This window comes from Aethalodelphis obliquidens, unplaced genomic scaffold, assembly GCF_003676395.1.
Source record: "Aethalodelphis obliquidens isolate GAN/ISIS:26980383/991018 unplaced genomic scaffold, ASM367639v1 scaffold122, whole genome shotgun sequence".
NCBI classification, from domain to species: Eukaryota; Metazoa; Chordata; class Mammalia; order Artiodactyla; family Delphinidae; genus Aethalodelphis; species Aethalodelphis obliquidens.
This window is the reverse complement of record NW_020838066.1, coordinates 737,252-852,841: the sequence shown is the minus strand read 5'-3', so window position 1 is coordinate 852,841 and position 115,590 is coordinate 737,252. Positions and strand designations below refer to the sequence as shown.

General features: G+C 50.1%; 3 protein-coding genes and 1 long non-coding RNA gene across 22 annotated transcripts; 2 read left to right on the top strand and 2 right to left on the bottom strand.

Annotated features, from left to right (window-relative positions):
* Positions 1-5,229: 5,229 nt before the first annotated feature.
* On the bottom strand, positions 5,230-25,716 carry SUSD3 (sushi domain containing 3). 14 transcript variants are annotated; one of them, XM_027098395.1, is made up of 6 exons: positions 25,585-25,677; positions 25,339-25,414; positions 11,967-12,155; positions 10,257-10,404; positions 9,442-9,594; positions 5,230-5,880 (listed from the first exon to the last, which is right to left on the bottom strand). In XM_027098395.1, exons 3-6 carry the CDS (start codon positions 12,151-12,153, stop codon positions 5,685-5,687), a joined length of 684 nt encoding a protein of 227 aa, XP_026954196.1. In that variant the 5' UTR covers positions 12,154-12,155; positions 25,339-25,414; positions 25,585-25,677; the 3' UTR covers positions 5,230-5,684. The 14 variants fall into 14 exon arrangements, with proteins under 14 accessions (XP_026954196.1, XP_026954193.1, XP_026954198.1 ...); XM_027098392.1 differs by lacking the exons at positions 25,339-25,414; positions 25,585-25,677 and adding exons at positions 14,776-15,045; positions 24,474-24,609; XM_027098397.1 differs by lacking the exon at positions 25,339-25,414 and having other exon boundaries at positions 12,096-12,155; positions 25,585-25,716.
* Positions 16,380-19,234, top strand: LOC113615691 (corepressor interacting with RBPJ 1-like). Its single transcript, XM_027098406.1, is given in 5 exon segments — positions 16,380-17,748; positions 17,750-17,916; positions 17,918-18,128; positions 18,130-18,241; positions 18,454-19,234. Coding segments are annotated over 5 exon segments (1,359 nt in total). The 5' UTR covers positions 16,380-17,406; the 3' UTR covers positions 18,981-19,234.
* A 111-nt stretch (positions 25,717-25,827) lies between the features above and the next one.
* On the top strand, positions 25,828-41,837 carry LOC113615692 (uncharacterized). The gene is made up of 3 exons (XR_003431082.1): positions 25,828-25,905; positions 38,353-38,496; positions 38,958-41,837. It is a non-coding gene; the product is annotated as an uncharacterized LOC113615692 (long non-coding RNA).
* Positions 41,838-43,468: 1,631 nt separating this feature from the next.
* Positions 43,469-81,820, bottom strand: FGD3 (FYVE, RhoGEF and PH domain containing 3). Of its 6 annotated transcripts, none has more exons than XM_027098387.1 (19): positions 81,734-81,820; positions 78,430-78,613; positions 78,152-78,280; positions 77,011-77,530; positions 67,066-67,155; positions 66,221-66,357; positions 64,466-64,622; positions 62,906-63,044; positions 62,275-62,333; positions 59,366-59,512; positions 58,929-59,021; positions 57,643-57,722; positions 56,235-56,265; positions 55,203-55,310; positions 54,081-54,143; positions 45,931-46,053; positions 45,492-45,632; positions 44,694-44,837; positions 43,469-44,427 (listed from the first exon to the last, which is right to left on the bottom strand). In XM_027098387.1, the coding sequence occupies exons 4-19, from the start codon at positions 77,479-77,481 to the stop codon at positions 44,185-44,187; spliced, it is 2,226 nt and encodes a 741-aa protein (XP_026954188.1). In that variant the 5' UTR covers positions 77,482-77,530; positions 78,152-78,280; positions 78,430-78,613; positions 81,734-81,820; the 3' UTR covers positions 43,469-44,184. The 6 variants fall into 6 exon arrangements, with proteins under 6 accessions (XP_026954188.1, XP_026954189.1, XP_026954185.1 ...); XM_027098388.1 differs by having other exon boundaries at positions 44,694-44,840; positions 54,141-54,143; positions 81,734-81,818; XM_027098384.1 differs by having other exon boundaries at positions 44,694-44,840; positions 81,734-81,814.
* Positions 81,821-115,590: the final 33,770 nt, after the last annotated feature.

Sequence of the window (115,590 nt, the reverse complement as noted above, 5' to 3'; positions counted from 1 at the left end):
ATAGCTTTATTGCTTTGCCAGGCAAAGAGGGACAAAGGGGCTCCTGCCTCAAAAAACTATGTGTCCCAACCCGGGAGGATTTGATGAAGGGTTTTATAGTAATAGTTCAAGGGTGGGGTTGCTGGACAAGATTAGGGTGTGTGCAGGGCTTGCACTCCCTTAATCTCATCTCAGGTGGTACATCTCCTTAATCTTTTTTTTTTTTTTTTTTGCCGTACGTGGGCCTCTCACTGTTGTGGCCTCTCCCGTAGTGGAGCACAGGCTCTGGACGCGCGGGCTCAGCGGCCATGGCTCACGGGCCCAGCCGCTCCGCTGCATGTGGGATCTTCCCGGACCGGGGCACGAACCCGTGTCCCCTGCATCGGCAGGCGGACTCTCAACCACTGCACCACCAGGGAAGCCCTAGAACTCCTAAATCTTGTTGGGTTTCTCTGGTCTAATCTTGCCTCAGGTGGTTTGTTGGCTGCTCCTTCTTTGATTAGCAACTGTTTGAATCTGCCCTTTGGAACTCAGGAAAGGTAATGGAGGCTGGGGTCTTGCCTACAAGAAATGGGGGACAAAAAGGCTTCTGTGCCCAGGAGCCCTACAGGGTACTTCTTGGTTTCACTCAGAGCACAAAAGACTGAATGAAATTGTTCTCAGAGAGACAGCAGTGATGTGTCTGCTGACACAGAAGCAGTTTATTTAGACAGAAGCAAAGCAGAAATACACACCTGGAGAAAAAGGGGGTGGGCATCCCCCCTAATGAGGAGGAGCAAAGTAAAGAGGTGGTTAAATCATTTATATGGGGGCAGTTCTTCTGGGTCTTTGTTCTCCTCTGGCCAATTATCTCGCTTCTTTTACCACATCTGACCTTGGGGACCTTCCTGACATGCATGCACATCTTTTTGCCAAGATGGATTCCAGCGCAAAGGCTAAAGGAAGGTTTGACAACACCTATTATTGGATAACGCCCCCTCCCTTTTTAACCCCCAAGGAGCCTTCCTGTGCATGTGCAGTTGTGGAGGTTTCCTTGCCCTCAGGAGTGATACATGTGGTTATCTTATCTCTTTACTCAGCAGAGCCCAGCTCCTGCCATTAACTTTGTCCTTGGAGTGTCAAGGAAAACAAAGCTCCAGTTTACTCCACTTGACAAACCCCAGCTGCTCAGCCCAGGGGCTGTCTACCTCCTACCTCAAAATAAGCTAGTCACAAAAGGACAAATAATATGTGATTCCATTTATACGGGGTACCTAGAGTAGTCAAACGGCGGGTGCCAGGGGTTGAGGGAGGGGTGGAGGAGTTCGTGTTTAATGGGAACAGAGTTTCTGTTTGGGAAGATGAAAAAGTTCTGGGTATGGATGGTGGTGATAGTAGCACAACAACGTGAATGTGCTTGATGCCACTGAACTTTACACTTAAAAATGGCTAAGATAGGGGCTTCCCTGGTGGCGCAGTGGTTGAGAGTCCGCCTGCCGACGCAGGGGACACGGGTTCGTGCCCCAGTCTGGGAGGATCCCACATGCCGTGGAGCGGCTGGGCCCGTGAGCCATGGCCGCTGAGCCTGCGCGTCCGGAGCCTGTGCTCCGCAACGGGAGAGGCCACAGCAGTAAGAGGCCCGCGTACCTCAAAAAAAAAAAAAAAAAAAAAAGGCTAAGATAGTAAATTTTATGTTATGTATTTTTTACCACAATTAAAAAAAATAAAAGTAACCCTCTGGTAGCTGTATGGGAACTGACTCTGGGGCCAGGAGGATGGGGCTTGAATGGAGGAAGGGAGACCAAGGGGCAACCAGGAGGAGACTACTGGAATGGTTCAGGTGAGAGGAGGAGGCTAGAACCAGAGTGGTGGTTGTGGAGGTTGGAGATGGGGTGTGTTCCTGTTGAATTTGGAGGCTGAACCAAAAGAACTGCTGCAGGATTGGTTATGGGATCTGAGAGAAAGTGGGGCTGGGGTTTTGGGCCAGGGGAAGGCGAGGGAGAGAGGTAGAATGGAGAGTTCTTCTCTGGCACACTGACTTCAAGAAGTGTGAGCATACCTAAATCTTGGACTGCATGGCAATGGTCTGGGCCCAGGCCATAGGAAACCAACAGCCCCTACTTCCTGTTTCTGGGATGTCTACCCTTGAATCCCAGCCACCACGCTTGAAGAATACTCAGGCTACATGTGGTGTTTCCATCTAGAGCCCCAGCTGAGGTCCCAAACAACTAGTTTCAACTATTAGCTGTGTGAGTGGTCGCCTCTAGAAGATTCCAGCCCTGGACTCTGCTAACTGCAGCTGTGGGGGAGGCATGCCCGCAAGAACCCACAGAACCAGGAGAGATGACAACATGGTGGCCACAGTTTAAAGCCACTGAGTGTTGGGATGACTCACTATCCAGCAGTGGATAAATGGGACACATAGGTAACCACATTGTTGAGGAAATGACACATGAGGTACAATTTTTTCCCAAATGCTGTGCCCCAACTGCTGGGTAATGAAGTCTCCCTTGTGACATCTTAGGCTGATTCTGCACAGCTACTTCTGGGGGCAAGAATGGCACTGTTCCAATATTTAGGTCTGATTGGTATTTCTCTGATAAATTAGCTGACATAGCAATTGAAAACCATGGGACTCGCCAGCACTGTATGTGAAAGAGCTGATGCGGGATGATATGGTAGTCCTGGTGTTGTTCTCACCTGCCTGTTCCCTCTCCTTCTGCACACTCAGGAGAGTCACTCTCCTGGCCCCTGAGGTCAGTCTTGTTGATGTGTCTTGCACAGAAGTGAGGTGTGTCCCCTCCAGGCCAGAGGATTGCATTGCTGGTCGAAGAGGCTCCAGCATCCCTTCCCCTTCCTGGAGACTGTGGAGGTGCAAGTTGGAAAGGGGCTGCTCCACCGGTGAGGCGCTACGACTCCACTGAGCAGAGCCCCTGCTGATTGAACTGGACACACAATGTGAACAAGGAATAAATGATGTTGTCTGAGCCCCTGAGACTTAGGGGGTTGCTATGGACTGGAAGCCCTAACTTCCAGTGTTGGCTATATTCGGAGATGGGCATTTAAGGAGGTAGTTAGAGTAAAATGAGGTCCTAAGGGTGGGGTTCTGATCCCATAGGATTAGTGTCCTCCTAAGAAGAGACACCAGAGAGCACTCTTTCCCTCTCCCTCTCTCTGTACATGCTCCAAGACCATGTGAGGACATAGCAAGAAGGTGGCCATCTGCAAGCCAGTAAGAAAGCCCTCACCAGAAAACAAATCAGCCAGCACTTTGATCTAGGACTTCCAGCCTCCAGAACTGTGATATAAATCTCTATTGTTTACATTGCCCAGCCTGTGCTATTTGTTACAGCTGCCTGAGCTGACTGAAACAGGAGTTGTTTGTTTCAGCAGCACAGTCTCGCTTATCCTGAATGATATAACAACAGTGGTTAATGTTTCTTGAGCTAAGAAGGCAAGTGTGGGAGTGAGTCATGTGGCCTGCAAGGGAGGGGGCACAGCAGGTGCTAAGGCCCATCGGTGGGGGTAAGCTTGGCATTTTGAGAAACAGCAAGAAAAGGTGTTCACTCCTCTCTCTTCCTAGTACAAGCTAGAATTGGTTTTAGGGGAGATTTGGGGCTGGCTCCCCCTCCCCCTTCTCCTCTGGTGCTGAGTGAAGTCCCTCTGCTCTGAAATGCCTGTGAGAGAACGTAGCTCTCTTCCTGCTCCTTGGCAGGCATGTCTCCCAGTCCAGCTGAGACTCCTGGCCATGGTATAGATGGGGTCAGGGCCCAGCATGCTGCACCACAGAGGCCTCATGCCCCACAGCTCTCCTGAGCAATGGCTTTGATGTCCAGCCTGCACCCTTTCCAGCTGGGCACCATGTCCCTTCCTTCCTGCCCCTGTAGCACCTTGTGGCCATCTGGACACCTATCCCTGTAACTCTCAGCTATTGGGAGTTGGAGCAGGATGGGGCCATCCCCTTTGCACCACTTCACCCCAATCCTCCTGTCCTCTGCTCCAGTAGCCCAAGGTTAGGTACCTGGGACAAAACACACACCTCCTGTTGAAGGCACCCCCAAACCCTCATGGCAAGCCTCCCATCACCTCATTCTGATAAGGGCATGGAGAGGGCCTGGTGGAGTTAGCACTTATGACAGGAACTCAGAATCTTGCCCAGTGTTGCTGAAGCCCCGTAAGGAGCCTAGCGGTTTCTGACAGCATCCACACGCATCAAGATCACACCCTGCAGGATCGGGGTGAACCTTCCACCCCTGCCTGGCCCCATAAAGTTGAGCCCACAGGCCCCTTGGAGGCATATAGTTGAGGGCCACTGCTTGCCACTCCCAGAAAAGCTGGAGAGGGCCTGAGTCTACCAGGGACCCCCACAGCGTGAATGCTGCATTGTCTGGTTGAGGGCTGGGTCTGAGCTTACCCACCCAGTGTCCGCACACGTGACCTCCCCACCACCGACCGGAGCACCACACACTCCCTCTGGCCTCACAGTTCCACTCTGGAACCCACCTGATGGAAAAGTATCCCAGAACAGAAAGGATGTTGGTACCAGTGTGGCAGCTGAAAATGTGAAACCACCCAAGCGCCCCCTGCTGGGGGCTTCCCAAGTGAATCAGAGGACAGATGGACTGTCCTGTGTGGCCTGTATCAAGATGTATTTGTTAGTGATGGAAACCATGACAAACGTGGCTTCAGGGTAGCACAGGCTCCCGAGGACCACCAGCTCTTCTTTGTCAGGCTCCACCCCTCATGGCCCCAACGTGGCTGCAGGGCCTCCAGGAAGCAGGAAAGTTCAGAGGGCAAACATCAGTGAGGTTTCTCAATGGCCAGAGATCACACCCCAAATCTCAGAAGGCTGGAAGTCAGATTTCAACTGGCCCAGGAGAGAAGTGGAGTCCAGCTGCCTCCCCTCGTTCAATGGAATGCAGCAGTAGTGACCCAGGGTGACTTCTGAGGCCCTGACAGGTAAGATTTGCACTCGGGACTCTCACTGTGGAATGCCATGATGTGAGGAGGTCCAGGCCACTTGAGGCGGCCACCACCCCATGAGGTCTCGGCTGACATCTGGCAGCAACCCAGCCAGCCTTGGATATGACCCAGTGCGTGCCACCAGCTGCCCACAACCACATGGGAGAAGCCCAGTGAGCACTGCCCAGTAGAGCCCGGCAAACCTGGAACCCCGAGCTGTAATAAGAAGGAACAATAGTTTTATGCTACTACACTTGAGGTTTTCATTATGCAGGGACTGAAAATTGAGACAGTGATTTTTACCCTTGCTGTTTTTCAAAGTATTGTTTATTTCATACCCCTTACCACAACTTTACAGATAATAGATGCAGCACCCCAGCTGGGTCCCTGCTTATAGATACAAAGCAGCCAGCTGTAATTGTTGAGAAACCTGCTGCCACCTTCCCACTCTGCTATGCAAAACTAGACGTGCTTAAAATGTCCCCCGGTCTCTTCAAAGGAACCTGACTAGAGGGAGGCTGCAGCTGGTTCTGCGAACCTCAGCAGTGGTTTCAAGGAAGCCTATCTATAAAAACCACTACAGCTGGGCTCCCCTGGGACAGACACCCCCCAAATAGGGTCCCCAGCTCAGTGCCCTGAGGGAATCCCTAAACCCGGAAGCTGATTTCACTGACCAGTCTTGAGCTGGACACATGTTGAGATGCAGTGGCCGGCTGGTGGGGTCAGCCTGGCCCTCCCACTGTGGGCTCTGGCCTCCACCTTAGTCACCCCGGGACATAGGCTGCAGGCTGTCTGAGCATTCCCACGGTTGGCCTGGAGGCAGGCAGCATCTGCCCTGGGTTCGCTGTATGCACCATCACCTGGGCACGTGGTGAGCTGGTGGGACCACTGGGGGTCCAGGGGTCCTTGTCAATGCCTCGGGCCATGCTGGCCAGCTCTCTGGTCCCCTCGCCAAGGTCTCTGCAGGAAGAGGAGGTGTGAGCCTGGGGGCAGAGCGGGGGCCCCATTTAACCCCAACTCTGCCACCATGCAGGGTACCCTGGCCCTGATCTTCAGCAGGCCTGGGATAGACTGCTGCCCCTAGATGAGGGCCCCCGTTTCCTCTTGCCTTGCACCCAAGGAGGCCCCTCCATCGGTGCCCCTCCCTGGGCCTCAGGCCCCTCACTCATACAAGGGGGATGACTCAAGGAGCATCACACCCACCTTCCAAGGGTGGGAAGGGGCTTCCTGGGGCTTTGTAGAGGAAGGGAGCTTATTCAGAGTGTGTGTAAACTATATGCACCAGGATGCCCTAGGCAGAGAAGGGACACTGGGGCCCCAGGAACATTCTGGAGGACACCCTCGCACTTGCCAGGCTCTCCTCTGAGTCTGGGACCAGATCTCCCACCTTCCATATCTTCAGTTCCCTAGTGGCCTCCCCTAGCCCCCAAGCCACAAACCCACCCATTCTCCAGGCTGAGAAAACCCTGGCCCCACCGTTGTCCACCTGGCCCTGCTCCCATCTCCCGTTTACACTGGACTTTACTTCCTGAGGCTGCCTGGCTGCTTCCTCCCCTTAAGATGCTGTCTCTCTCCTTCCCCCCCAGTATAGGCTCTCCTAATCTGTTCACCTCAGGCATCACTTCTTCCAGGAAGCTTTCCCAGATCTATGTTGCCACCCACACCTAGTTCTCAGAAAAGCTCTAGGCAGTAGTAGGACTTAAATTATCTGTTGGTTCAATGAATATGTGAATGAATCAATTAATTAGTGGAGAGGAAAGTCAGCTTAGTGAGCAAGTCCATGGACTTTGGAGCCACAGAGCCTGAGTTCAAACCTAGCTTCATGCTTAGTAGTTATGTGATTCTAGACAAGTTTCTTAAAATGGGATAAAAATAGTGCCCGCTCCCATGGTTAGAACAGGTAATATTTGGAAAAGCTAAGAACAGTGCCTGGCATAATGTGAGTGCTGGGAAGTGTTTATGAAATAAAAGTAAGGTCAAGGGGCAAACCTCACCTTACTAAAGACGATTTCACCACCAATCAGTGGGAGACCTGGGGTATCTGGGCCTTGCCTAGGATGGCACATCCTGAGAGGCAGCAATTCCTTCCCCTATTCCATTGGGGTTTCCCAATTGAGACACAAGACAGTGTGTCACAGGTCTATAATGGGGAGAGGGTGCCACAGGGCAGCGGGCAATGCAGAAAATTCCAAACCTGCCAAGGAAACGTGACTATATGAAAAGGATGTGCACTAGCAAGACAACCCCAACACAACTGAAACAAAAAGGAAAGTGCTTGCAGCCAACTGACAGGTAAGGGTCTCTTCCATAATGTACACAGAGCTTCCACTATTTATGAGAAAAGACATCAGCAGGAGATTCAGCAGAGCAAAGTGAAAGTGACTAAAACCAGCAATGCAACTGCTAAGCAAAGGTATGGAGAAAACACTCTTTCTCAATGTTTAAGAAATGCTGATGAAAACCACCTGTGTAACTCACCCCTGCTAAGTAAGCGATGGAAAACAAATCATTAACACTCAGTGACAGTATAGGTGTAAAAATGGCTCAACTAGCGCCAGGTTCCTGGAGAAAGAATTTCATAATAAAAATATTCGGACTACTTGGCCTAAACAGTCTGTTCCTAGGATTGCCCCAAAATGTCATCTCAAAAAAGAAAAACAGCTCTAAGCACAAGCATTTACCCAAACCTGAGCACAGCAGGTGAAGTATCTGGAGCATAGCTCCAGGGGCCTCAGACCACCATGGCAACACAATGACAAATCAAGGCAGGTGGAAAGGGCGCAAGGCGGCATTTCTGCCATGGCCATCATGACCTAGGCCTAATGTGTGTCAAAAGCTCAAGGGAAGGAGGTAGGAAACCAATTCCTTCCCACAGGCCTCGCCACTCCAGGAGTCAGCTAGGCCCGGTACATTGAGTGTGGACATGGGACCAGACAGACCCTCGCCACGCCTGCACAGGCCACCACCTCCAGCGCCTCAGTTTCCTCACGTGCACACCAGGATCAAGAGCAGAATTAACAACAATGGCTGGCACTCACTGAATCTGTACTCTGGGCCCAGTCAAGGCCATTGACTTGTATCACCTCAACAGGGCCAGGAAGTGAGCCCTGCCATAATCCTCACTGTACAAGGGAGGAAAACGAGGCATGAGCAGTTGTCACACAGTGAGGCGTCAGGCCAGTGGCAAGCACTTGGTTCCCTGGGAGGTTCCTGTGGGGACAGGCTGAGGAAATGAGCAGACTGCCTCTGCGACGCCAGGGCGGGGCAGAGAAAGCACTAAATGGGCCAGAACATCCGTGCAGAGAGGAGGCACTTGGAGAATAAAGGGCATGATCAGGACGCAGCACAACAGGGCTCCAACCAAGAAAGGACTGGAGCCCATAGGAAGCATAGGTCCAGATGACGCAGGGGAACGGTGACCCCTGAGGTTAGCAGACGGGGACAAGAAACCCGTTACACTATTCTCTCTGCTTCGTGTATTCGTGAAATTTCCCCATAATAAAGTTTGAGAAAAGATTACCTATGAGTTCAGAGTGATACAAAAACAACAAAACAAAATGAGAAGGAAAGGAAGGAAAAAACAGAACTCATTTTCATTCCTCATAGAGGGAATAACAGAATCGCAACAGAATTAAAATCATTATTCTGTAAACCTCAGGGCCCAAACCGATTCTGGCTGGAACATCCCTGGATGCTAAGGCCACAGGTCAGACGTCATGGGGGCAGCAGAGTGACCCTTAGCAGGGTCCCTTCTTCATCTCCTGACAACGGACTCATCTCAGTCAAGAGCGCCCAGTCCTCGTGCCTGCAGGGCGACAGCCTGACCCATACCTGTGATTCACACCAGCACCGCCCATGGGGCACCCACGTGAGAAACGCTGCCCGAGTGCAGTCATGAGGGAATGTCAAGACAGTCCAGAACACGGTGTCTGTAGGAGACCACTGGCCTAGAGTCTGCAAAAGGCAATGCTGCCCAAGACAAATATCCTGCCCCATTTAAGGAGCCCAGAAACCGGGCAGCCCTGGGATCCTGGGGTCAGAGGGTGCTCACTCAAAGCTAGCAACAACCCTGGGAGATGTTCTATCTGCAGTCCGTGTTCAGCCAAGATTAGACTCCTTGAGTCAAAAGGAAGTATGTAAGAAATGTCCTTGTATTGGTTCATAAAAAGTGTGTGTGTGTGTTTTTAAAGAGAGACAAGAAGAGATAGAAACTGAGAGACAGAGGAGCAGGGAGGGAGATGGGAGGAGAGACCAAGCTGACAGGGCACCGTGGGTCCTGGTGAAGGGTAATACTCGTGTCCAGAAGCTTCCTTCTCTAGACAAGGGGTGACAAGATAAAGAAACAGGGTGGAGGGCAACTTTAGGCACTAGGGTGCAGGGTCAGACACGGGTACTAGAAGGACCATCAGCCCCTGTCTTAGGGATGGGAGTTGAGGCCCTGGTGAGCCTGGGCTCGCAGCATGCTGGGGCCTCCCTGCCCTCACCACTGCCCCACCGCCCCGTTGCTCTGCCCATGCCCACGTGGTGAAGCTGTGGTTGTCGTGAGCCTGGATGGGCTGGATCCTGGACTCGCCACTGATGCTGCGTTTGTTGTTGAGGCCCTTGAGGCCGAGGCAGGCGGCCTGTACTGTCTCTAAGTCCTCGTCTCTCAGCTGGAACCACAGCTGGGCCGCCCTGGAGAGAGATGGGGGAAGGACATTCAGGTGCACGTGTGTCCAGGACACCACCTGCAAGCCTCTGCAAGGCCGATAGTACTTTAGGGCCATACAGTTCCTGAGGAATTACTCAGCTCTGCTGCTGTAGGGAGAGAGCAGTCATGGATGATGAGTAAATGTCAGGAAAACTATACTTACAAAGACAGGCAGTGGAAAGTTCTTGAGATGAATCAAGCTGATGGTGGCACAACATTGTGAGTGTAACTAATGATCCTGAATTGTGCACTTAAAGATGGTTAAAATGGTAACTTTTATATTGTAAATATTTTACCACAATTTTAAAAATAGCAAAAAGAATAAAAGGATAGGTTTCCGTGAAGGAAAGTAGAGGTGGGCCAGACTCCACCTGCAGGCCCTAGTTAACCGTCGTGTAGTCAGCCCTTCATGTCCACACAGAGCAGAGCATATACTGCGTGTGTGCACAGTCTGCAGAATGAGACAATCCTCTGTGTACCTGTCACCTGTCTTATGGAAGACCAAGCGAGTGAGCCATGTGCCCTCCACGGCCTCAATGCTCTGTGAACAGCAAGATGCCAAGATCCCAGCAGCCCCGCTCCCTGACATGCCCAGGAGTCTCGGAGTGACTTGCAGGTGCCCTGCGGCAGTGCCAGGTCACTGTACCTGTTGGATCGCCGCTGCTCACTCCTCTTCACACACTTCATGAGGCAGCAGGTGAGGAAGGCCATGGACATGAGCATGATGACGGCACAGCTGACGATGGAGGAGATCACGGCCACCTTGAAGCCGAAGGTTTCATAGGGAGGCACAGCTGCGAGTGAGACAAGTCCAGCTCTTGGGCCCAGCCTGCCCTCAGGGAGCCCTGTTCCATGGGGGAGGCAGGGAGGCGCTGGCAGCTGAGGTGAAGGTCTGTGCAAATTGTTGTAGGGAGTGGGGCTATCAGGCAAGATTGCCCCCCAAGAAGGGGGTGTTTGAGCAGGGTTTTGGAGGGTGTGTAGGAGTTTTTGCTGGCACACTGGGGGAAGCTCTGACAGCGAGTTCAGTGATGATAGTCCCCTTGGCTCCCACCCACTGCAGATTGGGCCCCTGAGACCAGAGGACAGCAGACAACACACAGTCTATTTTCACAATGCCTCAAGTGGGTAAAAACCTACGGGGGCCTAGGTGCTTTCTCGGGTCACTTTCCAGGAAGGTGCAAAAGCAAGAAAAATGCCAGTGTTTGGGGTCAAAGGGCCTTTGGCACATTATCAGCTGTGTGACCAAGAACTAGCTATGTACCAAGAACTACTTCTATCAGGTTCTAAATGATGTTCTTGGGAATCAAGGCCCAGGATGCTAATTTGAACAACACTGCATACTCTCCCCTGTAGTGGACACTGATCACGCTCCCCAGTCCCTAGTCCCCCAGCCCTAGCTGGACACTGGCTGTCCAGACTGAAGACTACATCTCACAGCTTCCCTTGCAGCTACATGTGGTCACATGACCATACTCTGGCCAGTGGTGAACAGGGTGGAGGAGTGTGGGACAACTTCTAAGAGCCTTCCTTGCCCTGCAACTCATCCTGTAACAACTGCCTGGATCATGCAGTTGAGATCATGCCTAACAGAGCCATAACATGGGAAGGACTTGAGTCCCCACCATGGGGTACCATACAAGGCTAGGACTGCCCATCCTGAGGGCCATGGGCAAGAGAAAGCTCTCATAGCCCCCATTATCTTGGGTTTTCTATCTCTTGGAGTCTAATCCTAACAGACACTCTCCTTCTCAGAGATTCAACCACCACATGAGTATTTTAAAGGCTCTGAGAAGTCCTGCAGTCTATTAACCCGGGCTTTTCCAAATTATATTGACTATAGAGCCCTTTTCAATGCACAATACACATTAACACAATATATGTATCCTCACTTTGGAAAATGCTGTGCTGGGTATTATCCTTTAACATCCTGTATAACAAATACAACTAGAAAACCATCTCCTCCCCCAGACTGGGGCCCCATGGCCAAGCAATCCTATTCCCCAGTTCTAGAATTCTTGGCGCACGAAACATCCTATTAATGTTTGCTGCATGTGTGTTTGAAAGAACGTAGTTTTCTGCTTAACAGATGAAGTACTAGCTCAGACAGCACAAGTAACCTCTTGGAGATGACAGGCCGAGTCAGTGGCAGAGCTAGAATTTGGAGCAGCTGCTAGGATTTGAGTCTACACTGCTGACATGGAGCCCCAAGGGACCACCAGCACTGGGAACAGGACCCTACACAGACGCCCATGGAACTTTCTCTGTGGACACCCACACCATCCATGTGACAAAATCAGCAACCCCCCACCAGGGGTCGCTGCTGAGCTGGGTGCGGCTCACAGGGAATGGGCCTCACTCTTGCACATGGGGGTCTCTGAAGACCACTCAGCAATGCTCCCCTTCCAGACACAGGTGAGGAGGCCAGACCCCACCATCTGGTGGCCCGAGGGGCAGTGGAACACGATGACAGTCCCCACAGAAGTACCGTTCCCACGAAGTACTTGGAAGGTGCCCTGCAGGGGTGGCTGCACTTGCACACACATGCCTAGGAGAGAAGAGAGGAGAGACAGAGTGAGGACCTCACCCTGGAGGGCAGGGGCTTGGCAGGAGCCCTCACCTGGGACAGGCATCATTGACCCAATGACCACACGATGCTCTGGAGAAGGTCACACAGCCACCCAGACAATTGGAAGTGGCGTCCGTGTGACTAGTGGCTTGGGAACAGAAGTGGAGCTAATCCCTACATTAAGTGAAATCTAGATGCTCTGAAGACCATGGTGTTGATAAAAGAAACACACATCTAAAGACAATAAAAGTAAAAGGACAATTATTACCCAAGTGCAGCTCAAAAGGCAGAATCAAGGGGGAAAAAAAGGAGAGAGATCAACAGATGTGGTTTCATTAAAAGTAAAACACAAAAACTTTTGTTACTCCCTAATAACTGAAAAACAAACAAACTCAGATGAAAAAATTAGGAAAAGGTATTTGGCAAACATAGGGCAAAGGTTCAACACCCTTAATTTATAAAGAGATCTTACACGTCAATAAAAGCTGAACATCCAAGTAAAGCAGAATGGACTGGTGTGTGAACAAGCAAATCACGAGATACAAGTAGCCAACAGACATGAGAAAATGCTTGCCCTCATAGTAACTGAAGAAACACTAATTCAAATGAGAGCTAATCTTTCACTCCTCCACTTGGCAAAAAGGAGAAAAAAAAAAAAACATGTGTGAAGTTAGCAAGGGCCTGGGAGCCACTCCCCTCAGACTTGCTGGTGGGGGCACAGATCCAAACCTTTCTGGACAGAGTCTGGTAAAGTGTATTAAGAGCTTTATGCTGCGTATACATCTGAGAATTTAGCCAAAGAAGTAGTTATGCATCTGCTGCCAGGATTTCTATACCAGGATGTTTGTCTACACCCACATCTCCAGCTGTGGGGATCAGTACAGTTAATCAAAGTACATCTGACATGAATGCCAGCAATGCTATCCTAAAGTGTTACAATGATGTCCTTATATAAGGACACAGAGGCACTCTGGATAACGTGGGAATCACAAGCATTTTAATAAAATTGTAACAATGCCAACAGCTGGCACGTAGAATTTACTGTGCTGGACGCTGTTCCAAACGCTGTACGTGCATTAACTCATCAATCCACAAAATACCTCCCCACTTGACAGGAAAACAAACTGAGGTACAGGGTGGTTTAATCACTTCCTGAAGTCACACAGCTCCTATGTTGTAGGGTAGAGATGTGGAACCACACAAGGAGGCTCTGGGCCTACCGTCTCAACACACGCGTGTGACAGATACATCACGTGTCCCTTGTGTCTGGCTTCCCTTGCTTAGCACAATGACGGGAGAGGTGCCGTGCTGCGTGTGTTGGCAGCTGTCCATATTTATGGTGGAGCTGAGTCCCGTTGTATGGATGCCCTTGTTTGCTTCCCTGTTCCTGCTGATGGGTGTGTGAGTTGTTTCCGGTGTTCAAGAATACGGAATGAAGCTGCTACCGATGTTCTGGAGCATACCTCCTGGTGCCTGAGTGCAAGAGGCTCTTCCTCCTGCTTTTCTGGAACTTTCTGATTTTTAGCACTGTATACTACTAGTGTATAAAGCAGTGAGTCTCAGACAAAAGGGAGACTGACCAGAGGCAGCGTCTGTGTCCAATTCCCTCCACACATCCGAGGCCTAGGTGGGAGCAGTGGTGGGTATTCGGACAGAGGCTGGCACTGCCCAGGCTAAGGACCCCATTATTCCACACCAACCCAAGACAACCCTTCCCCTGTCCTCCACGGGATACCTCCAGCTAGGACTGTCCCCTGGGCACCAGGCACGGATGTCCAAAAGCCCACTCGGCCTGCCACATCCAGCCAAGCTCCTGCACTGGCCAACCTGCTCATCACTTGGCCTGCCCCATTCTAACTTTGATGTTAGCCACTATGCCCTCCATCCTTTACTTGCTCCAGCCCCCAAACTTGGAACCTACCTGGACTCTTTTTCTCAATCCACAACCAATTCACCAGCAAACTGTGTGGGCTCTGTTTTCAAAATATATACCCAGAATATCTGTAGTGGGCTGGAGAGTCCTCCAAAATCCACATCCACCTGGAAGCACCCATGAGGGGGATGCACTGTGGAATGCATGGTACCCCATTTCACATAGGCTGTGGGGACAGAGGACACCCGGAACTGCCCAAGGGCAGCAGCTGTCACTCAGGAGGGCCACACACATGCACTCACACACCCCGCGATAGTGCTTCACATGTCTGTGCACAGCCAGCCCTGCCCAGAGGGGAAACTGAGGCTCAATGAGTTCGAGCCACCCCTTGCATGGCCCCATTGGCCCTACCCCACTTAGGGTGAGGGTGTTAACAGGGCAGTGGCAGAGCCAGGCTTCAGCCTCAGTCTTGCATTCTGCCCTTGGAGGCTAAGGCTCCTGGACCCTCGCTGTGGGCGGTGACACTGAGGGACAGCGTTTGGCTGAGATTGGCCAAGCCCCCCCAGCTCTGCCCTACCAAGAACCTGGGGGGGTGCCTCACCAGGCTGAAATGCTGGGGGGAGGGGAGTGAGCCTGGGTGGTCCTTGTGGTTTGTGTACCTAGCAGAGATGGGGGGCTGACATTCGAACAGCACAGACAACGCTGGGCACCTCATGGATACTTCACTGTATTTCAGCCATATGAGGAAGACCATCCACCTCCATCTCACAGATGGGGAAACCGACGCAGAGCAAGGCTGGATGACACGCTGAGGGTGGTGGGGTGGAAGTGTGCTGGGCCACGGCTGCCATGTAAACTGCACATCTGGGAGGATTCAGGCTTCCCTGTCTGCAGATGTCCATCATTAGTGTCACACTAACAACGGCAACGCAGGTCCGATAGAAACATCTGGTTAAGAAGGACCCCAGTTCCTGACCTCACGCAGCACTCAATCATCTGCAGAGGACAGCAGGGAAGAAATTGTTATTATCGTCATTTTAACATGAGCAACCAAGCCTGGCGTGGTGGCTGACCTGCTCAACACCCACAGATAGAGAGGGCACCCGCAGACAGGACTGACGCAGAGCTTAAGATTCCTAATTAACAGCAGAACAAGGGAGTGTGGGTATTTGCAACATACATGTAACAGAGCATCTTTCCTACATAAACAGCACTTACGTAAGACATGACAAAAATCACAACACAAAAAATGGTTCAGTTAGAAAAGAAAAATATGGAAATAGCCCCAAACCAGGGGGCAGAGCAATTAATTAAGAAAATTAAACAGCATCCGCATCAGAAAGGAAGCAGCAAAACTTCTCTATTAAATGACATGATCCTGTATCGAGAAAATCCCTAGGAATCTGCTAAAAATCTACAGGAACTAATAAATGAGCGCAGCGAGTTGGCAGGATACAAGATCAACACACAAAAATCCATTGTTATTTCAGTACAGTGGCAATGAGCAAACTAAAAATGCAATTAATAAGACAATTCCATTTACAAGAGCATCAAAAAGAATAAATTACTTAGGAATAAATTTAACAAAAGAAGTGCAAAACTTAAACTCTGAAAACTACAAAGCATTGTTGAGAGAAATTAAAGAAGACCTAAATAAATGGAAATACATCACATACTCATGGGTCAGAAGACTTAACATGGTTTAAGATGGCAATGCTCCTCTGCTCATCTACAGATTCAACATGACCCCTAACAGATCCTAGCTGCTACCTGTGAAGAAATTTACAAGCTGATCCTACAGTTCATAAGGAAATGCAAAAAGACCTAGAATAGCCCAAACAGCAATCTTGAAAAAGAAGAACAAAGTTGGAGGACTTGTACTTCCTTATTTCAAATTCTACCACAAAGCTACAGTGATGACAACAGCGGCACTGGCATAAAGAGAGACATATAGTCCAATGCAAGGCTTTAGACTCCAGAAATAAACTCATATTTACAATCAACTGATTTTCAACAAGGGTGCCAAGACAACTGAATGGGAAGAGAATAGTTTTTCAACAATTGGTGCCAGGAAAACAATACTTACATGCAAAAGAAGAAAGTTGGAGCTCTCCTTACATCATATACCAAAATTAACTTAAAATGAGTCAAAGACCTCAATATAACAGATAAAACTATTAAAAAAACTCTTAGAAGAAAACATAGAAGTAAATCTTCCTGACCTTGGATTAGGCAATGGTTTCTCAATGATACCAAAAGACAAACAACAAAAGAAACAGACAAACTGGACTCCATTAAAATGAAAAAATTTGTGCTTCAAAGGATACTATCAAGAAAGTGAAAAGACAACCTACAGAGTGGGAGAAAATATCTACAAATCATCTATCGGATAAGGGACTGTATTTAGAATGTATAAATTATTATACTGAATTATAAAAAGACAACCCAATTTATAAATGGGCAAAAGATATGAACAGACATTTCTCTAAAGATATACCAATGGCCACCAATAAGCACATGAAAAGATGCTCAACATCATTAGCTTCAGGGAAATGCAAATTAAATGCACAGGGAGGTACTTTTTCACATCTGCCATGAAAAAGACATAAAAAAAAAAACAAAACAGATGATAACTGGTGTACCAAGAATGTGGAGAAACTGGAGCCCTCACACACTGCAGCTGGGAATGTAAAAGGGGCAGCCATTTTGCAGTTTCTCCAACAGTTTCGCAGAGTATTTCCAAATGATGCAGCAATGCCCCTCCTAGCAATATACCCAAGGGAAAGGAAAACACATCTACATGAAAACTTGTACACAAATGTTCACAGCAACAATATTCATAATAGCCAAAAAGTAGAACCCACCTAAATGTCCATCAACTGATAAATGGATAAATAAGATATGGTCCACCCATACAATGGACTACTTCTGGAAATAAAAAGGAGTGAAGAACTGACATGCTACATGGATGAACCTTCAAAACACTATGCTCAGTGAATGAAGCCAGCTACCAGAAAACCACATATTGTATGATTCCACTCATATGAAATGTCTACAATAGGCAAATCCAGAGACAGAAAGCAGATCAGGGAGAGGGGGACTTGGGAGGTGACCTCGAAGGGTCTAAGGGATACAGGGCTTCCTTCTGGGGTGATGAAAATGTCCTAAAATTGAGTGTGGTGATGGTTGCACGTATCTGTGAATATACTAAAAATTGTGAATATACATCAAATTGTACACTTTAAATGTACAATTTAAAGGTGTGAATTGTATGGCACATGAATTATACCTCAATAAAGCTGTTAAAAGATTCAGGGGAGAGATCTAGCGGCTGCCTTCCCCAGCTCAGGCTCCAAAATGGGAAAATCCTTCGCCAATTTCATGTGCAAGAAAGACTTTCATTCTGCCTCCAAATCCAACATCAAAAAAGTATGGATGGCAGAACAGAAAATATCATATGATAAGAAGAAACAAGAAGAATTAATGCAACAATATCTTAAAGAACAAGAATCATATGATAATAGATTGCTTATGGGAGATGAATGTGTGAAGAATGGCCTTAATTTCATGTATGAGGCTCCACCAGGGGCTAAAAAAGAAAATAAAGAGGAAGAAGAAACAGAAGGAGAGACCGAATACAAATTTGAATGGCAGAAAGGGGCCCCACGAGAAAAATATGCCAAAGATGACATGAACATTCAGAGATCAGCCCTTTGGTATTCAGGTTCGAAATGTGAGGTGCATTAAATGTCACAAATGGGGTCATGTCAATCCAGATCGAGAATGTCCTTTGTTTGGTCTTTCTGGAATTAATGCAAGTTCAGTTCCCACTGATGGCTCAGGACCATCGATGCACCCCTCGGAGCTAAGCGGAGATGAGAAACAGTGGGTTTGCACTGAAATGAAACATACTGGGGAGAAACTTGACCGCAAATGATCCATCACAGGAATATGTTGCAAGTGAGGGTGAAGAAGATCCAGAAGTCGTATTTTTAAAGTCACTCACAACCAAACAAAAACAGAAACTTCTCAGGAAATTGGATCGACTCGAGAAGAAAAAAAAAGAAAAAGAGAAAAGGCAGAAAAAAGAAAAAGCTTCAGAAGAGCAGAAGTAAACACAAAAAACATAAAAACAAATCCTCCTCCTCTTCCTCTTCCTCCTCTGGTGGCACTTCAGAAAGCAGCAGTGAGAGTGACAACAAAGGAAAAAAAAAAAAATACAGAGGACTTCCCTCATGGCACAGTGGTTGACAGTCCCACCTGCTGATGCAGGGGACACGGGTTCATTCCCCAGTCCGGGAAGATCCCACATGCCGCGGAGCGGCTGGGCCCGTGAGCCATGGCCGCTGAGCCTGCGCATCCGGAGCCTGTGCTCCACAACGGGAGAGGCCACAACAGTAAAAGACCACAGAACAGCAAAAAAAAAAAAAAAAAAAAAAAAAAAACAGAAGAAAAGAAAGAAAAACAAGCATTCAGGGAATTACAACAGTGGTTCTGGAGAGACGGACAAGTCTAAGAAGAGAAAACTTGATGAAGAACGTTCTAGCAGTCACAGTAACAAGGAAAAGCCTAGGTTTTTAAAACAAGAGCGTTCTGGGGAGGAGAGCAAATGGAGGCATTCTGATTCTGACAGAAAGCCCAGAAGCCATAACCAGAGTCCAGAGGAGAGAGGATCTGGAAGAAATGAGAGAGGCAGCAGGAGCCAGAGCAGGGATGAGAGGAGTAGGAGAAGCCGAAGCAGAAGTCATGGTGGTTACAAGCCAAGAGAAATAAGAAGACGGCCACGGCGAAGTCCCAGTGAAGAGTGGGACAGAAGAAATGACACCAGAAGCCATGGCACAGATAGACACAGAGGAGGGAAAATGCACAGAGCATTATCAGGAGACAGGCACACTAGAGTGATGCAAAGAGAATGGAGAAGTAGAGAATAGAGACTTGTATGTGACAATTACCTGGAAATAAAAATATCTCCACTTTCTTCTTGAATACCTTTAGCAAGGGCTAAATTATGTACTATTGTCTTTCTAATAAAAAAGCTCTATTTTAATTTTTCATCTCTGTAAACTGTTATATTAAGTACAAAACTACATGAATCCCGTAAGAATGAACTTGGCAAATATTTTAAGTGATCTATTTTGGGGCTGTAAAAATATTTTCTGTTCATTAATGTTTCTTGTGCCCTATACTAAAACAAAAACCCCATGTAACTGCATGACATTTTCTTTGTTCTGAAACATCATTAAAAGAATGACAGACAGTAAAAAAAAAAAAAAAAAAAAAATTCAGGGGAAATATTTATTTCAATTAAAGCAACGCAGATTTGAAACCTAAGTTATTACTTTTGGCTTCTTAGCTTGGTCAAGATCACAAAGACCAGGCCACCAGGTTGGTGAGGGTGTGGGGAAAGGGGTGCATAACCCCTGGGGCAGAGGGCACAGCAGGGAGGACCTGAGAGGCTGTCCTGCCCTGTAGCAGAGGACAGGCAGGTGCTTGCAGGCAGGAAGGGGTGGGGAGCCTGAGCTGGGAGCCCCAGGGAGACAGGGCAAGGAGGACACCGCATCCACCCTGAGCCTCCAATCGGACATTTCCTGATTACCCTCACTGGTCTTGGGTCCCCTAGTACTCAGTAGTACAGAGGGATGCCAACTTTGATTCCAGAGTATAGGCCCTTAATTAGTCACCACGCTTTGTCTCCATAGGTGCCAAAGCAGGAATGAATGAATGCATGCATGAATGAATGAATGAACAAACTAACAGTTGAAAGCTGTGATCAACACTCCCCCAGGAAGAACCTCTTTTCTTTTTCAGGATCCGTGGACTTGGACATGTGCTGTTCTTCCAGCCAGGGAAGCGGACTGGGGTTTTGGAACTGGGTAGACACAGCAGGGCAGCCACGGGCCAGCCACGTGGCCCCTTCCCCAGGGTCACCGGGCAACCAACACTTCCCAGTCCCCAATTTAGAGCTGCTACTTCTCCATTCTTCCATGGCTAAGCATCTTCTTTCTCCCGGGCCCCATATGGCCCTCAGAGAAGGGAGGCCCCTGTGGGGGGATCAGCAAGGGTGAGAGCTTTGTGGACACTTGTCTGCCCAGCACCTGCACCAGTGCCTGGCGAATGAAAGGAGGAAGGGATAAACTTGTATTCATCTTTTAAAGATGCAACTAGGACTTTATCAAAAAAGTAAGATGCCTTGAGGGAGGGACGAAGAGATGGCAAGAGATATGATGAAGCAGGCCTACTGAAAAGTTATGGCTAGGCTAGAGCTGGGGGGTGTGTGGTTATAAATTCTTTCAACTCTGTGGTATGTTTGAAAAAATTTTAAGTGTGGGGAGAACGCCTCAAGCGTCACTGCTGACTGCCTGATATGCCCCAGCTGGCCTGCCAAGCCATGAGGGGTGGCTGTCCAGCTCCCTAACCAGAGCACAGCCTAGACCCTGCATTACCTAATGGCCCTGGCATGGAGAGTCACAGACAGGAGAAAAAGCTCCAGAAACAGAGGCAGCAGGCTGGTTCTGCAGCCAAACATGTCTGGGTGTAAACCACACTTAACCAGCTGGGTAACCGGGTCACCAGTCTGGTCCTCTGACCCACCTGTAAATGCTGCAGAGGGCAGGACAGGGGCTGACTGAGATGATGTGCAGCTCCGGCTCCAGCCAGGAAACCACCACTGTCGTAGGGAAAGGGCTCGCCTGTCAACAGCCACATCCTGTGCTGCTGCTGGGTTCCGCTATGGTTAAGGGTGCCCATCGTGACACAGCACTGCAGGCTATTTCACCACCCAAGGGGGTCACACGTCTTAAAAGACAGAACTAACCCCTCACCCCAAGAGGCCCAGAGCCTGTCCTGTCTCCTGGAGCCTCATCAAGGTGGGAGGGTGAGAGGTGACACCACAGAAAGGAAACAAGACTGACCTGCAGATGCCTGCATGGTGTGCATCAAACTGAAGACTTAAGGGAAAGGTACAAGAAAATTTGAAGCACAGGCCCAACGAAAATGCCGCTGCCCCATTAACTATGTACTCTGCATGGCCGGGGACAGGAGGGGCCTCTGAGAGACTCGGAATGGAGGGCTTTAAATGCAGTCATGGCCTCTCTCCCCAGGCCTCGTACTCTGCGTTTCCAGCCAGCCAATACAGGGGTCTCACGCCCATCAGAGGCAGGGAGCCCCTGCTCCTAGCATAAGTGTATTGTTTGAACGGTTCTTCTTTTAAAAATGAAAATGAAAGGTCAGAGGAAATAACTCTGGTAAGGAAGGGTAGAGGGAGGATGAGCCTTGCCCATGGCCCCCTCCTTGCAGTGACCTTTCCCCTACCTGGGAGGCAAGGAGCTCAACCCCCAGTAATCCAAGAGCCCAACCAGGCTCAGAGAGAAGGCAGAGAAGCCAAGTGGGCCTGGTCTGCTAGGAACCCAAACCGCACCCAGCCCCTCTCTACCAAGTCTGACTCTGCTCCACCACCTCTAGCCTCAGTTCCTGGACCTGGTCCTTGCCTTGCTCAGACTCATCTTCCCAGCCTGCAAAATAGGGTGACCTGCCCCCCGGGGTGACAGGAGTGGGACCACCTGGTGGAGACCTTAAGCCTGTGCCTGGGAGCTCAGGAACGCCGCCTAGGAGGAGGCTCAATACCTCATCCTACCCCCCACCCCAAGTCCACAGCACCCAGGATACCTGCACCTGCCACCCCTACCCGCCACCCGCCAGACTCCAACAGGATGGCCTGCATCCCTTCTCTGGGCCTGGAAGGCCAGCAAACACTTTGGGCTGGGCCCATTTTCCAGATGAGGAAACTGAGGCCCACAGACTTTTGAAGGCCCCAGGTGTACACTGGCAGGGCCCCCACCAGACCTTTCTACAGGACTTGTGACACGTAGCCCAGATGGGGCAGGAAGGTGGCACAGCATCAAGGGACTACAAGGGCTTCAGTCTACCCATCTTCTAAGGGTATTCCATGAAACCACCAGCTGGCTCCAGAGACCACATCCCCTAACCACTGCAAACTCAGCCTCTGCTCACACTCCTCACTGCACCCTCCACAGCCTGTAGACCCCTGCACCCCCTAGCTGGGCCCCCAACAGTCCCTCCCCACACCTGGTGTCTAAGAGGCAAATCCTACCCCCTCCATACCCTGCTGAAAACCCTCACAGACACCCAGTTACCCCTGTATACCCTTCCTAGGACTGGTCCCCAAAGGGGACCACCCCAGCTATCCTTTCCTTCCAGCCCTGTTGCCTGGCCCCGTCCACTTGCGGCCCGCCTCAGACACTGGATGCTACACTTCCCCAGCCTTCCTTTGGCTGGACCCCTGCACCCCTCAACCTCTGGTGCATTTTTTTTCTCTGCACCCTGCATGATACTATCTTTTTTACTATGTACAAATAAATCTCAGAGGAGAGGAAAAACAACAGAAAAAACAAAGGGAATGGATTTGATGCAAGCAAGATACAAAACAAAAGCAAACCCTATAGGCTCACTGGACAGTAGAGAGGCAGACCTGCCCATCAGTGTTCGCCCAACACTCCCAGCTCACTCCCCAGCCCCAGGCAATGCTCTCTCCCACCTCTAACACACAGGGGGTACATGGCCTGACCTAGACAGCCTGTCCTCCCAGCCCATGCCTCCCCCAGCCTGCCTGGCCAGTGTGGGTGAGAACAATCCTTGCTTGTTAATCTTTTATCTGGAACCTTGGACCACAGGATCATCCCTCCCATCCTCCTTTCTGGAGCCAACATGGCCCCCAAACCCTGACCTCACCCGCTGAGACCAGGTAAATAAGTTACCTTTTATGCTGGCTGTGACTGTGGACAATAGGTACAGTGGGGAGATGGGGGGAAGCAGGCCACTGGACCAGCCCACTATGGGCCTGGGTCCCTGTGGGACTAGAAAGTCGCTTCTGAGTCTCAGTTCTGAGTCTCAGTTTCCCCAAGTGGAAAGAGGAAACCGCAGGAGGAATTTCTCAAAGAGAAACTAAAGAGTGACGTGTACAGAGGTACTCTATGGAGAGTGGGACCCCCCAAGACCGCAGCAGTGGGGACAGCCACATGCAGAAGGCCCATGCCCAGGTCGTGTGTCCTGAGGCAGGTGCAGGGTTCAGAGCTACTGCAAGCCTGGCCCTTGGGAGACCCGGGTCTCCCAGGCACTTCCCTGACAGCAGGTCAGCTCACACACCCAGAATATATATTCTCCTCCAGAACATAACCAGGTAAATTCCAAACCAAACCAGGAAGAGCGCACTTCCCCATTCCCCCCAAATCTCTCAGGGGAGAACATCGAGGCTCCAAGGAGCCTCGTTCATCCAGCAGCTCTGCCTGTACCATGGTGGGAGGCCAGAGCTGGGCCTTAGGGGCACATAAGCCACATTTAGATTCCCACCTACACCCTCTGGGCTTTGGTCTCCTCCATGAAATGGGCCCAGGGCTGGCCCAGTGGCTGGGCGGCAGGAGTGAAGCGAAGAGGCTGTCCACAGAGCACGTCCTCACCCACCCAGCAGTCCTCCTGCTGCCCCCTTTCAGGGGCATGGGGGAGGGTCACCTCTGGCCACTGGTCTTCCTCTGGCAGGGCCGTGTTCCTGGACAATCTCCTCCATCAGGGAGTGCTGGAGCTGCCCTGGGAACAGGGCCAGGGACAGGCCAGGGGCCTAAGGGCAGTGGGAGGGTGGCCTCCCAGTCAGCCATTCAGAGCAAGGCCATAAAAATTTAAGGCCTTGCTCTGAGCCGGCCTTCCCCCACCTGCCTCTCCCCGGTCATCGTGCACGGGAGATGAGGGGAGAATCCTAGGACTCTGTGTCTGACTGGACTCTCATAGCTCCTCTAGGAAAAGCAGAATAATGTGCCCATTTTACAGACTGCAGGAAAAACACCCACCCCATTGCTGTGTTTTACACAGTGCCAAACTGTCTCTAAAGACCCCCACACCCATCACTTCACTGCCCCACAAGGAGAGGTGGGTGCACATTTCAGAGCCCAAGAGACTGGGGCCATGGGGCAGAGGAGTGGATGAGTCAGCATTACCTTGGAGCAGAACCATGCAAGGGTGGGTGCACTGGGCCCTCCCTGGCTCCCCCTGGCCTGTCCACAAGCCTGGGGCAGGTATACAGGGCCCACCACTTAGCACATGGAGAAACTGAGGCACAGAGATAAAGAGACGCACCGCAGGTCATTGTGTGTGGGGGGGTCCAACCCTAAGTTCCTGGGAAGGACTCACAGGCTGGGACCCACAGGGCTCACATCTGGGAGGAGGCTGAACAGCAGCCGGTCAGAAGTAGGGCTGGGGCCAGGCTTGGCAGGCCAGAGGGCAGGAACTGGATTCTGAGACCCTCTTTCCCCCAGGAGAGTCCTCTGCAAACAGCCTTTTGTATGTAGTCAGGGCCTCCCCTTCCCTGTCCTTGGCTGACCTTGGGCAAGTCCCTCCACCTCACAGTGGACACTCACCTCCCCAGGCAGTGCTGCACAACTTGCACACACATTGTCCTCTTCACACACGGGGCAAAACACCAAATTCAGGATTGGGCATCAGGCTGCCCGAGGGAGTCAAAGAAAATAAACCGACCCCACCACACCAGGGGCAGTATCAGGTCTTAGCTTCCACACCACCAAGCCACATGCCTCTGCTTTGTGACTTACTTCCCTGGGCCTGTTTCCCCATCTGAGAGGAAGCCAGCATTCCCCCCAAGGTGGCAGGTGTCACTGTTTTAAGCATGACTGGCTGCATCCCGGGTGTGTGTGTGTGTGTGTGTGTGTGTGTGTGTGTGACCTGTGCCAGCCTGCTCTTTCAGGCCCAGCTTCCACTTGTGCAATTCAGCGCCTGGCCTGGGGCACAGCTGTGCAAAGACCCTGAGGTTTAAAGGGGAGCAGACAGTGTGCCCTAAAGTGAGTCTCCAGGAACATCTGCGGCTCAAGGTCCGGCTTTATCTTTGTTTCTAAAAGGGTTAGATTTTAGACGCATTCATGGAGCAAGGCCGACATTCGAATCCGGGGCTTCAGCTGCAATCCCCCTATCCGAGCAAGGCAGGAAGGTGAACCCCCTACAAAACAATCTCGAAATCAAACATTGAAGATAACAGCCAGCCCACCCCTCCTTCCGGAGACCCCGGAGCCTCACCACAGGCTCGGCTGCAGCGGGACCTTGAGCAGTCACTCCCCTCTCCCAGGTTCAGTTTCCCCGCCTGTGATGGGGCTGGGGAGCTAGCTGAGGATCCAGAACACCTCCCTAGGTGAGGCCAGTTTCGATTTCCCCACGTCCGTCACACCGACATCCCCCGCACTGAGGCGGCCCCCACTGGGAAAAGGCGCGCACCTGGGTTGGCGGGCAGCTGGACGCCGCCGCCTGGTTTCTGGCCGCTTGCCGCTGGGCTTCGGCTCCGCTGGGGCGCCTGCTGGGCGGACGGAGAGCGTCGGGGAGGTTTGTCCTCCGACTGTGCGCCTCACCGCGGCAGTGCCGCACCCACCGCCCCCGCGCAGGGCTGTGCCCCCCGCGCCTCAGCTTCCCCGTCTGAGAAATGGGCGCAGAGCCCCGCTCGAGGTCTGCGGCCTCGGCCCTCACCTGTGCAGTTCCCCGGGGCGGGCGTGGCGTCCCCCATGCGCCCCCCAGGCCTCGCCCTGCGGCTGAGGGTCGTAGCCTCCTCGCGCATCCCTGCGCGCTCCGCGGCGTTCGGCCAGCCTGCCGCACAGGGGCCAGCGGGGGCGGGGCCGCCCGGTCACGCCCATCCAGGGTTGAGGGCGGGGCCGACCCCGCAGGAACCCAAATCCCCGAGGGGCGAAGCCAGCAGACCGGGAAGTCTCGCTCCAGGGCTTTGCGTAGGTGTTAACCTCTGCCCCTCTGCGCCTCCGACCACCAGGGCCCCCCACAGACCTGGTGTTCTCGGTGAGTAGCACATGTGAACCCCATCTGCGTCACTGTGGGTTAGGCCCTCTGTGGTGGGTGTCGATATTGTAGGTCCTAGTGAGGGACCTCCGAGTCGTGGGGGTCAGGATTCAGACCTCCAGGGTCTGGCCCTGGCCTTACACACCCGGAGGGCCTGCCCTCTCCTTGCTCCTCCTACCCAGCTCCCTCTGAAGGGGCCCCTGGCTAGGCTCAGAGCTGCGGCCCGCCCCTTCCTCTTCCTAGGACCCCACCCAGCCCAGGCGCAGCACCCCGCCCAGGCCCAGGCAACCACTGAGGGAGCTCTCAGACAACAGACTCAATAGACGCCCCCCCTCCCCCCCACTCCCCGGCCAGGGCATCTCAGGGCAGCTCCTGATCAGATGACCAGCCCGGTAGAGCTGAGGGAACGTAAGTGGAGGATTCCTGGGTCTATCTTCGTTTGCAATCCTAGTCTAATAATGGATCCTTATGTCTATCTTGGTCTACACTATCTATTCTAATGGTGGATCCCTGGATCTATCTTGATCTCCACTACCTAGTATAATGGAGACTCCCTGGGTCTGTCTTGGTCTGCACTTCTAGATTAATGGTGGATCACTGAGTTTATCCACCATTAGACTAGGTAGTGGTGACCAAGATAGACATATGGCTCCATCATTAGACTAGGAGTGCAGACCAAGATAAATCCAGGGATCCATCCTCAGAATAGGTAGTGGAGAACAAGAGAGACACATGGATCCAACATTTGAGTACAGACCAAGATAGATACAGGGATCCTCCATTAGACTAGGTAGTGGAGACCATGATAGATCCAGGGGTGCACCATTAGCATAGGTAGACCCAGGGATCCTCCATTACTAAGTAGTGGAGACCGATATAGACACAGGGATCCACCATTAGATTAGGAGTGCAGGCAGGCTAAGATAGATCCAGGAATGCATCATTCGACTAGGAATGGAGACCAAGGTAGACCCTGGGACCCTCCATTGGACTAGGTAGTAGAGACCAAGATAGATCCAGGGATCCAACAATGGGCTAAATAGTGGAGACCAACCTAGACACAAGGATCCACTATTAGACTAGCAGTACAAACCAAGATAGACCCAGGGGTCAAACATTAGACTAGGAGTGAATACCAAGATAAATCCAGGGGTCCACCATTAGGCGGTTAGTGACAGAGAGAACAACTGATGCAAGGCCTTGAGATCTTAATTCTTTGGAAGCTTGAGGTATAGCCAGAAGTCCAGTGTGCTCACCCCTGCAAGTCTGTGAGGTGGCCCAGCTGGACAGGCCTGGCTCTGGAGTGCCTGGCAGGTGGCAGCGAAGAGGTAGGTGTCTTGTGGGACAATAGAGCAGGGTTCCAGCAGGCCAGCCCCTCCCCACCTTTGCTTTCGTAGCCTGGTAGAAGCTGATGTTCAGTGCGATACATAAGGGCCCTGCCCTTTCCTGGGTCAGAGTTGTTTCAACCCATAATATCTAATTCCCACTTCAGACTTGTGGGTCACACATAATGACTTTCTTCATTTCCCTTGATGTGAACCAAGCATGTATGTCCCATCTGCCACATCAGGAAGCCGGGTGAATCCACAGGACCCACTGTGATCTGCCCCCTTCAGACCACACTCAGGGACATGGGACCCCAGAATTCCCTACCACATGGCCCCGTGCCTACCTCTGGGGTCTTGTGACCTTCTCATTGGCTCTGGTCTTTTGTGCACACCACTGTACCCAGGACAGCTGCCTGTATAGGTGCATGAGCAGGGCTGGGAGGGGAGGTCTGGTGTCGCCCTTGAAACTACAGGATAGAGCTGGTGGAAGCTGCCTGCGGGCTGCCTACAACACCACACGCTGGCCCAGGCCTGGTATGTGTATGCATCCTGGGGCTGCTGTAACGAGGTACCACAGACTGGTACTTTAGGACTACAAAAATGTGTAATCTCAGGGTTCTGGAGGTCAGAAGTCTGAGATCAAGGTGCTAGCAGGGCTATGCTCCCCCTGAAGGCACTAGAAAGGGTCTTCTCCATGCCTCTCCCCAGCTTCTGATAGTTTCTTGGCAATTTTCATACAGCTGTTTTGTCCCTTTGTGCATATCTGTCTCTGTGTCCAAATTTCCCCTTTTTATAGGAACGCCAGTCCTATTGGAATAGGGCCACCCTAATGACCTCACTTTAACTTGATTGCCTCTATAAAGACCCTATTTCAAAATAAGGTCATGTTCTGAGGTACTGGGGGTTAGGACTTAATCACTTGAATTTTGGGGAGGGCAAATTTCAGCCCATAACAGCCTATAACATAACAAGAACGAGACAACATGTTTTCTTGGCCATCTGTGGCATGGTTACACGTTCTGGGTATTCAAGCATGGGGCGCTGGCCTCCGTTTGTACCGTTAGGGAACTGGTGGTGGCCTGAGACTTCTGTTACACGCTACAGGAAACTCTACACCTCGTTCTACCTCAGAACACCCACTTGTGTCAAAGACATCTTCAGAAGCAGTGGTAGGCACTGGGTTTGGTTCTGGAGGTGGAACCTCAGTCGTTACGAACCTTGATCTGGACCACCCCATCTACCTTTTCTGGGACTTCTTGGAACAGCGTGCTCCTGGAGAGCACCAGCAACACCTACCATGGGTAGGGAGGGAAACTGAGGCCGGGGAGGCGAAGGCACTAGTCTACCACAGACTCAGACCGCTTGGGCCGCCACCTCGCCCCCCATCCATGTCAGGGATCGTGGTTCTGACAAGCATCCCGTGCCTGAGCGTTAGTATTCTCATCTGAGGGATAGAAAAGATCCTGCCACCCTCCCAAGGTGAGGGAGACTGTGACATGGTCAAGGATGGAGCATCTCCTGAAAGCTGGGTTACACAGGCCCTGCCAGTGTTTGGACTTGCTGCCATCCCTATCTGCCCCGCAGCTCTCCAAGTCCTGGCCCAGACTGGGAGCAGTGCCTGTGCTATGCCAGGCTGGTGTCTCCTGGCCCTCAGGCCTTGGCCACCTACTCAAGGGAGCCCTCCCTAATGCCCTTCCTGGACAAAGCCATTCCATGCTGCATGACCTCAGGCCTGTGAAGCAGACAGGACATAGGGCTCCCTGGTGGAGGCAATGGCGAAGAGGCAAGAAGCACTAGCAGAGACACTTGAGGAACTGACCGAAGCCTTGGCCTCTCTGCATTTGGGGGTCTAGCCCCTACCCCATTACCTCTTCCCCATCTGCGTTGGTATCTGGGAGCACAAACAAACATTTGTTGAATAAATGAACTGGCAGGAAGGAACCAGGGAGGTTCGTGAAGGGGGAGGGGTCTGGAAGCTCTAGGTCTTGGTGTTCTGCTCTATAAAATGGGCTTACACACATGCTACCAGGGACTTAGAGGGGATGATGAAGATCTGGCTTGGGGGTCTCCTCTTCCCTCAAGGCTTAGCCTGTCCCAGAGAGCCTTCCTCAACTTGATTGTCCTGACACAGCATCCACAGGCCATGGTGGCGGGGTGGGGGGGGGAGGCGTTGGTCATTGGTGTGTTTCCCTCACATTGGATAATCACTTTAGAAATGTAAAATGCTTTTTGTTTTTCTTTAAGTGTTCCTCATTTTTTCCACCACTCAATATAAAAATAAGATTTTTATCCTAAAAACCTCTCATAAAGGACCAAATCCAGAAAATTCCATCCCAAAACAAGAGTCAGGGAAGCAGGGTGGTCTCATGGGCTTTGCCTCTTTTTTAAAAAAATTATGTTTTTAAATTAAGAGCGATTATTTTAAAAAGTAATCTAAACTTGTAGCTCCAACGAGCTGGGTATTTGGGGAGGGAATTTTCCCCAAAATATTTTCTGCCAGGCTGTTTGGCATCCTCCACACACACTAGTCCTCTGGCTGCTCCACAGGAAAGCAAGAGCTGGTCCTCTTCTGTAGGGAACCCCTGGCTGGAAACCCACTCCCCACCAGGGCCCAGGCTCTGACCACTGGGATGTCCTCCCTGGCCCTAGGTCTGTACAAGTGAGGCTTTCCTTGGCTTTCAGGAGGGAGACAGGTGAATCACCCTAGGTGACATCAAGCCACCACCCACAGGTTCACAGTGATGGCTTGGAGACATGTAGCAAGGAAGCTGGAAGGAGGCAGGCCTATGGGCTATACGCTTTCCTAGGGGGGCAAAAGCAGGTGGTGGATTCACAGAACAGATAGGACCAGGCCCTCCTGAATGCCAGGCCTGCTCAGCAACCAGGACACAGGGGGCACAGGAGGGGCAAAGGCTGATGGGCTGCTTCCAGGGCTCCTCCTCCACCTCTGGGCAGCCAGACTATGGGTCAGTTTTTCCTGCCTCTTGACTCTTCTCTGAGTTGTCTGAATCGTTTACAATAAGCACGAATCTATTCTCTCACCAGAAAGCAGGAAACTCATAAAGATTTTAAGGGTGGGATACATGTAAATGATAACACACATTCACAGGACAGTTCTGAATTCTACCTGTCAGTACAGATATGGACTGGCCCCTCATTAGCAGATGGGGAAGCTGAGGCTCAGAGAAGTGGAACTGTCCTATCTAAGGCCATTTGCCAGCTAGGAGGATGCCTCATGACTGTGGTCTGAGGGCTCACTCATAATGATAGGGTTTGGCTGTGCCCCCGCCCCTGCCGGGTCGGGGCAGGGGTATGTTTTCACAGCCAGAAGTTTTCCTAGGTAAGCCTGGGGTAAGAACTACATAGGCGGGTCCAGGGCAATCCAGAGGCTTCGTGGTTATGAGCCAGTTAAGCTTCTTTGATGCCATGCACCTGCGCAGCCAGCTTGGCGGGAGCCTGAGTCCCCAGTCACAGAAGTATGAGAGCCTGCCTCCCCCTGCCTAACACAGACCCTGTGGCCTCTCGGCCCTCATCAGCCCCTCAGGCTCAGGGCATTTTAGCTACTTCTGCAGCCTGCTGGTTGACTTTGGGTAAGCCCTGCCCCCTCTCTGGGCTCCTGTCTCCTTCCCACCTCCTCCCAAGCCACACCTGCCGAGGCTGTGGCTCAAGGGCACCTCAGAGGCCCAGGCTTGCAGCCTGGCACATGCCTTGTGGGAAGGCATCCCCTGGGCCTCCTAGGGGGTGGTGTGTCACAAGGCCTGGAAGGCTGGCCAAGGCCATCCGCATGGACAGATTGGAGAGACCTGGCCTGGGACAGGTGCTTGGAGGGCTCCCATTTCACAGATGGGGAGTCTGAGGCCTGGGGAAAGGGTCTGTCCCTAGCAACACAGCTCATCCCCAAGGCCCAGCCTCTGGGGCCTGACATTCTGGCTCTCTGTGCCTCTCAGTTTTCCCAAGATGGGCATGTTAGCACTCCTCATACCAGGGCCAAAGGAAGGATGAGATGTACAGTGCAAGTCCAAGTATGTGAGCCCCATAGTCAGGGCTAGTAGGAGGGTCAGGACAGCAGAGAGCAGGAAGGGGCTGCTCTGAGTCCTACAGGCTGTATACCTGCTCTCACCTCCTCACTCCCTGTGCTGACAGCTGTGCTTTTCCAGTAATCATCAGGAGCGCTTTGCTGTCCCCATTTTACAGGTGAGAAACTGAGGCTCAGGCCTGTGAGTCACACATTTGCTAAGTAGCTGCTTTAGTCAGCTGCAAAGGATAGAAACCCAGCGTCAACCCAGAGGAGATGGCTGCTGGCAGCTTCAGAGTTCAGAGGGAAGTCCTTGAAGCTCAGGATCCCAGAACAGGGGAGCAACTCTTTCAGCATCCCAACACCTCGTCCCAGAGATGCACTGGACCATGGGTTCATCCCTGGACCAATCGCTGTGCCAGGCAGAGGCACTCGATGAGCCAGGGTTCCAGGAACCTGTGGCTGCATAACCACAGATACCGTTTACAACAGCAACAGTCATTTCTGCTCATGAATCTGCAGTCCAGGCAGGGCTCAGCACCTTGGCTCTGATCCACGGTGAGACTCTACTGGAAAGGCATCCCAGAGCATTGGCACCTCTCCACAGGGCTGCTGTAGCTTCCTCATGGCATGATGCTGTCTTCTAGGAGCAAGCATTCCTTAAGACAGGGAGTGGAAACTGCCTGTTTATCCAGGCCTTGGCCTGGAATGTCACTTCTATCGGATTCTATTCATCAAGCAGCCATGGAGCTCAGGTCCAACGAGTAGAGACAGACCTCACCTTTCATAGAGAGGATCCTCAGCAAATTTGAGGGCCACAAGCACTAGGCCAGACTCTTCTTGGGTGTCTGATGTGCACCTGCACACTAGCAGGCCATTCCAAATTAGAGAGCTTAGATCAGATTCAGACCCCAAAGGCAGGTGTGACCTTACTGAGTTCTGATAAAACACGCACAAGCAGATGCAAACACAGGAGGACTGGAGGACACTAGTGCATGGTGTTAAGTGCTGACAGGGGATACAAGTAATGTGTGTGTTTTTGATGATTGTCCACATTTTCTGAACTGTTCAGAGGAATGTACACTCTGTTCGTCTGGCCTTGGGCTGTAACGATGCTATCTGAGGGCAGGCGGGCAGAGCCTATAACCAGAGACAAGGTCATCTCTCATGTACCCACGTGTGGAGTCCTGATTATTGTGCCCAGGAGTCTTCCTTCCCATCGAGACCCAGCTCGGCCCAGGTGGTTCCAAGCTCATGTAGATCTTGGATATTGCTGTACTCTTTTCTCCCCTGTCCTCTGTACCCCCATGGTCCCGGTCCTCCTGGAGACCACCTTGTTCTCAGCTCCTTTGAGAGGCTCAAGGAGGGCCGGGGGAGGCCAAGGCTAGCCCATCTGGTGAAGGCCAAGACGCTGAGGGTGCTGCACGGGCTGGATCTCTTTGTATCTCTGCGCTCACCGGGGCCCCTGTGCAGCAGACAGTCTGTCAACTGAACACTGTGACCCTCTGTGGGGAACATGCCCCTTCAGCCTTCAGAGGACTGTGAGTGCAGAGGTCCTGCCTTCCCTTGCTGATGGCCACCACCTCTTAAAACCAGACTCAAAAGGTGATTAGGTTAAAAGGTCCCTGCCCAGCTCTTCCTTGACTCCCTCTCTTATTCCATCCAGTCATCAAATACCTGCTCCTGCCTCGCTCTGTGCCCCATGCTGCTGACCTCTGTGATCTCTTGGGTCTACAGGGCCCAGGAATAAAGCCCTCAGTTAAGCTGACTTTCCTTGCAGTCTACCCAGCCCTATGGCTCTCCTCGTGCTTCCACAATTCACTCAGGTGCCACTGCTTCCAGGAAGGACTCCTTGCCTACCCAGGCTGGCTTGAGGCAGACCATAGGCTTGCGACTCCTTCTCTCCCACCCAATAGAGAGATTGTACCTGGAGTGCAGGAACCACACCTTTTTCATCTCCTTGGCCCCAGAGCCCAGCACAGGCTGAGCACAGGGCAGGTGTCACTAACTGTTTGAGGAATCTGAGAACGAGAGATGGTCCAGGTAGAAAATGTTGGTGACACCTTGGGCAAACTCCTGCTGTTCCTTTCTCTCCACTCACCAAACTGAGCTGCGGATCAGATTGTGGAATTTGGCATCAGTGACCTTAAGCTCAAACCCTGGCACTGCTGTGGTGACTTTGGGCAGGTCGTCTGTGACAGATGCTGCCTGTGCCCACCATGTCTCCTCTGCTAAGCTCACTCAGGGCCCTAGGCCCAACTCCCAGCTGCCTGAGTCTCCCTCTGGGGTCTTGTGTTAGTCATGTCTTTTATTTTCTATGTTCTGATGCTTTGACACAGGCCAGGCTGACCCTGGAGGGATGGCCTCCGAGTCCTAGAGAGAGTAAAGCAGTTGCCATGAGCACATCTTTCATATGCAAACCAACACATCCAGAGCCAACGCCACAAGCACCTCACACTCCAGACCAGTGTCCACCCGCCCTAGTCACCCCAGGGCCAGGTACCAGACAGCTAGCCTCTGTGCCCTGGTCCACTAAAATGATTCAAACTGGCCAATCCTAAGCCTGCTCACGTTGCTCACTCGTTCCTTCCTATGGAAACCACAGTAAAGGCTCTCACCACATGTCCCCCTCTCCCTCTGCCTCCTGAGCAAACCTGGTGCTTCCCTGTGTGGCCCTACATGGTGCAGTGTGCTCCCAGCCCCCTGGCCCCTCAGGCAGGTTAGCTCTGAGGCGCTGGTTCTATACAGTGAGAAAGCCGGGCCCTGGGGCTCTCCTGTTGAACATAAACGGTCACAGAACATCAACATCAGACAAGGTCACTCTGAGACAAAGAAACAATCAACTGTACCTATCCTGGTGATATAAGTGGCTGCTGCTTTGTTACCAATTACAACTCGTGCTTCCCTTCATTCCTTATGCTTTCTAATAAAACTTATTGATACTCAAACATAGAACAAGCCCCACTTCCTAACAGCATCCAGTCCAGCTCTGCTTCTTTGAACCTCTTCAAAATTGCCTTACATGAGCCCCAACCCTACTCAAGTCCTCCCTAACACCATTGCACTGAGATGCCTTACGATTTTGCGTGGCAAGTGTTTCACCTCACCTCATCACGGCAGGTCTAAACGACCCTGGCGTCATCCTGGGGTCTCTGCTGGGACAGGGTGAGTGGCACACAGGCTTCCCCTACAACCAAACTTCAGTTGCCTCCAGACCTAAGTTGCTTGATGCCACACTCTGTGTATCAGTGTCCTGGGGCCACTACAACAAAGTATCACAAATCAGGAAGCTTAAAACAACGAAGGAATCTTTGGCCTGCCTTCGCTTGTAGCTGCACCACTGCAATTCCGCCTCCACCATCACATTTCTGTGTGTCCTTTTCCTCTTCTTTTTTTTCTTTTTCTTTTTTTATAGTACACACCTTAAATATATGTAGTTTATTGTGCATTAATTATACACCAATAAATCAGTTAAGTAAATCATTAAATTATTTTGCAATTTTCCTGCTTCTGTCTTGAAAAAATAATCTGGAAATATTATACCTCCAAAATAATAGAGAAATATTTAGCAAGTCTTTCCCTCTTCTTACAAGGACACCAGTGATTGGATTTAGGGACCACCCTAATGCAGTAGGACCTCATCTTAACTAATTACATCTGCAAAGACCTTCTGTCTTGGTCACATTCTGACATTCCAGGTCAACATGAATTTTGGTGGGGGACACCATTTAACCCATCATAATCTACCCTTTGACCCCCTCAAAAGTCACTTTGGTCCCACTTTCAAAATATATCCACCCCATCCCAACATCTCCCAAAGTCTTAACCCATTCCTAAAGGGAGAAAAAGGAAGGAACGAAGGAGTCACTGGTCCAAAGCAAGTCTGAAGCCCAGCATGCACATTCCAGTAGATTTCAAGGCCGGCAAATAACACTTTGTGGCTTGATGCTCTGTCCTTTGGGTGCATGAAGGTGGCCCTGCTCTCTGGCGCTTTGGCAGCAGCCGCATCCCACCTTCTCTGGTCTCTGCCTCTGCATTCATGGCTCTGCCCTCCAAGCCATTCTTTCTTCACTTCATTTCATCTCTGGGCCTCTCAATCTAGACTGGCAGAGTTTCCACTAATGTAACAGTCTCAAAAGCCTTGTTGGTCTTCTGCGTAATTCACAGGGAGCTACACCATCAGGTAAGAGGCTCCACAGATCTTTCCTGAATAGCCCCATCTCTCTTCCTGCATTCCGCTGGGATGGTGGAGTATACCCGCAAGTCACAGATTTAATCTCTTCAACACTAGGTTCTCCCACAACATCTTTGGTGCTGTCTTTAGACCACACTTTCTGAACAGTGAATTTCCTAATTTTAACAGGCTGAGGACTTCCCAAATCATCAAGTGCTGGTTCCTTTTGCTTAACAGTTCCTTCTGCAATTTATATCTTTCCTCTCAGATTTTACTACAAGCAGCAAGGAGAAACCAGGCCATATCATTCATATTTTGCTTAGAAATTTCCTCAGCTAAATATCCAAGTTCATTCCTTACAATTTCTACTTTCCACTCAACCCTAGAATACAATTCAACCAAGTTTCTGCTGCTTTATGGCCTGTCCTCCAGTTTCCAATAATTGGCTCTTCATTTCCATCTGAGACCTCACCAGAAGCACCTTTCATGTTCATACTTAATACCAACATTATGTTCATGACCATACATGTATTCTCTGAGACAATAGAAACTTTCTCTACATTCTCCTCACTTCTTTCTTTTCTTTTTTGGAGGTTCTTTTTTTTTTTTTAATTGACGTATAGTTGATTTACAATGTTGCATTAGTTTCAGGTATACAGCAAAGTGATTCAATTATACATACGTATATATCTATTTTTTTCAGATTATTTTCCCTTATAGGTTACTACAAAATATTGAGTATAATTCCCTGTGCTATACAGTAGGTCCTTTTTGTTTATCTATTTTATATATAGTAGTGTGTATATGTTAACCCCAAACTCCTCATTTATCCCTCTCTCCCACTTTCCCCTTTGGTAACCATAAATTTGTTTTCTATGTCTGTAGGTCTATTTCTGTTTTGTATATAGGTTCATTTGTATCATTTTTTCTAGATTCCACATATAAGCGTTAACATATGATATTTGTCTTTCTCTGTCTGACTTATTTCACTCAGTATGACAATCTCTAGGTCCATTCATGTTGCTGCAAATGGCATTATTTCGTTCTTTTTTATGGCTGACTAATATTCCAGTGTGTGTGTGTGTGTGTGTGTGTGTGTGTGTGTGTGTATAGATCACGTCTTCTTTATCCATTCATCTGTCGATGGGCATGTAGGTTGCTTCCATGTCTTGGCTATTGTAAATAGTGCTGCAATGAACATTGAGGTGCATGTATCTTTTCAAATTATGGTTTTCTCCAGCTATATGCCCAGGAGTCCTCACTTCATTTTAACCTCTCTCTCCCCAGAATTGTCTTTATTGTCCATATTTCTACCAACAATCTCTTCAAGGAAATCTAGGCATTTTCTATCATGTGCCTCAAAACTCGTCCAGCATGTATACATTACCCAATTCCACAGCCACATTTTTAGGTATCTGTTATAGAAGCATCTCCCTTCCTGGTACAAAATCTGTGTTAGTTTTCTAGAGCTGTTGTACACATTTCCAAATTTAGTGGGTTAAAACAACAGAAATTTATCCTTTCAAAGTTTTGGAGGCCAGGGCCCAGAAATCAAGATGTTGTCAGGGCTGTGCACCCTCCGGAAGCTCTAGGAAAGGATCCTTCCATGCGTCTTCCAGCTGCTGGCCACTCTGGGTGAACTTTGGTCTTCCTTGGTTCATAGCTGCAGCGTGCCCATCTCTGCCTCCATCATCACAAGGCCTTCCCCGTGTGTCCCCTCCTCTTCTTATAAGGACACCAGTCATAGGACTTAAAGCCCACTCTATTCTCATCTTAACTAACTACATCGGCAAAGAACTTATTTGCAAATAAAATCACAGTCTGAGGGTCCAGGTGGACATAGATTTAGGGTGGGGGATACCATTCAACCCAGGACGCCAACTTGTGTGGGCTTTTTCCCTTCTCTGCCTTATTCTCCATTCCCCTCCTATTCTTCCTGTGTTGCCTCCCAAATAAACTCCTTGCATTCAATCCGTGTAGCAGGATCTGCTACTGGGAGAAAACTACCGAAGACACAGGGCCCCCTGCTGTGAGCCAATGGGGACCCACCTAAGACATGCCCGCCCCCACCCTGTAAGCTACTGGCAACCCATTTAAGACATAACTCCTGGTGCTGAGCTACAATGTCCCCCTCTGTGAGTGGAGTGAAGATAATGGCCCTTTCCTCTGAGGTTTCGGGAGCACAGAGGAGAGAATGCCGTAGGGCTCTGGGTTTAGGACCACACACAGGGAATGGCCACTCCCTACTTCTGGGAAGCGGGGTGCTTTGGGAATGACCCCAATATTTTTCCTTGCAGTGGATGGGCTACTCTTTTGTCAGTTTTCCAGTGCCCCTTGGGGGCAGATGTCGTTCTGGGGGGCTATAATGTGCTTTCTGAGTTCTGATAGAGCACAAGGAAGTGGAGCTCCCTCTCCAAGATGGAGATTCATGGGATGGTGGCATGTGCATTGTGAGCGGGCAGAACTGGAGTGCTTAGGACCAGGCTCCCGGGGCAGGCCTGGCCCTGGCAGGAAATGGAAGATTTTTGTCCCTCTCAGGGATACTGCCAGCCTGGATTCTGCTGGGGAGAGAGGGTCAAGGCAGGACTTTTTGGAGGGTGCAGGCTGGTCCCTGCAGATGGGGTCTGCGGGGTGGGGCAGGGCCATAGAAGAAATCAGACTCCAAAAGAACTGTATTCTCTCATGGCTGCTTCAGGTGAAGTCAGAGGTGGGTTTCTTCCTGCCTCTGTTCTCCCATCCTGGTTTGGGCTCCCCAGGAGGCCCTTCCATCCCATTCCAGGATGGCCCCCTCCACCCTCAAGCGGGGGACTATCTTAGGTCACATGGCCATCTTGGACCAACCCCAGCAGAGGGAGCGGGAGAGCTGGTCAGTGAGCCTGAGCCACAGGAGGGCTAGCTGGAATCCTTCCCCTGTAACCTTCACTTTCTAGGATCTTGGGGCCAGATGGCCCACCCAAGCCACCAGCTCTTCTCCTTGGCAGGAAATTCCCTAGGCACTACCTGGTATTTGCCATCCTGCTGGTCAGAGAGGACCAAGTCCAGTTTGGGGACAGCACAGAGGGGCCATCAGGAAGGTAAGACAAGGCTGAGAGAGCAATGTGGGTGTGCCACTATCCTCAGGGATCCCTGGTATGCTCCCATCAGTGGGGGGGCCACTGAGGCCCAGCAGACAGCGGCTTGAGCACACCTGGGCTTTGAGGGAGATGGCGCGGGTGCCATGGGACAATGGCTTCCTGGGGCTGCAAGGACCTCCATCAGAGCTTTGCACCTGTGAGCAGGGCACCAAGCCCAGAAATCTGTTGGGTCAGCAAGACCAGGCCTGGTGGGCCTTGTGGCCAGGAGGGCGGGGGAGGCCAGCTTTCTAGGACGGAATGTGCAGAATGTAGGGTGGGAACCTGGCTGCTCCCCCATGGCCTGCCCTAGCCCCAGTTATTTCTCTGGCCCTTTTTCTCTCTGTTTTCTCTCTTGTAAATGGGGGGCAGTGGTGGGTGTGGGAGGGTATGTGACCAGGGAGCAGCCTGGCCTCTTGTCACAGCTGGTTGCCTTGGGACCATCTGGAGCTCCTCAGATCACTTGGAGGACTTAGGAATACCTGGAGCCCCCAGGGGACACCTGGAGCCTCACAAGGACCATCTGGAGCCCCTGGCGACCATCCGGGGCCCCCTGAGACAAACCGGAGACCTTTAAGGATCCCTGGGGCCCTCAGAAACACCTGGAACCCCTCAGGACCACCTGGGGCCCTCAAGACCACCTGGAACACCTTGTGACCACCTGGAGCCCTCTGGGACCACGAAGAGCCCCTTGGAGACCCCGCGAGGAGGGGGAGGTGACTGAAAGGAATGGGCGGTGGGGGGTCCATAGTGCAGCCACCCTCTGTTGCCAGCCGGGCCTCCCAGAAGGATCATTCAGAGAGAGCTCGTCTGTAGAAACATTGCAGTGGCTCTTGGGGAGGTGAGCCCACCCTCTTTCCTAGATGCCAAGCACCTGGACTAGCTGCTCACAGGGGCTTGGATTCTAGGGCCCTGTCAGACCCCAGGAGGTGGGGAGGCCCTTTGAGCATCTGGGGTATGAGGGCTAGAGCCCCCCAAGGCCTGGGCTCTGAGGTTTAGGGTAAGCAGGGACTTCAGGGGCTGATCCTGCCCCTTCCATGTGCACAGTGGTCCGCTGTCCCCTTGGAGGGTGGTGACGGATGGGCACAGGTGTACGGCGGACCCACCTGGGTCCAAATGCCCCTCTGCTGATTTCCTGGGGCATGGCAGCCCCTTTGGGTCTTGTGTGCTGGTTTCTGCAACGGGACCAGACATCTGAGGAGGAATTGGCTGTATGTCCTGGAGACCTGGGGACCTCAGAGGAGGCAGGAGAGCACTGGGCCTTTATGATCTCAGACAGCCTCTGTCTCTCTCTGAGCCTCGATTTCCCCATCTGTTAAAAGAAGATTCCAGACCCAAAGTGCTCTGGGGCTGCATGGCAAGAACAAAGTCTCTGAGCTTTCACCCAAGCTGTTGGCAAATATTAACTGAGCACATACTCTGTGCCAGGCACTATTGTAGGTACTTCATTCTGCTCTCAGAACTTCTGTTCTAGATGAGGAGACAAAGGTTAAACAAGAGAGCAAATACCCCAACAAAAAGTAGAAAGACTGGGGCAAGGGCTCTTTGTTGAGGTTCACGGAGCAGACTCTTGCAAAGTCCTGCAGGAAGAAACCCCAGACAGACAGAACAGCATGTGCAAAGTCCCTGAGATGGGAAGGAGACTGGTGTGTTCTGAAGGTCCAGTGGCTGGAGCCTGGTGACCTGGGGTGGGAAAGGAGCAGTGCGGGGGCGCCGGACAGGAGAAAATGAGGCTGGAAGTGTGACAGGGCCAGAGGCTACAGGGCCTGAGTCCAACCCCTGAGTCCCAGAAATCCAAGTGGCCGGCACACAGGAGGTATGCCAGCAGTGCCTGCTGAATGAAGAAATGGACAAAGAGTGAATGAGTGACTCCTGGCTGGGTCCCTAACTCACTGTGTGACCTTGGGCAAGTGTATTTCCCTCCCTGGGGCTTAGTTTCACTGCTACTAAGACACCCTGAGTTGTCATTATTTTCAGCGAATGGCTGGGCTGGGTGCCTGGCTGCAGCAGACCCTTGTGTATGTTGGCTCCTTCCTCTTCCCAGGACTGTGAGGGACACGGCCAGCATCCCCCCTGGGCCTAGTGGGGAATGTGTGTTCCCAAGGCTGAAGAGGAGCAGCCCCTGGGGGCACAGAAGACCCTCAGCTCAGGCCTTTGACTCCTGTGACAGTTGGGTACTTCAGACCCTTTTCCTGCCCCGTCTGGCATTCTTTAGGACCCCAGAGGCCCCAGGGCCCACCTCCTGCTCCGCCCACTGGCCTCCCTTCTCCCTCTGTTCAAGGGATGGCCTCCTGTCCTGCAGGGTTGGGGGCTGGACTTGGGGAGGAGGAGGAGGAGGGACAGAAAAGGAAGGTCAGTGGAGAGGCTGAAAGCCAGTGTGCGTCCAGCCTCCACCCTCTGTGGGTGGGCAGTGCAGAGTGCCCAGGCCTCAGGCTATGGGAGCAAGATGAAGGTAGACAGAGGTGGGCAATGTGCAGGTAGGAAGAAGCCCAGGCCCAAGGGTCACCCAAACACATGGTGTGGAGACTCCAGGCAGGCAGCCTGCTTCTCAAGTCCTTACTGGGGCATCCAGAGGGCCAGGCCAGATGCCCCAGCCGGAAGGGTCCCTGGGGACAGACCTGCCTTCTGGGGCCATGCACCGGCCACCCACCCCATGACTTCAGACTCCACAATAGTTATTAACATTTATCAGGATATTTCACACGAACACCTGAGTTTCTTTCATCTCCTGAAAAGCTGGAAGCTCTGGCCACACAGGTCCATGCCTGCGTGGGGACAGCTGGCAGAGGCTCCCCTATATCACCATGCCTGCTGGCCTCCAGCATGCCCGTCATGGGGGTCTGTGTTGAGACTTGCTGGAGACACAAGGCCCTGTCTCCAGCTCTGCCCTGGTTGCCCCCATCGCAGCCAACTGGATCTGTTAAGACCCCCAAGCCTGCCCCGTGGCTCTTGCCTCCTGGAGCATCACCAAATGAGACCCCGTGGAGACCCCATGACAAGGCCTTGTCTCCCCCATGCTCCCTCTGCTCCTTGCTGTGTGTCACTGGCTCCTCCAGGCCTTGGTGGCCCTGCACTCAACTTAGGCACCCTTCCTGCAACCCCTCCCCCAGGGTGTCCTGGCTGGGAGTGGGGCTCCTAGGGAACTCCTGCCACACCCCCTGCCATGCCCACTCCCCTTCCCTGCTTCTGTTCCTCCCCTGTGGCTGCACACCTTCTCAATGTCTCAGTGGGAATAGCCACTCCAAACAGAGGGATTTCCTTTCCTCTGTGTTCTCAGGGCCCAGCACTGTCCAAAATGGACAGCGAGGACATTTTTCCGGGTCCTGCTGCAGCCACAGCCTTTGGGACGCCTCCTGTTTTCACCCTTGTAGCTGGCCCCAGGACATATGGACTGTGATGGAATATAATGTCCTGGTGTACCCCGAGCTGCTAGGGACAGAATGCCCACCTCGCCAGCCTTCCGATGTGCTGACTGAGGACAGGACCCTCCTGAAATTACTGTGGAAGCTTGCGTGCCGGGCCCCCCACGCTGTTGGCTGGGAGAGGATAGGGCTCAGGTCTGCCCTGGGGCACAGAGAGCTCACTGGGAACCGGCCACGGGGACCCTGGGCGGGAACCCACAGTGGGGGCTACGGGTGAGGACCCTGGATGGGGGGCCCAGTCTTGCCCCCTCAGACCCCAGCAGAGTGGCACCATGTCCAGCAGGTCAATTCCAGCTGCCCACTAGGTCTGGAACTGTGGGACTCTTGGGGGCATCCTTTCTGTGACTGTTTCCTCAACTGTCAAGTGGGAACATCCTGGGGTTTAGGTGAGACTGGAGTATTACAGAGTTGACCCTGAGAAGGAGCCCCACTAGGCCCATGCTCAGTCAGTGCATGAGGCAGAGAGCAGAGCTCCGAGGGAGAAGGGGCAGGACCAGCGGGAAGAGGCCGGCTGGGATCCAGGTCCCTTCAATGCCTCTGACATCTGCTGTCCCTGCCTTGGCTCCATGGGCAGGGACTTTGCTGTATTTTCTTGAGTAAGAGCACAGTTGGAAGGGCCTGGCCTCCCCTTCCCAGTGGGCAAGTTGCCGGTATCAAGCAGCTTCAGAACACCCACTGCAGGTGGTGAGCTCTCACAGGTGCAGGATTGAGGCCCAGGTATGCAGCAGGTATACAGCTGCAGCAACATCCAAGCATAGCAGGGTGGGTATGTGGGAGACAGCGCTGACTCACGCCTAAGCTCACCTGTGCCCTGCCCACCTCACCTGGGTCTCTACTTTACCCGTGTCCTGTCCTACTTCACCTGGACCCTGACCACCTCACCTGGGCCCTGCCCACTTCACCTGGGTCCCAGCTCACCTGTGCCCTGAGCACCTCCCCTGTGCCCTGTCACTCCTTGCCTGGGCCCCACCCCTGCCTCACCCATGACCAGTCATCCATTTCTGGCTCCCACAATGACCCTCTCAGCCCACAGGTATGTGCCCTGCAAGTCTGCCCATGGCTGGGCAGTGACAGGCATCCCCGCAGGGTGCCTTGCGGACGTTAGAGGGATGGGGGTCCCAAGGGACTGGACACCCCTCAGTCATCAGTTCCTAGGTCCCTCTGCTCTCCTTCAAGGCCCTCGGGGCTCTGGTGCAAATAGACCTTCCCGACATCTTTGTGAGTAGCCAGCACTCCCACGATCCCGTATCTAAGTCTGGCTCCACTTGCTACAGGGGCAAATGGCCCTGTCTACCTCACTAGCATGACCAGGGACACAGAGCAGGTCTCCAGGCATGGTACCTTATCTGAGGCCCCGCTGTCTAATGCCGCTGCATCCTGGGGCAACCACAGGGGTGTTACTTGCACCCTGCAGGCCTGGATTGGGGTCCAGGGCGTCATTACCGGCTGTGCCCAGCTGTTACCCTCATTCTCCAGCCAACCAGGCCCACTGTGGGGAGACCCTGCCCCAAGGCTGTGTCCACCTGTTGGCTGCCAGCATTTATTTATGTAGATAAGCACTGTCCACCACCGACCAGGTGAGGCAGGCACAAATCTCAGGCCACAGATCACGACGCCTGTGTGGTCCCCCTGTAGTTTCGCAGCATGGCTATTCAGGAACCCACCACTCGCTCCCTTAGGCATCTCCAAATGGGGTGGCGAGCTACGAGGTGGCACAGGGTGTGCCCAGTCCCCGGGAGAGGAAAGAGGAGAGAGGTGGAGTCCGGGGGGCCAGTATGGTTCAGCTCACATGGATGTAGATGGTATAGATGGGTGGGCAACCATCAGGAGGGGTGGCATGACTGCAGACATCCACCAGGTGTCCTGGGCACCACCCATGAGCTCCTTCTGTCTTCTGGCGCAGATGACCCCTCACTGCCCACTCAGATGGAGTTTTCTTGACAGTCACCCCACGCCCCGCTCTGGGCCACACTGCTGGGCCTGCAGGCAGAGGCCCGGGTCTTTGAGGGACGTGCTGGGTGACCCTGGGCAATTGGCTGCCCCTGTTTGGGCCTCATTTTTCTCCTCTCTGACGTGGAGGAACCCTCCAGGGCCAAGTGCTATGTGGCCTGTTGGTCCCTCAGCAATCCAGGCTCCCTTCATGCCTGCATGTGGCCTGATGCCACCTCTCAGATGAGTACAGGCCCTGCCACGGTGGCTGTACAGCTAGGAGACACGGCAGAGACTCAGCTCATGGGGCAGCTGGGGTCTGGGGCTGCTGGGCCCCTGGGCTGGCCTGGGCCAGGTGCCCGTGGGCTGCTGAGCTCAGGGCCTCCAACCACTGCTGCTGCAGCTCGGCGGACGGGGCACTCAGGTACAAAGACTGCTGGGCCTGCTGCAGCTGCCACATGTGTCCAGCATCCAGCCTCTCTGCGGGCTCTGGCACACTCACCCTGCAGCCAGAGAGGGGGATGGCATGCAGCAGCTGGCCATCCTGCAGGAAAGGAGAGGAGCGTCAGCACCCCGGCCTCTGGAGTCCTGGCATCACTAAATACCATCTCCCACAAGTGGGCAGCAGAAGGGTGATTCTGGACAGCCGAGGAAACTGAGGCCCTAGGGTCACATGAGCCACCCACCATGTGGGGTTGGGCCCAGGCTGCATGGCCCAGGCCTATCTGGGCGCCGCGGGCTTGAGGCTGTGGGCTGCCGGAGCAGGGTGGACCCCCACCCCCAGTGTGGCCCAGCGGACAGAGGACACACCTGGCTGCCTCCTCGAAGGTGCAGCACCAACTCCAGGGAGTCCGACTCAGAGATGGCAGCCCACACCTTGCTCCAGGCTGTGCCGCCATCCGACACCAGCAGGGGGCCACAGAGCAGGCTGGGCGGGGGGTCCACAGTGGCTGGCTTCTGAGGACACAGAGGACAAGTCAGGTGGAGTCTCCCTTGTAAGAGCCACTCTCCAGGAAGCACCAAGGCTGAAGCTTTTGGGGGAGAGAGGAGGGGGAGACAGACTGGACAAGGCCTGGGCCAGCCTGAGCTTCCCCAGGGCACTGCAAGGCCACTTGGGATTGGGCTGGACCTTCTAGGCAGTGAGACCACAAGAAGGGTCAGGACAGAAATAAAGATAAGGTAGGAAAAAATGGAACAGCAGGGAACCAGAATGTGGCGGCTGTTGATGATTTCCCTGTACACACACACACCTCTCACACGTAACATCACATACCCCACACACATTCACATCCTCCAGGACCAGGAAGAAATAAGTTTCTGTTGTTTAAGCTGTCCATCCTATGGTATTTGTTATACAGCCTGAACTGACTAATGCACCATCTAACCCCTGAGTGCAAACGGTTCCCAAGCTCTCGGCCATGACTGGATCCTAAGAGCCCAACACGCACACACGTGATATTTGGCATTCAACTGCTAGCTGCTCTCAGTGGCCTATGGACCCAACTGAGCCCTACCAGTCCTGGTCCCAGGGAAGGCGACAGCACTAGGAGCACAGTCTATCAAGGCTTCTGGGGTCTTGTGTCTGGAAGGCTCACCCAGCCCACCCACCTCTGTGCTCTGCTTGGGCTCCAAGGGCTCCTCGAGGCCGGGGCTCGAGGGGGCCACCGGCTGGGTCAGGAAACACTCTCCGCAGACACGGCTCTGCCTGCCGTTCTCAGCCTTGAACTCGGAGCACTTCCCACAGATGACCTGCAAGACAAGGGCACCTGTGACCCCAATGCCCAGGGACAGAAGACTATCCAGAAGGAGGCTGGAAGGAGAGGTGTAACGGCATGTGGAGGGGAAGGGCTTGTCTGTGAGACATGGGAGTCGGGAGCCTTGTCCACAGGGCAGAGACCCCAAGTCTGGCCCCTGCTGGGCCTCCAGAGCCTGCCTTCTTGCTCAGAAGTTCCAGGATCCAGGGGTCTGTGTGCATGGAAAGAAGATTTGGAGGAGGAACTAAGCACATGGAGGTCCCAGCAGCTGGCCTCCTTCCACCTGGACTCACCGCCCCGCACAGCTTGCAGTGGCGCTTCCTTTTGGTGATGGAGTTGAAGGTCTCGCCGCAGCTGCTGCAGCCCTGCTTCTCCTTGTCACGTCTGGTCTTAGAGGACCCTCTCCTGGGCTCAAGCTGTGGGAGGCAAACGGCTGCAGTCAGCTTCCCAGCACATGTGGAGTGGCAGCTGTGCGATACACAGGCAATGCACATGCAGGGCAAGAAAGCCGGACGTGCAGAAGGGAATTAAGCAGGAGCCACACTGGCCATGGCCCCCTGCCCAGCCTCACTCCCCAGAAGCTGCCCTGCTGTCACACGGGGTGAGATTCCAAGGGGAACAGGAACTCTATGCTTGGAATGACTTGTCCCACCACGGAGGTCAGTGACTTTGCGTGTCTGCAAAGATAACCACCGGAACCCACACTGGGGGGAACGGTGGCTGCTCTGCACAGGAGCCCAGACGCCAAGTACTGGGGTGTCTGCACCCAGCATCCAGCCAGGTGGCCCTTGCTTCCATGCTCTGCCCTTTATTGGACCCCAGAGCATGGTCCCTGCTCCATGCCAGGCACTCAGAGGTGTGCAGTTGCCTGCCCAACACGTGTGAGAGCACTCTCCAGGGGTGGGAGCAGGGTCAGGGGCTGGACTCCCCTCTCTATCTCCTCCGATGCTGCCTGAATTTCCCACAAAAGAGGGCAGTGATGAGTCCTTTCAGCAAGACAACGGGAAGTCATGAAACATGGTGTGTGTTCAGAGAGGTTAGAAGATCTTTAAGACTAGTCACAAGAACACACTATAAAATGCTTTTACTTCTTTTTTGTTTGTTTGTTTTCTTTTACGTTTAAACAAGCTGTTTTGTGTAAGGTTTCTCAAAAAGTTTTACAAGAACCACATCAAACTCCTTGGAGCAAAGAGGAATTGGAGAGTGGCAGGCAGCGGTGGGAGAGAGGTTTTCATTTTATTCTATCACTTTACTTTTTTTTTAAAAAAAGTATTTATTCCTTTTTTAGTTAAACATATTTACAAATTTTAAAAAATCTAATGCAGTCTAAAACTAAGGAACAGGTATATAAATCATACATGGGAGGTAGATGTCAAGGCGACATGTTGGAAGACTGTTTAAAGGTGTCAAGTTATATTGCTAAGGGAAACAAGCAAGTTGCAAAATAATGTACAGTAGCGTATAATGTTTATACCAAAAAGAGTACGTGCATGAAAAAAAGACTGGAAGGAAGCACACCTGATGATCTTATTGGCTGTTTGGGGTAGAGTAACTCTTATCTGACTCTCTCATCTGGATTTTCTCAAGTGTTCACCGAGAACAGTTTGTGAAAGAGGAAGAAAACCAATAGACATATAGAAAAGCAAACCAGCCACTCACTGACCAGCCCCCCTAACCCCCCCACCTCCTGCCTCACATTCCCATTGAGGACTGTGTTCCCTCTGCACTGTGGACAGCGGTTTGAGAGCTGGGTGAGGGAACCTATGTGGTCCACTCTGATTGCCTTCCCCTGGCCATCAGTCGTGTCCAGGACCCCAGCCCCACCAGATGCAAGGGCTTGGGAGGTGAGCAGGAGGCAGGAGGGAGTGAAGGTGGGAGTGGGCACCGACCATGCAGGGTGAGGCTGGGGTGGGGGCTCAGTAGCGCTGATTAGGTTTCCCCATATGATTAGGAGTGGTGCAAGTTGGGGGACAGCTCCCAGGCCCTTGCCCTGCCCCTCATCAGCCATGAGACCCTGCACGAGTCACTTCTCCTCTCCAAGCTTGGTTTCCTCATCTGTAAAGTGGGGTGAGGAACCGCCCCTGGCCCTGAACCCCGTCACAGCACAAGAATCCTGACTGGTTTTGCTGATCGCCCTTATGTTACCATGGCTCTCAGGAAATGCCCCGTCCCAGCCCCTTAGCATTTCCTCTCTGTGTGGGTAGGGGGCGCTGGGGTCCCAGCAGAGAACACAGTCAATTCACCACAAACTTAAGATTTTAAGAAATGTCACAGATATGTATCAAATTCCCCAGGATGTCAGAACTAGAATGGCTACTGGAAGTGCTTGTCTCAACCTCTCCCTTGCACAGATGGGGAAACTGAGGCCCAGAGACACTTTTTCTGTTTAAAAAAGAAACACTTAAAATAAGTTTAACATTAGTGTTTCTGAGCAGAATAAAATGAGGTCTGAGATTTGTTTTAAAATATTCCAGAAGAAAGAAGAGTATGTGGGGGTGGGGTGAGGATAGGGGTGGAAAGACAGATAAAACATGAACAGCACGAAGCTGAAGTTGCTCCAGGCTGGTGTGGGGGTCTCGCTGTCTGTTATTTCTACTTGTGTGTGTCCAAAGCTTCCCTAATAAAAATTTGAACAAAATAAGCTAAAAATATGTTTAATATAAACTCTGCAAGTTTAAGGAGAAAGAGATGCACTGGTTGGGGGTGAGGGAGACAGAAGGGAGGGGTTTGGGCATTGGAGGCTGTTACGGGCTGAATTGTGTCCCCCAAAAGTCATAGTTTGCAGTTCTAACCCCCAGCACCTCAGACTGTGACTGTATTTGGAGAGAGGGCCTTTAAAGAGGTGATTAAGGTAAAATGAGGTCACTAGGGTGGGACTTAATCCAATATAACTGGTGTCCTTATAAGAAGAGGAGATTAGGACATGGTCACACACAGAGGCAAGACCATGTGAGGACACAGGGAGAAGATGGCTATCTACATGCCAAGGAGAGAGGCCTGTGAACAAAAAAAGAACAAAGAGTGCCACTCATCATCCCGTTATATAAGGGTTAAGATGCACCCACTGCAGTCACCCACGACAGTGCACCCGGGAGGGAATTCAGGATGAAAAAAACAAGATGAGGCATTCTGTGTGTTGGAGAAACAGGCCCCAAGATAGAGGCACATCTCAGAAAGAATTTCAGTGACCCCAGATTCTTGCATCTTCCCATGCAGAGAAAATCACTTAAAAGTATTAACTTAAGATATCTGTTCTTCGTGATATAGCAGGAATCTTTTACCAAAATGTATGCTTGACTACATGTATTTCCTAGCCAAAAAATTCGTACATATACTGGCTCCTCCCCTCCCTCTTACAAGCAGTTCCTCAGAGCTGTCTCCCAGGCTATAGTCCTCAGTAAGATCCTGAGTAAAACTTAAACTCATCGCTAAGTTGTGTGTTTTTCTTTAAGTCGACAGGCCTCAGGAGAAACCAGCCCTACCAACACCTTGATCCTGGACTTCCAGCCTTCAGAACTGTTAGAGAATAAGTGTCTGTGGCATTTTGTTAAGTAGCCTGAGCACACTAATTCTGGCCTATGCTTCCAAGCTCTGCTGCCTCTGCTCATAGACCCCACTGCGGGCCCCACCACTGTGAGGCCAGTGCTGGCCCCCTGGTACGAGGAGCCCTGGGACCAGCTGGTGCCTCTGAGGGTGATAGGGACGCTTGCTCTGCCCAAGACCCCATCACCCTCCTCCTCCATCTCATGACCCCTGACCCCATGGACACTGGGTGTAAGAAAACCTTGGGCCCCCTCTCAGTTTATTCCATGCAGCTCAGGACCACAGAGCCCTGTGGGTGGAAAATGGGTGGCACAGACCCGACAAGCAATACTGATGCTCCCCACAGCCACATGCCTTACTGGAGGCCACCCCTGTCACCCGGCCTTGGCTGCCAGCCACACTCTAGCCCTGAGGCACATCTGTCTGCCCCACTCAGGGCTCCTTCCCTTGAGACCATCTCTCAGGACTGCTGGGGCTCAGACATGAGAAGAGAGAGGAGGGGCCATCCCTGGGTCTGCTGTGGCCCAGGAGCCTCAGCCCTCTACCAACCTTCATGGTGACCCTGCCATGCCTGTTTTCCAGGTGAGAACACCAAGGGCACTCGAGGTGGGAGTGGTCAGTGGCAGGTGGCTGGATCCGCGTCTTGCCTTCAAGCACTTACATGTGCTGCAGAACCTGGGCTCTCCAGACTCTGCGAACAGCGCTGCACAACTGCTGAGAACACAGGGAGGCCATGGGGGCTACTGGGGCATCCCTGAGGGGCAGGGCTGCCCACAAGATGGAGGAGAGGCTGTAGCGGGTCAGGGGTATGTGGCCAAGAGCTCAGGTGCTGAGGACCCCGTCCTGGCCAGAGGGACCAGAGGGCAGTTCCTAGAGCCAGGCATCTTGGGGCTGGGGCTTGGAAGAGCGACCCATCCTGGCTTCCTTTTTTTAGGCTGCAGTTCGGTGATCAGACAGGGTCTGAGTACCAGCTTTCTTGGCTGGGTACCAGCTTCCTCGGTACTGAAGACCGTAAGCCACCATGGCCCATGCTTGATGCGGCTCCCCCAGGCAGTTCCCGACACCGAGGGCTGGTGACCAGGTGGCTGAGGTGAGCCCACCTGCATCGTTGAGGACAGGTCTTCCTGGCCAACCATACTTCCTTTTTGGATGAGGATATAGAATAAGTCAACCAAAGGGAGGGGCTCAGATTTTCTTTTTGGATGTGGAGACATTGGAAAGGCCTGGGCCAAGTCCAACCAGGGAGGTGTGGAACCGTGGCTTCCCTAGTAACAGCCAAGCGACTTCACCCAAAGCGCTCCAAATGCGCAAGCGTGGGCCTGGGAGGTCTGTGCTGAGGGCCTGTTTTACTCAACATCTTCTCTTCAGCAGATTCACTTACAAAGCAGGGAAGCAGAAGGAAAATTCAGGGAAGAATTGGGTCCCAAACAGTGGCCCTGCCAACCAGGCTCAGAAGATGGAGCCACAGTTATCATCAGTCCTAAAGGGTGTGGACATAGGCCTGGGTCTTAGGCCTGGCCCTGTGGTGGGTGCAGTCCAGGCCCTCTGCCCTTCACAGGCAGCCCTGTCCTGGGCTTGGGGTGGAAGGGCGGCACTAAGTTTGTGCATGCTGAACGACGGGTGGCGGGGATGGGGCCTTTCACGACATCGTGGAAGGGTCCATATGTTGCCATGGTGGCTCTGGAGCCCAGGGAGGCCTTGACAGTTCTGTGCTTCCGTGAAGAGAGACGCAACTTTTGCAGAACGGGGAAGTCTTTGTATTCTGCAAGACTCCCTTGCAAAACTTCCTGGTTTGGGTTTAGCTTTTCTTAGGAAAGAGGGCCTAGTGGGAACTGTGTGTCTGAGGACAACACCAGGAAATCAAATGAGCACACCAAGAGTGAGTTTACATTTCCTCTCCAAAAGCTTACATCTGGCATGTTGTAGCAAAGATCACTCTTTCTAGTGCCAGAATTAAAACCCACTTTGGGGTACTTTCCACAAATATCCACTGAGCACATCTCGGACTCGCCCTGTATGGCAGGAGCTTCACGGAGCTGCCCTCCTGGGTCCACCAAAACCTGTGCTCATCAGAAACACAAATGAGAAAAACCATGGCCGGGCCATGTGTGCTGGGGCTGGAGCTGCAAGTCTGTTGCTGACGAGCATTTGTCTGTTGTAGGGCCTGGGCCTGGCTTGGGGTGGATAAAGGGACTGGGACAAGGAGACCTGAACTTGAACTGTGATCCCAAGCATTTGGCAAGTCAATGGTGCTGCAGAGCCCTTGGAAGGCTGAGCCCCTGTGTAGAAGAAGGTGGGGTGGCCCGCATATCCACTGGCTGGGCGTCGCCATCGATGCGCAGCAAGTCTGCAGCCTGGCCTGGGCAGACCCCTGGACCGCGCTGAGGCCCTGAGCCTCAGGGGCTCTCAGCTACCTTTTCACCTGTCAAAGGAGTTGGGCAACTAATCGGAGGGGCACCCGAGTGGCCAACAGACACCTGACACAGCTCCTCTCTCTCTTCTCCACACCCAAGGGAAGGTGAGGGCAGAGGGGGAGGAGTTGCCCAAGGCCTCATGTCAGGACCCACTCCACGTGTTAAAACATTAAACATGGGACCTTCAGGTCCCTTCCAGCTACAACATTCTCCGATGGGCACTGCCCGTCGTGTGTGCCAGCCCCACCTCCTGCTCCTCTGTCTCTGCCTGGGCACTGGATCTTCCTCAGCCCTGTCTCCCTGACCACACAGCCCACAGCCACTTCTACTTTACCCCGCATCCACGGACTGAGGCCTGCCCGTGGACTCACCCTACAAAGAGTGGGGGTTGCTCACGGCCCTTGATGCCTTCCGGCATGCCCCAGGCCAAGGGTCGGATAGCAGAGGGCCCTGCAGGGGGTCCAGCTCAGCTCCCCTGCAGAGACAGGGAGAAGCAGTGCTTCATGCAAAGGGCCATCATGGAGGTTGTCAGAGACCCTGGCCAAGGGACCCTGGAGCTGATTGGAAAGCTGAAGAGGCCCCATGTGTCATTCTTCTCTGGGCAGTTAGTTACACAGATGAAGCTTGAGTGTGCAAGCTGCTTTTCATGATGTTCCTAGACGTTCCAGAAAGGAGCCCAATAGCACACTGCCAGCCTCACACGCACAGTTTGGTGATTCAGAAAGCTGATGGTGGGTTGCTTCATGTGAGAAACACTTGTCAGTGACTCTGGGGTCAGCTGCGAAGGCTTCACAGATGAGGCCTTGGGGCACAGCAGGCATAATTGAGGCATTCTGCACAGAGGGGATAGCAGGTGCAAAGGCCCTGGGACATGGCCAGGTGAGGTAGGCCAGGGCATGGTGGGGGAGGGTGGGCTGAAAGGAAGGCAGGGCCAGACAGAGCCACAATGCAGGAAGCCCCTCAGGGAGTTTGAGGGGCTGTGACAAGACCATCTCTCCCCTGCTGGTAATGCTGCTTTCAGATTTCCTGGCTGAGTTCAAACAAATTAGCACAGGCTCCCTCTGGTTCTCGCAGTGCCACCCTGTGGCAGCAGTAGCACTCAAATAAGGGGGTTCCCTCCTCTCACTTGGTCCCTGAAGCCCATCATGCCCTAGAAATGCTCCATCCCTCCATGGGAGCCCAAAAACTCCTCAAGGTTTTCCCAGTGCCTGGCAGTCAGAGACACATCGGGTCAGGGGTCGTGTGGTGACCTGGCAAAGCTTCTGCTCTTGTAACAGAGCAGGGGACTGGAGCATCTGGGCACACCTGTTCTGGGGCCTCAGCTGGGGCCCAATGCTACCCAGCAGCATGGATTGTGTGGGAGGAGGGGACTAGTTTTCTTACTAAAAATCTAAGCCAGGACAGGGACATTTACTCCCCGTGAGGAGCTAGACATCCGTCCCTCCCTCTGCTGCTGTCCCAGGAAAGTCAAGTCCCACCACAAGGCCTTTGAGGCAAAGGCCAGGTCTCCTCACCTATCAAGCCCGTTTCCTGTTCCTAAAATGGGTTGACCCTAACAGGTGCCAACCCAGAATGGCTGTGATGACCAGCAGGGTGGCCCTCGTAGCCAGAAAAGAAGGAGCTCTGCAAGTTGGTGCGAAATTCAGGCAGACTTTGCTGTCCAACTGGGGAGCACCTGCCACCAAGGGAGTGCTGGCCCAGATGAGGGATGTGAGAAAGTGAAGTCAGGGGGAGGGAAGGAGAGGCAGGCCCAGTGGAGAGAATGTGGGGGCTGGACCAACCTACCCATGGAAGAAGTTCCGCTTTAGGAGCAAAGCCCCTGTTAGGGGTCAGGCTGGGGCTCAGGCCTCCACTCATTCCTTCTGAGCCCGGAAAACTGAGGGATAGGGCAAAGCAAAGATGCCCAGGAGAATCCCCTCTCAGGATGCAGGGTACAGCACCTCCTTGGTAGTCTAGGCTTATAAATGTCATCAGACTTCACGACTATTAGGCCCAGTGGTTAATAATGATGCTTCCCTGTACTGGATACTCACTGCATGCGAGGCGCACATATTTACCCTGTTACTAATCTCCCAAACTGACAGAGCAGGAGGGACTCCGGCATAGTCCCGGGGCCTGGCCCTGTCGGGGTGGGGACATGCACACAGGCTATCTGACCCTGGACCACGCCTTCTCCGCCCACATTGACTGAGCCTCCTGAGGGCCAGGTACCGCCTTGATCCACATTTCATCCAGGCATACTTTACCTGTGGTAAAGAGCACAAGTCTTCAGAAGAACTCAGCTGTGTAACCTTCACCCACCCAAGGAAATGGACATTTGGGTCCCAGCGGGCTTGCCCCAGCCCTCCACCAACAGGCCCCAGAGGCCATCACTGTGAGGACCCAGGTCACATGGAAGGGGGAGGCTAAACCCTCACCCTCAGGTCACCCTGGTCTGACCCCAACTTCCACCTCCCGCCCCTGTCAAAGCTGGGGGGGTCACTCACCCCTGCAGCACCCCCTCCACCAGTGGGTACCGCTGCAGGCACCTCTGGGTTGGCGCTCACCATCTGGAGGGGACAAGACAGCTGGCATGAGCAGAGGTCTGTGGCCACATGCTGACATCCAAGGCAGTGCTGGAATGCCACCATTCCTTCTGTCTGGTCACAGGGTCAGGAGGAAGACTGTCGGGGCCTGGTGTTTGCTGTGACTTTGGGAATCTGTCCTCCCTGGCCTGAAGGCATCTCAGAAGAGTTATCATTTCCCAGCTGGGGTGGAGGGCGGTGGGCAGGTATGAACCTCCTTGAGGCCCACCAGGCCTAACCAGCTGCATCACACCATGTGAGGTGGCCCTGGCCTCTAGCTGTCCTCAGGCATCTGTGGAGAGCTCGGTGCCCTGCTTTCTACGGTCAGGCTCTGTCTCTGCACCAACTTTAACGGCAGGTATGAGGTGGGGTGGGGGGTTCTGTTTCCAGGTCACCTCTTTTCAAGGTAGGGGACAGTACTTTCCCTGCCCGGGGACAGCACAAAGTTTTCTTCTAAAATAGTCCAGAAAGCAGACAAAATGGAGATTTGATGCAAATATTAAATGGATAATGAGGTGGCCTGTGGCCCACAGACCAGTGAGACCACAGGGAGGGCCACCCCGGCCTGGTGTCTGGGACTCAGGGCTGCTCAACCAGGCTGGGCTGGGTATCTCTTAGCTTCAGGGATGTCCCTGAGGCATGGAGTGAGGGACCCTCACTGTGAAGTCATGTTTGGTTGTACCTAGACAGAGGGGATGGCCAAGGCCTAGGGTGGACCCATCTGGCCCTGGGTGGGGGGGATCCTGCTTCCTGGCTCCCCCCAGGCCTGGGGACAGCTTCGCATGGGGAGCAAGCTACCCCTGCTGACAAGATCACAGCCCCTAGGTGCATGTGATAGGACAATGCCTCATGTAGCAGCTGTATCCAGGCCTGTCCTTCCCTCCCTCCTGTCCAAGCACTGACCATCCCAGCTATAAGGTACAGGCGTCCCCACATGGATGCCCAATAAAGGTGGGCATGAGGAGAGCATGGGGACTAGCTTCCCCTCCAAGCACCAGTCCTTGTGCAAAGGGCCTGGGTTGCCCCAGGGACACTGGCACTCACAGGCGGGTCTGGAGTGAGAGAGGAATCCTCATCCTGGCCGAAGGAGCCACTGAAGGCCTTGAAAGTCTGGCTGTTCTGCTTGTGCTTCTCAATGGTGGCCTCAATGACCTGAAACAAAACCATAGAGAACAAGGGCCCTCAGAGAGCATTCCAGGAGGGTGAGGACAAGGGTCCCGTGGTCATTGCGTTCTCCCCTGACCAACAGCCTCACATGTCCTCTGAGATGAGGAAACAAGGCTCAGGGATGTGATCAGTGACTGACCGGGTCCCCACTCCAATCTCCATGGCTCCCAGTGCCACCCCACATGCAGTTCTCCAAGCCAAGGGCAGTGCTCTTGGAACATTTTATATGGATTCGAGGCCATGTTTCCACTTCCTGCAACAGCATTCCAAATCTAATATCTGTTTGAATTTCCTTTTCCTCTTCTCACTCAGATTTCTGTCTTATGAATTTTGGGAGCCACTAATGGTGGCTAACCATCACTAATGGTTAGCGTTTGGCCTGGTGGTGGTCTGCCAACCCCGGTCACTGCCTTGGCCTCTGCTCTGATGTGGCCCTCCTGACCTGTGTCCCTACCTATGGCTGGTTCTGAGCTGAGCCTGCTCTGGCTGCCCCAGGACACTGCCTGGCCTGTCTTTGGAAGCACAGGCTCCGTTCTGGAAGTCAAGCTGCTCGTCCTGCAAGACCCACCTCTCCTGCCAGCCACGGAGAGAAAGGACAACACGGACCTACCTTGGAGCTGCCAGACAGTGGAGATCCTCCCCAGGGTGAGGGCACCTCCCTGCATGTCCACCTCCAGGCCTTTATGTTTATTTGTTTACTGGGGAGCCCCAAATAAGAGAATGGATTCAAAGGTTTGTGGAGTCTGAAGGTGCTTATAAACTTGGTCACCCCATCACTTCAAGGTGGATAGATGGGTGGGTAATACCTGGGGGGGACACGGGGCCATCCCATCCCTTGCTCCAACATGAAATGGCCATACCACTCAAGAATTTGGTCATTGGGTTACTTTAAAACTTTAGGAGCTTCACCTGAATCCATTCTTTCTTTTCCTCTTCTGTCCTATAAAAGCCAAAAGAGTATTTTATTCATTTAGTCTTGGATACTGACTCTAAACCACCTGATTCCTCTCAGCCCTGAAGTACATGCCTGTGCTGCTCACTGCCTGGAAGTGCAACTCATGGCTTGGGAGAGTGGCCCCAAAGGCTCTGGAACACTGTGGCCAGCATCACCAGGTGCAGTCAGGCGAGGTCAATTGTGGCCAGGTGGAGTTAAGTGTGGCCTTGTGGGTGCAGGTAGGGTCAGGTGTGGCCAGATGAAGTCAGATGTGGCTAGATGTGGTAAGCTTGGTATGCAGAGCCCTCTGCAGTGGATGTAAACCAACACTTCGGTGGGCCACAATGGGTCATTGCAAAGATCTCACGTCATTGGCGGAAGTGAGAGATGGGCTCTCCCAAGCCCCGCCACAAGTCATGCACCATCTTACAGGGTAGTGTGACAACAGCCACCAAAATTTAAAGTGGACATGCTACCCTTTGGCCAGCAATTTTACTTCAGGAATCTACCAGATGGACGTAACGACACATATGTACAAAACTTGGTTCATGGACACTGCTTGCAGCACCATTTGCGACAGCAAGACCCCAGAGGACCTAGGTGCCCGTCAATGGGAACCAGCCAACGATCATACTGGAAAATTATGCTGCTTTAGAAAATGGTGCTCATATATGGGATGATTTCTGATAAATTAAATGAAAAAAGCAAGATGCAGAACAGACTAGATAGAAAATGGTCATCTGTGCTTTAAAAAATAGATACAGGGCTTCCCTGGTGGCACAGTGGTTAACAATCCACCTGCCAATGCAGGAGACAAGGGTTCGAGCCCTGGTCTGGGAAGATCCCACATGCCGTGGAGCAGCTAAGCCCACGCGCCACAACTACTGAGCCTGCATTCTAGAGCCCGCGTGCCACAACTACTGAAGCCCATGCGCCCTAGAGCCCGTGCTCTGCAACAAGAGAAGCCACCGCAATGAGAAGCCTGCGCACCACAACGAAGAGTAGCCCTTGCTCGCTGCAACTAGAGAAAGCCTGCGCACAGCAACAAAGACCCAACACAGCCAAAAATAAATAAATAAATTTATTTTTAAAAATAAATAAATAAAATTAAAAATAGATACATATGTATGGGGACAGAAATTCCGGAAGGATACTTCAGAGATGGTTAAGAATGTCTGCTGGGGGTGGGGAACAGGGGGTGGGCAGAGGCTTAATTTTCATTGACTTCCCCTTAGTACTGTTACATTTTAAACCACAGATAAGCGAGTAAAATGAACACAAACACATCGAAAGTTTATGCAGTTTAGAAAAGGAAGCCATCTGCTAAAATTTCAGGTCAAACATATTCACACAGCGGCAGACACCAAGGCAGCTGAAACCTACCGAGTTTGTAGCTCCAGGGACCTTTTCTTTCCAGTTATGATGAATGTGTAGGCTGCATTTGACTTGAGGACATCCTGCACCTGAAGGCATACAACAAAGGACAAAACAAAAACAGTAGGTCACTTTTAGCAGGTCCTGAACTGTGGACTCACACTCTCAGACTTGGAGGTCTTTCCCTGAGAAGGGGGGGCAGAGGTGACCCAGTGAGTCTGCAGGGGAGTGCTCAGCTTAGGGTCATGGTTGCTGCGGGCCACTCCGTGAGTCAGTCCATGGTGGAGGGTGGACCACCGACCTGCTCAGGCAGGGCTGGGACCACTCATTCACTGTTCTTGGAACTGTGCCGGCCAAATCTGCCTGCTCTCAGGCCTTCCCAGGAAGTCAGCCCCAGTGCCTTTCCCCACAAAGGTACCCACAGGCACTCCCGACACAGGGATGGGAATCTTAGGAGAAGAGCCAGGAGGATCTCCACTACTCTGCCGGGGTTTCTGAGGCCCCATGGGCAGGTACCTTCTATCTGCAGGTGTCTGCAACAGGGAGCCTTCCCTCATCCCCTCAACACTCTACTCCCACAGCCCTTGGGAGTAGATGTGGCCCACAGGCTGGCCACTGTCAGAAGGGATTTTTTTTGCATCACTAATGCAACCCTTCACTTTTTAGAATAAAGAAATACTTTGATTTAGCCAGTATTTTTGGAGTGCCCGTTAATTCAAAGCACTCTCCCACAGAAGAGGGGGACTGACTCCAGCTCCAGCAGCCCCACAGCACGAGACATCAATGGACGCAAGGAATAGGGACAGCAGGGACAACAGGTCATCTGGACCTTGGGTACAAGTGCCTGCAGAACATCATCTGGGCTCCAAATTGGTGCAGGAATGGAGAGAGCATGGACCAAGGACCAGGGAACAGGCAGGATGGGCACCCCATCTGCATTCACCCCAAGTTTCTCTTAGAGTCTGTAAGTGGGGCCCTTAGGGCTAACTTCACAGGGGACAGGAGATGGCCCAGGTCCTGGCATTGCCCTTCATCCTGCCAACATGAAGCCGGCAGCGCACTGGCCGGTACCCAAGTGGAGGGACAGGGGATCCTGCCCATTCAGCCCAGGATGCTAGGCCAAGGCGCCCTCAGAGATGTTCCCCCATGCCTGGGTCAGGATAGAAGTAAGGCTCAGAGAAGTAGTCAGGCAACCAGTTGCACAGCAGTGAGTACTTTGGTGGCTAAAGCGCTGTGTCCTTACACCTGCTCTGTGCTTTCTCGGGGGAACAGATCGGTGGGAGGGGCTCACCCACCTGGAGGTCGGAAATGTCCATCTTCTCCCGGACACTGAACTTCTGGCCCATGAGCCGCAGTTTGGGCACGCAGTAAAGGATCATGCTGTTGAACTGCGATAGTGACGGGCACGTATGGGGTGAGGGGCGGTTGACTCCACAGAGGAGCACCCCAAGGAGGAGGTGGGGCGTGGCTCTGGCAAGAGTGGGCAGGGCTAGGCGGGGCTGGGCTGAATGTGGGAGTGGTGAGGGCATGCTGGGGGTTGGACTGGGGGAGTGGCTTAGTGGTGGGGCGGGGCTCTGCAACTGGTTGGGCCTGGGTTGGGTGAGGGTGTGGCTGAGTGGCTGGGTAGGCCCAGGCTCTGCCGCTGGGCTGGGTGTGGCGTGGCAGGGGCGTGGTTCTGCAGCTGGGCTGGGCAGGACTGGGCAGGGCTGGGTGTGACCGGTTGGGGGCTCACCAGGAAGAGGTGGCGGTCCTGGGTCGTGCCATTCTTGGCTGATAGCTTCTGGATGTGGCCCTCCTTGATCAGCTCGTTCGCAGGGTTGACGATGTCCTCCTCCCCACCTAGTCTCTCGTATACCTCCAAGAGCTTGTGCATTTTCTCCTGAGAGAGACACGGGGCTCAGGCAGCTGCACAACCACAGGGATTGGAGGCCTGCCGGGGCTGGGGACCCAGAGGTGTGTGGAACCCTGCCCTGCAAGTGTGGTCCAGAACCAAGGAGGGACCACGATCCTGCTGACAACGGTGGGAGGGAAAACACGGGCCTTGTAGAACAGAGGTTCAACTTGCAGAGAGTAATAAATAATAACAACAGTTAGCACCATTGCTATGTGCCACACCCTGTTCTAAACACAATGTGGGTATTAATTAATTTAATTCTAGCACCGGCCTTAAGAGGCAGATGCCATTACTATCCTCAATCTATAGACAGAGAAACTGAGGCACAGAAAAATCAAGTGAGTTGCTGGAGATGTTTCAGCTAGAGAACTGGGACTGGCTCTCTTAGCCTCCACAGTGAAGGGCATTGGGTCACAGGAGATACGTTGGGCAGCTGCAGCTTTTGCCCTGGACAGTCATCCCTTCTTGTGGTAGCCTTACCTGGTTTCCTGCTCCACCCTCAGATGGCCCAGGGCCATGATGAGACCAGACCTCTGCCTACCCGCAGGTCATCGCCCTCTGTTCTCGAGACTGGTTGTGTGGTCATATGGCCAACCCCCACCCTTGTGGTGTGAGGGGAGAGGGTAGGCAGCTCATTGCTCCAGCTCTGGGCCAAGAGGCCATAGGCCCTGACCAGGGGCTTGAGCCAAGAGTGAAGGAGTGAACTCAGCAAAAGGCAGAGCTGAGCCCGCAGGAACCTTAACCCAGCAACAAGGAGCATGGATCCACCATGCTACAGCACCACTGCCCTTGGACCTGACCAATCTTAGCCTGCACTCCCTGGAAGCAGGCTGGTTTGGTAGCTCTTCTGCCTCTGGTATGGAAACAGGTGGTAGATGTGGGCATGGGAGCAGGAGGGGGAGCCAGCACGGAGAGTGAGGAAGAGCAGGCTAGGCAGGGCCAAAGGGCCTTGTGTGTACTGGGGGCTGGGCGTGCAGTGGACATGTAGGAGAGCTTATGTGTGTACCTGTGAGGCAGTGGCAGGCCCGGAGGCTTCTGGACAGGGAGTGACAAAATAAGCAACCCATAGAAAGCTCTTAGTAGAGAAGTACGGACCGGAGACCAGGGAGATTGGAGGTGGGGAGGTTGGGGGGTTGGTCCAGGTTGAGGGGATTAGGGATGGACAGGTGGAAGCATGAAGAGGGTCCCATGAGCCCACATTGATAAGCCTTCCCCCACACCTGACCAGAGCCCCCTGCCGGTCACAGAGGCCTCACCAGACTTGGAGCGAGAACTGCCACACAGTGGACATGCTATTGTGGGACAGGAGTCCACCCCAAGCCCCTCAGAGATGTAGGTCCATGGGGGCTCCTCCATGGGCTCTGTGTGAGCTCATGACCACAGAGTTCCATGAAGCAGCTCTTTCTCCTCCATTAGATTTAGTCTTGGGGAGGAAGAAAAGGGGAGATTAGATAAAAAGTATCTAGAGTGAAATGTCACCTGTTTAGGTTGCCATGGGTGCCCCACTGTGGGCCTGACCTCAGACGCATCTGGTCTGGGGCCTCCAGACCCAATCCCGGGGACAGGCAGGTAATGAGGACACAGGACGTGGACCACACATAGCAAGAGCTGCCCCAAAACAGGCGGCCCGTCTCTCATTTCTCCTTTTTGAGAGATGTGGGGTCAAAGAAATATTTCACTTTCTTTTTCCTCTCAAACAACAGCAGTGCCCATGTGAAAGTAAATAGGTCTCAGGACTGAGGCAACCAGGGCTGGGTAGGGACTGTGGCGGCCTGGAGAGCCAGCCCACTTAGGGGGCACCTCGCCTCGTCCCAGGTTTTAGTGTGGGCCTGGGGTTTTCAGAGTTTTCCAGTAAAGCCAGGAATTTGGATTCTCCTGTGAAATGACCTGATCTCTAATTCTGGGCAAGGATTTAGAAATTCTTACACCATGTCCAGGCAGTGTGCAGGCCAAACAAGGGCCTCTGAAGACAGAGCCCACTGGGTCAAAAGGCATTGGTATGGGCTAGGAGGCCTCCCCATCGGCAGAGCCTATTACTTGGGGGCGTTAGATCAACAAGAGGACACCATCTCCTCCACCTTCAGGCTGTATTTGGAGGTGGGGCCTTTGGTAGGTGATTAAGTTTAGATGAGGTCATGGTCATGGGATGGGGGAGGGGTGGGGCATGATGAGATTAGAGCCCTATTAAGAGAGACACCAGAGAGCTTGCTCTCTTTTTTTGCCATGTGAGGACACAGCGAGAAGGTGGCTGTCTACAAGCCAGGAACCAAATCCGCCAGCACCTTGGTCTTGAACTTCCAGCCTCCGGAATGGTGAGAGTAAATGTCTGCTGTTTAAGCTGTCCAGTCTACAATACTTTGTTAGAGCAGCCCCAGCTGACAGAGCTTCAGTGAGTGAATGAACGAACAAATGAATGATACTAACACCAAAAGCTAACACTAAGTTATGCCAGGTCCTGTTCTGACCACTTCACGTAGAGTGATTTAATCCCCACAACAGCCCAATGAGACAGATTCTGTCAGTGACCTCATTTTACAGATGGGGAAACTGAGGCATGGAGCGCTATATAACTTACCAGCAATCACCAAGCTAGTAAGGGACAGGCCTGTCTGGCTCTCAGTGGAGTCTCTGTCTTCCTGGGGGACAGGTGGGTGAGTATGCATGCTGACAGTACCTGGCCCACCCTGTGCCCTCCCTGCCCCAAACTACTGGTCCCTTGGGCATCTTCCAGGGTCGCCCACACTCACCATTTTCCGAATGGCAGCGTTGGAGTGGTTGGCAGCTGTGGAGATGAGCTCCAAGGACCCTGCAGGAAGAAGACAGAGTCAAGCTGCAGGGCGCCTGGTGGCTCCTCGCCCCACGAGGCTTAGTGTCAGGTTCTGCCCTGCTCCTGCCCTTTCCCACGGTTGTACCAGGCTGCTCATGAGACCTGGCCCTGGGTGTGGGGGTGTGACCCTGCAGAGGCATCCCATTTGCTGGGGGTCCGCTGGGGCTGGCATGCCACTCCCCTGTGCAGACCTTGCCCCATGTTGCCTGCCAGCTGCTGCCCGTGCACCAGGAGCAGCCTTGCCAGCCCCATAAGGTCCTCCATGAGGGCTAAGCTCTGCCAACACTTAGCAGCCCCCTCCACAGAACCATCATCCACCCCTTGCACTGCAATGGGGGCAGGGGCGGTTTTCCCTTACACTCAGACTCTCAGTCACCACCTTGTTTAGGGGTCACTTGGAGCTCTCTCCGTCTCTCTGTCTCTGTCTCTCTCTATCTCTCTGTCTCTCTCTTTCTGTCTCTGACTCTCTGTCTCTCTCAATGTGGGTTTTCAGCAGGGGCCCCAGCTCCCACTGCCCAGGAGCCCCTCAGCCTGTGGCCGGCTTGGCTCACTCTCTGCATCCTTCCAGTCTGGGGCATCCTCTGGGAGCCTCTTCAGATAGTCCTTGAGCAGCAGCTCATAGCGGGGGACCCTCTGCACGGGCTCCAGCATATGGTGCTGCAGCGTCAGGTTTCCGCACATCTCCTGCTTCTGTGGGGGAGATAGAGGCAGTGTGGGGCACCCATGGACACACATGTTGATCCCCCAAGAGGCTGCCTGGAGTACTGTACCCAACTGACTGCAGACCACATCTTACAGCAGAGGAAACTGAAGTTTGGAGAGGTTGAACGATGGAGTAAGGAGCTGGACCCCAGGCAGGCCTGCTCTAGACCCAGCACTGGCCTTTTTATACACATCCCCATTGAAGACTGTTCTGTGGGGACAGCTGGGAGGGCCCAGACATAAGTGAGGGGGTGAGCGTGCAAGGAGTGCAGGCAAAAGGGGAGAAGGAAACACTCTGATAGTATCAGAGCTATCCTCTCTGGGGAAGGACAGGGATGCTGAGAGATGCAGGGGGATCTAGGACCCTACGCTGAGAAATCATGGGTGACCTGATTACAGTGGGATCTGGGGAAAACACAGAAAGTTATCAAGGGGCCACCCCAAATCCGAGCCTGGCCTCCAAATCCTCAGCACAGAGGGACTCTGTGCCCATTAACCCTTCAGGGTACAGTGAGGAATGTAGGTGCACGTATGCATGTGTGAACACATGTATGTACACATATTCACATGTGCCTATGTATTACGTGTGCACATGTATGCATGTATGTGCATGTGGCATATACTTGAAATATTTTTTAAAGAATTACTTTATTTAAAATTGGTGAATGTGGCTAATTAAAACCCCAAAATTTTGTATGGAAAACAAAATCATACATAAAAAATAAAACATCAGTGGAGAAAAATAATTTGCAACACATTTGACAGTTAACAGCTGACATTCTTAACATATAAAAACCTCATGAATCAGTGAGAAAAAGACCAACATGGCAGTAGACAACAGCAACCAGAGGTGTGAACAGGCTGTTTGCAGAAAAAGAAAAAGAAAAGATCAATGCAACATTTTCCTAAGTGCTTCTACTAGCCATTGAGAGATGCTGTGGAGGGAGACCAGCATGTTTGGATCCAGGTCCTATTGAATAATAGTTTCTGATGACATAGATCGCACAAACTTTTTTTTTTTTTTTTTTTGCGGTACGTGAGCCTCTCACTGTTGTGGTCTCTCCCGTTGCGGAGCACAGGCTCCGGACGCGCAGGCTCAGCGGCCATGGCTCACGGGCCCAGCCGCTCCGTGGCATGTGGGATCTTCCCGGACCGGGGCACGAACCCGTGTCCCCTGAATCGGCAGGCGGACTCTCAACCACTGCGCCACCAGGGAAGCCCCGCACAAACTTTTTGAGCCACGATTTTCTCACCCATGAAATGAGAATGATGATTTGTCCCTGGAAGTTATTTTAAGGATCAAAGCATCAATAGAGCATCTGGACACATCCCACAATTTTACTGATTTTCTCCATGTTGAAACACAAAGCCAGCACTGTGCCCGTGAAGCAGAGGTGGGACCGCCCTACCTGGATGCCTTGGACAATGTCCTTAAATACCGGTGAGCGCTGGGTCCAGGTGCTCACCAGCTCCACGGCCCGGTCAAAGTTCTTGACATATTCACCATACATCTTGAGGAATGGGGCCAGCTTCTGCAGGATGTCTCCAAGCCGGGGGTTTGTGTCCCTTTGTGGGGGAGTGAGTGAGATCGTCAGGCAAACAGCTCCACTGAAGTGCCAGGGTGAGACAGGGACTTCACCAGGGAGCTATGGGACAATGGCCTGACTCCCAGCTCTGTGTGATGGTGGGCAAACTGGTCACCTTCCCTAAGCCTTAACTTTCCTTCCCTGTATCACATGGGATGGAAAATAGTGTGTTACCTAGAGGATCATGTAAAGTACTTCAACCATGCAGTCATAGAACGATTGCTCAAAACCAGGAGTTGTTAGTAATAATGGAATCACTTTAATGATGAGCCACAGTTATCAAAAAGAATCAAGAAAACCCCATTATACTTCTTCTGTACGAGCGAAGATTAGGAACAATGGGGCAATCTAACTCTGGCAGTGTCATGGGAAAGCAGCACTGTGTAATAATGAATGGTTTGGACAGGGATTTGGAAATAAATTTCAAGGAGCAGAAAATATATTAATAACCTTTGACCTTAGAACTGTGGGGGATTTATCCTAAAGAAATAATCAAAAAGAAGAAAAAAAGGCATATGCATAAAGTCATCCTCTGCAGCATTACTAGGAACATGCACTCAAAGGCCCACCACCTGTGAAGACGGATGGGCAAGCTGCTGGACTCTCTCACCCTTATTATACAAGGAGTGTCTGTGTGCTGACAGTCTCTCCAGGGCCTTGAGGAGAAAACTTATATCTAGCAGGTGTGCACTGCATCAGCCAGAAAGCCAATCTAGCCCTGCGCTTTAACCTCATGGCCTTGGACACAGTATAACCTGCTCTGCAGGTGGAGCATGTCTTTCTATATATTTACGAATTGCCCTGGACCCCTGCTGAGCCTTGCAGGTGCAGGGACAACCCCCAATCAAGCCCTCTGGCCTCTGTGTTCTCCCTGGCCTGGCTGCAGCTTGGAAATGACCTCTTCTCTTACCACAGAACCACACACTGGCTCAAGCCAGGCCAGTGAAGAGGGGAGACAGCAGAGACCCCAAAGCAAAGCTGCAGCAGCACCCGGAACAGAGGGGGAAGCACATAATATGGAGAATGGCAAGCTGGGGGCCATGCTTGTAACGTTTTATTATCATTTCTTACAGCTGGGCAGTCCCTCTGCTACAAATGAACGGAAGCGGCAGAGGGACAGAGGGACAGCCCTCTGGGGACACTGCTGAGGAAGAAAAACATCTCATTTTTTAAAGCAGAGGTGCAATATACACTAGGAGGGAAAATAAACCAATAAGCACTGTCTATTCACTGGTGTTTGCAGATGGCAAACCTCATTTAAATTCCACAAAGCCCTGAGCAGGTATTAAAGTCCTTTTAATTTGCAGATGAAGAAGCTAAGACACTGAGAGGGCTTGGGGTCAGGGTTGGCCCAGGACCCTACCGAAAGAGAGCCCAGGGCACTATGAGACAGGCTCCCCAGGTGTCTCCTGGCTTTTGGGCATACAAACCCCAGATTTAGAGGCTGCTTGGCAGAGAGTATTCAACAAAACCACTGCAATAGTGTCACCATGACCCTCAACCACCAAGGGCATTGGAGCCAAACTCCCTGGGAGATGCCAGCCCCTACACTTCCCAGGCACCATGAGCTGCACTTACCACTCATTCGTGATCCGTGTCTGCAGCTCAGGAAGGAGGAACTTCCCGTGGAAGCAATAGATGGAGGAGATGTTAGAGAAGATGCCTGTGGTGACTTCCGAAGGGATCCCTGCTTCCATCAGTCGGGTGCAGAAAACCTGGGCACGGAGAAGCCCATGCAGTGGTCACTGAGTGTGGGTCACTGCAGATGGTTACGATCATGCTTCTGCTACAGGTATGGGAGCTCAAGAGAGGCTGCCATTGCCTTATGTTTTCTTAGTGAACCTTCCACTTCATCAAACTGGCTCAAAGAACCTTATGGTCTTAAAGCAAGCTTACTTATGGCTAAGAATTGGGGGTGAGGCAGGGACAGTCCCCTCTAGATGGGGACAGGCCATCTTTCTTCCATCTGCCCATCAAGGGAAGTGGATGGTCCTGATTTCCTTTCTTTGCTTTGTGAGCTACAAACAGAAGAAGCACCTGTCAAAACCCAGTTTCTGTTGCAGTTTTACTTCCTGTGCTCATAAACCCTACGTTGCCAGGTGGACAGGGAGAGTGCCACCCACTTTCCCAACTATTTATGCAGAAAGATGTCCAGAGGCCATTTACATGCTCAGATAATTTAACTGCCAAGAAGAAAAAAACCCCAAGGTGACTGGATGAGACAATTGCCCCAAAGCCACAAGTTCTGAAAGCAAAAACTAAGACTTTCTGGAGGAGACTTAAATTTGTCCAAGTTTTAGTATTCATGTCGGTCATACTCCAACTGCAAGCCCTAGCCAATGCTAAGAGAGAAAGTTTGCCTCTGAAACTGTCCACTGAAACTCTGGAAGTGGACAAAGGCAGGCCCAAGCCAGGAGGGCTACCTGGTCTAGCAGGTGTAGACGCTTCACGTAGGTCTCCTCAGTATGCAGCAGCTCCTGGGCAATGTGGAGCAGCTTCTGGGGCTCAGCGCACTGTGAAGAGAAGAGCCATAGCTCACCTAGGGAAGATGAGTTTTGGGGAGGCATGATATGACAAAGGCTACCCGCTGTATGCCAGGGATGACCAGGGGCCCCAAAAGACCAGAGGAGGCTGCTGGGACTGGGATGTGGGGCTCAGTTCTCGCAGATGGAATTTCCAGGGAGGTTTCTGGGGAAGACATAATAGTTTCTACCAACCCCCCCCCCCCCAAACCTTCTGCAGCCCAGAGAGAACTCTATCTTCCCAGGGCTTTAACTACAAAGGAGCTGCAATAGCCACATCAAAATATATCGTGGAGTGACATCAGCAAGGTGGCAGATTAGAAAGCTACGGGCCCTCCCAACAGGCACATGAAAAGATGCTCCACATTGCTAATTATTAGAGAAATACAAATCAAAACTATAATGAGGTACCACCTCACACTGGTCAGAATGGCCATCATTAGAAAGTCTACAAATAAGAAATGCTAGAGAGGGTGTGGAGAAAAGGGAAACCTTCTACACTGGGAATGTAAATTTGTGCAGCCACTATGGAGGTCCCTCAAAAAACTAAAAATAGAGTTGCTATATGATTTTGCAATCCCACTCCTGGGCATACGTTCAGACAAAACTATAATTCAAAAAGATACATGCACCCCAATGTTCATTGCAGCCCTATTTACAATAGCCAAGACATGGAAACAACCTAAATGTCCATCAAAAGATTAATGGATAAAGAAGATGCGGTACATATATACAATGGAATATTACTCAGCCATTAAAAAGAATGAAATAATGCCATTTGTAGCAACATGGGCTAGAGATTATCACACTAAGTGAAGTAAGCCAGACAGAGAAAGACCATATGATATCACTTATATGTGGAATCTAAAATATGACACAAATGAACTTATCTATGAAACAGAAACAGACTCACAGACATAGAGAACAGACCTGTGGTTGCCAAAGGGGGGGAAGGGATGAATTGGGAGTTTGGGATAAGCAAATGCAAACTACTATATATAGAATGGATAAACAACAAGGTCCTAGTGTATAGCACAGGGAACTATATTCAATATCTTGTGATAAACCATAATGGAAAAGAATATTTTAAAAAATATATATATGTATATATATAACTGAATCACTTTGCTGTGCAGTAGAAATTAACACAGCATTGTAAATAAACTATACTTCAAGAAAATATATTAAAAAAAAAAAAGAAAGTTATAGGCCCTCCTTCCCCCACACATGAGTTAACAATATACAAACAAGAATACCTCTGTGGAAACTTTAGAGACCAGCTGAGAAGCTACAGCTTCCAAGGCATTGTAAAACTAAGAAGAGATTCTATCAAATAGAGAATGAAAATTGGCATGTTTGGAACACCCTTTTGTGTTCCTCCCCCATGCAGCATAGCACAGCACAACTGGGAAGAACCGCCCCTCCCCCCAACTAGGGCTCCTCCCTCAGGATGGAAACAAAGGAGTGAACTGTGCATCCAAAATTTTGGCTCATCTGGAAGCTGCCTGAGGGACTGGTTTCTGTCTTGCCTGATTTGGAATGCTGTCATGACCAGCGCCAGAGTTTGAAAACAGGCAAGCAGCATGTTAGAGCTGATGTTCTGCAGGCAGATGCCAGGGGAGCAAGAGATCAGAAAAATTTTAATAGGTCTTAGAAATTCCAGCCTGATTGGCTAAGGTTTTCCCTGCACAAAGCCAGCATGCAAAGACTGGAGAGATCGTTGTTTTTCAGATGCCCAAATTCCAGCAAAAAATTACAAAGAAACAGGGAAACATAGTGTGATTAAAGGAATAAAATAAAATTCCAGAAACCAAACCTAAAGAAACATAGCCCTATGAGCTGCCTGTAAAAAATATTAAATACCTGTCATATAGATGCTCAATGAACTAAAAAAGAACACAGACAACTAAGTGAAATCAGGAAAGTGATGCATGAACAGAATATCAATAAAGAGATACAAACTATTTAAAAAAAAAGAGCCAAACAGAAACTCTAGAACTGAAAATTGCAATAACTAGACTGAAAAGTTCAAGCTAGGTCATTTGAAATCATAAATCAGAGAAACAAAAAGAAAAAACAATGAAGAAAGCAAAGAGAGCCTAAGAAACTTATGGGATACTACCCAAGGGACCAATATATGCATTTTGGGAGTCAAGTACAGCATACTTGAAGAACTAGTGGCTGAAAATGTCCCAAATATGAGGAAAGAAATGGATATATGAATTCAAGAAGCTCACAGAACTCCAAATGGGATAAATCCAAAGAACCACACTGGGACACATTATAATAAAAAAAAAGGGGGGGGGGGTGGGAAGAATGGGATGATATATTTAAAGTGCTGAAAGAAAAATAAAACTGTCAACCAAGAATATGTATCCAGCAAAGCCATCTTTCAAAAATGAAGAAGATGATACCAAAACCAGATAAACATATCACAAAAAAAAGAAAATTACAGGCCAATATCACTGACAAACATACATGCAAAAATCCTCAACTAAATACTAGCAAACCGAATCTAACAACACATTAAAAAGATCATACACCATGATCAAATGGGATTTATCCCAGGGATGCAAGGATTCTTCAATATACACAAATCAATTAATGTGATACACATATTAACAAATTGAAGAATAAAAACCATATGATCACCTCAACAGATGCAGAAAAAGCTTTTGACAAAATTCAACACCCATTTATGATAAAAACTCTCCAGAAAGTGGGCATAGAGGGAACCTACCTCAACATAATAAAGACCATATACGACAAATGTACAGCAAATATTATTCTTAATGGTGAAAAACTGAAAGCATTTCCTCTAAAATCAGGAACAAGACAAGGGTGCCCACCTTCGCCAACATTATTAAACATAGTTTTGGAAGTCCTAGCCATGGCAATCAGAGAAGAAAAAGAAATAAAAGGAATCCCAATTGGTAAAGAAGAAGTAAAACTGTCACTGTTTGCAGATGACATGATACTATACACAGAAAATCTTAAAGATGCCACCAGAAAATTACTAGACCTAATCAATGAATTTGATAAAGTTGCAGGATACAAAATTAATTCACAGAAATCTCTTGCATTCCTATACACTAACAATGAAAGATCAGAAAGAGAAACTAAGGAAACAATCCCATTTATCATTGCAACAAAAAGAATAAAATACCTAGGAAAAAACCTACCTAAGGAGGTAAAAGACCTCTACATAGAAAACGATAAGATACTGGTGAAAGAAATCAAAGATGACACAAAAAGATGGAGAGATATACCATGTTCTTGGATTGAAAGAATCCACACTGTGAAAATGACTATACTACCCAAAGCAATCTACAGATTCAATGCAATCCCTATCAAATTACCAAGGGCATTTTTCACAAATTTTACAATTTGTTTGGAAACCCAAAAGACCTCAAATAGAAAAAGCAATCTTGAGAAACAAAATTGGAGCTGAAGGAATCAGGCTCCCTAACTTCAGACTATACTACAAAGCTACAGTAATCAAAACAGATGGTACTGGCACAAAAACAGAAATATAGATCAATGGAACAGGGTCAAAAGCCCAGAGATAAACCCATGCACCTATGGTCACCTAATCTATGACAAAGGGGGCCAGAATATACAATGGAGCAAAGATAGCCTCTTCAATAAGTGATGCTGGGAAAACTGGACAGCTACATGTAAAAGAATGAAATTAGAACACTCCCTAACATACACAAAAATAAACTCAAAATGGATTAAAGACCTAAATGTAAGGCCAGACTGTATAGAACTCTTGGAGGAAAACATAAGAAGAACACTCTTTGACATAAATTGCCGCAAGACCTTTTTTGACCCATGTCCTAGAGTAATGAGAACAAAAACAAAAATAGACAAATGGGACCTAATGAAACTTAAACCTTTTGCACAGCAAAGGAAACCATAAACAAGACGAAAAGACAACCCTCAGAATGGGAGAAAATATATGCAAATGAAGCAACTGACAAAGGATGATCTCCAAAATATACAAGCAGCTCATGCAGCTCAATATCAAAAAAGCAAACAACCCAGTCCAAAAATGGGTGGAAGATCTAAATAGACATTTCTCCAAAGAAGATATACAGATGGCCAACAAACACATGAAAGGATGCTCAACATCACTAATTATTAGAAAAATGCAAGTCAAAAGTACAATGAGGTATCACCTCACACTGGTCAGAATGGCTATCATCAAAAAATCTACAAACAATAGGACTTCCTTGGTAGGGCAGTGGTTAAGAATCCACCTGCCAATGCAGGGGACATGGGTTCGAGCCCTGGTCCAGGAAGATCCCATGTGCCACAGAGCAACTAAGCCCGTGCACCACAACTACTGAACCTGCATTCTAGAGCCCGTGAGCTACAACTACTGAAGCCTGTGCACTTAGAGTCCATGCTCCACAGCAAGAGAAGCCACCACAGTGAGAAGCCCACACACCTCAATGAAGAGTAGCCCCTGCTTGCCGCAACTAGAGAAAGCCTGTGCACAGCAACGAAGATCCAAAGCAGCCAAAAAGAAGAAGAATAAAAAAACTACAGACAATAAATGCTGGAGAGGGTGTGGAGAAAAGGGAACCCTCTTGCACTGTTGGTGGCAATGTAAATTGATGCAGCCAGTATGGAGAACAGTATGGAGATTCCTTTAAAAACTAAAAATAGAACTACCATATGACCCAGCAATCCCACTACTGGGCACATACCCAGAGAAAACCATAATTCAAAAAGATACATGCTCCCCAATGTTCATTGCAGCACTATTTACAATAGCCAGGACATGGAAGCAACCTAAATGTCCATGGACAGATGAATGGATAAAGAAGATGTGGTGCAATGGAATATTACTCAGCCATAAAAAGGAGCAAAATTGGGTCATTTGTAGAGACATGGATGGACCTAGGGACTGTCATACGGAGCGAAGTAAGTCAGAAAGAGAAAAACAAGTATCGTATATTAATGCATGTATGTGGAATCTGAAAAAATTGGTATAGACGATCTTATTTACAAAGCAGAAATAGAGACACAGATGTACAGAACAAACGTATGGATTCCAAGGGGGAAGGAGGGGATGGGATGAACTGGGAGACTGTGATTAACATATAAACACTATTGATATTATGTATAAAATAGATAACTAATGAGAACCTACTGTATAGCTCAAGGAACTCTACTCAGTGCTCTGTGGTGACCTAAATGAGAAGGAAATCCAAAAAAGAGGGGATATATGTATCTATATAGCTGATTCACTTTGCTGTACAGCATAAACTAACACAATGTTGTAAAGCAACTATACTCCAATTCATAAAATAAAATAAAAAATAATAAAAAATTTTTAAATGAAGAAGAAATTAAGACTTCCCCAAATAAACAGAAGATAAAGAGTTCATTACCACTAGACCTGCCATACAAGAAATGCTAAAGTAAGTCCTTCAAGTTGTGAAAAGATGGTAGATAGCAACATGAAGCTGTACAAAAATATAAGGTTCTTCAATAAAGGTAAATGCATGAACAAATATAGTAACCTGTACTATCATAATTTTGGCAGTACAGTAACCTGTACTATCATAATTTTGGTAGATAGCAACATGAAGCTGTATAAAAATATAAGGTTCTTCAATAAAGGTAAATGCATGAACAAATATAGTAACCTGTACTATCATAATTTTGACAAAAACATTTAAAAACTATAAATCTATGTGAAAGTGCATACTATATATATAAATACATAATTTGTGACATCAATAACCTAGAGTGTCTGGGAGGGGGAGCTGTAAAGGAGTACAGTTTTTGTGTATCATTGAAATTAAGTTTTGTTCAGCTTAAAATAAAATGTTATACAGATGAAAAGATGCTCAACATCACTAATTATTAGAAAAATGCAAATCAAAACTACAATGAGGTATTACCTCACACCAGTCAGAATGGCCATCAGCAAAAAGTCACAAAAACTAAATGCTGGAGAGGGTGTGGAGAAAAGGGAGCCCTCTTGCCCTGTTGGTGGGAATGTAAATTGATACCTCCACTGTGGGGAATAGAATGGAGTGTCCTTAGAAAACTAAAAATAGAATTACCGTATGACCCAGCAATCCCACTACTGGGCTTATACCCTGAGAAAACCATAGTTCAAAAAGACACATGTACCCCAATGTTCATTGCGGCACTATTTACAATAGCCAGGACATGGAAAGAGCCTAAATGTCCTTCGACAGAAGAATGGATAAAGAAGATGTGGCATATTTATACAATGGAATATTAGCCATAAAAAAGAACAAATTGGGTCATTTGTAGAGATGTGGATGGACCTAGAGTCTGTCATACATAGTGGAGTAAGTCAGAAAGAGAAAAACTAATATCAAATATTACCGCATATATGTGGAATCTAGAAAAATGGTACAGATGAACCTATTTGCAGGGCAGGAATAGAGATACAGGTGTAGAGAATGGACGTGTGGACATGGAGGAGGGGAAGGGGAGGGTGGGATGAATTGGGAGATTAGGTTTGACATAAATACACTACCATGTATAAAATAGATAGCTAGTGGAAACATGTGGTATAGCACAGGGAGCTCTGCTCAGTGCTCTGTGATGACCTAGATGCGTGGGATGGGGGTGGGTGGGAGAGAGGTGCAAGAGGGAGGGGATATATGTATACATATAGCTAATTTACTTTGTTGTACAGCAGAAACCAACATAACATTGTAAAGCAATTATACCCCAATAAAAAATAAAAAGCAGATGGAAGATCTTTAAAAAAATAAAATACTATAACTATTTTATGTAATTGCAATAGAAAAAATATATAGAATATACACAAGAGGCAATGAGAAGGGACGCAAAACATATTATTACAAAAAAATCAATTAAACTTAAAAAAGGAAAGCAGTAAGAGAGGGACAAAAAAAGCTACAAAACATACAGAAAACAATGAAAAAGGCAATAGTAAGTCCTTCCCTACCAGTAATTACTTTAAATGTAAATGAATTAAACTCCCCAATCAAAAGACACGGATTGATTGAACAGGTTAAAAATAAAATCCAATTATATGCTACCCACAAGAAACTCACTTTAGATTTAAGGACATACATAGGCTGAAAGTGAAAGATGGAAAAAGATATTTCATGAAAATGGTAAACAAAAGAGATCATGAGTGGCCATATTTACATCAGACAAATGGACTTTATGACCTTTTTTTTTTTTTTTTTTTTTTGCGGTATGCGGGCCTCTCACTGTTGTGGCCTCTCCCATTGCAGAGCACAGGCTCCAGACACACAGGCTCAGCAGCCATGACTCACAGGCCTAGCCGCTCCGTGCATGTGGGATCTTCTCGGACCGGGGCACAAACCCGTGTCCCCTGCATCGGCAGGCGGACTGTCAACCACTGCGCCACCAGGGAAGCCCCAGACAAATGAACTTTAAATAAAAAAACCATTACACAATACAAAGAAAGACATTATATAATGTTAAAAGGACCAATTCACCAAGAAGATATAACAGTTATAAATATTTATTCATCAAACCTCAGAGCTCCTAAATATATGAAGCAAACTTTGGCAGAATTGAAGCCAGAAACAGATAACAACAGAAGAATAGTAGGAGATGTCAGTACTCTACTTTCAATACTGGATAGGACATGCGAAACATCAATAAGGAAGCAGGGGATTTGAATAATACTGTAGAACAAATGAACCTAACAAACATATGCAGAACACTCCATATAACAACGGCAGAACATACATTCTTCTCAAGTGCACACAGAGCGTTCTCCAGGTCAAACCACGTGTTAGGCCACAAAACAAGTATTAACAAATTCAAGAAGATTGAAATCATATAAAATATCTTTTCCAATCACAACAGAATGAAACTAGAAATCAACAGCACAGAGAAAACTGGAAAATCCACAGATTTGTAGAAATTAGACAATACGCACTTAAACAGGAGTCAATAATAGAGATTAGAACAGAGATAAATGAAACAGAGGGTAGAAAAACAATGGGAAAAAACCAACAAAACTAAGTTGTTTTTTGAAAAGATAAACAAAATTAACAAACCTTTAGCTAGACTTACCAAAAAAATGAGAGAGAACTCAAATAAATAAAATGAAAGAGGAAATATTACAACTGATACTACAGTTGAATACAAGGGATCAGAAGAGACGGCTCTGAACAATTAAATGCCAACAATTGGATAAGCTAAAAGAAATAGATAAATTCCTAGAAACACACAACCTACCAAGACTGAGTCGCGAAGAAATAGAAAATTTGCACAGACCGATAACAAGTAAGGAGGTTCAATAAGCAATAAAAGTCTTCCCAACAAAGAAAAGCCCAGAAACAGATAGCTTCACTGGGAAATTAATACCAATTGTTCTCAAATTTTTCCCAGAAAATTAAAGAATAAGGAACACTTCCTAACTCATTCCATGAGACCAGCATTATCCTGATACCAAAACTTTGGGGCCTTGTTGACCCTGGAGGGACTCTCCCTCCCAGGGGTTCGCGGATTCCTAGAGCTGTAAAGGATTCGCTGGCAAGAATGTCTTTCAAGTGCAAACCAGCCCATCCAGAGCCCACACCCAACCACCTTCTTTATACTTGCTTTCCCCTATTCCCCTGCCCTAATTACGCGAGCTATCCAGGGACAGCCCCTGTGCACAGAACCCACTGAAATTATTCAAACTGGCCAATCTTAAGCCTGCTTACCCTGTCTCACCCATCCCTTTCCTCAGAAACCACAATAAAGACTCTACTGTAACTTATATAGTATTTGTACATCAACTATACTTCAATTAAAAGAATAAAATCATTACATGATTAAAAAAAGACTCGCTCACAATTTCCACTCCCTCTGCCTCCTGCCCTACCCTGGTGCTTTTCCCTCTGGTTCCCCATGGTGTGGTGTGCCCCCTCCTCTCGGGAACTATGAGTAATAAACTGTCTTTAAATGGCAGTCATCTCCTGATTTGTGGGCTTCACCATTCCTGAATAATAATAAAACTTAGCTTAAAACATGCCCCCAGCCCACTCGCTGAGAACTTGGCTTTCAACAGTGCAGGCCCGTGGCTGCCCCTCGCCCACGAAGCCCGCCTCTTGATGCGGCCATGTTAGTCCATACCATCTCTACCAGGAGCCAGCAGGTCCGACCCTGGCCAAATGCCACTTGTGCTTGTCTTGGGACCCAGTCACTTGCAGCTTACCTACGCTGTTCTCCTCCCATGCACAGGTGGTCTCTCTAAGCCGGGGCTGTCGGCTTTACTTCCATGTCCCCACAAGTCCCAGTGTAGAGCCCAGAGCCCAAAACGCTAAAGGGACACAGATGAGCTTTCTTGCAAGGCCGAGCCCCCACGGGCGGGCATGCCTGCTTCCCGGAGCCATCTGCATGGGGCTCCCCTCGCTGCCTGGGCTCCCTTCCTGCCTCTGCCACACACCATGGGAAACCCTGGGGTTTCCCCATTCATAAAATAAGGTGACAAGCATGCTGTCTTCCTCATGGGGGCTCTGCAAGGCAGGCAGCAAGCACCGGCAAAGAGTGGTGGCAGCACTGTTTCCGCTAAGTTGGACCGCCACAGCCACCCTGGGGTGGGGTCCCTGTGCCACCGTGGGGCCATGGAACTAAGGCTTGGGAGTGAGATCATTGTCTGATATGTCAGGGAGATCCCTGCCTGTGTGGTCCTTCCCCACGGTCTGCCCATCAACCCATAGCAGGGGCTTCCCTGAGCATGGTGTCTGAGTACACCCTGCTACTGGCACCAGGCCTGGGTGATGGCACTGTAAACCTCAAATACCCTCAGAGGAGAGCTCTGCAGCCCCTGACACCTGGGACGGGAAGGTGGCCTACCTTGGCTGGATCCGCGTCAGCCCTCAAGGGGCTATTCTCGGGGTCTGGCTCCTCACTGCTGCCCTCACCCATATCGCTATCGGCCTCCTCCCGTGGGGCCTTGCCACCTGGGGCTGTCTCCAGGTGCAGCCCTTTGATGGTGGGGCCTGGGCCTGCCTCGCTGCCGTCCTCGCAGGAGAAGTGCTCGCCGACCACGCTGCAGGAGGGGCTGTCTATCCCGCTGTCCCGGTTAGGGATCTTAGTGCCGCTGCTGGGCTCACTCACAGAGCCCACGTCCCCCGCAGAGGCCTGGCTGCCAGGGCTCCCGGAGGCAGGGTCACCACAGTGGGCTCCAGGCCCAACAGGGAGCGCTCGGAGCTTCCCCGGGTCTGTGCTTGGATGCTCCAGGGAGGAGCTGCTAGGCCCAGCATCTGGCTCCCCCCGGGTGGCAATGGGGGCTGGGGGCATTGAGGACACCCCTCCTGGCTCCATCTTCAAAGTTGAGTTCTCTGAGCTCTGTGAGGGGCTGGCCGGGGTCTTCCTGTCAGGGAGAAATGAGAATAGTCAATGCCAGCTGGGCCATGGACTAGCCCCCCCGGTGGGGCCCTCTGGAGAAAATCAACATGGAGGAGGGGGGCTGGGGCTGAGTGTGAAGTGAACACCCTGGTCAGCCTCAGCTGGGTCCTGACTAGGCAGGCTTTGGGGCAATGGCAAGTGGAAAGCATTTTATTCTAAAACTAAATTTCTTCATTAAAATAAGAAGGAAGAGAGAGAGGGAAGGAGGGAGGGAGAGAGTGAGAAAGAAAGAGAGAAAGAGAGAGAGAAAGAAAGAAAGAAAGAAGGAAGGAAGGAAGGAAAGAAGGGAGGAAAGAAGGAAGGAAAGAAAGAAAGAAAAAAGAGAGAGTGAAAGAAAAAAAAGGAGAGGGAGGAATGAATTCTGTAGCGTGAAGCTACCTGCCCCTCAGTGAATTCAGAATATATGTGTAAACGAACAGCAAAAACCACCGTGAGCACAGTGAATCTGGTCTGTACTGTGCTTGGGCGTCCGTGGCACTCTATCCTACCACGTAGCTCTGAGGTGAGGCAGGATCCCCATCGAGACCCTGCCTCACTATCACTGTCGATATTCTGTCTGACAGGTGACCTGTCATTTTCCAGAGACCTGGAGGCTGAGGAGGCTGGATCTGGGTTCCCAATTCCTCTTCCTGCTAAGCACTGGAGCTACTTCATGCCCTCACATGGTGCCTCTTCTGGAAACCTTCGTGGAGGAAAGGCACCTTCAAGTGTCAGTCTAGGTGCACAGAGAGGGTCAAAGGTGAGACTAGACTGGGAGGAGATTGACATTCCCCAAAATCTTCCACTTGAACCCCCAGTGGAGCTGCAGAGGAGGTCAGGGACCAGGAGCGGCAGTCACTTATTCCTGGGCAATAGGTGGGTTACCTGAGGCTGTCAGACTCCGCAAGGACACTGAGGTGGAAGGGTGGGTGCCAGGCTCCCTGCTGGCTGTGTTCCGGGTCCTTTGAGTTGGCCAGCCCAGGCCTTGCACAGGGTTGGAGGGCTGGGGGGATTTGCTGAAAATCTTTTTCTTGCCCAGCAGTTTTCAAGTGGAGCAGTCCAGGAGGTTCTAAAAAAAAAACGTGAAAGGAGAATGAAAACCACCTTCTCCACTGGCACTTGGAGCAGCATGGATGACAGACCCAGTGCTCAAGGGAGAACATGGAAGGGCATCTTCATGCCACCACCCAGTGCAGGAGACCCCCAGGCAGGTCATAGAGGTCTGCAGGTGGATGGAGCATGGCTGAGTCCCTGGCCCCCGTGCAGCAGCTTCTAGGCCCTGGCTTAAAACTGGGGCCAGAACTGAGCTTGTCCCCAGTCATGCAGTGACTCAGGGAGAAAGGGTCCCCTTGAGTGTGCAGTGCCCACTGTGTCTGAGGAGAGCTGGCTGGCATCTACATGTGCCCTCCCAGACACAGGCACTCACTCAGCTCTGCTGCCAGTGGCTTCTTCACACATTCCCTTCCTCCCTTGCTAAACAAAATAAAGAACCATCAGTGGAGATGCAGTTTCCCCTCCCTGCAACACACACAACCAAAAAGGTGTCCTGAAGCCTGACCCTCGGCCACCCATGGAGCAGAAGGGCCTCTGGTCAGAGTGTGCTCAGAAGAGAAGCATGAGCCCCCTCTGCGCGTGCGTGGCCTTGAGGGCTGGCAAGGCCCCAGGAGTCAAGCACCAACTCCAGCCCCTGTGATAGTCTCCTACGCTCTTGCCTTCCAGTGCAGTCAGATTTCTTCTGAGTGGACCTTTTTTTTTTTTGCGGTACGTGGGCCTCTCACTGTTGTGGCCTCCCCCGTTGCGGAGCACAGGCTCCAGACGCGCATGCTCAGCGGCCATGGCTCATGGGCCCAGCCGCTCTGCGTCATGTGGGATCTTCCCGGACTGGGGCACGAACCCGCGTCCCCTGCATCGGCAGGCGGACTCTCAACCACTGCGCCGCCAGGGAAGCCCTGGACCTTTCTTTAAGTGACACCAAAACCAGTGCAGGGCGCACATTTAGTATTGGCTACTGCCACATTCTTAAAGAGCTTAATGGGGAGAAATATCAAGATTTCTAAACAGAAAATGCATGCTTTGCTACATTTTTCTCATAGCACAGGTGATAAACTCCAGTTTCCGGAAATCAGACATGACACAGCAGTCAAAATATGCCAGATGGAATGCAGGCCACGCTCAGCTTTGGTGTGTCCAGTGCAGCCATCTGGTGCCAGGTGGAGCCTGCTGCAATCACACCTCAGGGATTCCTGCTTCTGGTCAAGATGGAATAACAGAAACTGGAGATACTCTCTCACTGGAAACAACCAAATCATGGATAAAACATACGAAACAACAGTTGAGAGACACCTTACACCAGGCAGCAAAGGGCGGTGCTCCTGAGAGGTGGGTACAAGTGCAGTGATCCCTCTCTCACCCCAGCTTCCTGCCCAGAGAAGGGGATCTCAGGTAGACCCCTGAGTAAGGAGACAGAGCTGGGAGTCCAGGAACACAAAGGCAGCTGGAGGTCAGAGGATAGAGCACTAGAGAGAGAGCTGCACAGAGAGAGCGCAGAGAGCTGACAAGGGCCCTTGGAGATGGCTCAGTGCATGTGTGAGGAAACTGCAATGCTGGAGAAAGATCTACGTGAGAGGGTCAGAGGGAACATCACCTGGTGCTCACACAGGGCAGGGAATATGCCTGTTTCCACCAGCTAGACTGGAAACCCCAAGATCCACAGGGAGTTAGAGAACTTGGAAGGGTCTTGCCTCAGTGTGGGGCATAATTAGCCCCATGGTGAGCTCTGCTCAGGTCCCACCTAACAAATACTGATGAATTTTAACAGGAAAGTCCATCTGTTTACAAATGACTTAACTGCCTCCCTAAACAATGCCTAAGGACAATTATAAGAGCACAAACATATTCAGCATCCAGTAAGGTGAGATTTATAGTGTCTGGCATCCAACCAAAAATTACCAGACACGGAGGGCAGGAATACACAACCCATAGTGAGGAGAAAAAGGCAGTGAGTTGAAATTGACCCACATATGTTACAGATGTTAGAATTACCAGACAAGACAAGGTCATTAAGGCAGCAGCAGTTACCCGCATTATATTTAAAAGGTCAGTAGAAACATGAAGAATAAAAAAAAGATGCAAATCCAACTTGCAGAGATGAAAACCACAAAGTGTGTGATCAAGACCCACTGGAAGGGATTGATGGCAGATTAGATATTGTAGAAGAAAAATTAGTGAGTTTAGAGAGACAATAGAAGCTATCTAAAATGAAAGAGCGAGAATGAATTGTGAGATGTGGAAAAACTTTAAGCAGCATAATATCTGTGTAAGCAGAATATATATGTGGAGTCTCAAAAAAGGAGTGAGCTTGAAAAATATTTGAGAAAAATAATGACCAAAATTGATACCAGTTCTACACAAATCTTTCAACCGTTGAGGGGAAAAGAGAATACTTCTGAACAACATGGATGAATCTAGAAATAATCGTGCCAGGTGAAAGAAGACAGACCAAAAAAAGGCACCTACTTTTTTCTCATTTACATAAGAATTCTAGGAAATGTACACTAACAGGTGCTGCCAGAAAGCAGACAGGGATGTTGCCTGGAAGGAGGGGTAGGTGTGGTGTGGGGGTTACAACGGAACACAGAGAAGCCTTCAAGGGGTGACAGCTATGCTCATCATCTTGGCAGTGGCGACACTTTCACAGGTGTATATGTGTATGTTGAAACGTCAAATTGTACATTTTAAACATATGCAGTTAATTGTATGTTGATTATACCCTGTGGAAGGTGATACCTCCAAGCTGTGCAAACTTGATGAGTTGCTGACACTCACCAAGTGTCATTTTCCTTGTTACAGAAGGGACAATGAATCATGTAGAGGAGGGTGGTGAGGGGTGTGGCAGGCCCAGAGGCTGGGGAGGCTGGCCTGCCTGGATGCCCTTCAAAGGGAGGAAGTGTGCCTTTCCTCTGGAGGCCCTTTAGCCATGACCATCTTATCTTCCAAGGGTTTTAGTGCAAGGGCAGCTGAACCATGCTCGGCCAGACTGGGAAGCCCAGGGCTCAGCATAAAGACATCCTCCAGGGAGCAGAGTACGTGGTGGAGGAAGGTCCTGGTTGCAGAGCAACCTTCCTAAAGATCAGACGACCCTCTGATCTGATTTGGGAAGCCACAGGATACAGCCCACAGCCTCGCTTACCTCAGGACTGGTCTCCCTGCTGCCTGTCCAAGGCCAAAGTGAATGCAGGGCAGACCAGTCCAGTTCCAGCCTCCCCTCCACACTGCTCAGAGGAGCCAGGGGCTAAGGTAGGGTTGGGGGAGAGGAAACACATGTTCAAAGGTGCCCAACATACACACACATAAACACACACATGCCTCCACACGTGTACACACATATGCACATGCACACATACACAAATACATATAAACATATATCCAATTATACATACACACCCACACACCCCATGTGCCAGGAGATGTGCTGAATGCTTTTGTACCCTTGCTCAGTCACCATCACCAAGGTGGGTGACATTCCATGTTTCAGACAAGGACGCCAAGGCTGACCCTGGCCATGCTGTCTTGGGGTAATCAGCACCCAGGAGCTGGGTCCCCCAGACATGCTGCTCTGAACCCCCTGGACTGGGCTCCGGGCTCATTCTGACATGCCCAAGGCCAGGGACGTGTAATCACGGAGGAGCCAAGGAGCATTTGTCATTTCTGTCTTCCCAGCCACTCAGCTCTCCTTTTAGAAGCCCTGAGCTGAGGGAGCTCACCCTAGGTGAGTTGAACCTGCTGCCAAACTCAGGACCCAGGGCCCCTGACACCCGAGGCTGCCACCACCCAGCATCAAAGGCCCCAAACCTGGGACTGGGGGAGGTGTGGGGACTGGAGAAGTACAGAGAAATTAAATGTGCCCCACTCTCCAGTGCGTTGTGGACCGTTAAGTGACTCCATCCACAGTAGCCAGTTGGATGGGGTGGCATGAATGCTGTGGTGCCTGCCCTGGAGTCTCTGAGCCACTTGGTAGCTGCCTGAGATGGGCAGGGATAGTCTTACAGATGGGCCACAAGTCCGCTCCACCTGCCACTGGACGTCCTGCCGCTGGACTTGGAAACAGTGTAGGAACCCCCACTAAAACCACCATTATGCCCATCTCACTTGCTGCCTGTCACCTGGTACCCTGGAGGCCCCAAGTGGGCAGAGACCTCGGCTGTCTTGTCACTGACATGGCTTAGTGGCCCCGGCACGTGGGGCCCCAGCTGACAGCTGGCAGCAGCCATCAGATGTGTGAGCCTGAGAAGAAGACTTTGAAAGAGTTCCAGCCCTCACTGGCGACAGTCCCAGAGAAACCCTGAATGAGAGCCATGGGAATGCACCCCACGAGCCCCAGGATCATGAGAGATGACAATCCTTGGTGGGGTTGCTCTTTACCCTACCATGTCCAGGTGGTTGGTTACGTGAAGGAGGTAATTCAAACAATACTGGAAGCACCATAGGGCAATACCAGAAACTGCTGTGCTGCACACACCTGCACGCAGGTTGCAGGCTGGGAGACAAGGCTGCAGAAACCCACAAGGCTGTATTAGCAGTGACAAAGGTCTGGCTGCGCTGGCCATGCCAGATGTAACAATCAATGACATGTCAGCAAAGCTGCCCAGGGACCCAGGGGTGCCTGCCCTCCAGTGTCAGGATCCAGAAGCGCAATACTTGCCTTGGGGCCTCAGCCCGGGAAGCGCTCTGGCTGCAGCTGGTACAGTCTGCGTTCTCCATCCTGTGTGCTGAGAACACAGAGATGGACACAGGTACTGTGGGGTGCCACATGCTTCAAAATTCGCTGGGGTCAATGGGACCTCGGGGCGGGATGGGGCCAGCAGAGTGGGGAGGAAAGGAAACGGATCAGCACAGCACCATCCCAGCTTGCTGGGACGCCCTGACCAGATGTTCCCCAAACAGTTCACACCATCACTTTAAAAAGTTACTGTTATTTTTTTAAACCTCATGAGTGATGGGTCATTTTTTTTTTTTAAGAAAACCTAGATATTATGGAAAAACAAAAAAGAAGCAAAAGTTACCTGTCCGTTCTAGTACTGGGATACTGGTGAGTGGGCAGGGGCCTGTGGGCTGGACAGCGGGGGTGTGAGGTAGGTGGGGGTCCTAACGCTCCTAGTTATGCTGCAGCTTTTCTTAGAGAAGCTGCATTTGTTTCAACACCAAATTCCAACATGAATCCCTTATGTCCTCAAGAACACATTTCTCCCAGAAGAATTGAAAGCAAAGACTCGAACAGATGTTTGCCCCCTGTTCACATGTGAACAAAGGTTCAGAGCAGCATTTTTCACAGTGGCCAAAAGGTGGAAGCCTACTTCAACATGAATGAACCTCGAGGAAGTGCTGAGTGAAACAACCCAGACACAAAAGGATAGATATTAAGATTCCGCTTGTGTGAGGTACCTGGAGGGGGCAAATCATAGAGACAGAAAGTAGAATGGTGGAGCTGAGACTGGGAATGGGGAGTTAGTATTGAATGGAATAGATTTTCATTTTGGAATGATAAAAAAGTTCTGGAGATGCATGGTGGCGATGGTGCATAACAACGTGAATGTACTTAATGCCACTGGACTGTACACCTAAAAGTGGTTAAAATAGTAAATTTTATGTTATGTGTATTTTACCACAGTAAAAAAAATAAAAAAGCTTTTAAAAAAAGGAATGCATTTCAGAAAGGTTTGCCTAGAAAGTTCTATAAATTAGGGTTAAAGTGACAGTGATTCAAAAGCACTGAAAACTTGCTCCCTGCCCTGCATTCCTGTCACCCTGGGCCTCAAACCCAGGCTTTTTCTCCACTCACCCCCCCGGAAGCCTCGAGGCCCACAGTGACGTGCGGTTGTGGAGAGGCCTGGCCCTGAGCAAGAGCTGCCTGTAAACCTCTCACCCCGCTGCTGATGCATCGTCACCCTACACTGCCCACGCTACTCCTCAGGAAACATGGCCCCCAGGGCAGGGCCTCGAACAGACCTGGGGGGTGGTTGGATGGTTGGACTGTGGCCCACGCTCTGCGTGGCTCCGGCTCTGACCTCGGCCTCCAGACCGTCTTTTGGTCCCCCACCTGACGAGGTGAGGCTCAGAGACAGCTCATGGCCCAGCACAGAACATGGGTATCATTATTAGAGGCTCAATACATGATTGTGGGGAAAAGGCAGGATGATCTCCCGGTTGATTACACTCCTGGGACCACAGGTGCCTCACTGGGAGGGAGGTGGGAGGGCTAGAGCCCCCTGCCCACCAGGGAGGGTCAGCCAACTCCAGCTATGGAGGCCCTGCCTGGACTCCTCCCTGCTCTGACCCCAGGCCGTCTTCTTGGGCCTATGGGGGCATGACAGCCCCCATGGATTGCACGATGCATCTTTGGCCCTCCTGCGTGGATCCAGGGAGGCAGCAGCACAGTGGGCCTGAGGCCCTGCATCCAGAGTGATCAGTTTCTACCACTGATTGACCCGGTAACCAGAGATAAGCTCAACTTCCCCAAACCTCAGTTTCCTTGTCTGTAAAATTGGACCCAACAACAGTCCTGCAAAGGTTCTTAAAGCTTGAGGCAGTGCACAACACTCTACCCTCAACTGGCCATGTCATACATTTTTAGTGGCCCTAAATGACAAACATGGGCAGGACACCTCACCAGGGTGATGCCTTCAGCCATTAGCATCGCCTGAAGCTCCCAGGTCCCCTGTCACAGGGCCTGCTCAGCTGCAGTAGGTGTTGTGTGAAATCACACAGTGAGCCCAGTAGTGATGACGTGTGCCCAGAGCTGGATTGACAGAAACTCAGGGAACGCACTGGGTGCCGTGTAAGGAGCTATGACAAGAGGGGTTACATGCAGGGCTGCACTGTGCGCAGGGTGGTTGTGCCTGGGAAACAGACCACTGCACTGTTTCTTTCTTTTTTTTTTTTTGGCTACGCTGCGTAGCATGTGGAATCTTAGTTCCCTGACCAGGGATCCAACCCATACCGCCTGCGTTGGCAGCATGGAGTCTTAACCCCTGGACTACCAGGGAAGTCCCTGCAGTGTTTCTACTTAATCTTTTTACTTATGTATTTACTTAATATTTTTCTTTATTTCTTATTTTTAAATTTTCTATACTTATTTCTGTTTCATATTTTGTTTCTGTTTTTATTTTACTTTCATCTAGAAGGAGTATAAATATAAACACTACAGACACTGTACATTACCATACATTAAAAGCAACTATAAAAATAAAGTCACAACCTTTGAAATAAAAAATAAATCCTTCCTTGCATAGGCAGGTAGATGTGTGATAAAGCAAATAGAATCTCAGGAGGGGACATTGTAAAATTCTTGGAGCTTTGCTGTATGTTTGAAATGTTTTGTAATAAAGCTTTTGGGGAAAAAAGTTGATCTCTGCAGTACCCAAGACCTCCAGGCCCACACTTGGGGTGGGGCAAGGGGGGCTCCTTGTTCCATTCTGACCTCCTCCATTGGGCACCCTGGGCTCACTACATACTTCTCTCTACTTTTGATTATGTTTGAAATTTTTATTTAAAAAAGTAATGAAACAAAACAGATAAGAACTTTCCAACAGCTTCCTATTGACACTGAAATCCTTGAGCACAGATGTAACTCTGCCGCTCCTTCCACACTGAGCCACCTCAGGGGCCTTTGCAAGGTGCTCCCTCTAGAGGAACAGCCTGGCGCAGCTCCCTGAACTCACTCCCTGCTCTGTGACAGGCCTTCCCCCCAGATGAGGCCGCCCCTCCTCCATCCCCGCTACTCCTCCAGACTCACCCACACCTCCTACCTCCACTCCCCACTGGCTGCAGCCCACACAGGTGGAAATCTCACCTCCTTCACATGGTCCCCCACCTGGCAAACAGCAGGACTCAGTAAGCATGTTCGGTGAGGAAGTGAATAGATGAATTTGAATTGGCATCACAAGCGGTCTTATTTCCCTTCTAATATGTACGTTTACATAACCATACAAAAATGTCCTCTGGCTGAGTCCAAATTTTGAAAATATAAAATGCAAGTCAATATTACAGAAGGTCAAATCCCACCTCCTACAGTCCATCACTCGACAGCCCCACGGTCGTCTCATCTAACTTCACAGTGACCCTGTTAGGTAATTACAGCGAAAGGGACACCCAGACAATGGATTCACCTTCCTAAAGCCACACACCTGCACCAGCAAGAACTCTGTGTCCTGGGCACCGAGGGGCTCCAAGTGGGCCCCACCAAAACCCCCAGAGCTGATGTGTAAGGACAGCCACCATCCACTTCACTGGGGACCTAGGTGACCAGTCATCACACATCGGGACTCAGACAGAGGGGACAGTATCCCAGACAGACGGAACAGCATTACAGACAGAGGAAACAGCATCCTAGGCAGAGGAAACAGCCTCTCAGGCAGAGGGAACAGAGCCTCAGACAGAGGGAACAGCATTGCAGACAGAGGGAACAGCATCTCAGACAGAGGAAACAATGTCCCAACAGGGGAAACAGCATCCCAGACAGAGGGAATAGAGTCTCAGACAGAGGGAACAGTGTCCCAGGAAGAGGCAACAGCATCTCAGGCAGAGGGAACATTATCTCAGACAGAGAGAACAGCATCTGAGGCAGAGAGACCAGTGTCCCAGACAGAGGGAACAGCATCAGATACCATCAGACAGAGGGAAGAGCACAAAGCAAATAAGAGTCAGCCAGGCCATCTGAAGAGCTGACAGTGTGCCTAGGTGGGTGAGCCCAGAAAGGGAGGGGATGGGACCTGGTTGTTGGAGCCAGGATGGATCTCATAGCTGTGGGTAGCCAGGGGGTCATGCAAGTGAGTGACACCACATCCAGGTTTGGATTTCACATCTCGGCTATGGTTAATACTGCCCCAAGGTTACATTTTTACCCCTATGTTCACCCACTTTTTCATGGACCTGTTTCCTCATCTGTCAGTAGAGTCATCAGAGCCCACCTGGAGAAGGTGGCAATGATGCCGCAAGGCAGGTGCTCCTGGCACTGGATCAGCGACTCTTCCATGGTCACTGTTCTGGGTCCAGGGACACCCGCCACCCTAGGTTCTCAAGGGGCTCCGGGCAGCAAAGCCTCACCCTTCCTCTGGGGCCTCACTACCACATCTCAGCTTTAACCCCAACAGACCCACCACAGTCCAGGCTTCTGTGTGTGCAGAGCACACAGTCTTGTCCAGCTTTGCGAGGCACTGCATATTTGGAGGTGCTGGTTTTTGTGCGGAGACAGACATCAGCCCAAGGAGCGGAACCAGGGCCTCTGGCCTCCTGCACCCAACCAGCTGGAGACAAACCACTTCCTCCCCTTCCGCACCCGGCCCCACCCAGCCCCAGGGCCACTTGCCAGTCAAGCTGTCAGGCTCCAAAGGTTTGAGTTTGCCCGGCTTGGCGTCTTGCAGTCCATGGTCTAGGGCAAACGGTGGGCCTCAGTTTCTCTGTGACCTTCAGCTTCCTCTCCTGAAAGAACGGCGGAGCGAGGTCACCCTGGGCTTTGTCTGAGGACTAATCCGAATAATAGCAGAGCTGCCCCAAGCACATCCAGCCTCCAGGGGGCTGTGCTCACCTCCGGAGCCCGGCACCACTCAGACCCCAGTTCACATACAGGAAAACTATGTGGTCGAAGCATCTGCCCAAAGTCATAAGCTGGGGGAGGGGCTGCAAGCCAAACGTCCCAGTTGGCCGCGAACACCAGCAGGGCACCAGCCACCTGCTGCCCCATGCTCAGTTTCCCCTCTCCAGTGGGGTCTCAGAGAACCCCAGGCCCAACTTGCCACCTCCCAAGGGGACTCCACAGCACCTCACCGACTGCAAGAAGCTGTAAATGGGCTGGTGGTCAGCAACCACAGGGACTCCCACACTACAAACCCCAGAGGGTCCTGGGAGCCAAGTGTTCTGAGTGCAGTCGCGCCCTAGAACATGTCCACTCTGTACAACGGGCACAAACACAGCTGCCTCTGGTACCCCATGGCTGCCCATGAGCCTCCCCCAGTCTGCGAGCCTCTCACAGGTGGTCCGCCCACCACCCTGCACTGTCTGGGCACAGTGTGGGATTGTGAGGAGGCCCTGATGGGCTTGGCCTTCCTTCCTAGTAGCACTATCATGGACAGGCCCTGTCTGTCAGTACCTAAAATGCAGATTGCAGAGGAATCTTCTGGAGCCCCCACCATGTGGAAAGACCTAGCCCCCTAAGGACCATGTTTGGGACCCTTCATCTGTCCTCCGTAGGCCCAGCCTACGCAGGGACCCTGGCCTCAGGTTCATCTTTGCTAGAGTCTAAGCCACTGCAGATGACACCCAACACTGTCCTGGCAAGTGTGCTTGTTTGTTGTTCGATGATGCCCACAATAACCTGACTTGTTACAAATCATGCCAGAGGCACCACAGGAAAACAAAGGGACACAAGACATCACTCAGCGCCACCACGGCAGCTTCCTGCCTTGAAAACATCCGACCCCGAATGGGTCCTGCTCTGAACTTCCCCGACCCTGAAAGTACCCCTTACAGGACCAGCACAGGCTCTCAGGGCTGGCGAAGACCCCAAAGCCAGCACCACTCACCTGTCTTCTGCGGCACACGCACTTCTCTCCAGGACTGACTTCAGACAGCAGCAAAACACAACTTCCTTTTGCTGGTTTTCGCAATATGGGTCACTAAACGACAGTGCATTTGCATTTCCGCACTATCACACATCCAAGCTCACTGGTTCTCCCCCTGCCTTATTTGCAAAAATACAGCCCAAACCGGCTGGAACGCTGTCCAAGGCCCAGGCCATCCTGGCCTGTGTTGGTTTAAAGTTTAACAGACTGCTTGGGTGTCCCTGAGTTGTTCTGGGCGTGGAGGCTGCAGCCATTCTGCCTCTGCCTCTGTGGGTTTTTCTAAGCAGACCTCCAGGCGCCTGTCGCTCAGACCCTCAGAGAGGGGTCGTCAGTGGGTTCAGTGCCTGAGCGGTGGGGCTGGCCCCAGACCACACAGGCAGTGGCCCCTAGATCAAAGAAAGGGCCCAATGGGCCCCCAGAGGCTTCTTCAGGTCTTCTTTGGTGGGAACGGTGAAAATGGCCACAGACGGTTGGAAAATTGAGAGGTCCCACTGAAAACAGATTATTTCAAGATGCTCCCGGGGTGAAGCCACTTCCTGTGGAGACCTTCCCGCCACTTCCTGTGGAGACCTTCCCGCCACTTCCTGAGGAGACCTGTTCCACAACGGATGCTCCAGCCCCACCCCAGCACCCACAGGAAGGGCTCCATGACTTCTAGGGTGAAAGTAAATATATAAAGATACAGGATTCCTACAAGGCTTAGACCACGAATTCTGACCTAATTTAATTGATGGATTCTTCATCCAGGCTTACATGCTTTTTAAAAAACAAAGCAATTTCTCTGGGCCTTAGTTTCCTTGTTGTTGCAGGGGTGTCACCATAGAGCCCCCCTCAGAGGCAGTACCTAACACACAGGGATCATGTGAGTGTAACGAATGAAACAATCGAAAGGGCCAGTTAATGAGATAATTTCTCCAGCCCACCCTGACCTCCCTTGGCAGGGCACACAGCCATGTTTCTCCATGAGTTCCTAAGTGATGCCCACACCAGCTGGAGAAGGGACTTGCTTCCGCCCTCAGTTCTACTAAATATTTACCCGTTGTTTGGGAGGGGGTAGGCTGAGACATGCTACCCACTTTCACCTCCAGATAGTCTTCCTTTCAACCAAAGATCTGAAGAATTGTACAGCTAGGACACTGATGAGCTCTTACTCACCTCCATGAATAATTGCAGTGAAAGCCACCATGCGCCAGACCCTAGGAGTATGGCCACCCTGGACCCAGGCCCAGCTCTAGGATACCTAGGTGCATCTCCCTCCAGGAATCTGAAGACCAAGGTGAGGATGAGTTCCATCTGGCCCCCAGCCATTGCTGAGGACTCAGAGTAGCCTGGCCAGCAGGTGACAGAAGACAGGGTGGCCTGTGTTTCAGGGGCACCTGGTTTCACATCCTGGCTCACAGGTTGTGTGACCTCCACACATCACTGAGCCCCTCGGAGCTCCAATTCTTCTCATAAAATGGAGATAATACAGGATGCGTGGTTGGAGTTTTTGTGAGGAACGAGAGCCTGGCCTGTGGCAGATTGACCACTGGAATGCTTCCAGCCCAGGCTGGGAAGGACAGTGCCTGCCACCATCCTCCAGCACAGCCCTTCCCCTTGTTGACATCCCTCAGACAAGAGAGTGGCAGGGGGACTCCATCAGGACATGGAGACCCAAGCCCAGACTCTGCTGTACAGAACTGGCCTAAGAAAGCAGAGATGAACCCTGGCAGCACAGCATCAGACCAGGTATAATGACCCAAAGGTCATGTGGTGGCAGGGCTTGGCCAAAAAGCAGAACTGGGGTGAAGTACCCTCTCACCCTGAGATGGGGGTCTCCACTGGGGGGTGACACCATCCAACAAGAAGTGTGCTTGTGGCAGTCGGCTCCCAAGATGGTTCCTGGTGATCCCACTCTTCTGCAGCCACGCCCCCTTTGAATAGGGTTGACACAGTAATGCAGCCAATAAGACACTGCAGAAATATCGAGGGTGACTTCTGAGGCCAGGTCACCCATCACATCGCAGCTTCTGCCTTTCTCTCCTGGGTCAGTTGCTCTGGGGGAGCCAGCTGCCATGTCATGATAGTGCTCAAGCATCTCTGAGGAGAGCCCCATGTGTGGAGGAGCTGGGCCCCCAGCCAACAGCCAGCACCAACTTGCCATGAGGGAGTGAATTACCCAGAGTCAAGTCTCTGGGTAAGACTGCAGACTCACAAGAGACCCCAAGCCAGAGATAAACTGTATCCAAATTGCTGACCCACCAAAACTGAGTTGGTAAGTGTTTACGGTCTTTTTAAGCCACTAAGGTTCTGGGCATTTCGTTATGCAATAATAGATAGATCTGTTATGCAATGATATAATATGGTCATCAGGAAATGGGCATCACCTTAAGGTCAGGGGGCATCAGCCCAAAGTGAAGAGGTGACTACAGGGTATTAATGGTACACATTCCTATTTCTCTATCCAGTTATTTCATCAGTGACCCAATGGTCCAAATTGTTTCCTCAACCCTGAAGGGTTCCCTGGTAACAATGGTGAAGATTCTGTCATTCACTCTCGATGGCCCTGAATAGCTTCACAAATCAGAGGCTCTTCAGGGGAAGGCCAAGTGCCCCAAACCATCATCCCTCTGCCCGTCCATCCTCCAAAGGGGATGCTCACTCCTCCCCCAAGCAGCTCACTGCACAGGGGGCAACACTGATCAGGAGGGCTCCCCCTACAGCCCCTGCTCTGCCCCAGAAACCCCCAGGCCCACCTACCAGGACAGCTGGCAAGGACCTGGGGGCGGCCCTAGGTCTGAGGCAGGCAGAAGAACCCTGAAAGCAGTCACCGAAAGGGACTTGTGTGGAACCAAAGGCTGGAGAGAACGGGTGAGCAGAGACCTTTCTACCAGGGGGAATGTTCACTCATTTCACTCAAGAGGTGATCCAAAGGGAGAGTGCCTCAGGCCAGCCATAAGAAACTGGTCTTGGGGACATTGAATGGGGCAGAGCCCACATCCCGAGGTGGGGCTGCTGCCTAGCTCTCAGCCCTCACAGAGGAGAGTATGGGGCAGTCTCTTGGAATAAGGGACAGGCCGGCGCGGAACCCAGGAAGGTCTTGTGGTACGATTTATTTTGTGTTATGATCCCTACTCATCTTGTGTGAAACGCATAAGATTTAAGCTACATTAAGTAATTCAAGATGGAGTCACAGTGGTGAACGTGAGTTTCCATACTGGTTGTTTTGAAACGTCCAATACAGGACTGTGAGCGTGATACACTGAGAGTGCAATATAGATAAGGAGCTTGTTTGGCAACATCCTTGGAAAGATTTCGGGAACAGAGGGGTGACTAATAGAGACAAAACTCCCTGGGGTGTAACCATGACACCTTACTGACTTCTTAAAAGTTGAGACCACTGAACCAAATGACTTAAAGGCTCTTTGCTGGAGGACCCGCCTCCACGCTGCTGAGAGCTGTTCCAGACGGACCTGCCGGAGGCTCTGTTGGAGCAGAAGCGACTTTCCACTCACACTTGTCAAGACACCCGTTGCTGGACCAGAGACTGCTGCTGGTGCTGAGATGCCTCCTTCCGGGACTTGTCCCTGGAGTGGTTCATTACCCCCTTTCCTGTTTTCTCCCTACTTTGACTAAGCTCTGCTGTGTGTTGATTGTGTGCAATAAACCGAGTGATTCGTGAATTGAATGTTAGCTACGTTTCATGCATCTCCAATCCCGTGATTCCTACCTGACTTTACTGTTGTGCCCTTCAACAAACAGGTCTGTACGAAGAACAGTGGAAAGCGTGAAGAAAGAGGCCTTGGGGGTTAAGTCCAGGGTTTATGGAGTCTCTCTATAAATTTGTTTGTCTCTCTGTACATCTGTACATTAATTTCCTGCCCAACCCTGAACTCCCTGGTTCTCCATTCACTCCGAGAGTGCTGTGTCCCAGCTTGAGGAACAGAGGTCATCCAAAATGAGTATTTTTTGTGTGTGTGTGGTACGCGGGCCTCTCACTGTTGTGGCCTCTCCCGTTGCGGAGCACAGGCTCCGGATGCGCAGGCTCCGCGCCCATGGCTCACGGGGTCTAGCCGCTCCGCAGCATGTGGGATCTTCCCGGACTGGGGCACAAACCCACCTCCCATGCATCGGCAGGCGGACTCCCAACCACTGCGCCACCAGGGAAGCCCGAAAATGAGTATTTTTATAGTATAAAATATTGAACGTGAAATGGCCACATCTGGTTGTTTCTTATTTGCACTTCCTTGAGTGTGAGGAGTACAGGACAGTACCGCCTCCACTTTCTTCTGGAGAGTGAAGTGACCACATCTTATCACTCCCGACCTCCCCGGCTGATGGTGGGCCATGTTGTCAACACTGGACAATGGGAACGACATGCCCCCTTCAGGCCTGGCCTCTCAAAAAATGCCCACGCAATCTTCCAGCTCCCTCTTCCCCATCTGCCAGGCAAATGCATGGAAGTCAGGCCAGGAGCCACCAGATGGAGAGGACTGGACCCCAGACTGTCGATGAGCTAAGCTGGACCTTTGTCCCCCAGAACCCATTCTCCCTGGGGACCTGAGTTAGGGCTGGTCACAAGGGAAATTTGCCCATGATCGGGGAGATGAAAGTGAAACGGTGCCTCCCTTTCTGGAAGTCATTGTGATTAGATGAGAGAGACCCAAACAGGAGTGCTAGCAGGTTCCAGCTCATCCCCATTCCTCTCTCTCTCTGTCCCACTCCGCATCTCCCAACAACCACCATCAACCCAGCCCCAGAAGCAGGGTCACAGCCTTCCTCGAGTATCTCCACCAGTCCCCCTTCATGGTTCTGGTCTGCTGGTAGGACCCTTCTTTCCCAGCTGGTGTTTAGTAAGCACATGCCTGAGCCAGACTCTGCCTGGGCTGGATTTGTGGGGTAACTTGGCACCCACAGGCCCACCCCAAATGCTGCTCAGAATAAGATCAACCACCAGGGTGCATCCTCCGGTCATGCAAGGGTGTCCCTGGCTGTGGACATCAGATGGCCCCAGAATGTGCAGGATCAAATGTGTGGCCAGGCCTCACTGAGGTTTTCCTGCAGACACAGAGGCCAGGGGACAGCAAAGGCACTAGCTCTGGGCAAAAGTTACCTCTCACCTATACTGTATGTGTCATTGAGCTTTGCGATCATATCTAAGCCCCGTATGAGACTCTGATGTTTAAGACTCTTTCCCATGGGGACAAATTCAGAGTTTACTCATAGCCGCCAGCAATGGAAAAGCCCCTGTTAGAAAAGGGGGTGCCTAACCCACCTGCGTACATTCTGAGTGGACGCTCAGAGATCCCATCAAATCCTCTGTCTCTAAGCAGAGCAGAGAACAGAGCCTCCAGTCTCCTTGTCACCAGGAAGTGGCAGGGCTGGGGGTAGCCCTGTCTTCTTGCCTGTGCTGATCTGAGATGACCTAGCTCTTGCTGTCCTTCAGTACTGTAGGTGCCAGCGACCTCTCCCAGGACACTCTTGTGAACCATCAGGTGGACACTCTGGACCAAGGGTGTTGGGCAATTGCTGCTTCAGTACTGGGCAACTTGGGAGACACACGGAGCAGCCACTCTTCTGGGTCCTCCAAGAGCTGTCAGCCCACTGGTCTCCCATCAGAGCCCCTCAGCACTGCTGCTGGCCCCTGCATGCACTCCCTGCCCCACGGTCCTCTCTGTGTCCTTGGGGATCAGGCCAAAACCACACGCCAACACCACTTCAGTGTCCCTGATGGCGTATCCTGTGCCAACACAATGACCCAGAGCAGGCATCAACAAATCCCTCCTCACCGGCCAGGCAGCAGGCAGTCCTCACGGCACAGCAGTATGGAACCAAGAAAATGGCCTGCAAAGTGGTCCTGACCAAAGGGGAAAACTACCATTTTCCAGGACCTTTAAAAATGTTTTTCAGAACATTGAAAATCTCTCACTGTTGCTATAAATATAGAAAGATGAAAAATGGTAAAACCAACATTTATTCAATATGCCGTGACAAGACATTAGAAACATTAAGACAAGGTGTTTTATTTCCTTGTATAAAAACTTATACAAAGAGAACCTAATTCTGTCTTCTATCATTTAGTAGAACTCTGGGCACGTATAACATTAAAATCCAATATACTCCAAGAGTGAAACCTAATGTAAACTATGGACTTTGCATGATTATGACCTGTCAATGTAGGTTAGTCAATTGCAACAAAGCTACCACTCTGGGGGAGGTGCAGGGGTTGTTAATGAGAAGGCTATGTATGTGTAGGGACAAGGGGTATATGGGAATATCCCTTTTCCCTCTTAACGTTGCTGTGAAAGAAAAACTACTCTTAAAAAATAAAAGCTTAAAAAAAAATTTTTTTAAATACAATACACTAAATATAATATGGTATCCCAGACTGGATGCTGTGAAACCTGACTACAGACTGCAGTTTATGGTATTCTACCAATGCCAATTTCTTGACAAATGGAACCTGGTTTTGTAAATGCCCCTGCTGGAGCAAGCTGGGTGAAGGGTATAGGAACTTGTATTATCTTTGCAGCTTGTCTGTATATCTAAAATTACTCCATAATAAAGAGATTATAAATTCAGTACTGGATATTTTAATGAGATGGAACAGTCCTGTTGCGAGGCCATGAGCAAGTTAGGCTTTCTCACAAAATCTTGTCTCTTATGGCATTTCATATTCTAAATAACTTCCTGGCTCATGTGTCAATCAGTGAGGCAGCATGAGGGACAAAAGGATGATAAAACCAGCTACCAGATGTAAAGTAATTTGTTTGCTGTTTATCAGACTTATACATGTGGAGTTAGATGAGTTAATCTGACAAAACCTAAATTTGGTTTTATTCCAAAATGGTTCACGTTTTTTTTCTGTTTTTTTTTTTAAGATTCAGATGGCTGATCTGCCTTCAGATGAGTCATTCTCCATCACTTAGTCCAAATAAGGGTGTTGGGGGTGGGGGGTGGTGAGTGGAACTGTGGAATGATCCAGAAGCCAGTAACTCTGGGCAAAGGGCAGGAATAGATAATCATAGAAAAGGAAATGTGAGTGGTTCTTAAACGCCTCACACATAATGAGAGAACTACAGATTACAGCCACACTGAGATACATTTTCTCCCCGTCAGATTGGCAAAGACTGGAGGAGGGGGGAGGTGAGGCTGTGGGAAGAGGCTCCTTCCACATGGTGGATGGGAGGGTGAAAGGACACATATGCCCTGAATTCAACTCTCCGGAAATCAGTTCTGCAGGCACACAGTGTTGCCCAGGTACACAACAACAGTGTGCCAGGTGGTTCCCTGCATCGGGGCTGGTAAGAGCAAGTCTGGAAACAACAAAGACCCACCTAGAGAGGACTTGGTAATAAATCACATGGCCACCTGCTAACTGCAGAGGGAAATTTACACAATGGGGGGATCTGGCAAAGTGACCTCAAAGGATGATGCAGCTAGTCACTAAAATGAGATGACCAGAGCCTGAGTGACACAATGGGAAGTACCTAGCCACAAAACGTTCCATCCGTGAGCTATGAAAGGTTTTTTTTTCAAATGGTTCTGACAAAAAAAAGTCTGCCTATGTATACAGAGAGAGACAGCAAATATGGGGAAATATTGACACTTGGTGAATCAATTCTTACAATTTTTCTGTAAGTTTGAAAATGTTTAAAAACAGTTTAAAATGGTTATCTATAGAGAACAAGAGGAAAGGGGTGAATGAAGATAGGGGTGGGAGTGAGACTTCTCTTGTAGCTTTTTGTTTTTTTAGCCATATAACCATATAACCTAATTTTATTTTAATCATTTTGTAAGACTAAGATAATTAAAACAAACAAAAAGATTCTACTTCCTCTCATGGCTGTCTCTATGACAAAGCACAGAGCCAAGACATGAGATAGCACTCCACAGGCACCAAACACTGGAGGTTGGCTTGGAAAGGGTCAGAGTAGTGCCTGAGGTGCACCACTCCCCCACCCCCCACCACCTTGTGGGAGGCAGTCTGGAGCCTCGACCAAAACAAGGATGACAATACACAGGTCACCCCCTTCCACACAGCTCTGCCCGCTCCAGGTGTCAATCCTTCATGTTCACACAGATGAGCAAGGACATGCAGTACAGTCATATTTGTAATAGGGGAAAATTGGAGGTGTTCTGGATGTCCAACAATAGAGAACCAGTTCAATAGATTACCACAGCACAAGTCTTACTATAAAATATAAAATGATTTAATTTATTAAGTAAAATCATTACTATAATAATAAGATTAAATTAAATAAAAAATCAAGACAGTGTGATATTAGCATAGGGATAGAGAAATAGATCAATGGAACAGAATAGAGTCCAGAAATAGACTCACATTCACATGATCAAGTTGATTTTCAGTGAAAGTGCCAACACTTGTCAATGGGAAAGGAAAACCCTCTCAACAAGCTGGAATAAGTGGTTATCTACATGGAAAAATGAACCTTGACCCTCCACTCACACCACACACATAAAAATAACTGGAAATGAATCACAGTCTTAACTGTGAACAATAAAACTAAAAAGGTTCTAAAAATAAATAGTTGAAAACATTCATGCATTCAAGGTAAGCAAAGATTTCTTAGGCTATAAAAGGCACTAGCCATGTAAGAAAAACTTGACGAACTGAACTTCATCAACATGAAAAACCTGTGCTCATCAAAAACCTGTGCCCATTAAGAAAATGAAAATGCATGCCACAGACTGAAAGCAAGTATTTGTAATACATCTATCTGACAAAGGACTTGTGTCCAGAATATATAAAGAATCCCTACAAATCAATAAGAAAAAAGACAAATGATCTAACAAAAAAATAAATTTGAGGAAAAGACTTAACGAAGCACTTGACTAAGAAAAGTTATCTAAATGGGCAAAAAGCACATGGGAAGGTGCTCAGCATCACCTTTATCAGGGAAATGCAAATTAAATTCACAATGAGATATCACCATGCCCTACCAGAATGGCTACAATGAAAAATACTGACAATACTAAGTGTTGACAAGAATGCTGAGCAAACAAAACTCACACAGTGCTGGTGGAAGCATAAAATTGTACAACTGCTTTGGAAAACTGCTTGGCATTTTCTTATGAAGTTAAACATACATTTGCCCTGTGACCCAACAATTCCACTCCTAGAGGAGTCTACCCAAGAGAAAAGAAAACATCTGTCCACACAAAGACCTGGTCACAAATGTTTATAGCAGCCCTATTCATAATAATTCATAACTGGAAAAAACCCAAATGGCCACCAACTGGAGAATGAATAAGTGAAGTGTGGTATAGCCATAATATGGAATTAAAAGGAATGAATTACTGATATACCAGTGATACGGATGCATCACAAAAGAAGCCAAGCACAAAAGACTAATTTAGATGAAGTTCAAGAACAGGCAGAACTCGTCTATGAAGTTGAAGTGTGGTTTATCTGGGGCTCTGTGGTGAGGGTGGGTATTAGTTTGCTTGAACTGCCATAACAAAATTCCATAGAAACAACAACAAAAATTTATTATCTCAAAATTCTAGAGGCTAAAGTCTGAGATTCATGTGTCAGCAGGGCTGGTTTCTCCTGAAGCTTTTCTCCATGGCTTGGAGATGACAGTCTTCTCTCTGTGTCCTTACATGGTCTTCCTTCTGTCTGTGTGTGTCTATGTCCTAATCTCTTCTTCTTATAAAGACACCAGTCATATTGGATTAAGGTCTACCTGCAAGACCTCATTTTAATTTAATTACCTCTTTCAAGGCTCAATCTCCTAATATAGTCACTTTCTGAGGTGCTGAGGATTAGGATTTCAACATATAAATTTTGCAGGACACAATACAGCCCATAACCTCCCTTAAGAATGAGAACAAGGCAAGGATGTCTGCTTTCACCATTCTTATTCATCAGAGTAGTGGATTCTCTAGCCAGTGCAATAAGGCAAGGCAAGGAACTAAAATGCATACAGAACAGGATGGAAGGAATAAAAACATCCATATTTACAGATGACATGATTGTCTACAAAGAAAATTCCAAGAATCTACATCATACTCACTGGTGAAAAACTGAAACCATTTACTCTAAGATCAGGAACAAGACAAGGATACCCACTCTCACCACTTTTATTCAACATAGTATTGGAAGTCCTAGCCACAGCAATCAGACAAGAAAAAGAAACAAAAGGAATCCAAATTGGAAAGGAAGACATAAAAATGTCACTGTTTGCAGATAACATGATATATACAGTAAGTCCCCTACATATGAACCTTCAAGATGGGAACTTTCAAAGATGAGAACATGCATTCCACCAATGTTAGGTGTGAGTGAAATTGCAGCTTGCTCTTTGTCTCCTATTGCTGATGGTCTTTCAGTTCTACTATCTCCTACCTCCTCTCCCTCCTCCAGTCAGTAACTCTTCTTGCCTGTTTACTTGATGCCAGCCCCTGTATGCCAGCTGTTGTACTGTACTTTTCAGTTACTGTATGATTAAAAAGTGTTTTCTTTGTTTTTTTTTTTTTGTTTTTTATGTATTATTTGTGTGGAAAGTATTATAAACCTATCAAAGTACAGTACTATATAGCCGATTGTGTTAGTTGGTTACCTAGGCTAACTTTGTTGGACTTATGAACAAATTGGAGTTATGAACGCATTCTTGGAATGGAACTTGTTTGCATGTTGGGGACTTACTGTATAAAAAATCCTAAAGATGCAACCAAAAAGCTATGGGAACTAATGAATGAATTCAGTAAATTTGCTGGATACAAAATTAATATATGGAAATCTGTTGCATTTCTATACATTCACAATGAACTATCAGAAAAAGAAATTAAGAAAACAATTCCATTTACAATTGCATTAAAAAGAATAAAAATACCTAAGAATAAATCTAAACAAGGAGGTAAAAGACCTGTACTCAAAAAACTCTAGACATTGATGAAAGAAATTGAATACAACACAAACAAATGGAAAGATATACTGTGCTCATGGATTAGAAGAATTAATATTGTTAAAATAACCATTCTACCCAAGGCAATCTACACTTTCACTGCAATCCCTATCGAAATACCAATGGCATTTTTCACAGAATGAGAACAAATAATTCTAAAGTTTGTATGGAAACACAAAATACCCCGAATAGCCAAAACAACCTTGAGAAAGAAAAACAGAGCTGTAGTTATCAAGCTCCCTGACTTCAAACTACACTACCTAGCTACAGTAATCAAAACAGTATGTTACAGGCACTAAAACAGACACATAGATCAATGAAACAGAATAGAGAGCCCAGAAATGAACCCACAATTAAATGATCAGTTAATCTATGACAAAGGAGGTAAGAATATACAATGGGGAAAAGATAGCCTCTGCAATGAATGGTGTTGGGAAAACTGGACAGATACATGCAAAAGAATCAAACTGAACTATGTCACACCATATACTAAAATAAACTCAAAATGGTTTAAAGACTTAAATGTAAGACCTGAAACCATAAAATTCCTAGAAGAAAACATAGACTGTACCGTCTTTGACATCAGTCTTAGCAATATTTATTGGATATATCTCCTCAAGCAAGAGAAACAAAAGCAAAAATAAGTAAAAGGAGCTGCATCAAATTAAAAACTTTTGCACAGTGAAGGAAACTATCAATAGAATGAAAAGGCCTCCTACTGAATGAGAGAAGATATTTGCAAACAATATATCTGATAAGGGGTTAATATCCAAAATATACAAAAAATTCATACAACTCAACATCGACCCAATTAAAAAACAGGCAGACACTGAGGTTGCTTCCATGTCTTAGCTATTGTAAATAGTGCTGCAATGAACATTGTGATACATGACTCTTTTTGAATTATGGTTTTCTCAGGGTATATGCCCAGTAGTGGGATTGCTGGGTCATATGGTAGTTATATTTTTAGTTTTTTAAGGAACCTCCATACTGTTCTCCATAGTGGCTGTACCAATTTACATTCCCAGCAACAGTGCAAGAGGGTTCCCTTTTCTCCACACCCTCTCCAGCATTTATTGTTTGTAGATTTTTTGATGATGGTCATTCTGACAACAAATACCGTACGCTAACACATATATATGGAATCTAAAAAAAAAAAAAAAAGGTTCTGATGAACCTAGGAGCAGGAAAAGAATAAAGACACAGATGTAGAGAATGGACTTGAGGACATGGGGAGGGGGAAAGGTAAGCTGGGACGAAGTAAGAGAGTAGCATTGATATATATACACTACCAAATGTAAAATAGCTAGCTAGTGGGAAGCAGCTGCATGGCACAGGGAGATTAGCTCCATGCTTTGTGACCACCTAGAGGGGTGGGATAAGGAGGGTGGGAGGGAGACGCAAGAGGGAGGGGATATGGGGATATACGTATGCATATAGCTGATTCACTTTGTTGTGCAGAAGAAACTAACACAACACTGTAAAGCAATTACACTTTAATAAAGATGTTAAAAAAAAAAAATGGGCACAAGACCCGAATAGACATTTTTTCCAAAGAAGACATACAGATGGTCAACAGACATGTGAAAAGATGCTCAACATTACTAATCATCAGGGAAATGCAAGTCAAAACCACAAAGAGATATTACCTCACATCTGTTAGAATGGCTGTTATCAAAAAGACAACAAACAACAAGTGTTGGCGAGGATGTGGAGAAAAGGGAACCCTCATGCTCTGCTGGTGAGAATGTAAATTGGTGCAGCCACTGTGGAAAACAGTATGGAGGTCCCTCAAAAAATTAAATATAGAACTACCATATTGTACAGCAATTCTACTTCTGAGTATTTTTCTGAGGAAAACAAAAACACTAATTTGAACACCCCTATGTTTATTGCAGTGTTATCTACAATAGCCAAGATATGGAAGCAACCTAAGTGTCCATTGATAGATGAATGGATAAAGAAGATGTTTCATACACACACGCACACACATACACAATGGAATGTTACTCAGCCATAAAAAAAGGTGAAATCTTGCCATTTTCAATAACATGGTTGGACTTTGAAGGTATTATGCTATGTGAAATCATTTGGACAGAGAAAGACAAACACTTGCACAAGTGAGCCCTGTGCCCATACCCCTTCCACTCACTGGTCACATGGGGCACACATGCAGCAGGAACTGGGGGCACCTGTCAGACTCCAAGGATAGGACAAAGTGTCCAGTACTGTCATTCTCCTTTCCACAAGGCAGGCGAGAGCCACAGAAATGATAAACTCGCCAGGCGGGAGGCTGGGATGAGACTCCAACAGGCTTTGGATGGGGAGGCAACTTAGCTTTCAGGCCCCAAGACAAACCCTAATGAATATTCTACTTATCAATAGACAAGACCCAGGAAAGGAAAAGGGGAATCTTTCCAGACCCACAAAAACCTCGCCATCTTTGGGTGGTGAGCTTCTGGGAATTTTCATTCTCCTCTTAATGCTTCTCGGTAATATCTAAATTTCTACGAAGTACATTCATTGTATTTGCAATTGGGAGAAAAGCCAACCTATTTAAAAATAAGAGAATAAAGGCTTCTCCATTGCTGTTTTGATATTCCAAACCTCCAGCTATTACATAGTCAGAGCCAGCTGTCTCCACGTCTGTTTACGTATGGAAATTTTAATTTCTACTTAGCTGTCCTAAATCTCTCTTAGGAAAAATGCGGTCAAGAAACCCCAAAAGAAGGGACTCTGAGTGTAATTCTGCTTTCTGAAAACACGTTTTTACAAAAAGTTTTCTATGTTGCTCTAAACTGAAAGTGTGTTTTGTTCAAAGGCCTAAAATATTTCCTACATTGGGCACTGCCTTGAACGTCACCCACCTTCACCAGCAGTCAGGCAGCTAGGAGGGTGAACAGACCAGCACCTGGAGTCTGTGAGGCCACATCCTGGGCAGGTGACAGTGGGAGAGCCCCTTCACACCAACACAGGGCTACGGGGTGGGCAGTGAGGAGCTGATTAATCATCATTCGCTTTACTTTCTTATTAAAAAAAAAAAAGAACTGCTCTAAAAATATTTGAGACGAAACTTAGCCATCTCAGCCAAGAGGAGCCTTTGGCATTGCACTGGAGAAGCAATCTCAGCCTCAAACCCTTGGATGAAGTGGCATTTAAGAGCTTTCCAGACAGCACAGGATAATTACAGAGAGGCCCTGGTGTGGGCTGCAATGACATTCAAGCCTGAAGTGGAAGCAACCTCTTATCTTTAACAAAGAGCTCTGATGATCTACACTGAAAGGAAAGTGCTGTGTCCAGGGTACATTTTTTTTTTTAATCCTGTAAGAAAAAAATATCACTGTGTAAACAGAGAGCTATATGAAGGAGTAAGACAATAAGAGTGGCTTTGCCCCACTCTTCAGGTCTAGGTATCTGGATACAGGGTGATTCCAACATTGTTCTGGCAACTGCACAGCCTCAACCAGAGCATGGCCGAGCCCAGAGAGGTGCAGGGTCTCCCCTGTGTGCTCAAGATCAACCCACATTAGAGTTAGCCAGGTGGCATTTGCACAGTCACTTGGACCCTTCCTTTCTTGTTCAGCTCCTTAGTCTCCGCTCCTGATTAACCAAAGGCAATTCAGAAATCAACAGCTCTGCTTATTTAGAGGGCTTTGTTTCAGGGCACTGCTGTGCTGGAGACTCTGGGAGAAGGTAACTAGAGAGAACTGGAATCTACTCACAGCACCACTGTCCTAGTGAGAAAGGAGGGAAGGGAGGGAAGAATGGGGAGAGGGAAAGGGAGGGGAAGGGGAGAGGACCTGAGTGTCCCTTAACAGAGGTCTAAAGCTGAGGGATAGTGTCAGGAAGCGATAGCAGGCTGGGAGCATCTGCCCACCCCCCTGCAATTGATTATTTCTTAAGCAGCATAGTTTATTTTGCAGACAAAATTTTTTGGAACTTGGTTTAAGACAAAGGATCACGGAGAGAATAGAGAACAGATGCCCCCTTTGCCATGGAAGATCTTAGACTCCCATACACGTGGGGAATGGGGAAGGGAGGAAGGACCTTCTCTGCAGCAGCTCCTGACCTTAGCAAGGTTACCATTTCAATGGTTTCCTGCAGACACTCCCTGCGAACGATGCACACGCACAGTTGGACACAGGCCAGGCTCCCCCCTACACCAGGGTTCCCTGACCAATCACCTAGGACAAAAAAGTGACAGCCACACTCTCCTGGACCCACGCCGGAGAAGCAGCACAGGCTGCTGAAAAGTCACAGCCTGTTGACCAGGAAGCTTTCATCTCAGAGGTCAGCGGTTTTATCCAATTTGCAGCCTGAGCACCAGCTATGAGGGGTCCTTTAGACACGATGTTAAGAACATGGGAGTCGACAGATATAACCCCACATCTGCATGGGACAGCAGTTTCTTTTAGGATGCTATAAGTTCAGTGTAAGATGCATTCAGCAAAACATTCTAGCCTCATCCAGCTTAGTCCACGTGAAATATTCTGAGATGCAAAATTATGTACTAGGAGAACACAGGCCTTCCTCACTTATCCATTCAAGCGTATGTCACTAGTAACTTTTCATTTTAAAAGCCCCAGGTGGATCTCTAGAAAGCCAGTTGGAATTCCCTCTAAACACTCTCAACTTAGCCTTTATCTCCCAGCCAGGCCAAGGGGGAGCGAGTCGTCCACCCCCATGGTGTCCCCTCTCCCTTGTTCCTGCAGGGGACAGGGGACAGAGTGCTGGGAGCGACAGCCAGGAGGATGGTCATTTAGGGGCTCCCACTCCTCAGACCCCCTCTGAGTGGGCTCCTTGGGTCTGTTTCTGGGTTCCATTCTTTAGATTGAAGAATGTTCACAAGCTCTGATAGCTCACAAGGGCCTGACCTGGAAGTGGGGAGGAGGCTCGGAGTAAACTGGCCAACACTGAACTCACAGGTACAGAGCCTTCTCTCTCCCCTGCCTTCTTCCAACACCCGGGCTCTCAGATGGCTAGGCTCAAGTCCAGAACTCCCACAGAACTCGGTCATGGGGCTTCACACGCCCCCACCACCACACACACACAAGTTCTGTCTGCAAACACAACCAGCTCTTACACTGTATTCACCTGCTTCTCTCTCTTTTTTTTTTTTTTCAGTACGCGGGCCTCTCACTGTTGTGGCCTCTGCCGTTGCGGAGCACAGGCTCCGGATGCGCAGGCTCAGCGGCCATGGCCCACGGGCCCAGCCGCTCTGCGGCATGTGGAATCTTCCCGGACCAGGGCACGAACCCGTGTCCCCTGCATCGGCAGGTGGACTCTCAACCACTGCACCACCTGGGAAGCCCCGATCTGCTTCTCTTTATCCTGAATACTTTAGGCTAAACCAAATCCTTTCTGGAACAAGATGGGAAGGAAGGAAGGGAGAAAGGGAGGACGAGAGAGAGGGAGGAAGAGGGGGAGAGGGAGGGAAAGAGGGAGGGAAAGAAGGGAGGAAAAGGGAAAGAAATGAGAAGGAGGGAGGTCAGCTAGCTGGTTAGTGGTTGGGTAGTAGCTGGCTGGTCAGTTAGTCAAACCCTAACAGGGATCTTGCCTGTGGCTCTGGGACAGAGGATGGCTGAGAGCCTCTCAGGGAGAGTAGAGGGAGGGCAGGGGGGACCACACCCCTTGGCAGCACACAGAGGGCGAGGGCACAGCAGTGCACACGGGGAGGGTGCTGGCTCAGAAGGGATGGCTTCTCGATTCTTCCCGGGAAGATTGCTGCAAACACTGGTGCCTCACCGCTCACTGGACACAGTTGGCCCACGCAGACATCTGGCGGCCCTGGGTGGGCTGGGAGTAGTGAGCTATGGCCGAACTACAAACCTGGTTCTGGGGAACCCCTCCTCTGGGTGTCCTGGAGAAGGTGGATACCCCCAAAGCTGGCCCGAAGCTACTGGACTGAAGCAGAACTGGAGCCCAGGAGCTTGGGTTGGGTGTCCCCTCATCCCTGGCAGGTACTTCAGTCAGACAGACTCCACCTGCCGAAGATTGTACCCCTCAGCTCCTTTTACACACAGCAAGCCCCACTGGACAGCTGGGGGAACTGAAGCACTAGCCTAAGGTCATGCGGTGGCAGGGGCCACCATCACCTGGTTGTGTGCCCCCCCACCAACTCGTTTGGCAGGCAGACGTGTCCTGCTCTGAGCCCCCCAGACCTGTGTGAGCTGGTCCGTTCCCAGTGCCTAGAGCAGGGCCAGGCCCCCCACAGCCCCAGCTGAGGTCACCAAGTGAGCCACTAAGGGCCTGAGGACCAGCTGTCAAGACCCCCTGAAGTGCAGATGAGGAAACTGAGGCCCAGTCCAAGCTCTTCTTCATGGGGTCTCTGTCAGGATCCAGCCCAATCCGACTAGGCTTGGACCCTCGCCTACACAGAGCAGACCCTGCGTCCAAAGCCAGCTGGCCTTCAGCTGACCAACTGGCTAGACATAGGGGCCTGGAAGGAAAAGCCATGCCTGCCAAGACATGTTTAACTTTTCTGCACAATGTAACCTCTCGTAAACAACCTATCTGGAGCTGGGGTGGGCTGTCATTTGAATTGAGTCTGTGTACATGTGTGCACAGACACAACACACATAAGCATTCTTTTCACTTCAAGCTGATTCAACCCAGTCACCCTAGAAATCCACAACAACAGTAAAGAAGTTCTCACTGTCCTGATTCACAGATATAGAGCAGGAAACACATCACCAAAGAGCCAGGGACAGCCTGGGGTCACAAAGGACCTGGGAATGAGCACCTTACAGCCTCTTTAAAGAAAAAGTCCCCTTGCCCACATTTATCTGAATGGCTGGTTTTCCTCGTGTAAAAGAAAGTAAGTAAGTAAGAGAAATAAAAAGAAGACAACCGTGGAACCTAAAATGAATATTACTAGGTGACAGAAGCCAATCTGAAAAGGCTACATGCTGTATGATTCCAACTGTGTGACTTTTCAGAAAAACTACTGGAGTTCAGGACTTGCCAGGGGTTAAGGCAGGAGGGATGAATAAGTGGAATACAAAGGATTTTTAGAGCAGTGAAACTACATCTGTACAATATTATAAAGGTGGATACCTGCTATGATACATTTGTCCAAGCCCATAGAATGTACACACCAAGAGTGAACCCTAATGTAAACTGTGGACTCTGGGTGATTATGATGTGTCGGTGTAGGTTCATCAGTTGTAACGAATACACCACTCTGGTAGGGGATGATGATAATGGGGGAGGCAGGGAGCAGGGGCAGGGGAGTATATCAGAAATCTCTGTACCTTCCCCTCAATTTTGCTGTGAACATAAAACGACTCTAAAAAAAATAAAATCTATGTTTTTTTAAAAGACAATCCTGACATCTGAAATGGGGTCCCTGTTATCATGGCAACCTCAGGAAGTGGTATTTCTAAAGCACACACTCTATTCCTTTCCCATCCATTTAAAAAGAAAGGAGAAGACTGAGGGAAATCCAGAATTAGACCACGTCCCATTACAGAATCCAACATCCTGCATTTGTTTAAAAAATATTCTGGACAATTCCATTCAAGAGCCAGGGACCCTTCAGCAAAGCCAGCCCAGGTCGTCAGCCTAGACCCAGTGTGCTGAGATGCAGGGGGACCCCCTCCTCAAGTCACGCGGCAGCAGTGTTCCATCCCCCAGCCCTACAGCCATGGAGAAGAAGGAGCACCCAAGGAACCCAGAGAAGTGACCCACCTAGGACTTCACCACCCGAAACGAGAAAAAGTCTCCCCTTTTCAGACACCCGTCTACTCACCACCTTCCCTTGAGGAGGAAAACCAAGAAACACGGAAACAAGCAGAGCCAGGGGTTCTCCACAGGCCTGTGCAGCGCCATCAGCCACTCCTGCCTGGGACAGCTTGCAGGAGGGGACCCCAGGCAGATCACCAAGAAGCAGGACACCGCCCCAGTTTCCCACACTGGGGTGGGGCTGGCCTCCTCCCTCTGGGCACGCTGTGCTGTGGGCAGTCAGTCCAGGATGAGGCTGGCAGGGACCCCACAAACTCGGGGCTGGTGGTCTGGAGTGGCCCTGCCTGCCGGTTTCGGCCCTCAAGGGGCCTCAGTGGCACCCACGGCAGCCTCTTTTCTTCTCCGTCTTGCAGCTGCAGGGAGACGCTGAGCCCTGACAAAGCCCGCCTGCTCCTCCAGAACCAGCAGGAGGGGTGAGGGGAGTGCAGCCCGCAGCCCGCAGCCTGGGATGCCCACTGTCACCATGGCAACAAGGAAGGGTGTGGGGGGGGGGTGGGCGACAGGCTAGTGGGACCTGTAGGGCCAGGGAGTCCGTACAGTCATGGGCTAAGGAGGGGGCCCCGGCAGGTTGGGAGGGGCCTTGTTTCTTGTTCTGAACCACCACCCTCCCTCTTGCAGACTTTTTAGAAAGTTCTGAGGCAACAGGGTATTTAAAATGTTTCATCACCACAATGAACCCCCTTTTGTAGTGTGTGGACACTTAATACATGCCTAGGTAAGCATACAGGGAATATGCATCTGCTTAAAGAGTTCTTTGGAGACCATGGGGGTGTGTGTGTGTGTGTGTGTGTGTGTGTGTGTGTGTGTGTGTGTCCCACACTCAGGCTTACCTCCACCCTCACATTTTACCCTCACACTTGCCTGCACCCGTCAGTTTGGGGGATGCTAACTGAAACTTTGATCCTTAGGGCATGTCAGCTCCCCTGAGCCCTGTCTGTGAATGTGACACAGACTTGTTTATTTCCTGTCGCAAACCTGTAAGATGAGTACTGTTATCACGGAGTTTTCTGCCAAGGAAGCCAAGGAGATAAGTGCCCCCCTGAGGTCATTCCCTCTGTAAGTGACAAGCCTGGACTGAATGGCCACGTCACACACTGTTGTAAGTGCCGAAACCACGACCAGCAAGCACTGAGCAGACATAGGGCGTGGGCGTGAAGCAGGCAGCCCGGCCCAGGCCAGCCATCGTTCCTGGCCTGGTACCTGAAGCCTTGAGCAGCTGTGCCTCAGCTTCCCACCAGGTCTGTCCTTCACCCCCCATGCCTGCGATCTCACTAAATATCTTCGTAATTCAATGTCCAAGGCCTTCAAATGCCCACTGAGGTCCCCTTGGCGAGGGACCTGGCAGGACACAGAGGGTCTGAAACCCCAAAGTCTTCACTTCTCACCCTGTGAATTTATCTATACATATACACGTGCAGTAACATTACAACACCTTGCAAAGAGAATGTGCTAATATGTTACTTACGAAATTATAAATAAGTGCAATGAAGAGAAAACCTTTTAAAGGAAAAAGATGCCCTGAGTGCAGATGAAACCCAGGTTCAAGTCTCAGCTCGCCCCTTGTCTGACCAGTGACTCCATCTTCTCATCTGTAAAGCGGAGATCTTGCTAGTGGGGCGCACTCCAGAGTTGCCGGAGGATTCCATGGGGTGCTGATGCATCACACTTCAGTGCAGGGCCCAGCTCACAGCAATTACCCAGTTAATGCCAGCATGCCAGCGTTTACGTGTGTTTTTTTATTTTCCAACCAGAATCTACAATATCTTGTTTTAGAAAGTGGTTCCCTCACCCCACAGTATATTGCAAACGTACCCCTATTTGTAAATACTCTCCTATAGCCATGTGATTCTTTCTGCCCCAGCCAGCGCTGCTTCCCCTGGGCTGAGTTGGTGGAGAGCGATGGAGAGCTTCTCTCCTGCTGCTTCTCCACCCTCTGCCCCTTCAGCCCGACACAGGGTGGAAATGGGTGGAAACTAGCAATCAAGCGATTTCTCCTTCTCTGATGGGCACCTCTCTCTCCCCTAGCCCTGAACCACAGAACGCACCCAGCCTTAATTGCTTTCATAACACCACGAACAATGACCCATTTTACATGCTCACATGGATGGAGAGATTACTCTGAAGTCAGGATAACACTTGCTGTCCAGACTATGGAGGCCTAAAACCCTCTGGATCTCATGGTTCATCACACGCCCACAGTCTAAGTCTGTCAGGTTGGGCTTCCCTGCAGTCCCACGTTTCTGGTGTGCTCTCAGTTCTCATGTTGGAAAAGGACAGGCAGCGTGGCAGGCATTCTTCGCTCCAATTCCATGATGCCTGTGACCCAGAATGCCAGCCTCCTGGGGCCACTGTCACTGTCAGTGAGGGACATGCACACACACGTGTGCTCACATGTGAGTGACATGCATGCAGTGTCAGGGACAGGAGGTAACACGGCTCTTCTTGTCTCATCCCCTGGAGACAGCTCCAAATGTCCCAATGTGGTCTTTACTGTGCCCGGAATATCCACAAATAAAAACACAGACTTGTGAGCTAGGAAAAATGCCATTGTCTCACTAAATGCTCATTTGCTCCTGAAGTGCTGATGCACAATTGTGTAGCCATTAAAATAATTAGGAGGGTTGTGTAGCAGTATGGGAAAAAAGGCAGAGTCGTAGAAACTGAATTACCACTTTGTAAAACCAACTTTTGCAAATGAGGAGGGGACGAAGCAACAGTGGATTGTACAAAAATGGTCTTTTTTCTCATGCTGTTGTGATGAAAACTACGTAATAAACAAAAACCAGGAAAGAAGGGAATTTCCTCTGTTTCCTGAGCAGGAATTATGTTTGACGTGCTTTCCACAGGTGGCTTCATTTAATCATACAAATCCAGGTCTTTTCACCCAAAGCTAGCACCCAGATGTCTCTCAGAGAAGGGCTTCTTTGCAATCTAAAATATCAAAGGGGGCCAGCCCTGCAACATTTCTGGGGTTCAACCCCAAGTCTTTCCCTGGGAGGAACCCCCCACCCCACCAAGAAGGGCCGACCTCATGCAAGCCCGTCCAGATGTCGTCCGATAACTCATTCCCAAGGGGCCTGGACACATGGTTGACTTTTTTGTTAAAAAAAACTTCAGCAAAAAATGGTGTCTTTTATGTAAGGTTTGAGCAGTGTGATTTTCCTGTGGCATGTAGAAAAAAATGGCAGAAATACCATAATTCCAAGCATTTATCTGCTGGTTTAAAAATATCCAAGCAGCTGTCCCGTCAATGGAATGTTTCTCCTTTGCTAACCAGGAGAATAAAGGGCAGAAATGCTTTGTCCCCAGAAAGCATTTTCCCTTGACATGCTTTCTTTTCTTTGCAGCGTTTGCCTGTAAGCTTTTGACATTTCATAGAAGCACAAATCAAAGCTTCCTATCACTCAGCAGACTCAGTCTCGTACCCACTCCTGCCAGCCCCCACCCCATGGGTCTGATCCTGGAGGAGAAAGAACAGGTGGTGGCACCAGTGCATTCCAAACTCCTGTGCTAGTGGGATAAGCTATAGCACAACGCACACCTTCAGCATCGGGTGTGTGTCAGACCTGCCGGGCCGACAGCCCAGAAATCAGCCTCGCTTGGACATGCTGAATCAACCACCCAGACACACAGGAACTCTGAATAAACTATTACTGTATATCAAATATAAATTAAATAAAAACTGTTTACTAAATATTGACATACTGAATACGTAATGAATAAGTCGTTTTGAACACTTGGTGCGTGTCAGGCCCTCACATGAGGATATCATCATTTGCCCCCAGAGAGGTGGGCATCATTAATTCCATTCACAGATGAAGACGTGGCAAAGCGTGTAAAATGCCTCAGGAAGAGCAGTTCTGGGTGAGATAGCGGTAAGCGCCTCCTGACTCAACAGTTCAGCCCTCCTTCCTGAGTTCCTGGTCTCCCCAACCTCGGCGGGGGCACCAAGGCTGGCCCACCTGGGTCCTATCCTGACAGCAGGTGAGCAGGAGCCACAAGCACACCCACACACATGTACACACGCACACACACGCACATGTACACACGCACACACACGCACATGTGTGCTCCCACCCCACGTGCCATAGCGCTCTCCTCAATCTCTCGGTTCCACCACAACAAACCCAGACTTCTCTAAAGGATGGTAACTACGAAACTAGGAGACAAACTGCGCCAGGCCTGTTTTAGGCTCGGAAGGAAGCGGTAAGCCAAACTGACACAGGAAACCTAGAAGCAGCAGGACAGACACGTCCTGTGCCATCTGATCCTAACAGCCCTGATGTGAAGCCAGCCTCCTAGCACGGCTGCCGGAGGCCAGCGCCTGGCTCCCCTCCTGCCCTGGGCCACACGACTTAAGGCTGGCCAGTCCCCAGTGGGCAGGACCTGGTGAGCCCCTCTCTCCCAGGGAGGCCCAGGCCCAGCAGCTCAACCCATCAGCCTGGGGACACCAGGGTCTCTAAGTAAGAAGCCCTTCCCCAGGTGACTTCAGGAGTGCCCCCACACCTGGTAGCCTGGACCCCCTCCCCTTGATGCCCTTACATTCCATCTGGTGACAGTGGTCCCTGGAGCACGGTGCTGCGGCCTGAGGATGGATGGATGGATGGAGGTGGCCACCACAGCCCAGATGAGGGAAGCCTGTTATGTTTGCTAAGGCCTCATCCATAACATGGGAAAGACGGACACTCTGCGTTGCTCCAGACAGTGCCTCAGTGGGAACGACATGCACACCTTCACAGGAGTTTTGAAGTTCAGGTCTGTGCTTCGCTGCCCCAGGCCCTCCTGCTCCCTTCCCAGCTCTGGCCTCAGCTCCGAGCTCTTGGCTGATGCGTCCCAGGTCTCTGATCCTCTCATTACTGTCTGTGCTGCTGAAACACACAGAATTTGCTCCGGGCTGGGGGTCCTCTGCCACCACCGCTGACATGTTTTCACCATGAACTTAAACAATGGCAAGTGCAACTTCAGCCACGGAAGTTTAATGCTCTAAGAATATAGTGTTTAAAACCCGGACCAACTCTTCCTTGGAAAAAACAGCATATTCCAAATCTCGATTTTGGACACTTCCTTCACTTAGCCAAGAAGAGCACCAGTAGACAAAGAAGCCCATTTAGACCCTTCCCTGATGTCCCCAAGCTTCAGATTCCATGTGTACCTGCAGGGGGGCTGGGGGCTTGAACCTGAGGGCAGCCAATCCCACCTGGCCTCCAGCTGCCAGCCTTTCACCCTGCAGCCCAGTGCATCTCAGCCCAGTGCAGACCACCTGAGCTCAAACAAACAAACAAGATGGGGCTTGTCAATAGAATTCAGGACTTGACCTGGAGGAGCTCCTACTTGCCAAAGCTGGAATAATTCGAGCAACAAAATTAATGACGGTGTCAGATTTCAACCCCCAGAATAAAATAAATATCCATGAATCTGTACTGATACTAAAAACTGAGGAAGTCGATAAACAAATGCGGGAGAAGAGACAGATCTTCCTTCTAGAATTTCAAGCAACAAATGGAGATGGGAAGAGGGACACGAGAATCCCCATCAGGCAAACACTAGGAAGAAATGCTGTAGACAAAATGTCCCAATGGAGGCAAAAGGCAATGGGGAAAATGTGAAGAGAAACAGGATGTGCACCGTCTCCCCCAATATACTCATCAACTACGAAGGCAAGGGAGGAACATTACAGCAGAGAAATTTAACCAACTTAACCAAGTGATCAAGCTAATGTAACCAGGGATATGCTGAGTCACAGATGCCCTAATAGGATGCACTAAGGGACCTTCAAGATGGCAGAGGAGTAAGACATGGAGATCACCTTCCTCCCCATAAATACATCAAAAATACATCTACATGTGGAACAGTTCCTACAGAACACCTACTGAATGCTGGGAGAAGACCTCAGACTTCCCAAAAGGCAAGAAAATCCCCATGTACCTGGGTAGGGCAAAAGAAAAAAGAAAAAACAGAGACAAAAGAATAGGGACGGGACCTGCACCAGTGGGAGGGAGCTGTGAAGGAGGAAAGGTTTCCACACACTAGAAGCCCCTTCGCGGGCGGAGACTGCGGGTGGAGGAGGGGGGAAGCTTCAGAGCCACGGAGGACAGCGCAGCAACAGGGTTGCAGAGAGGGCAAAGCTGAGTGATTCCCGCACGGAGGATCGGTGCCGACCGGCACTCACCTCACCAGCCTGAGAGGCTTGTCTGCTCACCGCCCGGGGGTGGGTGAGGGCTGGGAGCTGAGGCTCGGGCTTCGGAGGTCAGATCCCAGTGAGAGGACTGGGGTTGGCTGTGTGAACACAGCCTAAAAGGATGCACTGAGAAGGACACAACATCGTGACTGTGATATTTTGCCAAAATGCATAATCTCACTCCAACCATGAGAAAATGGAGGACAAGCTCAAACTGAGGGACATTCTGTAAAAACAGAGATCGGTTTAATCTTTAATCCAGATCAGAAAGGCAAGGAAAGCCCCAGGTATCATGACAACCTGGGGGAGATTCAGGAGAAATAACGAATGTAGTGTGGGATCCCAAAATAAGAAAAAATGTCAGTGAGCAGTTTGGCAACATTCAGAAAAGTTCTGGCATTTGGTTGATAATATCATTCTATGGTAAATCTGCTTGTTTTGATCATTGTACTATGGTCATTAAGAGTCTATATTAGGGGGAGATGGGTGAAGTGTACTTGGGAGCTCAGTAGTAGTGTTTCAACTTTTCTTTAAGTCCTGGCATTCAAGGCTCCTCAGTATGGCTCCAGCCTTCTCTGGGACCAGAAACACATTTTCTTTTTTCTAGTAACAGGGCATTTAGTTCGGCCTTTAGGAGGAAAGCTGTTCTAGTTAAAGTAAGGTCGAGGGCCACACCTTGTCTCCTCGACCCTTCACACCCATCCAGCTCAGAGGCCTGTCCTCAGGGACACCCTCCTGCCCCACCACCCACATGTTGGATAAGACTCCTTGTTGTCTGAGCCCTGGGGCACCCTGGTGGATGCCCAACAGCAGTGACTATCTCTTGACTGTTCTTTGTGCCCACATCTCATCTAGAGAGGCAGGAAGATGGAGCGCTTAGGGACTGTGTGTCCTTGGGCAAGATACTTACCCTCTCTGAACCTCCATTTCCTCATCTATATCATAAGAACAATAAAAGAACCAACCTCTTTTGGTTACTGGAAGGATTAAAAGAGGCAGCACAGGCAAAGGTTTAGTACAGTGCTTCTTATTGGTGCCACAACGATATCATCTCTCCTTGGAGCTGGTGTCCTTGGGACTGTCTGGACGGCACCTAACAACATCTCCCCAGGCCACCATCACAACCCCTTTGAACCTGGAAGTGAATTTAAATAGACCACAGCACATCCTAGGCACCCTGGAGCAAGTATGTGGCCTCACATCACATCACTCCTAACATTACTAAGCTCGCATTCAGATACATCTAGGAGTAAACCCGAAGTGAAAACACTCCAATTTTCGGTTGTCAGAAACTCAGAAACTGCACAAAACCCACCCCCAAGGAGGTAAGGCTGCTTTTCTGAGTGACCCTGGAGCCTGTTTACAAAGCTTCCACAGGCTCTCTGGGGGAGAGTGGGTCCGGAACAGCACTGGGCTCAGAGCAGCCACTCAAAAATTTGTAAAGTCTATTAATATAAAAAATCAGGGCTTCCCTGGTGGCGCAGTGGTTGAGAGTCCGCCTGCCGATGCAGGGCACACGGGTTCGTGCCCCGGTCCGGGAAGATCCCACATGCCGCGGAGCGGCTGGGCCCGTGAGCCATGGACACTGAGCCTGCGCGTC

Bases quoted from the DNA above. Each gene is read 5' to 3' on its own strand.
- SUSD3 (XM_027098390.1), bottom strand. From the start codon at position 25,672: ATGCGCGAGGAGGCTACGACCCTCAGCCGCAGGGCGAGGCCTGGGGGG. The intron at 9,595-10,256 runs GTACAGTGACCT...ATCTCTCTCCAG, and splicing joins GAGCAGCGGCGATCCAACAG to GGCGGCCCAGCTGTGGTTCC. The intron at 5,881-9,441 runs GTGGGCATGGGC...CTCTTCCTGCAG, and splicing joins GACAACCACAGCTTCACCAC to AGACCTTGGCGAGGGGACCA.
- FGD3 (XM_027098384.1), bottom strand. From the start codon at position 77,481: ATGGAGCCAGGAGGGGTGTCCTCAATGCCCCCAGCCCCCATTGCCACC. The intron at 64,623-66,220 runs GTAAGTGCAGCT...TCCCCCACAAAG, and splicing joins ACACGGATCACGAATGAGTG to GGACACAAACCCCCGGCTTG. The intron at 57,723-58,928 runs GTGGGTGAGCCC...GTATGCCTTCAG, and splicing joins TGGACATTTCCGACCTCCAG to GTGCAGGATGTCCTCAAGTC.